The 116,390-nt window shown below is 34.5% G+C and overlaps 4 protein-coding genes and 1 long non-coding RNA gene across 5 annotated transcripts; 3 read left to right on the top strand and 2 right to left on the bottom strand.

Moving 5' to 3' along the window:
* Window positions 1–13,164: 13,164 nt before the first annotated feature.
* On the top strand, window positions 13,165–102,203 carry LOC141901890 (zinc finger C4H2 domain-containing protein-like). The gene is made up of 5 exons (XM_074789450.1): window positions 13,165–13,274; window positions 29,489–29,660; window positions 44,102–44,277; window positions 87,636–87,801; window positions 99,192–102,203. The coding sequence occupies exons 1-5, from the start codon at window positions 13,210–13,212 to the stop codon at window positions 99,303–99,305; spliced, it is 693 nt and encodes a 230-aa protein (XP_074645551.1). The 5' UTR covers window positions 13,165–13,209; the 3' UTR covers window positions 99,306–102,203.
* Window positions 20,442–23,367, top strand: LOC141915189 (uncharacterized). The gene is made up of 8 exons (XM_074806628.1): window positions 20,442–20,629; window positions 20,751–20,938; window positions 21,568–21,664; window positions 21,862–21,948; window positions 22,277–22,504; window positions 22,725–22,810; window positions 23,010–23,076; window positions 23,152–23,367. Exons 1-8 carry the CDS (start codon window positions 20,528–20,530, stop codon window positions 23,365–23,367), a joined length of 1,071 nt encoding a protein of 356 aa, XP_074662729.1. The 5' UTR covers window positions 20,442–20,527.
* LOC141915188 (uncharacterized) lies at window positions 31,992–36,413 on the top strand. The gene is made up of 11 exons (XM_074806627.1): window positions 31,992–32,853; window positions 32,989–33,193; window positions 33,325–33,512; window positions 33,604–33,679; window positions 33,818–33,904; window positions 33,991–34,170; window positions 34,241–34,468; window positions 35,619–35,684; window positions 35,753–35,838; window positions 36,038–36,105; window positions 36,181–36,413. The coding sequence occupies exons 1-11, from the start codon at window positions 32,321–32,323 to the stop codon at window positions 36,351–36,353; spliced, it is 1,890 nt and encodes a 629-aa protein (XP_074662728.1). The 5' UTR covers window positions 31,992–32,320; the 3' UTR covers window positions 36,354–36,413.
* On the bottom strand, window positions 55,551–66,249 carry LOC141915178 (uncharacterized). Its single transcript, XM_074806610.1, has 15 exons — window positions 66,245–66,249; window positions 65,963–66,081; window positions 65,477–65,542; window positions 64,991–65,056; window positions 64,667–64,732; window positions 64,511–64,570; window positions 63,609–63,671; window positions 63,254–63,307; window positions 62,725–62,796; window positions 59,342–61,550; window positions 59,117–59,254; window positions 58,343–58,472; window positions 57,259–57,454; window positions 57,010–57,147; window positions 55,551–56,865 (listed from the first exon to the last, which is right to left on the bottom strand). Exons 1-15 carry the CDS (start codon window positions 66,247–66,249, stop codon window positions 56,657–56,659), a joined length of 3,591 nt encoding a protein of 1,196 aa, XP_074662711.1. The 3' UTR covers window positions 55,551–56,656.
* LOC141901904 (uncharacterized) lies at window positions 66,498–69,171 on the bottom strand. The gene is made up of 3 exons (XR_012618873.1): window positions 69,025–69,171; window positions 66,609–66,680; window positions 66,498–66,514 (listed from the first exon to the last, which is right to left on the bottom strand). It is a non-coding gene; the product is annotated as an uncharacterized LOC141901904 (long non-coding RNA).
* Window positions 102,204–116,390: the final 14,187 nt, after the last annotated feature.

Raw genomic sequence — 116,390 nt, 5'->3', positions numbered from 1 at the left:
ATTTCAACATTCGAACAATTTATCATTAAAACTGTCAAACAATTTATCATTTCAACTGTCAAACCATTTATCATTTCAACGGTCAAACAATTTATCATATCAACTGTCAAACAATTTATCATTTCAACTGTCAAACAATTTATCATTTCAACAGTCGAACAATTTATCATTTCAACTGTCAAACAATTTATCATTTCAACTGTCAAACAATTTATCATTTCAACTGCCGAACAATTTATCATTTCAACAGACGAACAATATATAATTTCAACTGTCAAACAATTTATCATTTCAACTGTCAAACAATTTATCATTTCAACTGCCGAACAATTTATCATTTCAGCAGTCGAACAATTTATCATTTCAACTGTCAAACAATTTATCATTTCAACTGTCAAAGAATTTATCATTTCAACTGTCAAACAATTTATCATTTCAACTGTCTTATCATTACAACAGTTGAACAATTTATCATTTCAACTGTCAAACAATTTACCATTTCAACTGTCAAACAATTTATCATTTCAACTACCAAACAATTTATCATTTCAACTGTCAAACAATTTATCATTTCAACTGTCAAACAATTTATCATTTCAACTGTCAAATCATTTCAACAGTCGAACAATTTATCGTTTCAACTGTCGAACAATTTATCATTTCAGCTTTCAAACAATTTATCATTTCAACTGTCAAACCATTTATCATTTCAACTGTCAAACAATTTATCATTTCAATAGTCGAACAATTTATCATTAAAACTGTCAAAACAATTTATCATTTTAACTGTCAAACCATTTATCATTTCAACGGTCAAACAATTTATCATTTCAACTGTCAAACAATTTATCATTTCAATAGTCGAACAATTTATCATTTCAACTGTCAAACAATTTATCATTTCAACTGTCAAATTATTCCAACAGTCAAACAATTTATCATTTCAAATGTCAAACAATTTATCATTTAAACTGTCAAACAATTTATCATTTCAACTGTCAAACAATTTATCATTTAAACTGTCAAACAATTTATCATTTCAACTGTCAAACAGTTTATCATTTCAATCTGTCAAACAATTTATCATTTTAACAGCCAAACAATTTATCATTTCAACAGTCTATTAGATATTTAAATCATTTAACTAAATTCAATAATTATTTGACTATTTAATTTATTTTCAATGTAGAATTGTTACTCTTTACACCAGTTTTTATGTTAAATTGTTTGGTAATGCTTTGATTTATGTGATTTTGAATATTTACCTCCGCAATAACAATGAATTTTTTCATTAGGATTAAATCTTTTGAATTCATTTTCTAAATCACATTGCATTGCGATATGTTTAAAAGATTTACTATTTTCTAAATCACACTGAATTGCAATATCTTTAAAAGAATTATTGTTTTCTAAATCACATTGAATTTCAATATTTGATGTATTTTCATTATAAATAATTTGTTTATTATCAAAATTACAATAATATAATTGTCGTTTTTCAATTCTTAAGTCTATCCTATCATTACCTTTTGAAAGTATTATATCACTTTCTCTTTCATTAAAAGGAAATTTAAGAATATTTATTATGTTTTCATCTAAATTACCTTTATAATTTAAAACTGTATTAAATATTTTAGGATTTTTGGCGCCATTATCTAAAGTATCTATTAGTTCAGTAATTAAATATGTTTCATTTAATAATATTTGATTAATTATAGTAATATTATCAATTTTATATTGTCTTCCATATACTAAATTTGTTGCTGAAATATAATTTCTAATGTTAAACTGTGAAAATGATTTATTGGTTTCATTGATTTCGATTTTGAAGTTGGGTTCTTCTTTCTTCATTTTTATAACAAAATTATTACTCACACTTTACTCACACTTTTAATATTGAAAATCTCAATTATTTTACTCACACTTTATTCACACTTTTAATATTGAAAATCTCAATTATTTTACTCACACTTTACTCACACTTTTAATATTGAACAATTTTATCATTTTACTCACACTTTACTCACACTTTTAATATTGAAAATCTAAATTATTATACTCACACTTTTAATATTGAACAATTTTATCATTTTATTAGCGCTTTTATATTAAAAAGTGTGTTTATTTTTGGAAAAAAGGAAAAAAAAAAAATTTAATTTTTCTAAACTTATTTTTATTTCTTAATTCGCTGATACTTTCTCTCCATATTTAGTTTTTATCTTTTCTAATTTCAATATCTTATGTTCAATTTCTTTTGTAACATCAACTAACTTTTTTATTTCAAATTTTTTTTTTGTTGGTTTAATTCTGTTATTTATTGTTGCTAAGAATGCTTTTCTATCTCCTATTTATTAGGAAAAAAAATTACTTGTGGTGATGAGTGGTCGACCTTCGACCTCTGATCTGAAAGCCTACTTTCCCAATTACTCTCAGTCAGCGTATTAAAGAACACAAAATAGATATCCGCAACCAAAAGCCTGAGAGTGGAATAGCAAATCATGTCTTTACAACCAATCACCAATTTGACTTTCAGAATTCGAAACTAATCTATCCTTGTAGAGATATTCATAAGAGACACATAGTGGAATCAGCCCTTATATGTAAACTCCCGAAATCCAATTTATCTACTAATTTAAATACTGGTTTTTATCCACATAACCAATTATTATTCAGACACATCAACTCTTTATTAGATTTGGGTTAATGTCACTATGTGTCACTCTGTTATCGCCACTCTCTTCAGTCCACTTCAAAAAGTTACATAATTTGTTTTTACTCTGAACTGTTTAGAATTGCTGTGGTTTCCACGGTACCCCTTGATGTTTTATTGCTTGGTCTGTTTATCTTCAATTTTGACACACTGCTTCTATTTTAGATCCTGTGAGTTTATATGCTTTGTTACTTGTTTTTCTGGTCATTCCACCTGATGATGGCTGTTAGTCAACAGCCGAAACGTTGTGGTTTCGTAAGAATAAATTTAATCGTATAATTTTAAATTCGAAGTGTGGGATTTCTTCATTTAAATAGGCGGGTGTTTCTGGGATACTCGTACGTGGTGGGTCATTAAATTTATCATCAAATATAAATTCAGAACATATTTACCAGATAGATTTAATAGATTATCAAGTGAAGATATTGAAGAATTATGTTCAGGTGATTTCTATTTTATATATAAAGGTAAGAATGAAAAAGGGCACCATGATATAGATTTCGAATAAAATATGTAAAATAAATGGTAGAATTAAAGGAATATAGAATATTTGTTGATTCAAGAAGGCTTAAAAATTATAAATCTCATAATTTACTAGTACAATTAGATAGGGAATATCAAAATTGTGTAGATTTAAAATTAGTAAATGTAAGTTTATGTTACTCTTTTTACAATATATCGAATAAAAGTCTTGATCATTTAGCTTTTTTAGTTCATGCTAGAAATTTGAATAAATGGTATCATCTATTTTAAAACCAGGATTATATAATTTAGAAACATTAGCGCAAGAAATTAATAAAAGAGCTCGTTTAAAAATGGGTGGGTCTGTTGGATTTGGAATTAAATTTTTTTAAAGTGATATCAATAATAAAGTAAGAATAAAGTTAGCTAATGATGAACATCAATTTGTGGTTAGAAAACATATAGCTAAACTGTTAGGAATTAACCCAGATGTAAGGATACGTAATGCCGAAGCTACACCAAACTTAATGCCTTTTACACACGTTTATATTTATTGCAATTTAATCGACCCTGTAAAAACTTTCGAAGCAACTAAAGATACAATTTGTAATTCTAGTATATTAAATATTTTACTATTAAAAATGTTAAACAATTTGGAACACAAATAAATTATAATTTAGCTGAGTGTGATTTTAAACCTTGTATTCCAAAATTTAATAATTTTAAGTTAGAAATAAGAAATCATAATGGATGCTTAATTGATTTAAATAATTCTCCTGTAATTTATGAATTAGTTATAAGATGTAAAGAATAATTTTTCACTATATAAATGAATATAACTGTTGGACCGAGTATATGTTTTGGATTTGATTTTAAACGCGAAAAAGAAATGAAATACATGAATTACATTTTTTAATGAAACAACATTTGAATATGAAACAACAGTAAATAAAGAAACTTTTAATGTAGAAAAGATCACTGATTCAATTAGAGAGTCTTTAAGATTTTATGAATTAGATGAAGATTTTATTATTGATGATATTAAAAATAATAATAACTGAAATATATGAAAATGAAACTAATAATATTATAAATGTTGAAATAATTATAACTAAGATAACTAAATATTTTGAAGATAGTAATTTTTTTCTAAATAAATTGCGGATCAGAAGTGGATAATAACTGGTTTATATAATGGAGCATTACTATCAGTTGGAACTGTTGGTTATTCAGTGGTATTAAAAAAGTATCTAAAATGGGAAGTGTTAATGTTGATAGATTTGATATCAATGATATTTTACAATTAACATTAGCAGTTACTTTTATCTAATTTAACTATTGATTATTTAGAAAAACAAAAATATATTCCTCCTATATAAATACGTAATTTTCTTTATTAAATAAATGGCTTCTGCAATTATAACTATTATAGGAAGATATATTCTTTATGTACTAAAAGTAATAAAAGTACTAAAGATAATAAAGACATAACAAACACACATAGATTTTTTATATATATTTGATTCAGTAATAAATATCATAGATTTATTTATCTCACAGATTTATCATTTATATTTGATTCAGCAATGATAAATCTATGTGTCTTTATTGTCTTTAGTAGTTTAGTAGTTTTAAAAATAATTTATATCAGTACGAATATAATAAAGATGTATTCTTTATGTACTAAAAGTACTAAAACTACTAAAGACAATAAAGACACAAGGGGGTATTAATTATTTGAAATACCTTATTTCATAAATTTATATTCATAAGGAAATTGAAGCCGCAGTAATAATTTTGAACCTTTATTACTTTTTAATTTATTCATATATTCATCATGTAATTCAGTAGGTATAATTTGATTTTCTTCCAATGATTGTTGCATCGATTTTCTATCTTTATTGTAGAATAAAACTAGAAATCTAATGTTTTCTCAAAAATCTTTAACAATTGAATTATATTTTTGATTTAAAACCAATGTTGTTATCCCAAAATGTCTCCCAGAGAAAGCCAGATAACATATCTCACTTTCTCTAACTTTTGAATCATGTAAATTAGCACAATCATCTATAATGAATAATGTATTAGATCCTTTGTAAATATCGATTGCTATTTTAATACAATTATCTAAATTTTCTTTAACTGTTTTAGGATCTAATATAATAAACTTTTTTATCTTAACTATATCTCTATTATATGTTTTATTCATTTCATAAGAAGGACAGAATAATATTATATTATCAAAATGATTCTTATAAATAGTTTCTAATAAATCTAATATGAAATGTGTTTTACCACAATTTGTTACCCCAGTAACTAACATATTATGCGGTTCAAATATAAATAAATCTTTATTCATTTATTCTTTTAATTTTAATAGATAAAATCCATTCATTAAATTTATCATCATACCCTTTATATTCAACCAAAGAATACTTTTTCCTTTAAGAGTTTTTGTTTTCAATACTTTTTCTAGTTTGTATTCTATATCATCTGGATTTGGTACAAGCGATAATTCTTGTTCATAGGAATAACCTAATATATCTTCATCTTTTAAACCTACTAATCTATAAACAAAAGGTTTAGTTGATATCTTTTTAATCTTGAATATTTGTCCCGTAAAATTTGGAGTATAACCTTTATAAAATGTTTTTCTATATTTAGATATTCTAACATGTTGACCAATTTTAAATTAAGGTTCTCCAAAATCATGCGTTACAAATGCACCATATAAATTGTTCCAAACTATTTCTGAATTATCTTCTCTTCTAGCTTGTATAGGTTTCACACCAATACTTGAATGTTTAGAATTATCATAACCTTTCACTAAATCCTCTAATACATCGATATATTTATATGTTTCATTTGCTATAAAATATTTCCACATTCTAGTTTTCAATGTTTTATTAAATCTTTCTATAATAGATGCTTTTTTATTAGAGTGTGTTGAAAAATATTCTATACTGTTATCAGATAATAATTTTTTAAAATGTTTATTTTAAAATTCCTTACCTTCATCAAATTGTATCTTACCTGGAATAGCTTCTTTAAATATTAACTTGAACGGATTAGTAACTTCTATACCTGTTTTATTTTTGATTGGAATAAACCAAGCGTATCTACTGAATATATCTATAACATTTAATATCCAGAAATATTGTTCTTTTTTCATCTTATTTTAATCCATTAATAATAATCATGGTTTAGTTTCAATGACTTTATCATTTGATTTATTTTCTGGTATAATAGGTTTATCATCTTCATTATTATTAGATTTGAATTTAGATTTATATATTACGCCAGAGAATATAATTACTGTGATTAACCCAATTGTAATATATAAGTAATTTTTTCTTCCAGTATTAGAAGCATTAGATAAATTATCATTCGAATTAATATCAGATAATTTCTGCGATTCATTTATCACAGTTAATTTCTTTTTCTTAGCTCTTTTTAATTCTGAAGATCTTTTACCTAATTCCCTAGCCCATTTAATTTGTTTTTCAGATTTAGGCTTCTTCTTAGTATCATCACTCATTCATTTTAGTTAATTTTTGTTCTGATTCAATATCTTCTGATTTATTATCTGATTCGATATTATCTGGTTTATTTACTGTAGGTTTGAAATTAAAACATGTTATTACGCCCGTAGAAATTAATATCATTATTCCGCCTAATCGGAATGAAGCGTATCCAACCCATTTTTGTAGTTCTGTCATAACTAAGTAATCATTTTTTAAATCAGTATATAATTTATTTTCATCATCAATTGGTATTACTCGGTTACATAACTTAGAATAACATTCAACTATTCCATCCGAAATAGAATCATTTATTCGAGCTAATCTAGCTTCTTCATATATTTTGAAATATTTTATTACTTTATCTGGTTTCATATTATCTAATTCTTGTAAAGTTATAATTCTATTTAGGAATTCGTTACACTTTCCGCTGGCAATTAATAATTCTAGATGATGCTTACATGTTAAATAGTATTTACAATCAATATTATTATTTTGAATACAATTAGTAACAACTGTATCTTTATTATCTGTAATACCTAAATCTTCAATTGTCTTGTCAATATCAATACTATTTTTACTCGATTTCTTTGACATTTATATTAGAGAAAAAAGCGAAAAAAATATAAAATGGTACTAGTAACTCTTTAGTTAATACTAGCTTGGTTAAGGTAAAGAATTTCTATTCGAAGTTAAAGAATCTTTATTCAAATCTTATCAAAATCTATTTTTAATCTCTTTTTTAAAAGAAATAATAGATTTTGAATAAAAATATAATAGAAATAATGGCTAGTTAAAGATATGTAATTTTTAATATATTTTATTTGAATTAGGATTTAATACCCACTACTTTTGTCTATCTATAGGAGCAGTTACAATAACTGTCCAGATAAGTCATTTCGGATCCTCGATTATAAATCCACAAAATATTCTTTAACCACTCAATAAAGATTCAACATATTTTTCATTATTTGGATCACTATTCCATAATTCAATGAATTTCTTTGCTTTATCTAACTGTTCGAAATATAACTGTAAATCTAGTTCATTTCCTTTCCTAATATTTTCCTTCTTTTCAAGGGGTCTTAAATTTTTTCCAATTCCAAATTAATTTCTGATTGTGTTCATCATTCATGTTAAATTTAGAAATCGGCAACACATGATCAATGTGGAAATATTCACCATAATTATTCATATTCATTTTTTCATTGACCTGATATATAATCCAGCATTTGAGAAATTCATCTGAACAATCCAATAAATTAGATAGTGTAACTGAATGTTAATCTTTACTGAATAAATGTGATAATCTAGACCGTAAACATTATTTCAATTCAAAATTAAAATCTGTTCGGCGCCTTTCTTTTTGATAATTCTTATTCAGTTCATTATAATATTCTCTATCATTTGCTTGATATTGCTCAATCTTATCCTTGCGTGTTTCAGTATTATTTCTATAATTTTGTTTGTCACTTAGTTTACTACAAGTTTTACAATAACTTTGCTTACCATCTTTCTGAGTTTTTTTTATTATGATATTCTGATAATGATTTATCTAATTCACATTTTGAACATTTCTTATGGTGAATATTTATAGTTTGTGATTGTTATGACTCCATTTATTATACATATTTTTACTAAAATTGATTAACATTTTAGAATCCTGTTCATTATTTCCTTTTCTTTCTCTTCTTCTCTTTTAAATTTTAAGTATTCTTCTAAATTGCAACCATAAGCAACTGCGTGTATACCATCATCCAGAATATATCTTTTATCATCGAATGGGTTTAAACTTATCTTCTCTATCTCTTCAATAAACATCTCGTGATCTTCAGATCTTAAACATTTCATCTTATGTTTTCTAACTTCTTCATTGAATATACAATTGATGTAATCTTTAAAATGAATATTCTTTTCTACTACACTTTTTGTTATACATTTTAACTTTTTAGCTTCATGTTCTTTAGTTCTATAACTATACATTTTAGATCGAATTCCAATGAATTTACCAGGCACCTTTTTATTATCATTGTTCACAATTCATGATCTTTTGGATAATTACTGAAATCAAAATTATGTTTTAATGTTTTTAAATCATCTGTTATGTTATTAGTTTTAATCTTTAATATGTAACTATCGGTATCAAAATATAAGATTTCTATGCGCTTTTCTCCAAAATGAGGTTTAATACGTTATAATAGAATTTATACATTAGTAACTTTGATATTTCTAAAACTGTAGCTCCAACATAAATTGGTTTATTAAATTTCATAGAAGTTCTTTTCATTTTAACTGCAGCTAAATTTTCATCAAACATTCTGTTACCAATAAATTTAGGATATGTTTGTAAATGTCTAATTCTTTTACCTTTGCTCACCAACTCAATATCATTTCTATTTCTAATATTCTCACAAGTCTTACCATAGAATGCATTATTCGTTAGTTTGAAAAAATCGTTCTCAAAATCAGTTTTAGCTTTAGTTCTCTGTTTGGTGTTAAAATCTATATATTTTTCTAACCATTTAGATTGACTGAATGAAATATATCTATGTACTTTTTTTTAGAACCATTCCTTGATTCAAATAGAATTTTAACATTCTATAATGCACTACATAATTATATTTATCTTCTTGAGTTACCATTAACTTTTCTGTATGAATATGATTATCAGGTTTAATTCTTTTTTGATAACTTGATAATTCTTCATGTGTTACAGTTTTATGTTCGGGACAGTATGCTAGATTTCTAGATTTAAACTTAATGTTTTCAGGATATTCTAAATCTACCACAAAAAAGTAACCAGTGTCTGAATCATCTGCAATATCTAGAATTCTTTTCTTCCAATCAAATTTATCATTATTTTCATGTTGTAAAACTTCAGTCATTCCAAATACTCTATAAGGTTGAGGTTCCATCATTGCCCAACCATATAAATTATTTGCATCTATATATAATAACTTATATCCAGGGTTATCATTTACATTGAAATATCTATCGCCTAATACACATGAAACTCCTCCTCTTATAGATTTTTCAAATAATAATAATTGATCTATATTTGTTAACAAATCCATTTTTATATCTGTAAATTTTAAACCACAATCCCAAGTTAAACCTGGACTAGAATAACAATTGCAAGGATCAATATTAAAATATTTTAGATTTACATCTCTAAACCTTTCGAATATATCAGTTAATAATAATACATCTGATTTTAAATATAAATCTACTAATTGTCCATGATTTTTTATTTTGAAATTATTCCAAATATTCAATGTTGTATTATAAACTTCATCTTTAACATATTCATTTTTTAATTCATCATAGAATTGTTCTTTTAATAATTCAGTTGTATATAAATCATTATGTGAATTATAAAAATGAATATGGAATTGCGCCTTTATATCTCATTAATTGAAAATCATCATTATTTGGATAGTGTTGCTTTAATATCTTTAATTCATCATCAACTAATGATTTTGATAAATTATCTAATGAACTGCTTAAAAATATATATATCTATAAATCTTAGACACCCAAATTGGAAAGATATATAATTCTCAGATGTTTTAGCTAACATTTTAAATTTATAAGTTGGTATTTTATCTTTTGATCTATTTGAATTTAATCTTTCCATTTCATTATTGAATTCTTCTATTTTATGACATAGCTGTTTGATAAATAAATTAGCATCATACCCTGATAAATTATGAAATATAACTGGAACAAAGTTTATTTTTTTAGCTTGTAAGTTACAATTCTTATGCGCTGCGCCTCTAAACTTTCCATTCAAACGATCATGGTCTCTAACTTTTTTATCTTTTAGATTAAATATCTTTTCACAATAAAAACATTTATCAGCAAACTCAAATTCTTCTTTATCTTCTTCTGTCATTATAATTTCTTTATTTTCATTAAACTTTTCATTAAATTTTATTTCGTATTCAATTAATAAGTAACAAAATGATTGATAACATTTTCATTTATATAATGATAATATTCACTTTCAATTAGTTCTGGATAATCAGATTTTATATATAATCCAAAAGCTGCAGCACATTGATGAATCTTTTTAATAGTATTTGTTATTAGAGGAGCTGAATAATCAATTATATCATTTTCATTAGAATTTAATTTCTTTATTTTATAATATATTTCTTTTCTATCTTGATTAGTTAATTCCTTATTTAGTGATTCAAAATCTCCATATATTACAAATGGCACTTTATTCTTGTAATCATATTTTTTTAATTCTAATATCTTATATTTTTCATTTGGTAAAATCATTTTACAATAATCATGATTATCACATAATTGTTTATGATTTTATAATGCACTTTCATTACTGAATTTAGTTATACATTTTCTACATAGATATATTTTATGGTGATCATTTTCTGTTCTAAAAAATAAATCGATTTGTTTAATCCACATATAATGATTCTCATAATATAATATATCTATAACACCATTTGAATCATAATCTTTTGATGGGTAAAAGGTTCTAATGTATAATGTTTTATATTGTTACCTTTTGTATTTGGTAATTTGATCAAATCGAATACATTTATTTTTAAATTATTATCTTTTTCTATTTTTGGAATTTGTTCAATTTTAACAGGAAATTTATCTATTTTATAATTATTTTCAAATGGTTTATAATGTGTTAATCTAAAACTATGTTGTTTATAATCTTCAACTGGATGTAAACAACTTATAATTGTCCATAGAAAACATTTATCATCAAAATTTTGTACATTTATAACAGCATTAGTTTTAAATGGCAGTTTAATATAACTTGATCCATTAATATTATCATCTTTATAATATGATAAATTATTTTCGACAATTGGTTTTGATTTAGTTAACTTATTATATTTTGTATTGTACACATGTAAAGTCATAAATATTATTTCATCAAATATTAAACCAGATCCTTCAAAATATTTCTCTTCTATTTTATTTTTTACTTCATTATAGCATTTATCTAATTTTTCATCTATATGCTGTTTTGAAATAATATGTTGTGAATGAGAAATTATATTATATATTGGTTTATCTTCAGATTTTATAAATTTAGCTTTAACTGATATGCTAATTTTAGGGTATTCGACACCAGTAATTATTTTTATAATACTTTTCATATTTTCTAAATGTTTTTTATTTTCTTCTAATGTTTTACCTTTATGAAATTTAAACTCGATAGCGGCCGGTCCAATATCACTTTTAAATGCGTCGGTTATTTCAATTTCTTTTTTATTATCTAATGAATTAATATAATTTCTAACATCTTCCATGTATGGTCTTTTATTGTTTAATTTTTTTTTCATTCTTTTAATTGTCTTCTGTTTCTTATCATTATCTTTATCAAAATAATCTTCACCTAAAATATCATTATTAATATTTCTAATATGACTTTCAGATTTTAAATGTTGTTCATAATATCTTTTTTCACTGAATGATTGATTACATGTATCACATTTGTATGTTTCTTTTTCATTCAATAATTCATCTAATTTAGTTTCATCTTTATATTCTAAGTTTAATCTATTTTCTGATGTGATTTAGTTTTATTATGTCTTGCTTTTTGAGATTTATCTATACTTATTTTACATGTTGGGCAGTAGTACTTCTTGTTTGCTTCCATTTTAATATCAAATTTTTTATTAGAATTGAACATAACACTTACCTCCCAACGCATCCCCGCCACGTATGAGTATCCCAGAAACGCCCGCCTAGTTATACTACTCAACAGTGGGGAATCCCCAGCTGCGTGTTGAGACTTGTAAATTATGAGGCTCGTGACTGGCTAGTGTAGTTTTCTAGAACCAGATCATCTAGAACCATTTAGAATCAACATATATTACGCAATACTCAGCGCGTTGAGACTTGTAAATTATGAGACTTGTGATTGGATAGAGTAATAGGGAATAAGTTGTTTCAAGTCAAAGGTTGAAAGGTCGGAAAATAAATTCGAGTGTGCGAGTTAGTTTTGAATTATTTTTGAATTTTTGAATTCTCTCTCTCGAGTGATCTAGGGCCATTCAGTTGCCCCTTCAATTTTACTTTTGTTTGCAGTGTAACGCTTAAGAAACGGTTACTAACACCATTGGCACCAAACTTGTCAAGATGCATTCACTTTATTTTCGATAGTATGAGTCAGTCTAATACACTAAAAATTGAAAATTTGATAGCTGTGGTTCTGTCTTCTCTTGATCCGATCTTCATTATTACATTTAATGCTTCGATTTGATGATATCATTGATCTGAAATAATTTCGATCATTAACATGTTCTTAACATTGAGTGTATATAAACAATCGAGTGCAGTTACTTTCGACATTTCGTCTATAAATGCAAAGTTTTCATTTTCTATCGGGACCTGTTACGGGACAAGTATGTCCCGTCACAGGCCCCAGGTCCTCTCACGGGACATGCTGTATTGCTACAGTTTAACCTGAAGTTTAACCTGTTTCGAATAAAGTGATAGCTTTACGCTGGTCGTTCCGATCGAACAATGACTTCGCTGACTGATAATGAAGTTGAATTACTTGAAAGACTTGAAAAGATTAAAGATATAAGGTCAGTTGGCCAGTTATATGGACCATAAACCTTCACCCAGCACTGGCAGTGGTTGTTCGTAGGCAGTGGTTGGTTCCACCAGTGATCTCCGTCGCTCTACGAACCTAAGTGTAACCAAATGTGGTAGGCCCTACATCAGACACTAAGATTCTTGGTGAACAAAAAACCATGCTGCAGTAATCTCAAAAGGGTCCGCAGAGGCAGCGAGGCCAGCAGGCCTACTGTCTGTCACACATGCTCTTCGTGCGACGTTTTGGTCCGTAATTTCGTTAATAATCGGTTGATCTGTAAATACTATGCATCAATTTGTTCAGTAAGGAATTTGCATTCAGAAATAAATCCTGAACTGGCATAGATTTGTTTGTGTTTTCATCTATCAGCGATAGTTTACCTAGCATACGCTCGCGTAGTGCTGAAAAACAGCTTTTATGGCCCGTCACGTGGCGCTACCTACTGTATTTTGATATGCTAATGAGCAGGTGATGACGTCACTGTAACGTTTCCGAGCGTCCGCGGAGCTGATTTTTCAGCATTACACGAGCGTATGCCGAGTAAACTACCGCTCATAAATGAAAACAAAAACAACTTTAGTAAAAATTGTTGTTTATTTCTGAATGCAAATTCCTCACTGAACAAATTGATGCGTAATAAAGGTAGATAAACCGATTATTAACGAAATTACGGACCAAAACGTCGCACGGAGAGTAGGTGTGACAGACAGTAGTTAGTTTCCTAATCGTCGTTGGTGGTAGGGTTTTCGCTACAGGCACTTCAAGGGCTTTGAATGGATAAATATTTAATAGGCCTACACTCAGGCTATTTTTACGACGCCGTAAACGGACGACACTAGCTATATTTACGACGTTTCATTCTGATTGGCTATTTCACGTTGCGCATGCGCACTAGGATGCGTGACTTAGAAAAATCAAGAGTTAGAGAAAATAGAGTGGATCGAGTGAGACTCGAACTCGGGCCACTAAATTACTAGCGCAGCATCATACCACTACTGTCCGTCACACCTACTCTCCGTGCGACATTTTGGTCCGTAATTTCGTTAATAATCGGTTTATCTACCTCTATTACGCATCAATTTGTTCAGTGAGGAATTTGCATTCAGAAATAAACAACAATTTTCACTAAAGTTGTTTTTGTTTTCATTTATGAGCGATAGTTTACTCAGCATACGCTCGCGTAATGCTGAAAAATCCGCTCCGCGGACGCTCGGAGACGTTACAGTGATGTCATCACCTGCTCATTAGCATATCAAAATACAGTAGGTGTCGCCACGTGACGGAAAATAAAAGCCGTTTTTCAGCATTACGCGAGCTTATGCTAGGTAAACTATCGCTGATAGAAGAAAACACAAACAAATTTCTGCCAGTTCATGATTTATTTCTGAATGCAAATTCCTTACTGAACAAATTGATGCATAATATTTACAGATCAACCGATTATTAACGAAATTACGGACCAAAACGTTGCACGAAGAGCATGTGTGACAGACAGTAGACCACCGAGCTCGCTGAAAACCATTCGAATGTTTTAACTACATATAGCCTCACCTTACCTTAATCCTATCCCTAGGGGGTAAAACGGACCCTAACCCGGACCCTCTTCTCGCCCTCTTGACACTAATCCTCTCCTCTAGACCATAATCCTAATATCAATAAAAAACTGTCGTAAATATAGAATTTACAACCTCTTTACGACACCCGTAAATATAGCCATTTTGTATTTAATAATTCACCAACGATATGTTATTCCTGACTTCGATAATCGGTAAAAGTGCAGATCCGCACCTCTCGGCGTAAATGGTTCTGTGACGTCCAACTGATTAAACACAGACAATAGAGTTAGACAATACTACAAAGTCTCTTTATTCAGCCACGTAACTACATCCGGCCTACACTAGGTTACATAAACAACGTAACACTAATACACTGACGTAAGACACTACAATCTATCCTTTTACCAGATTTTGAATGAACTTACAAAACTAAAAACCTATAATACGAATAATTTGTATTTCCCGTTAACCACAAGTAACACCAGTCTAATCAAACTATATGGACATAAAATCAAAAACTACAAGTATCTAAATTAAACATTATTAAGTCCAAACACCGTTCTAGTGACTAAACTACTCCCGTAACCCAACTATCGCTAAACTTATAACTTGACTTAGGGTCCTACTAATTGGAACTTCATATAAGCAAATACCAAACTCAGACATCATCCAAAATTCCCTTAACAAATTAAGATACAGCTGCTACGAATTAATTCATCAATACACGTAATCTTTAAATCTAGCCGGTACGCGTACGTTTCGACCTGATCTCGTTTGTACCGGTTGATCGTCAGCCGGCAACTCCGAATCGAGCAAGCCAGAATCGGTGACTATACCGTCGGGCCTGGACTCGATGTCAGAATCGGAATTAGATTTCTCGTCAGCATCATCCGCCTCTACGAATTTCTTTAGGTGAGCGGGATTTCTGACGTACTGGTTACCGCTCTCAGATTGAACCGTTACGCCTTTATCGTCCCTGCTAACTACTACTAAGGGCTTATCCGCGTAACAGTTTATTCTCTTTTCTCTGTTCGATCAATACGTGATCACCAGATTTCAGATCGCTTGGTTTAGCTCGACGATGCGTAGGCCTATCTGCGTAATCTTTGCCTTTTTGTTTCTCCTCTCTATCGCGATCTCTGACGGCCTGATCTGAGACATATTCTCGATCGCCGAACTCAGGCAATTTTGTACGGATTTCCCGGCCAAACATAATCTTGGATGGCGATACACCGGTCTTTTCTCGCGGAGTGGAGTGGTAAGCTAATAATAACTTATAGGCCTACAGTGCTCCCTGCCAGTCCTTACCCTCCGCTTGCGCAATCCGCATGCTCTTTAGTAATGTCCTATTTTGCCGTTCTATCTCCCCATTAGCCTGTGGCCAGATGGGGGGGCTTAACCTGTGCTCGATATTATTTTCGGCCAGGTAATGTTCGAATTCTTCCGAGATGAATTGCCTCCCGTTGTCAGTTTTCAGCGACCTTGGTAACCCAAACGCTGCCAATATCTTATCTAAACAACGTATTATCTTGCGGGACCTTACATCCCTGATTATCTCGACTCCCAAGAATCGGCTATTATAATCGATAATTGCCAATACGTATTCCCCTCCCGGCATCGGGCCAAGGAGGTCTGCGGCGGTATCCTGCCACGGCCCAGCCGGCAGCTCGTACCTTTTCATCGGTTCCGGTCTAGACGGCAGACTAACAAGTTGGCAACCCCGGCATGGGTTCACAACTCTCTCTGCATCACGATCTATGCCCGGCCACCATACTTTCGCTCTCAACCGACGCTTCGTTTTCACGATCCCTTGATGGCCCTCTAGCGCGAGGTTCACGACGCGTTTCCATAGTGATTCGGGGATGATACGGCAGCCCCGTAAGATCAGGTTATCGACTGCGCAAAGTTCAGTCCGAACGTTCTTATACCCCGGCGGACAGTCGTGCCACTTATCCATCTCGATGCACTCTCTGACGATTTGTAGCTTCTCGTCAGACTCGGATGCTCTGCCGATCTCTGAAACCTTCAGCGCGACTGGCGTAGCGTGAGCTACGATAAACCGCACATACTCCTCGCCCATATTGTCGTCGTTTCCGTCCAATGGATTAATCAGCCGCGACAGCGTGTCTGCGGCCATTTCTTTACCGGGAATATGCTTGACGGTGAAGTCATAGGGTTGCAAACGTAATACCCACCTCTCAATCCGCGCGCATGGTTTAGACCTTGGCGAATAAATGAAAGTCAGAGGTTTATGATCCGTAACGATATCGAACCGTATACCGTAAAGAAACGTGTGGAATCTCTCACATGCCCACACGATTCCCAGCACCTCTCTCTCCGTTTGCGAATAACGCCTCTCAACCTGAGATAGGCTGCGATTTGCATAATACACGACGCGTTTTACCTAGTCCTGCGTTTGCACTAACATTGCCCCCAGACCAACTGGGCTGGCGTCGACTATAATTTCAGTCGGGGCACCCTTTTCGAAATACGCTAGTGTACCTGCTTTGCCGAGCTCTAGTTTCAGCTTATCAAACGCACGGTCGTGTTCTTTACCCCAGTGGAATGATACGCCGTTTCGGGTGAGCTGTCTCAACGGATCCGCGATTGTCGACAAATTATTGATGAATCAACTACTGAAATTCACCAAGCCCAGGAAGCTCCGGACTTCAGATGCGGAATTCGGCTTCCTTGCCTCGAGAACAGCTTTCACGCGATCTTTTGTCAGAGATATACCATTGGCTCCGAGAATATGACCAACATACTCTATCTCGGGTAAACGTATGTGGCATTTCGGCAGATTCACAGTGAGTCCGTTTTTTTGCTAAAGTTTCCAGCACTTTGATAAGACGAGCATCGTGCTCATCGTCCCCTTTCCTGTGAATAATCAAGTCATCTGAAATGTTCGCGACGCCCGGACAATCAGCAAGAACCTGCTTTACGACATGTTGGAAGAGTTCCGGGGCTGAACTTATACTGAACATAAGTCTTTTATACGTTGTTACATAGACTTTAGTCCAAGCGGGCTATTGCGTTCACATTTCGTCCGTCGTCCGTTTCAAGGACGCTTCAAGGCAACGTTTTGATATTTGGGTTACACATGTATTTACCCTAGACCCATCTTCAGCCCAAAAACTGGCCCTGTCAGAATCAAGATGGCCGACTGGCAGCCATTGTTGTTCGCCAAAATCAGCACTTTTTACACATTTTTAACTTTTTGAGGGAAATTTTGAAGACGCTTTGATCAATTAGCTTGATCTTTTGGATATATGTGAATCCCCCCAGGGCATAACAAAAATTAGGTCGATCAGACTCAAGATGGCCGTCCTATGACCTTTTCAGTGCCCAAAAATGTTAATTTTGGCCCGAATCCTGAGTCCTGTAGCTTCATACTGGTTTGCCATTTCTCATTGCAATTTGTGATGGGTATTCTTTGGAAAGGGATGTTTTATACCTGAGACAGGTATTTTTCATCAGCTAATTATGACGCAATTGGCGACCATCTTGGTGTCACCAGTACTCATTCGTAAGTGGGAAAAAGTTTTTGCACATTATATTAATACCTAAGCATATTGTGTTTCCACAATCAATTGGAAAGTTGTAGCCCATAACATGTTCTGTGATTTTGGTGAGGTTTCAGGTCGAGTATGAAAGAGTAGCAACTGAAGAAAATTAATTCATAATTTCAAATTCGTGTGGAAATAGGCGAACAGCAAGAATGTGCTTGTGTTAATGAGATTTTATATGAAGGTGGTTAGAAATTAGATTTAATCCCATTACACTGACTTATTCCACGCCAATCTTGAGAAATTTCCGTTTATCTGGAGTATCAAATTGAAACGAACAGTAATAAGCAATTGCATGTTCTCATTGTACCCAAATAAAGAAACCAAAATTATACAATTTAAAGATACTTACGAAATTATCCTTTGTACATGTACAAAGCATTTTGTCTGAAAATAAATTCAAGTAGGGGAGGGTGACCTAAATTCGGCACAGTTATAAACACGTCAATTGACGAGATACCTAATATGGCAAATCTTATATCAATGGTTAAGGTCAAAGGCCATATTCTTGACACCTGAATGTTAAAGAAATTTTATTGGTTAGGGGGAGGAGTTTATGTTAATCGCGCCTTTTATGATGACTAAGAAATCGCTTCTGCTAGCTGCTGACCCGTCGCTGTTTTTACTAGGATTTGACCTAGTTTTGTATTATTTTTGGCGTCATCTACAATCGTAAATATAAATTGAAGGTACATAGTACAATCTGAAGTGATAAAAAATAGCTTTAATTATCGACTCTATGCTTAAAAGATTGATTAGCTGCCAAAAATATACATGTTTTACTACTTGTACCCGAATTCGGCACTCGGTTTCAAAAATATACGGCAACTAGTACGCCTAATTCAGGTACACTGACTGCTGAAATGATGATCCTATCTCACTTCCATACTCGTGGCATAGGCCTACTAAATTCAATAAATTTATCACCGCGTATCAACACCATCTAAAATGACTATATATCCAGTCCATTATCCTCAAATCAAGCAGACAGCATAAACTTACGATATACAACTTAAGACATACAACATCAAAGTTGAAAACTTTTTTTAATAAAACGATGAATAAATTCAATTCAATTTATACTTTATTGATTCAATTATGAGAAAATATTTTTTTAAATGTTTAAAAATTCGTTTATCATCAATATAATTCTATTTATTGAAATGTGCATTTTAATTTCAAAGGCTTCCATCAATATTATTTGAAGCTATATAAAGTTACAATTTCTGCAAGGAATGGAAGTAGTTATCTATTGAGATCAAACTTTATTTTTCTAATGGAATATTTATTGCAACTTAAATGACATGACAATTTTGAATGACAAAAGTTTTGAATAAATTTTCATTTCATCTAATTAAATGAAACAAATTTCAGATGAATCGGTATCTTCAATATTCTGTTGATCAGAAAGCAAATGCTATCGATGCCATTAATGGTGGTATGCCTATCAAAACTGCTGCCAAACAATTTGGTGTACCTCGTTCTACACTGCAAGATATAATCAAAGGAAGAATCGAAATGGGGGCAAAAATAGGACAAACGACACTAAACCATCAAGAGGAGAGGGAGCTAGTGGATTTTGCCTGCAATAGGTCACAGATGGGCATGGGATTCAAAAAACAAACATTGTTGAGGTACGCTGGAAAAATTGCAGATAAAAAGGAAAGCCATTTTTAGGTGGTAATCCTTCGGAGAAATGGTGGAGAGGTTTCAAGAAACGCCACCCAGACTTAGCACTGAGGACACCAGAGTCAACTGCTAGTAAGAATGGCAGGCATGCAACCTGTTCGAGTTATGAAGTTTTTTCATTCATATCACGGTGTCATCGACGGATAAGATTTTCAGCCGCGCCATATTTGGAATATGGATGAGTCCGGGTTCCAAATGGATTTTTCTCCACCGCAAGTTGTTGAAAGGTAATAATATTAATTAAGTCATAGTAAAAAAATCAGCATGGAATCAAATGAAATGAAGGTTAAGGCCATTCAGTTTTGATATATTTCATGCAAATTGAAGATAATTAATTTCAGGCGTGGAGTAAAGACAGTACCTGCTATATCGAGCTCTTTACAGTGATTGGCTGCACGTCAGCAGTCAGGCAAATCCTGAACCCACATATCATGGTGAAAGGAAAAACCCGGCTGGCAGTCACTGGATTTGATGTTGAAAGGGCGCTGAAGAATTGGAATATCAGTGCAAGTGACAGCGGTTGGACGAAACAAGTAGGTGTATATTTTCATGTATCGGTATACCCCTGAAAAGAGAAATGTCGAGATCATGAGTGATGCCAGGAATAGGTAATTACTGCACAGAAACTTCAATCAATATAACTTTTTCTTACAGGGTATTGTTCTACTTAGGTTTGAGGAAAACTTCCTTAAAGCTATTGGGAGTGAACGGCCACAACTTCTTATCGTTAATGGTCACAATAGCCACAATTTTGTTGAGTTAATAGAGAAAGCCAGAGAAAATAGAATAGTGATCGTTGAACTTCCGTCGCACACAAGCAATTGGCTCAAGCCTTTAGATAGGTGACAAACCATTTGTTATGAATTATCCGTTTAATTATTGTCTTTGTTTTATTATTATGGCATATAATTCTATTAAAATATTTTCAGAACTGTTTTTGGGCCACTAAAAAGGCCTGGAACTCCACTTGCTCAACACTCATGGCAGATACCGTAAAAACCGGCGTATAAGTTGAGTTTTTTACCCTTGATTTTACCACTTAATTATTGACCTCGACTTATACGCCGATTACAGTTTTCTACTAAGTATTTTCAGGTCACAAGAAATATTGATTCTACCAGACAAAAAAAGACAGTGTTCATCTTCTCACTGCTATAACAGTTTGAATAATTATTCATGATAAATAAATTTATTTAATGAAAAAAAACTGCTTTCATTTTGACACAGCTTCATTTAAAACGATGTATTCATATATGCGCGCTCATAGCAGCGCTTAATACATTACATCACTGTATGGTAGTGTATTATACCTAAGTGTGTGTGTAACAGTCTATTGATTAACGCACTGCAGCAATCAGGCTGACGCGCGGTGGCGTGCGTGAAGGCGCATATCGTTATCAAAACAAACTACCGGTATTCAATATGATACAAGTAATTATTCTTCTAAGAGAAGGGACTCGACTGGTTTCAGGCCCACTGGATTATACCCATATAATCCTCTGGCAATTCCCACTGATGCGTACGTTCATTCAGCAACAGTTGATGAACTGAAATCATTGATCATGGAGGTAATTATAATACTGGGGGAGACAGGTAATCGACAACTAACCAAAACCTTCAATTAGTACTTACATATTTTGTTTTTAGATAACAGTGAAATGCCCGAATTCCATCAACCTGAAAACATTAACAAGGAGGTAAAATCATGAAAGTAGAAATGTTACCGTCCTCACGTTTGGTAGCAATAAAATATTTTCATTTTCAGATGAATTCATGCAACAGTATAGTGGGAGAAACTGAAATTAACCAGATAGTAGGACAAATTAACGATAACCAGACTGATATGACTGATGTAAGACTGAGATGAGAAATAATATCATATCAAAAGATTAAGATATTTCATAGGAGGCCTTGAATATATTCAAAATCGGTTTACAGGATCTTGCAACGGGAGTGAGTATCACTAAGGCCTGTCCAGCTGATAGAGCACTTTCTGTGATTGAGAGCACTCTCACAAAACAACAACTGGCCAAGTATGACAAAAGATATCAACAGGGGTTCGATTTGTTGAGTGATGCGTTATATATGACATGGAAAAGAAAAATCATTGGTGAGTGACAAGTGAATAGATTTAATAAAATAAATCCATCCGTCCTGACCTCGAAATTTCTATTTTGTAGCAAAGTGGCTACTTTCCATTTGATAACACCTCTTCAAGATCAAGTAAACTAAGCGATATTCTTAAATACCCTCAAGCTGAACCGCGTAAACCCTGTCAACCCAAACCCTGTAGGCTGACTGCAAATTATATCGTTATAACATCGGATGAAGCATACGTTGAAAAGTGTTTACGAGAAGAGAAGAAGTCACAAGAACCTCGAAATAAGAAATTCAAAACTATCACCAAGGTAAGTTTAATTGCTATGATGTATCCTAATGATTGTTACCCAGCACCTACCATGCATATTTCTTCCATTATTACAAAAAACTTTACCTGCAAAAAAACAAACGACATGCCCAGCAATCGAAGTAATGGAGAGTAGACTTGATGTGCGTGAAACTTCTTTATTTCTAAAGATTTTTTGTATTTTTCTCATGTTTAGTTAAGTGTTCTTACTTCCTCAGCAGCACAACAATGCAGTTACATCCACAGATGTCCCAGCTGAAAATAGCAGCCCTATACCATCATTAGAGGATACACACCAGAAACTAAGGTAACCTTTGCGAACTAGGTACTCTGTAAATAAATGATCAAAACAGATGATTAGTTAATGAAATCCAAATAACATTGTATGGTTCTGAAGCCTTGATCGAGTAGTCCGTGATTGTGATTCAACGGTTCCCGGTTATTGTTCTTGGAAGGATTTAAGTGAAGTCCCAAAATAATTCTTATTATTGAATTTACATCTTCAGAGCTGATTCTTATGTTGCAATTGCTCAAAAGGGTGAACGAGGAAAAAATCACCTCTATTTTGGAATAGTAAGTACAAGAATGGATGGGCCGTGACAGAGGATTTGCTGATACTGTAACACTAGACTGCAATGTTCATTTCAGGTCGAAAAAATGTTGCCCGAGAGCTCTTCGCTGCAGATCAAGTTTTTGGAACAGCTCCAGCGAAGAAATTTATTTGTATGGACCGAAGACATCGAAGGTCACCCGGTATCAGGGGTCATTATGGTGCTTTCTCCACCCCGCATCATCAATCAACGATGCCAGCTTTCATTGAATGTAGAGAGTATGAAAACACCAATGACATTTTCTGTGCAATGACCTGATATGATTTGATAGTAGGCCTAGTAATATTGATTTTAATGTGATTTGTTATTTTGTCTGTTATTGAATAAAAAATTGAATTTTCGTTTCTATCTATCTCTATGAATGAAATATTGCCTGCTGAGGCCAAGGCCATTCAAAATTTATTTGAATAATTGATATTAAATATATTATTGTTACAACGAATAAAATTTGTTCACTTTTAGCAAACTTCAATCAATTTCAATGACCCAACAGACATGATAGGATGGAAACTCTGATTTTGTTGTACAAGTGTCGATGAAAAGCATCCTACTACTTACCATGAATTAACAGGCTGTAAAATACAAGCTTAAGTTTCATTTCTCTTGCCGCCTTGTCTTTGTTCCAGAAGACGATTCCTCCCCTAAGAAACTTCGCCTTACAGGCCCACATTACTTTCAAAATGCTGAACATTACCAATTTAACACTTGTGATGAGGCTTTCAAAGTTAGAATTTTTACATAGTTTAAACCAGTACGGAACAGCTGGCTGGCTAAGTGCCAATTTACATTGAAAATTATACGCTGAAACATCACCGTTTCATCTGATTATGTATAAGTTTTCAATTCAATGCACCTCATTAATATGCACATAAACATAATACAGATTACGGGGCCTTACTTTTTAAGAAAAGCCGATACAGGCCCAGTAATCTGTATAAAGATCAATTTTAAACTCACTGCTGAAGTCAGGTACGCGGTGCCGAATTTAGGGAATACTGTGCCGAATTCAGGTCAAAAATTTTTAAAAATCGTCCGATTTTGTTGAATCCTCATAACTTTTTAAAAGCCTGACCCGGAGTAACAATATTTAGGCATTAAACTCATGTTACGGTCTCTAAATGATATGGTTATCCAGTAAGTGATTATTTATCATGAATTGCATATAATTCAGATAGAAAATTGCCGTAAAGATTTACTGTGCCGAAATCAGGTCACCCTCCCCTATGGCAAAATAATCAATATTCTGATCTTTAATTCTCGTTTCCCCTCATCATTCAAGTCCATGTGTTGATCTTCTAAGCTGTCACGTGAAAAGGAAAATATCTTTCAGGAATAATGATATGTAATGGAGTAAAATGGTTAAAATGATCCACTAAATGTGAAATCCACCAAAATATTGCGATTGATTGCGTGTGTGTAACATGTATAGGTTACCCAAATTTCAGGCAGAAAAAGATTTATTCAAACACGTACTCACCTAATTATAACTAGGAACCGCCGAGTAAAAGTGACAAAAAGAGAATCCGCAGAGATCCTGAAATCTGAAAAAAATCGAATAAGAATAATTGCTGGAAAATCAAAAGTCTTTTGGTTAAGGGTAGGGTTTTTTCTATTTCTTTAATTTAAACACTCTACTAACCTAATTATAATCAAATGTAGGCTTGACGTGTCGAAATAAAATACAAATAGCTAACAGTACTGTAATTCTGTAGAGATCCTGAAATCTATAAAAAATTGAATAAGAATTATTGTAGGAAAATCAGAAGTCTTTTAGGGTAGGCCTATCTAAACTGGCTGGGTATTAGGCCTATCTATTTCGAATGTGGTCGAGATACCCGGCCCACTTCAAAGGCCATGCTTATAGAGTAGGCCTTAGCGAAGGAGTCGCCAATTCAGCATGCTTGCTCGCAAAACCATGTTGTATTTCAAACTAAAATTTATTCATACTTTTATAATATGCATTTAGGCCTTGAAACATATTCATTTGACACAAAACATCAAGGTCCAGAAATTATGGCAATTATTTCTTCAACTATAAGGCTTAATGATATATTATATTTTCATATATTATATAGATATTGGTCATACAATACGTCGGAAAGGGACTTGTACGTTGGGTACTTATGATAATGTCAATTACAAGAGTGTTTTTTTAGTTTATTTTGTCACTGCGCGAAAACTGACGCAACCTCAGTAGGCCTATTTAATTGCAGCGAGTGAAATCATAACACTGCGCAAAAACTAACTCCGACACGTAGTGAAACTAGATGGTGAGATGGTCCCTCCAAATGTAAAGATTTCACAACGCCCTTCTTGCGCATAAATTATCTGACGTCACGGGCACATGCCTCATTAGCATTTTGACAGTTGGGCCGGTCCGCGAGTTGTTTCAAGCATCAAATCATGAATTATATCAAGTTTTGTGATAGATATCATATACCACATGGTTCCCGCGGACTTTAAGAACGGGAAATTGATAAATATATATTAAGAAACATTGATTTTAAGTATGAATTTGAACTAAAGACTCACTGCTTTCAACTTCGAACGTCCGCAGACAATAATAAACAAACGCGAAAATGAGGCTATATGACGTCACGGGCTTCCATGTTTACTTCCGCCTGGATTCCCCGACGCTGCACGAAAACTCCCGAACCTACCCTAAGCTTTTTATAATTGGATAGGCTTATACCAACGTTAGGGATGACAACACAGGGGTTTGGCGATTGGCTTGGATTTTATTTCTGGGTAGAAAGCGTTAAGTCACGTGACTGTCCCAACTTTCTGGCTGGCACGAGACTTGAAGGGTTTTCATCCCTTTTGATTTTTTATAGAGCGTCACGACCATTTGATAATGATCCTTAAGGACCAATTTTTTATCGGAACTTTAAAGCGGATAAATAAACAATATGAACACAAGGTATTTCCGTGATATTTTGAATTTATTCACGGTTCATATTTAGCGCCATTCTCGCGAGATTATTAACAACCCGAAAATAAAATCCAAGCCCATCGCCAAACCCCTGAGAATGACAAGGGTCAAAACACAGTTGAAAAAAGAAACACTTCAAAAATATTTATGTATGTTTCGAGCGATTAATCAACATTATTTTGAGAAATTAATTTCTCCACAAATTTCGCCATTGGCCGCCATTTCTCTGCATTGCATACATGTGGCATGATAGACAAGGTGACCTCCAAGGATTTATTATAAAACTTCCAAGACGAAACGACAATTTTTATCGGTTAACCTTTGTCAGCGATATGAAGTTGGCATTGAGCCAATTCATGTAAAATTGCAGTACGTTTTTTTATGTGAGCATTTGTTTCTGTGGTTCTCAGCTTAAACAACGTGTAATCGATGCGATTGATGACATAGCGAACCTCCGTGGATGAGATTGTCAACATTGTAGAAATGCTACGAAAAACGGTTTTTGGCGCGAAAATTCTTCGCTCTCGCGTATAATATTGCAATGACCTCGATTGGGGGCGCTGTCTCTACGAGCGAATGTGATTGGCTGTTTTTGGGATATACGGGGAATTCTGGCGCTACTAAAATAATTATGGGAAAGCCATAGAATGGCAAACGTTTAATTGGACTAGGTGCCGTATACGTGCGAATTTCAAATGCTCATTGCTGGTGAGAAAGTAATTATTATCCGCAATAGGTATTGTTTCATTTTAATACCCGGTGTTAGAAATTACCTTTAATTCATAATTAGATTATTAAAAGATTTTGTCATATAAGAAATTATTCATTAGCTATGGTTTTTCTGTATTTGTTATGATTTGTAATTTCATGCTTTCTTTGCGGCTTTTACACTCTGCAAGTTTTGATATGGATTATAGATTTATGAGTTGTGCATTTCCGTGTAGGTGAATGCCTTATATCATGCCTTAACGGCTCAATAACTTTTTGGCATATATAATGTTTGATCAGAAATCTGTGTATTCAGTGTCAGCTCTACATGTCGCACAGTGAACATGAAATTGTGAGTAGCCTCTCTTTAAATATGATTATATCAATTATTTCAAATGCTATAATTTGTGGTACATGAAGTAAAAATGACCATAATTATTGTTGCTGAAATGTTTGTTTGTTTTTTCTTTGTAGCAAACCATGAATACATAATATATAATGTGTTTGAAACGTTCGCTGTAGTTGATTTAGATCGTTGCCAGTCGCCGGTCAGTCAAGGCACGACACCCGGTGATTGATTTGATTGACACTGAAGTGCAAGCGAACACTCACTTACACAAGGCCTCCACGTGCGCGCGGAAATCATTAGATTAGACTGTTGCAAACACAAACACACAGTATACACGACTATAGTGATACTGTAACGCTGCTTGCTGGCGCGTTTGACATTTCATCTGCAGATGAGCGCTGTGTTTTCTGTTTGATAGAATTTGTAATAAATTGTAATTTCTTGTGAACTGAAAATACTAAGCAGCAAACTAAAGGTTTAGGTCGAGGTGTGAATATTGTAGTGGTAAATTCCAGGATTTCAAACGATCTAATACGCCAATTTCTTACTGCACCGGTATTTAAGCTTCAGCGGCCATACATTCAGCCACCCTCTGATATGTGACATCACATGAATTTTATTTGAATATTGTTTCATATTATGAAAATATTTCTTTGAAAATATAAAATAGTTTCCATGCCGCGCCTACCTGTACACTACGAAATTTTGGATGTGGACTGTAAGCAAATGTATATCTTTGGTCTTATTTGACTACAAGATAATCCTTTAAGAAAGATAAAATACAATATTTAATTAAACTTGTAGAACTTTGAACTCACGAATTAAAAAGATTTTTCAACCAATGCCCTTACCCCAAACAACCTCTATTTTTAAGGTAAACCACACTTTGCCCATGGGCTATTTATTTTTGATGGTTTTCCAACGTATATTTCAAATCTTCGTGCTTTCCATGATAAATAATTAATAAATTCTGGATGAAGAAAAATGTGAATAAGTGTTGATTTCTTAATTTTTTCAATTACGTCATTTCGTTTTGTTAGTTTGTGCTGTTGTCCTGGCCTCAGTCCCCAGGTGCCAGCACCCTCCACAAGTTTTCAAAATGGCCGCCGTTGAATCGACGGAAATTTACTCTCACTTTATGGCTGATTTGCACATGGATTAAGATCGTCAGGTGAGGTGTTATAGGTATCAAACAAACTACGAATCTATTGTGCGTTGATTACAACAAAAATTAGACGGATATCTTAAAAGACCAGCTGTGCTGTGCTGAAAATTGCATGTCGATGAGTGGCGTCCATCGTTTGCAGTATTTACTGCCGAGCTGTGATGATAGCGCCCTCGTTTTAGTAACGTGTGAAGCTCACCAAAATCAACGAAGCCGTTAATCTTTAGACAAAGGACATTCAGTGAATAAAAAAGATTTGTTAAAAAATATTTGAACTAAAATTAATTATTCATACGCTCGGCATTATCTTGAAGAAAAAAACGTTTGTATCAATATGCAGATGATTTTTAAACAATTCTTAATCACATTTAAACACCATGCATGACAACCAATATTGTTTAGTATATAGTTGAATTCAAATGCTCCGTTTTGCCGCGGCTGACTCGCTACGATCCTGTCAAATCGTGGGAATCGTCTTACTGACCTCGGCGTCATGTTTGCACTACTGCTTGACGCTAAGGTTTATGATGAGATGGTTACGTAGTAGGGAAGCCTCGATCTGCGCCCTCTCATACGATCAGGATTTAGGTGCCAATAGAATGATACTACCAGGGAACGTTGACTGTCGCTTTTGTCCGGCGAATGGATACCACTCACACGTACATATTCATGTTGAGCTGGTGCACTGTATTGTGAAATGGATTGACAATTCACTAGAAAGCCGAACTTGATAAACCCGACCACACAGAAAGAATCTGTTTAGTTGTAAAATGTTATAAGCTTTATCAGTTTTCTCGTTCTAACAAAAAGTATACTGTTCGATCGAACAGAATGGTTTTCATTGGAAGGAAATTTTCTTATCTGAAATTGATTTCGTTCGAACAAAACTTTTTGTTGGAAAATTCGTTTGAACAATGTTGTTTCTGCTCAGGGCAAAAAGTTTTTCCTTTCGAAAAATAACAACTTCTTATTTGAAAAAATCTTCTTGTTTTTGTATATGGTCGCCAGGGGGCGTTGAATAGAAATTGTTAGATTGAGTAACAAATATAGAATTTTGTTTCAAGTAAGATAATTTAATTAATCTTATCTTCGATATAACAAACTATCAGTTATAATGAACAAATTTTCTGGTCCCGTGAAATTTGCTGTAACGAAGTTCCACCGTGGTATGTTAGCAAGCCTATGTTTACAAAGTTAGTTCTTGTTTTTTTATCTTGTAGACTGAAAACAATTCAGTTCGAAAAATTACGAAGTCGTTTAAGGCAGGAATATGATGTCACTGAGAATGAAGACAGGTGTTTACAAGACTACAAGGTTGAAATGGATTTATTGTTACAAGAGAAAATGGCCCATGTTGAGGAACTGCGTCAAATCCATGCTGACATTAGTCAGGTTAGTGTAGCCACTACTATGTGGTCCCATAGTTGTAATTGGAACAGGCTGTAGTTGGTTTTGATTGATCTTATAGTTCTGTGGAATTTTATCAGTTCAGCCATGGGCGGAGCCCATTACTATACAAATGGAGCAAATTAAGATGGCATGGTTTGCAGATGAAAGGCCCTTTGACTGTGTAACTGAGCTATTCTATCCAATTATGCTGTTATGCGTTATCCATTCACCAATTTCTTGGAAGTGAAATTTTAAAAAAGGATCCCGATTTAGTCTAGAGGTTTTTCACCAAAATCTGAACGCAAAAAAATTGTTTTAAAAAAGCAAAGCCTCCTCCATGGTTGGCTTAGCCGTAGAAATCAGCAGGTGTTCGTGTGAACCCGCGAAATTGTCTACTGTTTTACTTCCAGGTTCGATTTTGAGATTTTGAGGCCTTTAGAATTGTTTTTCATGATCAATTTCTGTGAAATCTTTTGATAATTTTCAGTGTTTTCCATGGGTAAAATTTATTGCAGTGCAGCAGGATTAAATATTATCTTTGTTCTGCTATGACAACGCCAGCACCGATGGTGCTAAGCCATTGCAGGGGGTTTGGGGGTCCTCCTCCAAGAAAATTTTTAGCCCTCTTGGGCTTCACTCCTAGCTGGCTCTTTCGTCCGTCACGGTGTCCGTCCGTAGACAGAATCCAGTTATTTTGGGAAGTTTTGAAGGCCCCTCAAGTTAATGTCTTGATATTTGGTTTATGCATGTATCTACCCTACATCTTCAGCCCAAAAACTGGCCCTGTCAGATTCAAGATGGCGGACTGGCAGCAATTATTGTTAGCCAAAATCAGCACTTTTTACACATTTTTGAAGTTTTCGAGGGAAATTTTGAAGAGGCTTTTATCAATTACCTTTATCTTTTGTACATGTTTGAATCCCCCAAGGGTCCATCAGCATGAAAAAATTGGGTGGATCGGACTCAAGATGGCTGTCCTGTGACCTGTTTTATGCCCAAAAATGTCAATGTTGGCCTGGAGCTGATTGGTATTCTTTGGAAAGGGATCTTTTATACCCAAGACAGGCATTTTTGATCAGGCGATTATGACGTAATTGGCAGCCATCTTGGTGTCATCAATACTCATTCGGAGGTGGAAAAAAGTTTTACCACATTATATTGATACTTATATTTTGCATGTTTTGTTACCACAATCAATTGGGAAGTTGTAGCTCATGACATGCTCTATGATCGTGGTGGGTTTTAAGGACATAAGTCATTCTATATGGTCACCAGGGGGCGTTGTAGATAACTTAATATTTTCTTATTATATTCGTACCTATGCATATTTTGCTACCACAATAAATTGGAAAGTTGTAGCTCATGACATGCTCTATGATTGTGGTGAGTTTCAAGGTCATTGGTTTTTGTATATGGCCACCATGGGGCATTGAACAACGCAATAACTTAGGATTTCTATATTATATTCATACCTATGCATATTTTGTTACCACAATCAATTGCAAAGTTGTAGCTCATGACATGGTCTATGATTGTGGTGAGTTTCAAGGACATTAGTTATTCTACATGGTCACTAGGGGGCGTTGAATAGTAGAATAACTTAGTATTTCCTTATCATATTGGTACCTAGGCATATTTTGTTACCACAATCAATTGCAAAATTGTAGCTGCTGACATCTTCTATGATTGTGGTGAGTTTCAAGGTCATTTGATTTTTTCCAGGTCATTGGATGGGGCGTTCAATATTGAAATTGTTTGATTGTTGAGCATTTGAAACCACTTCCCAAGTGGGCTTGGTGACCCTGGACCCCTAATTTAATTTAACACCCTCTTAGAGTATCTGAGACAGAAAACTACCCTGGACTTCATGAAAAGTCACAGATTGTTAAATCTATTAGGGGAGGGTGACCTAAATTGGGCACTGTACCCGAATTCGGCACAGTTATAAACACGTCAATTGACGAGATACCTAATATGGCAAATCGTATATCAATGGTTGAGGTCAAAGGCCATATTCCTGACACCTGAATGTTAAAGAAATTTGATTGGTTAGGGGGAGGAGTTTATGTTAATCGCGCCTTTTATGACGACGAAGAAATCGCTTCTGCTAGCTGCTGGCCCGTCGCTGTTTTTACTAGGATTTGACCTAGTTTTGTATCATTTTTGGTGTCATCTACGATCGTAAATATAAATTGAAGGTACATAGTACAATCTTAAGTGATAAAAAATAGCTTTAATTATCGACTCTATGCTTAAAAGATTGATTAGCTGCCAAAAATATACATGTTTTACTACCTGTACCCGAATTCGGCACTCGGTTTCAAAAATATACGGCAACTAGCATGCCAAATTCAGGTACACTGACTGGTGAAATGATGTTCCTATCTCACTTCCATACTGGAAAATATTTTTTTTTAATGTTTAAAAATTCGTCATTCATCAATATAATTTTATTTATTGAAATGTGCATAAGGCCTCCATCAATATTATTTGAAGCTATATAAAGTGACAATTTTTGCAAGGAATGGAAGTAGTTATCTATTGAGATCAAACTTTATTTTTCTAATGGAATATTTATTGCAACTAAAATGACATGACAATTATAAATGACAAAAGTTTTGAATAAATTTTCATTTAATCTAATTAAATGAAACAAATTTCAGATGAATCGGTATCTTCAGTATTCTGTCGATCAGAAAGCAAATGCTATCGATGCCATAAATGGTGGTATGCCTATCAAGACAGCTGCCAAACAATTTGGTGTACCTCGGTCTACACTGCAAGATATAATCAAAGGAAGAATCGAAATGGGGGCAAAAATAGGAGGACAACCGACACTCAATCATGAAGAGGAGAGGGAGCTAGTGGACTTTGCCTGCAATAGGTCACAGATGGGAATGGGGTTCAATAAACAAACATTGTTAAGGTACGCTGGAAAAATTGCAGATAAAAAAGGAAAGCCATTTTTAGGTGGTAATCCTTCGGAGAAATGGTGGAGAGGTTTCAAGAAACGCCACCCAGACTTACCATTGAGGACTCCGGAGTCAACTGCTAGTGTAAGAATGGCAGGCATGCAACCTGTTCGAGTTATGAAGTTTTTTCATTCATATCGCGGTGTCATCGACGGATATGATTTTCAGCGGCGCCAAATTTGGAATATGGATGAGTCCGGGTTCCAAATGGATTTTTCTCCACCGCAAGTTGTTGCAAGTTAATAATATTAGATAAGTCATAAGTCATAGTAAAAAATCAGCATGATATCAAATGAAATGAAGGTTAAGGCCATTCAGTTTTGATATATTTCATGCAAATTGAAGATAATTAATTTCAGGCGTGGAGTAAAGACAGTACCTGTTAGATCGAGCGGAAATAAGGAGCTCGTTACAGTGATTGGCTGCGCGTCAGCAGTCGGGCAAATCCTGAACCCACATTTTGTGGTGAAAGGAAAAACCCGGCTGGCTGCCACTGGATTTGATGTTGAGAGGGCGCCGAAGAATTGGAACATCAGTGCAAGTGACAGTGGTTGGACGAAACAAGTAGGTGTATATTTTCATGATGTACCGGTATACCCCTGAAAAGAGAAATGTCGAGATCATGAGTAATGCCAAGAATAGGTAATTACCGCACAAAAACTTCAATCAATATACCCAGTAACTTTTTCTTACAGGGTATTGGTCTACTTTGGTTTGAGGAAACATTCCTTAAAGCTATTGGGAGTGAACGGCCACAACTTCTTATCGTTGATGGTCACAATAGTCACAATTTTGTTGAGCTAATAGAGAAAGCCAGAGAAAATAGAATAGTGATCGTTGAACTTCCGTCGCACACAAGCAATTGGCTCCAGCCTTTAGATAGGTGACAAACCATTTGTTATGAATTATCCGTATAATTATTGTCTTTGTTTTATTATTATGGCATATAATTCTATCCATTGAAATATTTGCAGAACTGTTTTTGGGCCACTAAAAAAGGCCTGGAAGTCCACTTGCTCAACACTCATGGCAGATAATCCTGGAGTCATAGTTGGGAAAAGGAATTTTTTTGGACTTTTCCGTCAAGCAATTCCATTAACCTGAAAACATCAACAAGGAGGTAAAATCATGAATGTAGAAATGTTACCGTCCTCACGTTTGGTTGCAATAAAATATTTTCATTTTCAGATGAATTCATGCAACAGTATAGTGGGAGAAACTGAAATTAACCAGGTAGTAGGACCAATTAACGATTACCAGACTGATATGACTGATGTAAGACTGAGATGAGAAATAATATCATATCAAAAGATTAAGATATTTTATAGGAGGCCTTGAATATATTCAAAATCGTTTTACAGGATCTTGCAACCGGAGTTAGTATCACTAAAGCCTGTCCAGCTGATAGAGCACTTTCTGTGATTGAGAGCACTCTCACAAAACAACAACTGGCCAAGTATGACAAAAGATATCAAGAGGGGTTCGATTTAAAAAGTGATGCGTTATATATGACATGGAAGCGGTTAAAAGAAAAATCATTGGTGAGTGACAAGTGAATAGATTTAATAAAATAAATCCATCCGTCCTGACCTCGAAATCTTTATTTTGCAGCAAAGTGACTACTTTCCATTTGATAACACCTCTTCGAGATCAAGTAAATTAAGCGATATTCTAAAATACCATCAAGCTAAAGCACGTAAACCCTGTCAACCCAAACCCTGTAGGCCGACTGCAAATTATTTCGTTATAACATCGGATGAAGCATACGTTGAGAAGTGTTTACGAGAAGAGAAGAAGTCACAAGAACCTCGAAATAAGAAATTAAAAACTATCACCAAGGTAAGTTAAATTGCTATGATGTATTCTAATGATTGTTACCCAGCACTTACCCAGTGCTTCATCTAGCCAAAAATAGAAGGGCGGTCCGCCCCGCCCCCGAAAATAGCCGCCCTTGTGCCCTTCAGATGTGTCCCATGCTCGCCCTTGTGCCCTCATCCCTTGCCGTAGGTCCGCCATCCTGCCATTGTCAGTCACGAGTAATGAGTCAGGGCTTTCAAAATAAGCCGACGCATCCGACTGTTAGTAAGTTTCCTGCGACGGCTATGAAATATCTCGTATGATATCAACCATAGTAGCTCATGTGATCAGTGGTTATATTCAAATGTACTGCAGTCAGTGTGCATCGTGTGAAAACGTGCCTCAGACGCGTGGCCTAGTTTAAGTTTCCAGGAAATTGGCTGACTTCCAAACTACTGCCAATCATTCTAGCGACTCCCGTTGTAAAGCTTGTAGTGTACATTCGATGGATTGTTTCGTTTTTAACACATCGTGATGCTCTGGATCTTTTTATCTAGACTATTAGCAAAATATATATACAAGGTGAAAAACTTTGTTCGGTGAACTGACAGAGAGACTCACACAGACAATTAGTTTGAGTAGCCTAAAATAGCAATAATGTGTTCTTAAGCTGGCTGCTTAACAATTATCAACAGTTACTTGCCAATCACTAACACTATCAATTTAAATCAATTAATTTGATATTTCTAAGATTAAAAATATGCAATTTCATGCAGGCCTATACACTATTACTGGCTCTTTTTCGCTGTATTTGCTACTTGAGATTGCTTTTTTCTGCAATTTTTTTGTCTGCACCTGATTTTCCAAATCATTTTGAAAGCCCTATATAGATTAACTTTTCTTCATTGACAGGTATAGGCTAGGTGTAAGGATGTACTGTGGTTAAGTGTGTCACTCATGGCAAAATCAGAGTTAAACATACTTTCTATTCCTCAATTGTAGTAGAGGTACCTCGATTCTATGCAATAGTGAACATTGCAGTTTGCCCCTAAAACAGACGTGACCGCGTTATTATGTGCCCTTGCTCCGATGGAATTACGCACAAAAATGCCCTTATTTGAAATCAGCACCCTGTTCTTTTTTAATGCTAGATGAAGCACTGTTACCATGCATATTTCTTCCATCATTACAGAAAACTTTACCTGCAAAAAAACAAAAGACATGCCCAGCAATCGAAGTAATGGAGAGTAGACTTGATGTACGTGAAACTTCTTTATTTCTAAAGATTTTTTGTATTTTTCTCATGTTTAATTAATTCCTCACCAGCACAACAAGGCAGCTACATCGACGGATGTCCCAGCTGAAAAAAGCAGCCCTATACCATCGTTAGAGGATACACACCAGGAACTAAGGTAACCTTTGCGAACTAGGTACTCTGTAAATAAACGATCAAAACAGATGATTAGTTAATAAAATCCAAATAACATTCTATGGTTCTGAAGCCTTGATCGAGTAAACCGTGATTGTGATTCAACGGTACCGGGTTATTGTTCTTGGAAGGATTTAAGTGAAGTCCCAAAATAATTCTTATTATTGAATTTACATCTTCAGAGCTGATTCTTATGTTGCAATTGCTCAAAAGGGTGAACGAGGAAAAAAAAAACCTCTATTTTGGAATAGTAAGTACAAGAATGGATGGGCCTTGACAGAGGATTTGCTGATACTGTAACACTAGACTGCAATGTTCATTTCAGGTCGAAAAAATGTTGCCCAAGAGCTCTTCGCTGCAGATCAAGTTTTTGGAACAGCTCCAGCGAAGAAATTTATTTGTATGGACCGAAGACGTCGAAGATCACCCGGTATCAGGGGTCATTATGGTGCTGTCTCCGCCCCGCGTCATCAATCAACGATGCCAGCTTTCATTTGAATGTAGAGAGTACGAGAACACCAATGACATTTTCTGTGCAATGACCTGATATGATTTAGGCCTAGTATAGTAATATTGGTTTTAATATGATTTTCTGTTATTAAATAAAAAATTGAATTTTCGTTTCTATGAATGAAATAGGCCTGCTGAGAAAATTTATTTGAAGAATTGTTTTAAAATATATTATTGTTACAACGAATAAAATTTGTTCACTTTTAGCAAATTTCAATGACGCAATAGACATGATTGGATGGAAACTCACTGATTTTGTTGTACAAGTGTCGATGAAAAGCATCTGCTACTTACCATGAATTAACAGGCTGTACAATACAAGCTTAAGTTTCATTTCTCTTGCTGCGTTGTCTTTGTTCCAGAAAACCATTCCTCCCCTAAGAAACTTCGCCTTACAGGCCCACATTACTTTCAAAATGCTGAACATTACCAATTAAACACTGTGATGAGGCTTTCAAAGTTAGAATTTTAACACAGTGAAAACCAGTACGGAACAGCTGACTGGCTGGCTAAGTGCCAATTTACGTTGAAAATTATACGCTGAAACATCACCGTTTCATCTGATTATGTATAAGTTTTGAATTTAAGGCACCTCATTAATATGCACATAAACATAATACAGATTACGGAGCCTTACTTTTTCCAAGAAAAGCCGATACAGGCCCTGTAATCTGTATAAAGATCAATTTTAAACACACTGCCGAAGTCAGGTACGCGGTGCCGAATTTAGGGAATACAGTGCCGAATTCAGGTCAAAAATTTAAAATGATCGCCCGATTTTGTCGAATGCTCATAACTAATTAAAACAATAGTACAATAGTAAGTAACAATATTTAGGCATTAAACTGATGTTATGGTCTCTAAATGATATGGACATCCAGTAAGTGATTATTTATCATGAATTGCATATAATTCAGATAGAAAATTGCCGTAAAAATTTACTGTGCCGAAATCAGGTCACCCTCCCCTTACGAAAACTGGGCGAGTGGCTCAGTTACTATGATGGACTATTTTTACCTTCATGACGTAGCCATGAAGGTTATAAGAAGATGGTAGTGAGTCGATGACGTCATTTTCGTGTCGCCACATATAACTTGTTGGTGGGAGTTCAGAGGAAGATTTGTCAAACGAATGAATACTCTAATCTTATTAATGCTGAGTGTGAAATCTTGATTTTTAAAATATTTCCCTAAATTATTAGAAAATGTCGATAGTAAGACCATGGGAAAGTTTTTATCGTTGAATGGGCGAATGACGGCGGCAGAGTGCACCTGTGATAAGGCGGAAATAGTTCCATGTGAAGGCAAAGCTTTTAAATGACTAGACAGTCGGAGGTGGTTTATCAACTTTTTTCATCTATCGTGCTGCTATTTTCCCAATTAAATTGCTTGATATCGATCGTTTCTCATAAGTCAACACTTTTCAAGTGTGATTTTGATGTGTGTAGAGATACATCGTGACTAGCGTATTGAATGGCGCCGCCATGTTTGAGCTGGGCATCAATCGTGTAATAATGGAATTATAAGGTGGAATTATCTTGATTGTGTCCATACGAAGTTTATTAAAGGTTAGTGTCAACAAATGGTCCATTACAGTCCTCTAATCTATGTGGAGAGACGCTCTTTACCGGCAAAACCGTGGTCTGTTTCATGTTATCGTTGGCCTAAGTGACTGACCTTGCTTGAGCGTTCGCTGCCGGCGCGCTGCTTGAAAGTTATGAATAAAGTATTATATAACTGATTGTGATAACTAATGACATACAACAAATAAACCTTTAACAAAAGTTACCTAGTGTCTGACTGTCCTCGAGAGGGGTAGGTCCGACCGGTAAGCAGAGAGAGATAGAGAACGAACGACCGAACGACTACGTGGTTTTCTGTTAATGTGACACATACTATAGAATTCTATTCCGTATTTATAGAGGAATGCACAGATACAGTTGAATAGTTACAGTTACAGTTAAAGGCTCAGTACAGTCTAATAGTTCACGCAGTTCGACAATTGTGTGAAGTTCTACAATTTAATATAACAATATAATACACTATAACTGATAGTCTTATTCACGACACTGACATTCTACTGAAAAATTCTGGATTGATTCTGGATTGATTCACCGCATAGTTTTTTCATAGTGAGTATTTTTGTATATGAATCAATTAAGATGATTGACAGACGCGGGTGCGGTTGTATCAGCTGTTGAAGACGTTCGATGTAAACAATAATTTCAACCACTTGCACGATGAAAACATAGACATCAAACTAAGAAGTGGGAATCAGTGTCGCTCACACGTATATATTGCTCATGCTGAACTGATCTACTATATTTTGAGAATAGATGGAGATTAGAATGTTTGACTTGTTACTAACCCAACCACACACAAAGAATCTTTTTAGTTGTAAAATGTTTATCGGTTCGGTTCATTTCTAAAATATCATTGATCATAATTGGGGTTGGGGGGTAGGTTGTGGGTCGGTCTTGTCATGGACATCGACAACTCAATCAGACCGTAAAAGCGTCTTGGAGTATTGTTTTATCGATCTCCGGTATTCTTTGATTTGATTTGATTTATTTTGCATAAATAATTGGTACAAGGATTATAACATAATAGTTATTACATAATATATAGTCCGTGTAACAATAATTTATGCGAGGAATTGAAGAAAAGCCAGTAAGGCTTGTACTAGTCTAAAATCCCTCACCACATACGCTCACATTCTCGCACTCATACGCACACCACACACATACGTTACAAGAGACACTCTAAAAAATATAAAAATAAATTAGACGAAGTCAGAACATACAATTATGGTTACTAGTAATTAGACAAGAGCAGACTTTTGAGACTATTACGAAATATACTTAAATGGGGCTGATTTTTCAATTCAGATGGTAGATTGTTCCAGTATTTTGCACCTTGAATTTTAATACTTCTAGATTTTATATTAGATTTCGAAAATTCGATAAAAAGATCATTGATTCTGTGTGTGTTGCGCCAATTAGGTGTAGAACGCGGAAAAATGAAGAAGTCTTCGAAAAGGTCATGTAAGAAATTATTAATTTGACAGAAGGTGAAAGTTCCAAGCTGATGTTTATAAATATCACATAATTTCAGAATTTTGAGTCTTTTGAAAATTGGTGACGTGTGTTCTAACCAGTCAGAACGCGTTACAGTACGTATTGCTCTTTTTTGTGGGGAACAAAAAGTGGGTTTGAATAGGTACAACAAGCATTTCCCCATATAACATTGACATTGGCATAATCCAAATGTGAATGGACAAAACAATGGTATAAATTTTTCACAATGTCTGGAGATAAGTAATTTTTCAACCGGTTAATGATGCCAATGCCACGTGAAACTTTTTTTGCAAACAAAATTGATGTGTTCCTTCCATGTAAAATTTTGATCAAAAATTATGCCTAGAAATTTTGTGCTTGTTACTCTTTTTTGCGGTTGACCATCTAAAAGTATATTTAGATCCAGAAAAAATCTGTTGCCAAAAATAATATAATTTGTTTTATCTATATTAACGGAAAGGCGATTCGCTCTAAACCAGTTGAGGAGCTGATTTAAACTCTTGGTTAAGAATGCCCTCTAACTTTTTATAATTAGAGTTACTACAAAAAAAGTTGCTATTGTCAGCAAAAAATATTGAGTCTAATAATTTACAAGCATTAGGACAGTCGTTTATGTATACTAGAAACAAAATAGTAGTCCTAGTATGGAACCTTGTGGAACACCGGATGTTATATCCGCAGTTAAGGATAAAGTATTTTTATACTTGGCCGCCTGTTTTCGACCTGTGATATAACTTTGAAACCAGTTTAGCGGAATGCCACGAATTCCATAGTGCTCAAGTTTAGAAATCAGGATATCAAACTTAAGGGTGTCAAATGCCTTTGGCAGGTCAATAAATACCCCTGCAGTAAAAAGGCCCTTATCAAGGGCACTAGATAATTTATTGGTAATGAGAGAGAGGTGATGAGAGGTAAAGCAAGTGTAGGTGAGTACTTTTTCCTGAAACCAAATTGGTGTTGATTAAAAAGTTTGAGTTTTTCAAAAAATTTGTTCAGTCTGTCATATACGATTTTTTCCAATATTTTTGATAAAGACGGAAATAGGACGGTAATTACTGAATAAATTATTATTTCCACTTTTATAGATTGGAGTGACATGAGCTATTTTGAATGCACTGGGCACTTGCCCTGAAGTGAAACTGCAATTGAATATATGGCATAGAGGTTGTGAAATTATAGAAATAATCGATTTAAGTAACATTGTACGTATGTTTTCAAAGCCACTTGAAGGTTTGGACTTGAAATTAGAGACAATTTATTCAATTTCCTGAGTACATGTTGGTGAGAGGAAAAAATTTTCACATTTTCACCTAAATAATCTTTAAAGTTTTTCTTGGAAATTGGTATTTGAGATTCCAATGACCGCGCAACGTTTACAAAATACTCATTGAAACTTTCAGCAATTTCTTGCTCATTTTTTAGAACTTTATCATTAAGAAGAAATTCTGAGTTAATGTCAGGATTTTGTTTACCTTTGTTAAGTAAAGAATTGACGTTTCGCCATATTTCTCTAGGGTTTAATTTACATGCTATAAATTTGTCCCTATAAAATGAATATTTAGTCTTCTTGATGACAGAATTAAGAATATTTCTATGTCTATTATATTTATCTTTCCTCTCTTTAGTCCGTTATCGTAAGTACTTTTTATACAGTTTTTCCTTGAAACGAATCGATTTTTTTATTCCCGTGGTAATCCACGGCTTATGGCTATGATTTGATTTATCACGTATAGATTTAATCTTATAAAATTCCGCAAGACGCTTCAGGGTCACTATACTCGTACACACTTTGCCAATCATTGGTCAGCAAAGAACGGGAGAAATTTTCAATGGTCCTAGGATTTATATCATGGATTAACTTAGTATTATTACTTGTTTTATGTCTTTTATAGATACCGTCAAAACTAGCAAAAATTGGGTAGTGGTCTGATGTATCAACTAAGAAAACACCACTTTGAGATTGGCAATCGTCGTTAAAATTGGTCAATATATTCTCAATAACATAATATACATAAGTTGATGTAGCATCTGTTACTCGAGTCGGTAAATTTATACTTATTGTATAGTTAAAGAAAGAATCATTTGGTGAATTATCACCGTATTTACCGAAATCAATATTGAAATCACCTAATAGAGTTCGTTCAAATGAATCCCTGATTTGTCACTAATGTTGAAAAACCTATCTCTTAAAGCCCCGTGGGGTTTCAGAATGATGTCATTATCAATGAATAGGACGTTCTGTTTGGAGCAGAATCGCCCCATGTAAGAATTAACTGCGCAGGCGGCAGTATTGAAATCCCTCGCAGCTTTTGAGTTCCCTTTCTTAGGGAAGATACTTGAAAGTGATATTTTTGCTGAAGGAAATGGCGATGGTAAAGGTAATGTTCATTTTGATAGCATCGGTATTGGACTTGTTGCGATTGATGTCATTGGTACCAATGTGAACGATGACCTCCTTAACGGATTCTAGATTCGGTATTTGGGATGATGCTTTTTCTAAAAGACTGAATATTTTCAGCGGCGGCTCCAGAATTGTGGATGATAGCGCTGCTACTATGTGGATACTGGAGATCTCGCATGTTCTAATCTCCAATAATAACAACATCAGGCGATTGGTTTCTATCGGATTCTACACTTGCATAATATATATATATATATATTGTGTATATTGCACAATAGCCTACTGTGGCTATATAAATAGTACAACATAGCGTTCTAAAACAACGTGATCCACGGAAAATCTATATCTGAGTTCTACTGACTGCAGTGTAATGGGAACAACAGGGATTTATGGGACTCGAAACAAACAGAAAAGACACGTGTTATAGATGGCGAAACCAATTGGCAGCTCTGTAAACGGTGGTTAACATCAGTGTACTACACATGGATGATTATTTTCTGCCGTTCAGCGGATTTCCGCCTTTTCAATCAATTTTTATCATTTCTAAAATCGATGCAAATCCGTTTCTCATAAAAGCGTTTCCCAATCTATTTTTAAATGCGATAATTTTTGTTAACGAAGTTTTCTCTCTGTTGCCCGACCGTGTGTCTGTGGATATATGTATCTACATTATTGATTTTTTAGTGTTGCTCGTGAAGTGCTGAAAAATGGCTTTTGCAGCCCCTAACGTGACGCCGCCTACATTGTTTTCTTATGCAACGAATAGATGATGAGCATCTTGACTCGTCTTGGAACTAGCAGTGCATTGACAGTAAAACATTGGACGATGTTATTTAATTTTCTCAGTGAAATTTCAATGTGAAAACTGATAAAAACGATCTGAAAAATCAAAATTTTCTGGAGGCCATTTCGCGCCTTCGGCGCTTGTAGCTGGCAATAACTTAGAAGTAACGTACCTGGCAGTAAAAATACGGCGTTTGTTATTTCTAAGTTATTGCGAGATTTAAGATTATCCACCTTTTTAATGGTGGCGTGTTATCATCCCTGGCTATAACACTGCTGGGTAGGGTACTACGCTGTTGCAGTCCACGATGTCTACACTAAAATCAATGTCTATAAGGCAAAGTGAGGTACCACATTGATAATTTCCACAATGTCTACACTAAAATCAAGTCTTATATAACACACAGTACACAAGGTACCATGCTATCACAGTCGATTACTCTTAAGTCAAAGTCTACTATAATTCAGTACAACAATTTGGTGGCGCTACTAAACTTATTCAAAAAATTATACAATTCAATTAAACTTTATTTACATGTTACAAAATCAACATTAAGCGACGACCAACAGAATAGTTAATTCATTTAGTAGAAGGATTGAGTTTGAGCTCTGCTTGATACAACTGCTCAAAAATGTGTTGCAATGGACTAAATGCTGTCTGAATGCACAAGGACGTCATCCAAATAGTAAAAACACGGATAATCAAATCCCCCAAACACCTCTCAATCAAGGGTTAGAAAGTCCATGGCGCCCCTTTTAGTCCAGATGGAATAACTTGAAATGAAATCAATCATGCAGAAGAGGCAGTTTTGGCTTTGTCGGATACCTCCATCTCAACCTGCCATTAACCCGCCTCTGACATAGAGTCCAAAAGATCCTCGACTCTAGGTAAACTGAAAATGTAACCAATTGTTTTCAAATTTAATGCCTGATAATCGAAAAAATTGAACACCAAAAAATGCAAGCAAAAATTTGCACAGAGAGTAAAAAGAAAATGACCAACCAAAGCACAATCACATAGACAACACTGTTAATAAATATTCATGCAGTATAAATAACTATCAAGTTATCACTAAAAGGCAAAAGGCAAAATCACAATGTTGTGCAAAATACGTATTAGATAAATGAAACATCCTACCCTAAAGAATTAGTAATGAATAATGCGATTCTGTTCTAAACAAGGGAGCATAACTAACGCACAATTAATGTTGTGTTCACCACACAAATATAGGGCGAGTCGATGTTTAATCCTCACGCCATTCTACGAATTCTATTTCTCGAGTATGCTGCTGTGGAGTTCTTCCTGGTTTCTGTAGAATGGTTTCAGTGCCAGTCAGTGAAGAGAATCCTCAACCCTGCAAGGCTCATTTCAAAGCGAGCAATCACTTACAGCCATGCCCAGATTGTCAGGCAATGTTCTATCATGACTCACAATGCAAAAGAGTTTTAACTGCAGATTTTAATTACCTTTATCAGATGGAGACTACAGTGAAACAGTCTGAAGAAGAAAGGAATAAAGCGATGGAAAATGTAAAGAAGCTCTTCGAGGAGTACCTTCCAATGAGAGATCACATAAACAACCTTAGAATGAATATGGGTTTGGAACCGCTGCTAGCCGATCTCGATGAAGATGATATGAAGATAACTCCAGAGTAAGTGCCTAGGATCTAAGTGCATCCCCTCTGTGAATCTTTTGAAATGATAACAATAAACCTGATAGATCAAAGGAAGCTCATATATCATTTTATATGCAAAACCATGTGGTAACAGGCTTTTCCAACCCAAAACTTCAACTTTTTAGCCCACTTGAGACTTAAGTCCCAGCAGGCTGTTGCGTTCACTTTTCGTCCTTACATCTGTCCATCGCCTGATGATAGAATCCAGTTATTTTGGGAAGTATTAAAGATGCTTCAATGTAATGTCTTAGTATTTAGATTACACTTGTATCTACCGTAGACACATCTTCAGCCCTAAAACTGCCCCTGTTAGATTCAAGATGGCCGACTGGCAGCCATTGTTGTTAGCCAAAATCGGCACTTTTTACACATTTTTCGAGGGGGCATAAATCAGACCTGTTTACCTCTACGGGATTTCCGTATTTGCTACAGATCATAATAGCTAAATACGGAAGTACGGATGCTCCGTAAAAACTATGCTTTCTCATCCTTTCTTATCACATCTGTGAATGCGGTTATGAACTTTAAAAAAAGGGAGTACGGGTTCGTTTACTTCTACTGCTGGTAATTTGGGTCAGAGTTTTGATTAGCACTGAGTTATGTCAGTGACGTACACGTGCGTCTATCTTTCTTTCACTGCATTGCTGCTGTGTTTGATCAACATAATCTCTTTACACACACTATGCACACAGTCACTCGTGACAGCATACCACTGCTCACATTGGTGCGCACCTTATGACTATGTTATCATACAGTGTTTGAATGAAAAGTTTTTGAAATAAGTAAACTTTCAATGAATATTTTATCGTGACCTAAAAATACTAAGTAGTTGACAAGTATGAATAAACGTCGAGATAAATATTTCTTCAGCTGGTAAAACCTGGGGTTAAAGATTCATTGACTTATCAGTGGTTTTTACTGTATTTCGTGTGGTCAGGCTTTTTTGTTGACTTGGAATCCGTCCGTTCGTCCGTCCGTCCTCACCTGCTTGTGAACGCGATTCAAGAAGACCCGTTGATAGCAGGACTATGATATTCCATATTATGATTACTCCTAGGAAGAGGATGTGCCATATTGATTTTTGTGTTCAAAGGTCAAGGTCATTATAGGTCATTCATGAGAAACCTTGTGAACAGGATTTAAGATGAACCATTGATAGCAGGAAATGATATTACAGTAATATTACCCCTAGGTAGAAGATGTGCCCTATTGATTTTAGGGTCCAAAGGTCAAGGTCACTAGAGGTCATTTATGTGAAACCCTGTCAGTGCTATTCAAGAAGAACCATTCATGGCAGGACAATGCTATATCATAGTTTTATTACCCATAGGGAGAGGATGTGCCCTATTGATTTTGGGTTCCAAAGGTCAAGGTCAGTAGAGGTCATTTTTGCGTAAATGCGATTCAAGACACCAAATTGTCGCCAAATTGTCACCTTAACCAAATTGTCTCCAGAAAGTTTTCTAAAGACATCAGGATATTCACACTTCATCAGGATATTTCATCCGCAGTGATTCTAGTTGTTATCTTATTTGATGACTGACAGTTATGAATGAAACGTAAAGTCAAAACAGTCAACGACGAAAAACTAGTTAATGACTTTATGACTAGTAAAACCTAGTCAATGACTTTACCGAGCATTTCATTCGACTAGGTATCGTATGTTCGCTTATAATTTGTTCGGTGTTACGAATATAACCGAGTAGGCTATTCAATTCAGTATCCAAACTAGCAAGTATGGCGATACCAATGGAGTTAAAGACCTGCTAACCCGTACGGTTTAACCGTGGCCGTTGGCTTTTTGTGAACTGTGTTACTGCTCTACTCTATTAAATTTTAGTACATTCTTAGGTATAATTGTGAGGGGTGATGAATAAATAAATAATGGACTAAATAGTCTGTTGACAATAGCGGGCTGTGGAATGCTCTCAGCTTTTTCATCTAATCAACAGTCAGTTTTTCAACTAATTTAGAGGTGGGAGCTATCTACACACATATAACCATATATTTATCGCTATAGTACTACGGAAATCCATGTGAAGCGATCAATAGAGAAGGTACAGCATAGTTATCACAGGCGTGCTGTTAAAAACAAACACAGATGAGACTGGGAGAAGTCGTGCGTTGGGCGCCTACTTTAATTTTATTCAAGGATGATAAAATGTGGAAATTGCGTAAGTATTTACGTAGGGGAGAGTTTGGTAGTCGATCAGCCACATATATATTTTGAAAAAAACTATTTCACCCAAAATTTTGAAAAGGGTAGATAGTATTTTATTCTGAAAATGAGTGTATGATACCACAAAATATTGGGTCGGTCGAGCCCGAGAAACAGGGTTTTCTTTTGGTGTGGCCTAATCAACTGTTGTACACTTATACCCAATACCTTAGCATAATGTTAGTCAGAGGGAAGCAACTTCAAAACTGCTCATTGTTAGAGTGTTCTGTCTACTGAAAGTTTGATGGTGGATGGACACAAAGTGAATGTAATAGCCTCTTGGGACAAAAGTCTTAAGTAGTCTAAAAACTATAACATTTATTTCTACCTTTCAACCATTGCTCTCTCACAAACACTAAGCCCTTTGATTATTTCTTCACTTTCAGCGACTTTCAGCACGTGGACTTCAGCAGGACGTCTCCTGTTGAACATCAGTATATGACACATAGTTAAATGCGCCATATATTTCCAAGTCGCATAATCGGGCGATTCATGGTGACGATTCTTCTTGATCTCTGCAATCAGCCAGTCTTTCATTTTGACAAGATCTGATGTTTTCAGTTTAGGTTTCGTCTTATTGATCTTACGAATCTTTTGACATCTTACTACAACGCTTGAGACTTTGCATGTCCAATGTGCATCGTAGGTACTGGAAATCACACGTTTTTCTTTAATTTCTTCCGAATTCTTTTCCACACCAATACAACGCTTGAGAAGCACAATGTGCTTCAGGAAATGGCCGAGGACAATAGCTATTTGAGGAGAATCAATGGATTTAGAAAGTCCTTTAACTGATTCTACGACAAAGTCGAACTATATACTCGATATGTAATGACAATGGTTTCTCGAAACCCTTCTTCTTATTCATATGCTTCAAAAGTCGAGCAACTGTTCTGACTTTTGTGCGGCATTGTCCATATCCTTTAATCGTTGATCTTCTTTGTCACCCATTCGGTCAATATGAGAAGAGGTAAAATCTTTTAGTAGATCATCATTGCGGCAGATTACAGCAATGCCTGGGTTTGAAGATGTTTCTTATAACCCGCTTAGTAGCTCATTTAAGGAAGATTCCATAGAATTTTCATCAACAGTAATCGAAGGTTCCAATAAACAAGTTGAATTCCGTTAACATTGACATTGACATTTTTTAACATGCTGGTACAAAGAATTGCGCAAGTCGAAAGCAAGACAATGTTCACAGGGTAGGTAATGCCATGCTTTGAAGTTTCCGGAGGTAGGGCGACGTGCAACAACTAACTCGCCATGTCCAGCTGCTATAACCTGAAATCATAAACAAAAACAATTTGCAACATATCTCATTAGGGGTCCGGGGACACCACACCCACTTAGGAAGTGGTTTGAATTGCTCAACAATGTCTAGGTACCAATATGATATGAAAATACTAAGTTATTCAGATATTCCATGCCCCTGGAATTAAAGACAATGACCTTAAAACCACAGACCTCACCACACTCATAGAACATGTCAATCTACAACTTTACAATTCATTGTGGTTACAAAATATGCCTGGGTACCAATACAATATGAAAATACTAAGTTATTCGGCTATTTAACGCCCCCTGGTGACCAGCTGATGACCTGTGAAAACTCCATTATCGTAGAACAAGTCATGCAATACAACTTTGCAATTGATTGCTGTAAATCCTGTCGATAGTTTACTCAAAAAACCTTTTTAGCCCACTTGGGACTTTAGTCCCAGCGGGCTATTGCGTTCACTTTTCGTCCGTCGTCCGTCCGTAGACGGAATCCAGTTATATTGGGAAGTTTTGAAGACGCTTCAATGTAATGTCTTGATATCAACCCAAAAACTGGCCCTGTCAGAATCAATATGGCTGACTGGCAGCCATTGTTGTTCGCCAAATTCAGCACTTTCTACACATTTTTGAACTTTTTGAGGGAAATTTTGAAGACGCTTTGATCAATTACCTCGATCTTTCGTTTATATTTGATACCCCGAAGGACCCATCAGCTTTAAGAAAAATTAGGTCGAACGGACTCAAGATGGCTGTCCTATGACCTTTTTAGTGCCCAAATATGTCAATTTTGCCGGAATTCTGGGTCCTGTAGCTTCGTACTGGTTTGCCATTTCTGATTGCAATTTGTGATGGGTATTCTTTGGAAAGGGATGTTTTATACTTCAGACAGGTATTTTTGATCAGCCAATTATGACGCAATTGGTGGCCATCTTGCTGTCATCAGTACTCATAGGTGGGAAAAAGTTTTGGTACTTAAGCCCCAAGTGGGCTAATAACGAGGGGGTTCATAGCAGTCATGAGACCGTGCGCACTTTGGAAATGGTTCTTAAAACATTTGACAATTTCAAATCGACAGTTTTATTTACAACTTACTTTCGTATTATATTCGTAGTTTCCTTCATTTTGGAGTTTAAAAAACATGCTGTGGTGAATTGGTTGGTAATACAAGAGCATCCTTAGGCTGGTTGTAGTGGACCAAGTAGCTTTTTTTAAATTACTTGGATTTCGGGATTTTGGGATTTTGGGAGGAAATCTTCGGTGGGGTAAAGGGAAAAAAAAAGATAAACTTTTTCTTTATTCAGAGGTGGTGTACACTTTAACGTGGTTGGAAGGGGGAAAAAAACTTTTCTTTTTTTAACCTATTTTTAGGCAGAATTCAAAGGAATCCACAAAAGAATTGAAAAATGACATTTTTCAGTTAAGAATCTAAGATCCCAATGTAATTTAGGTGTTTTATGAATCGCTTGGATTTCAGATCGATCGCCGAGAATCCAGTAATTTAAGAATTCCAGTTTCATCTCAAGTATATAGGATAGATAACAGCTCTCTATTGTGTCAGACTGGACAGACGGACTTGAACTTATGCCATTTCACTAGATAGTTTATAAATCCACAAAGAATAGAATTAAATTGACACACTGATGAGATTTCAAGCTTCACAATGACATGTATTTTGATTGCGTTTTCCCCTTGTAACAAGACCTTTAATAACAATACACAATTTACACACAGGGCGCACGGTTAGAAATCTAGCTTTTGCTTCCGACATGGTAGGGTCGTCGTCATCTACTATGTCGTCATCTGTACCGCAATGCACACAAATTACACCGTAATGTACCAATGCTACAAAAATTGAAATAAGTTCAATATAGATTGAGGAGTAAAATACCAAAAAAAAGAAAACAGACCCAAATTGTTCACCCCATGCTTACCAGAGTAATACTGGGCCTCAATCTGAGACCCACACGTTAACCCTTCTCTGGCAACGATGTGCTATAGACTGTTGCACACAAACACATGCTTGTACAGTATACACTACTATAGTGATAGTTCAAGTTCAAGATACTGTAACGCTGCTTGCTAGCGCATTTGACATTTCATCAACAGAAGAGCGCTGTGTTTTCTGTTTGATAGAATTTGTAATAAATTGTAATTTCTTGTGACCTGAAAATACTAAGCAGCAAACTATAGGTTTAGGTCGAGGTCTGAATATTGTAGTGGTAAATTCCAGGATTTAAAACGATCTTATACGCCGTTTCTTACTGCACCGGTATTTTAGCTTCCGCGGCCATACATTCAGCCACCCTCTGATATGTGACATCATAATGAATTTTATTTGAATATTTTTTCATATTATGAAAAATATTTCTTTGAAAATATAATATAGTTTCCATGCCGCGCCTACCTGTACCCTACGAAATTTTGGATGTGGACCTAAACAAATGTATATCTTTAGTCTTATTTGACTACAAAATAATCCTTTAATAAAGATAAAATACAATAAAACACTTGTAGAACTTTGAAGTCACGAATTAAAAAGATTTTTCAAGCAATGCCCTTACCCCAAACAACCTCTAGCTTTCAAGGTAAACCACACTTTGCCCATGGGCAATTTATTATTTAGTCGTTCTATACTATATATTTATATAAAGTACCTGGAATGAATACTGGCGTGCTCGACAATGGTTTTCCATGAAGGTGTTGAAAGCTTTGTCGGCTTTAACTTCACACGCTTTCGAGTCGAGTGATATATTCGGACTATTTATAGTCAGAGAATCATTTAAAATCTTTATGTCGTCTTCTTGGCATGCAGGCCGGGTGCGAACTGACTTTTCTTTATATAGGAGACGACGAAACCTCTCAGCAACTATATCCTTGACCTATTGAAAGAAAAACTTTTTTTTCTTACACAGTCGACCACACTCTTATGTATGTAGATTGCGCCTACCTCATCTGTACACTTTCTCAACTCTCTTTCTAAAGATGGAAGTCCTTTTACCTTCTCCCTAACCTCCTTCATCGTCGAACAGGGCTTCATATACTTTTCCTGGTGTTCAGGCATTCTGTTCCGTGCGAGGGCAACATTTTGTAAAGCCATGTTCAGAACTGACATTACACATTCTGCTGGGTTAAGGTAACTACCATGAGGCGTTGTGCGTACATGGACAAACATATCTAAATTGAGAGCTGAAAAGAAAATCATACAGGTTTTTTAAAATAAGCGCAACTGCTCATTATAATGCCGGCCACAGGACTGAAGTAATTTCGGTGGTATAACGAATTTGGCGCTAAAATGAGTCTGAAAATATGAATACCAGTCTTATACCAATACCAGGCGATACTTAAGTTAATTTACAGTAAATTAACTTAAGTATAGCCTGGTATAAGACTATCGAAATGTAGAGGGTCCTTTATTTACATACCAATGAACTGCGGGATTGCTGCCAATTTCACTGATATATATGTCGTTCGGTGATCAGGCCCACCATCAGTATAATTAATCAGGATGGGCTTCGAAGAAAATACATCGTCGGGAGAATACAACTCGCATTTCAGCAGCTCCTGCTCACTTCCATGCCTTGATGCACTAGATGGCTCAAAAATCTGAAAAGGGATTTGAATTTACACAACAATCAGTATGCTGTAATAAATACTGATATTTCAAGTTCACATTTCAGAGATTACTGCTTCCACACCAGGTTTATTCGTAAAATCTGTTTTATTATAGAAATGACATAAGCCACAAAATACCCTGATGTTGATGAATTTACATATTGATTAATATATACCTTATCTTTCACACATACATGACCTGACCATCATAAAAACTGTCTCTCGAATCGCTGGGAATCTCGACATGTAAAGTAACTGATGGAATCAGACCGCACACATGAAAATCATGGTCTAAACATTGATTTGTTGAGTTATCAGCCAATGTTAGCCCTCGTCCTTGGCAAACACCTGTGGAAACAGGAGCCCCAGGTTCACCCAAGGGGATAACAGCTTTGTCGTCTAAGCAAAAAAACATACAATGTTTTCTCCACATAAGAGCGAATTCCTGAAGAAAACAGAATAAAATCAATATTTAGTTGTCTGTTTTACAAAAAAGAGTGCTACCTCCGATAGCCATTGAATGACTTAATTGAGCTATATTGCACTGTCTAAATAGAGCTACATTGTAGTATTACCTTTAACATTTTGAAGATCTGGATGCTCCTGGCATAATAGTCTCTGCTGAACAACGTACTTGACCGCAAAACGACCTGTGTAGTGAAAAGCAGCCTTAGACCGGCTGTTACTCGGCCAAAACTGTAATCTGAAGTACATCAAAATAAAACAAGAGTTGACAGAATTGTAACATTTTCTTAAGATCCAATCTCAAACAACCTGTGGATCCAGGTATCCTCAGCTTATTGATTTAAATTCCTATTGAAGAAAAAACTTTTATGTCAGTTATTACACGTGTACTTACCTTATCCAACTGTTGCTAGGGACTGGTGTATCTGGAGGCAATCTAACCACTATAGACTCGTTCAATTCACGAATGCTTATAGCCAACGGTAAGTATAATTCCGGGCCATCCCTTCAGTCGTTAACGTCAGCAATTTCTTCCAGATAATTGCCTAATTCGTTCCAGAAATCATCAAACTTGGTAGAGCCTGGGTTGCCGTTTAATTTTCGGAGATCCCAAAACAAGTTAGGATAGCCACTTTCGGCAAGAAATGCAGTAACCCTCTCGTCGACTTTGTATTCTTCACACGTTTCTGGTGCTGAAATATCTATAAATGTCTCTTAATATGGATGGCTTCAATGTTACCGGTTTGATATAATTTTGTATGAAGCACTTGCGCATAGCTTGAGTCGAATATTTATTTATATCCTTTTTTGCCATGGATATTGCTTTGAGATTGTCTTCTTCGTTTCAGTTTTCTTGAGCTACCTTCCATATAAAAGTCAAGTTTCCCAAGTAGTTTCCCTGATGGTATGCCTATAATGCAACGGACATGGAGACAGTAATGTTTTTGATCCACGTACACCTCTCGTAGCGATCCAATGGCTCCAAATCCTGTAAGCTGATTGGCTGATAATAGTCAGAATCTTTTAACATTCTGTCCAGAACGACGTAATCTTCTTTTTCTTTTTCATTGGCTGCAAAACAACATAAAATCAATAGAAGACTAAAAAAATACATGTGTCTGCATCACCTGTCCTTTGAAAGGTTAAAGTTTCAAGCCCTGCTTGTTTGGATATTGCTGGTTGGTTAGTTAGCCATCAGCAAGGAAATTATGAATTATTTACATTCGATAAACCAATAGGAAAATTCTAAATCCGGATCTCGCATTATTTTGAAGAGATGAATGGTGTCTGGCATTTATTTCCTGCTGTGATGGTAGAAACTCCTTATATTTCTGCATGCCTTCCACCAATAGACCAATTTCATCTGCAAGATGTTTCCAGCTGTTTTTGCTCAGATAAGGCTGCATGAGTAAGTCACTGCACATGTTGATATGAGTACTTAATCCTTCAACTGATTAACATTATATGAAAAACTTACATAAAAGGACTCTGTCATGAAAAGTGAAGGTCAACCCCTGATGGGGGTGGGGGATATTAATGATTGCACCAAAATAAGTAAGCAGGATCTGGGATGCGATAACATTCAAAATCTTTCTTGCATTGTAAAATGTCAGTTACCGGTATTTGTAGAATAATAGAATAGAATATTTATCTATTGTCGAATATTAGCAAATTACAACATAAGCCCTATAGGCCTTTTACTTCGACAAACTAAATACAAGTTTAGTGCTGTCATAATGCTTAAAAAGAAAGAGATAACAGCCAACCTGGGACGCAATTCAACTCTCAAGGGGAAGAAATTACTTAATTCTAACCTTTGGAGATTTCTGATGATTAATGCGATTATCATAGAAGCCATGGAATGGCTTGAACATGTCGGGTATCCTGCAAGATCGTTCACGAAAAATTCCATGGTGGAAATCGAGATACCTGAATAGAACAAAACAAATTGTACGAATGTAAATGCTCAAGAAAAACCAAAAAGTCAATGGATAATACCAGTACATGCTACCATAATTGCTTAGTACACCTCTTCACCAAGTATTAAATTACGCTGCTATGTAAACATGTATACCACAGTGTATCCGGTTGCTTCAAATAATTAAATCCAAAATCATCTTTTTAAACTCACCATAAAACCTAAGAAAGAGTATTGATGAATCTCGATCCAGCGGTTGAGACCGAATTCGCTGACCACGCTACACCTTTTTTACACAATTCTATGACTGCATTTTATAACCTGTCAAAACTATTCAGCTCACCGATTCTGAAAGCAATGTTTTAAAGAATAAAGATTCACACTTTTTCTTGTATAGCACTGGCCGTTGAATCCCTGGTACAATTCACATTATCAGCGCTCATCACTATATCTACCACCCAAGCTATTCAACCTACTGGTATAACACAAAATGTAAAATCTGACCAAAGCTCTTAAATTCATTTTTACAGTGACTGAGTTTTATGAAAATAAATTACCAGTACATGTAAAATACAGGGTATGGCAATTGAGTTGTATGCACGTGAATTACTTTTTTACCTTTTTGGTGGTAACTCTATGTGGGCACATTGGCACATCAAATGCCGATTTCTTTGGAGATTCAGCTGTCTTGTTTTCACTTGCTAGATATATGACGATTACTTTTATCCCAGAAGCCACAACATCGGAAATCATGATTAACATTTTTAAACAGTTCTAGGTTTCGTATTCCCAATTGCTGGGAAGAAGACCTTGAGTCGCCTTGATATGGACCGCTCACAGAATTATATACGCAATGACCACAGTGGCAATTAAAATATTTGGTACCGGGTAGGCCCTACTGTATTTAATGGGATATGGTAACTATTGTGCGTCGTAAGCCCTGTTTTCAGAAAGAGTGTAATATTTTAAAAATACCGGTACTTAATTATAGTAAAGTTTAGTAGTACTAGTAGTAGTGTATAAAATACGTCATATATTGACTAAATACTTACCACATATATATATATACATATATATATATATATATATATTTATATTTATATATATATATATACTGAAAACATACTATTAACGGGGTTTGTGGGCTCAAACCCAATTGTGTGGTGCTATTTTAATACCCGTTTCTGGGGCATATATGTATAATTATATGCTAATGATATGCAAACCTCACAATTTATATAGGCCTATATGCCCCATGAATTATATACGTTTCTGGGGCATATATGTATAATTATATGCTAATGATATGCAAACCTCACAATTTATATAGGCCTATATGCCCCATGAATTAAATACATGCACCTATACATGTAACATAACTGAAACTATGCCCTTCGTGTGGAATACCTGAGGCCAAACGCTTAGACATTACTAAACAGCGAATTATCTCACTGCCTATTCTATTGTAAGCGACCGGGCAACAGTCGGTTCTAACAGGTCTGGGTCGATTCATAACAATTGCGATAGGCTTTCCTACAGAGCTTCGTCCAAGTAAGGTATACAACTTCCATATTTCTCCTTGCTTTGTCGGAATATTCTCTACTCTTCACTTCTATTCACATTTTTGAAATATGGCTCTAATTGAGGGAATGAAAGTCCTTTCAAAGCTTTCAATATCCAGATACATCTGACAACAGAAACAAAACAAAATTTTCAATGAAAATTGGAAATCTCTTTATTAGGAAAAAAGCATTAGCAAATTTACAAACTCTACAAGATAATTCTGATATATTTATCAACCCTAGAATTGTAAACCACGAGGAAGTTGGATATTCTGCCAATGGAATATTTTAATATTATTCATGTCATACATTCAAAATACAGTCGATACCTTCTGACTCAAATCATTTAGGACCAGTGATTTTCGTTATTTCAGTTAGGCGATAATTCAAGTTCCAATATGGAAATTCATGCTATGTTTCATAAGAATTGTGTAAAGATTAGCTGACCTGGAACTCGATGCGTTTACTATCCCAAATCAAATATGTTATACCGGTAGTCATTGGATTGTATGATATTTTGTCAACTGCAGATAAAACAGAAACTAATCACATTTTTTAATCATTATGTTCTCAACCTGAAATCAATGGCCTACAACAAATATACCTGATAGGAATGAGATTAGTCTACAAAAATACACCATTTACTTATGTTCACATCATTAAAAAAAAAACCTTCTCCACATTTTCTCCTGTAATCTAGTTCATTACATTTCTATAACAGGTGTAAGACTGGCATGAGGGAAATTCTAACATTTATTCAGATCGGTCATTTTTCATTTACTGCTTTAACAATTTATATACCGGTAATATATTTGATTTTGTTTAAACATTTTCTTCTAAACAGTAATCATTGCGCTTTAATAAAAGGAGAAATCGATCAGAACAAAAACAAGCAATCATTGAAAGAAAACTCCACATACGGAATATCAATATATAGATATTATTTACATTGGGCACAGTGCTTAGTGGCAAAAACAAAGTTTCACATATCTTTAATTAGGACCATGGGTCCAGTACGACCAAATGAGTAAATTTTAGTTTTGAGCGAAAAAATGTATTTTTCTCGGATTTACGATCGCTATCTTGGTGCATTATATATGCATGTCCAACTTTCTCCAAAACTCACTCGCATGGCAAAACAATCAATACTATGTTCTATATGTACGTTCTTGCTACAGCTAAACAATAACGTAATTATTACAAAACATAAATAAAGTGAATTTGACGCATCGATTGACGCGTCAAAAATGCTATTTTAATTTTGACAGTATATTTACGCCATACATTTAGAGGTTCCCTATATTATTTCGTTTTCTGCTTCTTCGAGATAATATTATGTAGCCTCGTTCGAACCTGAGGCAAAGTTCGGCTACCACCAAGTTCTTCAACTACTTTTCTCAAGTCTACTGCTGGTGCCATTCGCTTATTATTCAAATAGTTATGCAATATCTTACAAAAAATATCTGTTTCTCCCTTTGTCCAGGGTGCCCTCTTAATACGTGACTTCTCATCTGAAACAAAATCATATAAAAATGCTACACAAACCATTGCATCAAGACTACTGATAGGTTCTCACAATAGGCCCCATTTCCCCTAGGATTGTTATACCGTCCATAAGGTGGTTTAATCACTATGGACCCTATCCATGAACTTACTTTGCGCTTCAGATTGGTTAGTTTCCATCTTTGGCGGAACTTCTGCATCGACCATGTCATTGTCATCACTGTCATCACTGTTTTCACTGTCTTCACACTCAGTCCACTTATCGGCATAATCCAAGGATAATGGGAGTGCTAAAACGTTATCAATGAATAAATGCACATGTACACATACACACACACGGGTGACTGCTGTCATAGCAGAGAATACTAAAATATTTAATCTATCAGTAAAGTCAGACTTACCATCGGGATCAATATCCTCCAATGACTTTCCTTTGAATCTTGCCATAATGCCATTTTCGGCAGCCAATAGCACCTTCGCTACCTTCGCTTTTTCAACGAGTGAAGATTGGAGGCAATATACATCTGCGTGAATTTTCACATCGTGCCCCATATGATCAGCCACCATCTTCAACTCGTTGGGCTTCATAGACAAAATCTGAAGTTATAAACCCAAATACTGGCTTTAGGGCTTTCATCCATTTCAAATCACTTCACAATATAATTTCCATTCACAAGTATCATTATAGCCGATCATTGATTTATTATAATCATTGCTTGTTATGTCTTTCGAAGACCAGAGCTTTACCTTCTTTATAGATATTCTTGATGAATGAAGGTTCTATTTTATATTCTTAAAAATTTCATTCACTAATACATACAGGGCTGGAAATTAGGCTTGTATGATAGTACATGTAAAAGCACTTCATGATAAGGTATGTCCTGATACGGATGTTTTAGGCCTATACAGGATCCGATATCAGCACTTGTCTATTATCACTTGTCATCCTTTTATGATAGGTTTTATATACTGGTTAACTGAATGTAGAATTGTGGGACATACATAAATAGGAAAAATCACTTCATGGTCAGGTAGTGTCTTGATATGATGGGTTTTATATGTCACTTAACTGGATGTAGAATTGTGGGACATACATAAATAGACACTTCATAAATAGGTAGTGTTCTGATATGATGGGTTTAATATGCTATTTTACTGCATGTAGAATTGTAGGATATATATATAATGGGAAAATCCTTTCATGATCAAGTACTGTCTAGATGATTACATGACCTTAACGGTCACATGCCCTCTAAATTTCAGTAAGTAATTAACCTAATGATTCCTTTGAATATAGATAACACCTGATATCAGGAAGACAGAAAAAAATCCCCCATATACATGTAGTCTTAAATTGTCAGGTTATTAATCAGGTAATATAAATATACAACATTTATAATTGTAATACTGTGGTTTGTATTTTAAAGAGGTTTGTAATGCTTGCAATAAGACTAATCCTAGTTCATTGGTAAATGATAAACCTACTTGTAGTGTAGTTGCAAAGAAAGATCGGAGCTTCGTCGATCTAATTCGTTCAGGTGCATTCAGTCCGGGACACAATTTTGTCATTTCACGCGTTGCAGTACAACCGTCAAGTGGTGTGTCAGCACGTTTCCTAAAATGAATGATGGATTTGCAATGCTTGCACAAAACCTGTCACGATATGAACTAAAAAAAGTATATACTGTATACAAAGACATTTTTCTAAAAAATGGCTGCATGGCCTGGTAAGCACTAACTTATTTGATTATTCAGCATGTAGATGCCCACGAACAAAACTATATCAGTTGTGATGAGAGATTAAGATTTTTATCAGGACTATTAATCAATTGACATTCAAAAAGGGAATGATTGTACCTTAATAATAATAAAATAAACCTTGCATTAATCGAATCCATTCAAGAAACATTCAAAATCCGTATTGCAATTGTTAATGGGTTAATGTTATTTGAATAGGAAAGTGCAAACACTGTATAAATCAGAAAATAGCATTCTTCCTAGAAAGACCCACATAGCTTTATCTGTGAAACTTTACACTGACATTTCAGATAGACTTCTATCCATCTTCAGAGTTATATAAAAACTCTTCTAAATCGCTGAAGATGGATAGAAGTAAAATCTATCCAAATTGTCAATGTCAACAGATATACGTTGTTGAATGTTCTTATTATACACGCTATATACACGTCTTTTATACACGTCTTTTATACATGCTAAATAGAATGCCACAAGTCTAATTGATTTCAGAATTGATGTTACCTAGCAAAAATGAAGTCACTTGTACTTTGTCTGGTATCGAGGATATGTTCGATAGCTTTAACCATCTTCTCAGTAAGCAGAATGTATACACCTCGAATACTGCGAGTGCTCTTCCCTCGGATTTCTATTACACGCATTCTACAAAAAACTCTCCAAAATCAACCCAACATATCTTGTAAATTAGATAAGAGCATATGACTAAGACAATTTTAAAACAACAATTACCGTTTGACCAAAAGCTGCTCAGCTAGAGACAGTGATTGCAGGATCTCTTGATTCTGATCGGCATCCGGCACAATATTTTCGAAATCGCTCATGATCATTTCTTCCACTTCTGATATCCGCCTTCGGTTGAAAAGGACTATACGGACAAGAACAGCATAAGCAAGATGTTTCCACTGTTTTGAAGTAGGCTCATGTATCATCAACGCTTTATCAATTTCAGAGTCGAGCCAATCTTTAAAGACTACTAAGTCATCTGCCACTGGATGTGTATTGCCTTGATTGAGTTTCCTAAGTTTAATCCTTCGATTAGCAACACACGAAACAGTATTGTTCCAATGGGCCCGATAAACTACTTCGAAATCTCTTCCCTCTTCTTGCATAATTTTGTCTCCTTCAAAAATCCCCATGCTCATTTTGAGGACAATGCAATGTTTGATGTAAATCCCCAAATTTATTGCCACACTCGGGGAATCTTTTTCCAAAGCTAACTTCTTAACACATTTGACTATCTGATGGAAATGTGGCCCTCTCAGGTACGAGGAAAGCGATATCCAGTTTTCTTCGCCATTGTTCTCGTTCAGGGCTTTCAGTAGCATACCGAGTAAACGGACCTTTGTTCTCAAGTTTGCTAGGTCTTTTCGGCGCTGCTCCTTTGCAGTGCCTAAACGCGAGTACAATGACAAAGCAAATTCACCAATTAATTCGTCTTTTTCGCAAATGCCAGGAATGCCAGGGTTTGCAACTGTTTCTCGCATTCTGCTGAATATCAAGTTTAATGCAACCGTATCCTCATCGATTCTTGGTACAAATGGTGATAGCATGTTTCGAGAGGTTCTTATGTAATTGATGTCTGGTTGTTTTGCCATTGGTTTGAAGTGGCAACGTGTCGCATGCTCGGAAAGGCATCCCTTGTAGAAAAAACCCTTACAAAATTCGCATGGTACGTAGTCCACTGCATTTGGTGGTTTATCCGTTTTATTGGGTCTACGGACAACGACCAACGTACCATGTCCTTCTTTTATCACTTTACAATTGTGCCGAAAGTTTCCTTCATTCTGAAGTAAGCGCATATGTTTTTTTTTTTCATTTGGATCGCGTATCAGATGGTACTTTATAATTTCTGGTTCAGACGCGTGAATACTGCACAAATGCGAGGATATTTTCGAAGTAAACACACGCTTACAATACAAACAATAATCTGCCTTTCGGTAGTCCCGCTTGCCATCTACTGACTGGTATGTCGGAACAGTAACATGTTTCAAATGAGCCGACAGTCTTGACAGATAATCTCCAAAGTCTTCTTCCTCAATATCGTTATCATTTGGATCAATTTCATGGAGATTATCATCATCACTATCACATAGATCGTCATCAGGAATGTAATCATCTTCAGAATCTGATATACATTTTCTTTTTTTCCGCTTTTTTGGAATGTCAACATCAATTGACTGATCTTCAGAGTCAGATGAGTCAATTTGCCTTTTTTTCTTTATAATTGCATCCTGTTGTGAAGAGGTTCCAGCTTTCGGTTCAAATACATCTTTTGGCAGTAAAGGGGCAAAATGATCCGGATTCCAGTGTCCAGGTTTAAGTTCTGAATGTGTAGTCCACATTACGAGTAAAGGTGCTTGCCTCAATGTGCCAGTCAAATTTTTTCTTGGATTTAATATATGGTTCATTATAGGCACACGATTATCCAATAACCCATTAACCGAGGGGTATACTGATCTTATCCTCCTATCAATAACTGTTGCGAGTGCCTGTATTGTCAGCATCGAAGAATAACTGTTGTGTATTGCACAAGCAATACATGCATCTGCGAAGGATGGTGAAATCAAATCGAATCCAAATTCGATACTTCGAGTTTGATAGAAGTCAGAATTCTCAACCATTTCGATACAAGTGCGAACACGAAGTTCAGTTGCTAGATCTTCACACCCACAAAGACCGACTGATACTGCATTGAACAAACAGTTACCATCACCAGATACATCTGCAGGCATGAGCACCCCATTTACCATATCACCACATTTCTGCATAATTTCTAATGACCTGCCATGTACCATCAGTTTTCTGTCCAAACACTTATACTCAAGTTCCCGTATCCTACTTGCAAAATAGCCAACAGTAGTTTTCAGATTCTCATAGCTTTTCTGTGCACTCAGAGTGAGCATCTTCAGAATGTTTGAGTAATCAATAGTGGTAGTAGCTGAAGATAAAATAAAAGACATCTATCAAGTGTTAATGAATACCTAGGAAACTACCACCAAAATTTAACATGTTTGGTGTTGCAGATCTATTCTTATGAATTTAAATCAAATCTGGTAGACCTAGCCATTTTACATGTACCCAATTCAATACAATCAAAAGTCAATTTTCCGGCTTCTCAATAAAAATCTTGTCAAAGTTGTATCTAAATCCAATATCTAAAAAACAAATATCCTACTGAACTGAATTTTTGACTTTTTGACCTCGTAGAAACTGTTGAATTAATATTCACATACATTGATAACATCTTTGCGTTATTTCATGTTATTTTTGAAGGCATCATTGGACTACAAGTTTTTATCACTCTAACCTCTGTCTAACAATACTTCAATGTTCAATTCCTGCTGGTGCGAATACACAAACTATTTTCCATGAAAATCAATGAAATGACAGAAAATTTCATGTGCTTTTTCACTTTGCAATAGATAATAGGTACAAAACTGAATGGTTCCAAAGTAAATTTCAAATTTCCAAAGTAAATTTCAATGTTCAAATTAATCCTAGTGGGGAGAACAATATCGGATAATTTCTATTCAACAAAACAAATTCAACATAAATAACAACAACATAAATAACAAGTTAAAATTGTTGGTACCCTCCTTAAAAAAAAAACCATTCCAACCATGAGCGAGGACTGGTGAGACTAAGATGACTCAAAATTTGCCTGATCCAAACATATCTAAAGATCTAGAAATTGAGACTACAGATTACAGAGACTACTACAGAGACTACGCCATTTTCCTCTGATTGATCCAATTTTTCCAGTAGTAATAGGCTCTGGGCAGAGATACATATATTATATATACCAAACATCAAACAAGTTCTCCATGAAAACTTTTGTTGAACAAATGCTGTTGGTCACATATCTTGAATCTGATAAGACCAGTTTTTGAGCTGCAGTTGTCTCAAAAGTACTAGATACATGTATTAAGACAATCCTTTAAAATATCTCCAAAGCTTCCTAAAATGCTTTGATTCTACCTATGGATGGACAATTGACACTAGAACGCAATATGCCTAATACAACTTTAGAACAAGATTTTTCAGTTAATGTGTAAGATTTTTCAGTTAATATGCACCTTTTTAAGGTAGATAAGATCATAACGTTCACTTACCGCAGGTTCCCTCCTTGTTTTCATAAAAAAATGGTAATTCTTCATCGCTATCATAGTCATGTGGCAGAAAACCTAAATAGATTAGTTTCAATTATTTCAATTATCCATACTGGCATAATTTTTCGGCATTGACCCTCCCCCTTAGTATCTACGTGTTAATGACACAAGCTATGCTCAACACTTTCAACGACCGAAGGATATTTTTTATGAAATAGGGAGTGTAAAGTAATATGGATTGCAATTTATTTTTATATCACAGTTTTTGATGCATTTTAGGACATGTCTTGTCCACAAAGTATGTGCTCCTTGAAAGACAAAAGTTCGTACAATGTGCTCTAATCCCCACCCACAAAAGAAGGGAAACCACTTTTACATGATTTCACTCTCTGAAGACCGATTGCATTTTGACTTTCTTCTCGCAAGGCATTATCTTGCAAGTCGATCGTTTTCCTTACACTCACAAAATATGAATGTTTAGGATGAACAAAAACCAGGTTTAAAGGTATAGTACACTTCAAATGTAACGTACTTATTATAGCTTGAGATATCGAAGATTCAAGTAATTCCTCGCCATCTGAAAATTCTAAAAGTAGAGAAAAGCCAAAACATCTCAAAAACTATTTGAAGAAAATATATATTTCAATTATCAGTGGGTAAGTAGTGTTAGCTAGTCCAATTTTGGGAATAAAACAAATTCCAAAGATAACTATATTGGCAGCTCATTGATGTTCAATCATTCAAATAGCTGATTATTGGAAATGTGCATCTTGTGAATAATAAAGCTATGTAACTATCAGTAACTGCATAAATACGGTAGATATCATCGATACAGCTATTAAATTGTGAACAACTATAACTGCTTATGCAAACAAGTGTTATCTTACCAGAACAGGTGGATTCAGAATCATTGTCAACATCACCAGAAGGGCCACATGTCAATGCATCATCTTGAAAAATAAATGATATGGTGACAATTATTGCTGCATGTTACAAGTTAAAGAATTATGCAATACGTTAATTTACCAGAGCAGGTAAATTCAGAAACTTTCTTTATATCATCACATCAATACATTATCTTGAAAATCAAATGACAGATATAATGATACAGCAACCTGACAATTATTGCAACATAACATAAGTAAAGCATGCAATGGTGATATAATGTATTAGATTATAATGTAACATAGAATTGTGATGCATAAAATTGTTCAAATTCTTCATGAACAGGAAAGGTCTATTTCAACTTGTTTGAAAAGGATATTGGGTTTGGGATAGTGTCCTGATATGGGATTTATATGCTGAATGTAGAATTGTAAGATATGCATAGGTAGTAAAATCACTTCATCATTAGGCAGTATCCAGATATTGTGGGTTTTATATGCCACCTAACTGAATGTAGAATTGTAGGACATATATGAATAGTAAAATCACTTCATCATTAGAGAGTGTCCCAATATGAAGGGTTTTATATGCCACCTAACTGAATGTAGAATTGTAGGACATATATAGACAGTAAAATCACTTCACAATTAGGTAGTGACCAGATATGATGGGTTATATATACTACTTAACCAAGTACAGAATTGTAGGACATACATAAATAGTAAAATTATTTAATGATTAGATAGTGTCCTGATGTGAATGGTTTTATATGCCACTTAAGTAAATGGAGAATTGTAGGACATATGGTGAATCTTTTCTCATTAAGGTAGGATAGGTTTTATATGCCCCTTTACTAAATATAGAACTTTTAACACATATGAATAGAGAAATAGAGTTTATTTACCAGAAACTGTGAATTCAGAAATTTTCTTTTCACCAGAACACTCACGAATCAATGAAATATCTGTAAAATAAAATGACAGATACAATGATACAGCAACCTGTTGACCACTATTACTGCATTATACAAGCTAAAAAGTTACATAATGAGTAAACTTACCAGAACACGTGAATTCAGAAACTTGTTTTGAATCATCACTGGAACATTTACTCGTCAATACATTATCTAGAAAATCAAATGACGGATACAATGATACAGCAACCTGTTGACCACTATTACTGCATTATACAAGCTAAAAAGTTACATAATGAGTAAACTTACCAGAACACGTGAATTCAGAAACTTGTTTTGAATCATCACTGGAACATTTACTCGTCAATTCATTATCTAGAAAATCTAATGACGGATACAATGATACAGCAACCTGATGACCACTTTTACTGCATTATTCAAGCTAAAACGTTACATAATGAGTAAACTTACCAGAACACGTGAATTCAGAAACTTGTTTTGAATCATCACTGGAACATTTACTCGTCAATACATTATCTAGAAAATCAAATGACGGATACAATGATACAGCAACCTGCTGACCACTATTACTGCATTATACAAGCTAAAAAGTTACATAATGAGTAAACTTACCAGAACACGTGAATTCAGAAACTTGTTTTGAATCATCACTGGAACATTTACTCGTCAATACATTATCTAGAAAATCAAATGACGGATACAATGATACAGCAACCTGTTGACCACTATTACTGCATTATACAAGCTAAAAAGTTACATAATGAGTAAACTTACCAGAACACGTGAATTCAGAAACTTGTTTTGAATCATCACTGGAACATTTACTCGTCAATTCATTATCTAGAAAATCTAATGACGGATACAATGATACAGCAACCTGTTGACCACTTTTACTGCATTATTCAAGCTAAAACGTTACATAATGAGTAAACTTACCAGAACACGTGAATTCAGAAACTTGTTTTGAATCATCACTGGAACATTTACTCGTCAATACATTATCTAGAAAATCAAATGACGGATACAATGATACAGCAACCTGCTGACCACTATTACTGCATTATACAAGCTAAAAAGTTACATAATGAGTAAACTTACCAGAACACGTGAATTCAGAAACTTGTTTTGAATCATCACTGGAACATTTACTCGTCAATACATTATCTAGAAAATCAAATGACGGATACAATGATACAGCAACCTGCTGACCACTATTACTGCATTATACAAGCTAAAAAGTTACATAATGAGTAAACTTACCAGAACACGTGAATTCAGAAACTTGTTTTGAATCATCACTGGAACATTTACTCGTCAATACATTATCTAGAAAATCAAATGACGGATACAATGATACAGCAACCTGTTGACCACTATTACTGCATTATACAAGCTAAAACGTTACATAATGAGTAAACTTACCAGAACACGTGAATTCAGAAACTTGTTTTGAATCATCACTGGAACATTTACTCGTCAATACATTATCTAGAAAATCAAATGACGGATACAATGATACAGCAACCTGTTGACCACTATTACTGCATTATACAAGCTAAAAAGTTACATAATGAGTAAACTTACCAGAACACGTGAATTCAGAAACTTGTTTTGAATCATCACTGGAACATTTACTCGTCAATACATTATCTAGAAAATCAAATGACGGATACAATGATACAGCAACCTGTTGACCACTATTACTGCATTATACAAGCTAAAAAGTTACATAATGAGTAAACTTACCAGAACACGTGAATTCAGAAACTTGTTTTGAATCATCACTGGAACATTTACTCGTCAATACATTATCTAGAAAATCAAATGACGGATACAATGATACAGCAACCTGTTGACCACTATTACTGCATTATACAAGCTAAAAATTTACATAATGAGTAAACTTACCAGAACACGTGAATTCAGAAACTTGTTTTGAATCATCACTGGAACATTTACTCGTCAATACATTATCTAGAAAATCAAATGACAGATACAATGATACAGCAATCTGCTGCCAATTATTACTGCATTATACAAGCTTAAGTTATTTCATGAGTTTACTTACCAGAACAAGAATCATGATTTTTTTTTTCACCAGATTTGTGTTGACGAAAAGACTTGGAAGTCAATACATTATCTTGAAAATGAAATTACAGGGTGTTAATACAATACCTAGAGTAGGTAATTTCCCAAAATATAGGCTTACATGTTGCCAGTAGACCATCTTGAATGTGATCCATGAAAATTACATGGTTTTATATCAACCTCATTTTGAGTGTGTCAAGAGAAAGTAAAAAATCGACAAAACATGTATGCCTGGTTACTGTCTTTTTTCCAATCCTACCGTTCAATTTGTAGGGAAAGAAATCAAATTACCTGCCAAGGGTAGAAATAGGAAAATTGCAAGGCGGGTTCAAAAAGTAAATACGAGGCATTTTCGGTTAAAGCAGCCATATCAAATTCGTTAAGGGGGGTCCCTCCATCTAGGGTTAGATACACTTTTGAATAAATCAACCCTTAAAGATGAAATTTCTGAGATGTTAAATTTATAGGTTTAAGTTATCTCTGTACGAAGGGCAACTTCAAAGGGAAGGCACGAGTCTAGACCTTCGAGACCACCCGCTTGATACGCCCCTGCATGCATTTCAAAGATCATGTTTACTTCATGAGAATGGATTATTTCTAACATAAATAATAACCAATTTCATTGATGTTAAAAATATATTTTTATCAAACGATACATACTTAGACCATCAGGAAATTATAACACTGTATAGTATTCACCTTAAAACAAAACATTTATCATGGTGGGTGGCCAATAGGACTGAACCTAAGTTTTTTTACACAAAGAATACATGCTTAACATTGCTCATTATCTAAAATATGCATTATGAGATAATTCAATGAAACAAAAGGGAACCATAAAAATTGAAAAGCATACAACAGATATATATATATAGAATATATATAAGGTTAGAATATATATAAGGTTAGGCCTATCACATGCAAAATGATTCAAATTCGTCTATTTCTGCTGTTCTGGTGGACGGCTCAACAAAGTATACCGGTAAATGTATAAACTGAGTTTATGGACATACAAATCTTATAGAGAAAAAGAGCAACATTTCTGAGGGGTGGATGCAAGCTGGATTTATATGTGCATAATAAAAGGCATAATTCAACTACCCGCCCTTGGTTGTGTTCCAACCTAATGCTTCTAAGCCAATACTGTATCATTCACTTATACAAATTGGGTAATGATAGTTTATGGTCGTTGGTGTATGAAAATGAATCATCTACCATCATAGGGCATACCTATAAGAAGCAAGTTGCATCTAACATAACCTATCTTATCTTCAAAGTCCAATGATATTTATTAACCGCAGAATTAACACATATTCCTGATAGACACCCTCAATTCAGATTCATGCACAGTTATCACACACAGTACATGAAGAAAATCTCATGGTGCAAATGTAGCCTGTATACAGCAAGTTTTTATGTAAGCCATGAAATGCAAGGCAAATCTGAAATTTACATTTGAATATGATAGACTCATTTTGCTTTTATTCTCCATGCTTAAACCAAATTCCATCTACATAGGCCTAATGACAATCGCAAGCTTCAGCATGCTGGGTGTACTTTGCAAGTTTGACTCAATCTAGAAAATTTTAATCCCAACAGGTTAACAAGCTTACCTGAGGCATTAAGTTCTTTTTTGTTAGAAGCCTATTTATATGTTGAATACAAAAATAATTTTCCAGAATGGCATAATGGAAGCAGTGAAGAAATCAGCAAATAAGCAAATGTAGCTCATTCATGCAGCACAGAAATACAATATGGTACCCAAATGCATCAGTAGAAACAAAGATACTACACGGCGTATCTATAGTACAATGATTAGTTGTAGAGGAACTTTTATCGTGATTAAGAAATTGATCAGTCGATGTTCTTAGGATCAGTACATACACACAGAGAAGGGTGAGGGGGTTTGAAAATTTGTATTAAAATGTCTATGGTTGTGTATGGGAGGGGGTTTGCATTTATAAACTGCTGTATGCACCATACTCCATGTAGTATGATCATTGATGTTGGACCATCGTAACTCATAACCAAAGTTTAATTTTTTCAACACCAGCATAAATCATTTACTGATAATTCATTAATAAAGACAAGCGTTACGAATCATAAACTGCTTTCTTCTCGGGACCCGCTGTCAAGGATAATTGGAGATATTGAGGTTATGTTCACGATACTTTTTTTTCAATTGACAACTTCAGTCGTCATTCTGATAAAAATTACAAGCTTTGAACTTAGGGCTAATTCTTTGATGCACAAATGCTTGCATTAGAGGTTGTTACTATAAGGCACTAAAGCGTATACAAAAAGTATGGATGTATGGTGAAGGGGAGGGTAAGGTTCTAACTGAATGAGAGCTTCGCTGCAACAAAATTGGATGAAAATAAATCATCATAATTTACCTGTCTCCACCAATAATCAGTCACCCCGTAATCATACCGCAATTCTGTTTTGGGGGGTATGTCCTTAATAGCAAAAAATGCAATATGGGGCCTTCCTTCAGATATGACGGTTTTGGCTTTACAGTTTTCTTTGCCACCCCACCCATCATTGATGAGCCGTCCCAAACTACCATCATCAATTGAGGCATCAATGCTGAAATGGTAAAAGTCATATTTAGAGTATTCAATTAGGCCTAATATACTTTAAGAAGATGGGTGGTATCAAATTATGATACAGGCCTACAGGTAACAGTTAGGCTTTGAATGACTTATTTTAGTTAAAGTGTAAACTAAGTAGCCTGATGGGCAATATCTGGTTAGAAAATCAATAGACCTACATACCACAGAGAACTGAACTTTTTGTCTTGAAATTCAAAGACATATGTATCGTCATCCCCGATTTCCTTCACATCACGGAGTAGCCCACGATATTCCACCAAAAAATCCCCTCTACAAACTGCTTTCTTTGTGAATAATCCATATCCTTAATCAGAAAAAAGTATTATCTTTGATTAAAAACCATTCCTTCAGGTCCTACATTAAAACCTAGGGTCCAGGGACACCATGCCCAGATGAGAAAAGGTTTGAAATGCTCAACCATCTGGAAATGTTAATATTCAACGTCTGGTGAACTACAGAAACCATGACATAAATTTTGCATTGATTGTTTATTTATGTCTTTACTATGTATTGTGGTAACAAAATATGCCAATGTATTAATAGGTATGATATGGAAATACTCAGTTTCTGCTATTAAGTCAAGGAAGCTACCGATATAGGTTTTTGAGGATTTCAGACTGAGATTTTTGAGCTATATGGGCACCAAAAAGGTCACAGGACGGACTTCTTGTGTCTGATCAACTCAATTGTTTTAATGCTGATGGGCCCCTGGGCATTAAAAATATTATTTGAAAGATCAAGATAATTGAAGCGTCTTAAAAGATTTCCCTTTAAAACATCAAAATCTGTAAAAATGCTGATTTCGGCAAACAGAAATCTGCCATCTTGATTCTGACAGGACCAGTCTTTGGGCTGTAGGTGTTTCAGGGTAATATATGTATAAACCAAACATCAATCCATGTGTTTTCTAAACTTCCCAAAATAACTGGATTCTGTCTACGGACTGACACAACAGATATTCTATAAAAAAGTGGATATCATACAGATGCAGCAGTAATTTAGTAAACTAGTGGTCCAGGGACACCACGCCCACTTGGGAATTGGTTAGAAATGCTTAACAAACGGAATATTCAACGCCCCCTGGTGAACATATTAAGAAAGCAATGACCTTACAACTCACCACAATCAATGATGGAACATGTCATGAGCTACAATTTTGTAATTGATTGTGGTTACAAAATACAATATGACCAAGACCAATACAATATGAAAATACTAATATAATATAATAAAAGTTATTTAGCTCTTCAATGCCCCTGGTGGCCTAGGGCCGATTCTTTTATGCAGTACGGATAATCCGGACGCTCCATTTCCATTCTTTTATTGATCAGGTGACTATTTCTGGAGAGTTCGGAGAGTCCATTCTCTCCAATCTGTCGACCGGTGTGATTGCGGAGAGACCACGTGACAAAATGGCGACGCATGAATTTTGCCTCCTAAAACTCAGAAAAGTTACGGAAGCCGCCATTTTGATTCTCAACAACTATTCCATTATGCACAAATCAGGATATTCAATCCGGAGAATACGGACTGCATAAAAGAATCGGCCCCATAATCATAGAATATGTCACAAGATACAATTTTGCCATTCATTGTGGTTACCATACCAATGACCTTGAAACTCATACAAAATATCAATAGGTACCAATTCTGTAATTCTGTATGTAATTCTATATTCAACTCTCCCTGGTGGTGAGAACAAAAACCCGGGTAACCCCAATTCCACGTGAGGAGATGAATACTATGACAGCGATACTATAGGCCTATATCAAATATCAAGACTATAAGTCAAAACTTGTCCATAGTTTCCTTCAAAAACCTTTTTCTGAGGACTGATGACACGAAGATGGTCACTGATTGCATCACGCTTGACTGATCAAAGTATCTGTCTGATAGGCCTGTGTAAGAGCCCTTCTCATAGTATAACCAGATCTCGGAATTCAGGCCAAAAATGACCTTGGGCATAAAAAAGGTCACATGATGGCCATGTTAAGTCTGATCTACACAATTTTTCTTATGCTGATGCACCGGGGATACAAACAGATGTGAATGATCAAGATAATTGATCAAAGGGTTTCAAAATTTCCCTTAATAACATCAAAAATATGTAAAAAGTGCTGATTTTTCTGAACAACAATGGCAACCAGTCGGCCATCTTGATTCTGATCAGGCCAGTTTTCGGGCAGAAGATGTATCTAGATACATGTAAAAACTAAAGATCAAGACAATCCATTGAAGCGACTTCAAAACTTCCCAAAAGAACTTGATTCCGTCTATGGACAAACGGACGACAGATGAAAAGTGAACGCAATAGTCCACTGGGACTTAAGTCCCAAGTGGGCTAAAGATTATGTTGTCCTCATTATATATCAAAAACACTTCTCGGCCTATAGGCCTCATTAGGTTTAGGATAGGGTTGGGGTCTAGAAGGTCAGGAGGGTTAGGGTTTGATAGGGTTAAAACATTCCATTTAGGTATAATTTAGCCTACCTATTTCGCTATTGACAACTTTTTTTTCGAATGCCTCTTCTGGATCTTTGCCAAATTTAATAAATTCAAGAGCCACCTGACTTGGTGTCATGCGTCTCGGCATCTCACCTGAAAAATACAACCAAGAATAAGGTGCTATGATAATGGGCAGGCTTATTTGTATCTTTGCCCTATTAACCGAGATATTAATACTGCAAATTGGGCAGAACACAAATCCTCACCTTGAAACATAAAAAAAATAAAAAAGAATTAAGCGATTGATTTTTGCAAAAAAAAACCATTTAGACCAACGGCCACGTCACTGCATATCATATCAATAGCAGTAGCACTTGATATAAATTACAAAAATTGGCTGTCAAAAATATACAATAAAGAAAAAATTCATTGTGCAACACCGGTGCTTAGTTCCAAGCTTCAAGGCCTAAATATGCTAGAATTCTGTATCACTATAGGCCTACTACTAGGGGGCCTAAATAAGTGAAACTAATTAATAAGCAGGCATGGCTATAGGCCGGTCCATGTCCTACAATGAACCTGTAACAATGACAGGTTGGTACCGGTATTTGGATTATAATCTAGGCTGATTCAGCAGGTTAGCTGTAGCCTACTGTGCAGTGGTAAAAGTATCAGCCTGTAGCGCGGAATATCAGTCAGCACATCAGGTTTGGTTTCTATGATGATCGGACTGTTTTACAAACCACGACAATTCCTATACCGGTAGGTATTTGTAGGCCTATTTGTATATACTCTAGGGCCTCTCTAAGTTCTGGATATTATCAACGTTAGCAGTAAAAGTACAAATTACAAGCCTATCTGAGATGACTCGGTCAAGACTAGAGATAGGGCCTAATACTACTAGTAAGGTCAGATGTAGTCTAGTACCTAGCCGTTGTTTTCCAAACAGGTTGTAGGTAGGGAACCGTAACAACAACTGTTGAACAGCAGTTGTTACAGTCTGTTCAGACTAGTACTAGGTCAGATGGTATTCAGGCCATCAGGGATTAGCTGGGAGGAGGCCTTTATTTTATTAGATAATAGCTTACCACCAACCGATTACTAAATACTAACAAGGACAGGTTACTCACATCCAATGTGCTAGTGCTGGTGTACTATAGGCCTATAAGTATAGTTGAATGTGTGTGTAAATGAATTTAGCGTTTTCTGCAATCCTGATTAGAAATGCGGTACAATGTATGTCAATATAAGAAATTTTGTAGCCAGAATTTTAATGAAACGGGCGTAAATGTAGTAATGAAAATATTGCACGTCCACCGGTTGTTTACAACGCAGCAACGACCTTCAACGTAGTCTGAATACCGGTCGTTGTTACCGGTTCCCTAGAACGACGGCTAGGTACTAGACTACCTTCAACGCAGCAACGAACTAACCGGTAGCCCTAAATACCGAACAAAACCGTTAAATACCGACTTTATGTCACTAATCAATTTTAGATGCGGGCATAAGGCTAATTTATTTTCGTGTGAAATCGATCTTTTTGGGATATTTCGCTTAACTTTTTGAACACATACCCTAAATTGGTCTTAACGACCAGTGTACGGTAACTGTGCAGCCTGAATAAATCCTCGTTTTATAGCCATTTTAGACTGTATTGAATTATTGCCAAAGGGTTTTCATTTTCTCGTGTCGAAAACAGAAAAGATCAGCCATTTTTTGAAATTCTAAGATGTTTCTTGTGTTTCCGTGCCTACGAACCATGATTTTCTTTGAATAATTTGCAAACATTTTCAAATGGCAAGGGCCTAGGCATAGAAAAATATTGTTAAAATTGATTTACGTAACGGTAGTTCATTAAATGGGGTCTATTTTCTCTAATTGAAATGAGTTAAAGAAGACTTTTTTTTAGTAATCCTCCAATGCAAAACAGTTTAAAATGGATAAAACGATGATTTACTTACAGTTTCACTGGTCGTATTAAGACCTAATTGAGGTACCCGGTATGTGTTGAAAAGTTTAGTTTATAGGGAACTCAAAAAATCGATGTCAGACCAAAAAAAAATTAGAATTTAGGAACGGACATGCAGATATGTCAGGCATACACTGCTAGTCTGTTCACTTTTGTGTTTCATCAGTTTTCTCGAGATAATTTGTAACTTTTGTGAGCAAATACTTCAAACTAATGCCATTCAAGCCAGAACTGTGCAGTCGGACATCGTTTTTGTATCCATCTTAAACACTGTATTGAAGGATTGTTAAAAAGTCTTCTTAAACTTATTTATGACAGAGAAAAGAGACTTCACGAATCGCACCGGTTCTTGAAAGATCATAATTACATCAGGGCAATATCTAATCTTGCATTGATTGTACTAGTCATGTCCTACAATTCTACATTCAGTTATGTGGCATATAAAACCCATCATATCTGGACACTACCTAATCATAAAATGATTTTACTATTTATGTCTATTACTACATATGTCCTACAATTCTATATATACAATTCTATATCGCTGGCATATAAAACCCTTCATATTGGCACATTTCGTAATGATGAAGTGATTTTACTATTTTTATATGTCCTACAAATCTATAATTAGTTAGGCAGCATAGAAAACTCGACTCGTAAGAAACTACCTACGGTAATCATAAAGCATTTTACTATTTATATATGTCTTACAATACTGCATCAGCTAAGTGCAGTACAAATTTATATTCAGTTAGGTGGCATATAAAACTATCATATCAGGGCGCTATTTGTGGATGTCTTACAATTCTACATTCAGTTGCGTGGCATATAAACCCACGGCATCAGGACACTGCCTGATAATTTTACTATTCGTATATTTCCTACAAATCTACATACATTTTAAGTGGCGTATAAAACCATTCATATTAGGACAATGGACACTCTCTAATTATGAAGTGATTTTACTATTTATATATGTCCTACAATTCTACCTTCAGTTAAGTGGCATATAAAACCCTTTATATTGGGACACTCTCTAATGATGAAGTGATTTTACTATTTATATATGTCCTACAATTCTACCTTCAGTTAAGTGGAATATAAAACCCTTTATATTGGGACACTCTCTAATTATGAAGTGATTTTACTATTCATATATGTCCTACAATTCTACATTCAGTTAAGTGGCATATAAAACCCTTTATATTGGGACACTCTCTAATGATGAAGTGATTTTACTATTTATATATGTCCTACAATTCTACATTCAGTTAAGTGGAATATAAAACCCTTTATATTGGGACACTCTCTAATGATGAAGTGATTTTACTATTTATATATGTCCTACAATTCTACCTTCAGTTAAGTGGCATATAAAGCCCTTTATATTGGGACACTCTCTAATGATGAAGTGATTTTACTATTTATATATGTCCTACAATTCTACCTTCAGTTAAGTGGAATATAAAACCCTTTATATTGGGACACTCTCTAATGATGAAGTGATTTTACTATTTATATATGTCCTACAATTCTACCTTCAGTTAAGTGGAATATAAAACCCTTTATATTGGGACACTCTAATTATGAAGTGATTTTACTATTTATGTATGCCCTACAATTCTTTAATCAGTTTCGCAACATATAGAACTCATCATCAAATTTATATTCATTTAGGGGGTATTTAAAACTATTCATGTCAGGACACTACCGAATCCTGAAATGATTTTACTATTTGTGTAGGTCCTACAATTGTACATGATCAGTTGCGTGGCATATAAAACCTACGGCATCAGGACACTGCCTAATGATTTTACTATTCGTACATGTCCTACAAATCTACATACATTTTAAGTGGCGTATAAAACCATTCATATTAGGACAATGGATAATCATGCCATTATTTTACTATTTGATTATGTCCTGCAATTCTACATCCAATTAAGTGGCACATATATCGGGACACTGCCTAATCGTGAAGTGATTTCACTATTTATATATGTCTTACAATTCTACATCCAGTTAAATGTCATATGAAAAAAATCGTTCATACCTATTGGGACACTCTCTAATTATGAAGTGATTTTACTATTCGTATATGTCCTACAATTCTACATACATTTAAGTTGCGTATAAAACCATTAGTGTCAGGACACTAGATAATCATGGCGTTATTTCACTATTTAAATATGCCCTGCAATTCTACATTCAAGTAAGTGGCATATAAAAACATTAAAATCCGGACACTACCCAATCATGCAGTAATATTATTTATCAAAAATCCATAGGAGCAAAAACAATACAAATCTCATTTTCTAATGAGTAATATATATTTATTATAGTAAACGTTTTCGGGAGTTACATTATCCCCTCTTCAGGCATAGCGCGCAAGTGATTAAATTTTCATATAATACGTTTTTAGATAATTAACTACTAGTCAAATATATTCACTCAGTAATTTAGATTGTGTATAATTAATTATCTTTATATTGTAATCATCTTGTCACTCAGTTAATTGAAATTGTTTGTAATTAGCTTCGTCCTATTCTATATAAATACCAGTATGATATGAACATTTAATCACTTGCGCGCTATGCCTGAAGAGGGGATAATGTTACTCCGGAAAACGTTCGCTACAATAAATATATATTACTCATTACAAAATGCGATTTGTATGGTTTTTGCTCCTATGGATTTTTAATTATCTTGACCCTCTACCTAAGAACTAATATTATTTATATATGTCCTGTAATTCTACATTACGCTGCGTGGCATACAAAAGCATATCAGGACACTGCCTAATCATGAAATGATTTTACTATTCATATATGTCCTACAAATTTACATACATTTAAGTGGCGTATAAAAACCCTTCGTATCAGCCCACTAGATAATCGCGACGTTATTTTACTATTCATTATGTCCCGCAATTCTACATTCAGTAAAGTGGCATATAAAACCCACCATATCTGGACACTCCCTAATGATGAAGTGATTTTACTATTTATATATGTCCTACAATTCTACATGCAGTAAAATAGCATATAAAACCCATCATATCACACACTACCTAATTATGAAGTGATTTTACTAATTGTATCTACACATCTACATTCAGTTTATTGGCATATAAAACTATTCATATCTGGACACTACCTAATCATAGAGTTATTATAATATTCATATTACACACTACCTAATTATGAAGTGATTTTACTAATTGTATCTACACATCTACATTCAGTTTATTGGCATATAAAACTATTCATATCTGGACACTACCTAGTCACAGAGTTATTATAATATTCATGTCCCCCAATTATGCATTCATTTAAGTGGCATATAAAATCAATTATATCAAGACACTACGTAATCATGACGTGATTTTACTACAGTCAATCTTGGTGTTTGCCTATCACTCAGGACTCGGCTTTTTAGTATAGATTAGGTGATGTACGGATACAAGATAACCCATAGTTCTACTAATGAATTATCAACCATATAAACTGATTTAAGTGCATAACCAGTACAATAGCCGGTTTACAGATGTTTAGATTGTCTACGTAAACTCTTGAACTTAAACTACTATCACACTTGAAAGCAATACGAAATACCAGCCATCATTAAATGGAGAAGCTTTAGACTTAGACATTGAGCGATTACTTCTAAGTTACTCATATTTCCCACTGACCTCAATTACTAAATTAGTTGTTAATATTCTTTTCACTACAGATGTAGGTCTACGTTCCCGACAACTGATACGGGTTACATACATAGTCTAACATAGAAATGGAGAATGGGTCTACGAATTATTGAGTACAAATTAGACACACAGGGAATGGAAGCAATATATTGTAAGAACAAGCACTTATAATGATAAAGCGGGGATGGCATAGCCGAGGTTGACTGTATTCTATTTGTTCCCTGGTACTAACTACAGATAAGGAAAAAACCTTCCTATCTGAATACTGCCTGATAACAAAATGATTTTCATGATTATGCAATATGGCCTACAATTCTATTAAGCATATCAAGCGTATTTGTTTGTATCATTAAATATCCCATAAATGGTTTCTGACAATGACAACTACTTTTGAGTTTATCAAGTCGGCAAACCATGGTTTTGATGATTTCAAAATATCAATGCAATACATACTTCGGACAATAAACAGTAATGATACACTTGTATTGATCTAATCAAAGAATGAAGTCCATCTCTATTCGATTTACATAAAAAAGAATTCCTTCAATGCAGTGTATGTAAAACGAATAAAGAATCGACGGTTAAGTTCAAAGCACGTGCTGGTCGTTTTAAGGCATGTACCTCTAAAGCAGAGTACATAATGGTACCCTTCGTCCATTTAAAAAAGTTGAAATATACTGCATTTGGCCTATGGATAAATGTCTCCAATGATGTTACATGTAAAAAGGACATGCAAGATCGGCAAACTAATAAAGAAAGCTTACCTTTTTCCTTTTTGGCTAGGCTTAGACTCAATGTTCTCGCATCACCGCGAATAGTAACTGGACATGCGCATTGACCTATCGGTCGAGTTCATTGTTTGCTGTAGGAGATGAACCCTACCGAACCTCGAAGCAAAGGATTATTTTAATTGCCCAATGAATTTCATATGAACAATGTGTTGAGAACACGCGTTTTTGGAAAAAAATATATCTTAATGTTCTTGAAGATTCTTGCAGTTTGTAAGTGTAAATCATATACACACTACACAGCCGTACACCCTGCTCTGCTCTGTATGGGCTCTCCCGAACTTCCGGAGTTCTGCCAGGTGATGGTTTCTCCTAACTTCTGACGTAGAAAAAGGGGCGGAGCTTATCTGTTCTAACCGTCAGATGGGGCTGCTGTATTGCTTTATATATAAATATCTTTGTCAGACCCGATTACGCCTACGACTGCAAGTGGGTGATTGAACAATTTTCTGAGCGTTTGCAAGGTGTAACAATTACGGGACACTTTGTATGCCCCGTAATTTTTCACCACCCCGCAACAAGGAAATTAAAAAGACAAACGCCCCGTTAATCGTACATTATCTTAGTATATATATATATATATATATATATATATATATATATATATATATATATATATATATATATATATATATATATATGAATGACAATCTGTGTTTGCAAGAAAAATAAGGATTAGTCTAGTCAAGTTCAGCAGAAAATATGCTTTTTCGTTGTGAAACAACAGAACTTGACAAATCAATAATAATAGGCAGGTGTGATATGCCAATGCAGCATTATTCCTCTTAAAGCTATTTATTTGCCAATGGCTCGTTCTGATTGGCTAATTTACATCACGCATGCGCATTGACGGTGCACGAATAGGCCTATAACTTAGAAAATTCAATATAATGAGTTTAAATTGAAAGATGTTACACTTACTTGGCGTTTTCAGATGGTCAGCCTTCGACCTGCGACACATGTGCCTCCCCGACGAACTGGTGGACGCATTGTCTCATAGTTTTGTCCTCACTTAGCCTTGCCAGGCGCCGATCTTTCTCTTGGCAGCCTGATCTGACAACAACAAGACAGGTTGTTGTATCACCGGTGGCGGCCATGTTTCAGTGCCAGGTGGCTGCACTTGACATCACGATTTAATTGTCACGGGCTATACCGTTGAGGGTTCGAGTCCTGGCACATCTCAGCTTAACGAATGAACGTGTTTTTGCAATATGTGTGTAAGATACTTGCAATTTGGTAAAAAAATTTTTCACTCATTTGGGATAGAAATTACCCACGGGGAACGCATTGGAAAATAAAGTAAAAGATTTTTTTTTTATTTTGTTCATCCGTTTTTTGTTAGGGCGGGTAGCGGACATAAAAATAAACATAAATTTTTTTTTAATGCAAGAAAACCGGGAATTCTCGGCGGCGGATCCGAAATCCAAATAATTAGAAAAAAAGCGCCCAATTTCAAATGGGTAGAAAGTCTTGATCTTTACCCCCAGCGAGAGGTTCATAAATAGGAACAGTGACTGCAAAGAATTGAATTTGCATCGCTGCTAGGATTTTAATGTTGGCAATTCCACGGTAACGGAATTACAGTTCAGACACTTCAATCAATTTGTATGGCAAGTTAGATTTGAAATCAAGACACCAAACACAGCTGAATGGAGACCTTTGGATGTCTATCTTAGCGAGGAAAATTTTTTGTTTGGGTTTGAATCATAGATTATGAACAGCCATGGGTTATATCTGGTAACGGAATTACGTCAGAAAATCAAAATCTGTTTTTTATCATTCCAAAATTCTATTTTGTCTGAATTCTGTTGGACTTGGCCCCAAAGTTGTTTATATTCTGATATAAGGGGATGTTCTACTTTACATTGGTCATGTTCATTAATGAATTCCAGTTTGTAGTAAGTCACATGCATTGAATATCTAGTGCTAACGGAATTACATGTAAAAGTAACGGAATTACTTATGCGAAATAATCATCTTCATTGGTAATTCAATGACTTTCTTTGTCTACATTAGATTTATTCTGAAAGTGTTAAGTGTATATACTATTAACTGGAAACCCAAAAACATTCTGAAAAAATTGAGGGAAGAATTTATAGAAGGAAATTGATCACCTTTATAAACTAGATGCAAAGCATAGCCAATTCAAATCGAGAGAGTAATTTGAAATTATTGAAAAGCTAAATCCATTCAAATTATATTTTAGGGATGTAAGTCGTCATATCTTTTCTCGCAAAGCGAAAATCTTATCAAACCATGTATAGAAATATATAACATGATAACGGAATTACACGATGCAGGACATTTCAAATGCACATTTTCAGTGACGCTTATGTTAAGAAAAAGTTTACAAATAAACTCTAAAACCTTAACAACATGTTTCAATTTTGAATCACTTCTCAAATAAGATCATACACTAGGAACATTTTTTCTGAGTCTGTTATGAGACCTCAAATCAAAATTTAATCTAAAAAATCAAGCAGTCACTCCAGTTATATCTGCAGTCCTGGGAAACTTCTAATGATACATGATTTGTCAAGCGAATCAATGTCATCAACAGCTTGCCAGTTCAATTTACCAAATTTCAACTATTTACAGGAATCTTATGCTTATCATTTCGCCTTCATTATTCATGACCTGACAGTTTTCGAACATATTTTGCCTTGGTGTATTTCACTTCACCCTATTCCCAGGGCAAGTTATCATTTTAGATTTGCAATAAGATTTGAACTGAGGTTCGCCCGATGTTTCCACTTCATCCTCAAATGCTGGTTCAGCATTATTTTCCCACTGATTGTTTGCATATTGTGAAATAATTCCGGGCTTTTATTGCAGAAGGTTTTGCATGATTCTGTACATCAACAAAATATCGTTGAACAGATCTACAATTAAATGTTGTTTCAACTCAGGTGACCCAGGAGATGTACTCAGCATCTTATTTTAGTGAATTAGATTCAATAATTTTCAAAGAAATTCATATTTCTTAAAAGAATGTATACATGTTATTCCGTTATCAGACCACTTTCGTAATTCTGTTACCACCTTATTGAAAAACTGAAGCTAACCAGAGCATTTTCTTTAAAAGTACACATTGTTTTAAGTATGAATAAAGAAAAATCAAGTTTTCTTAAAAATCTGGTGATAACTTGCCTCGCAGTGAAAGTAAACCATGAGACCTCAGTATTGTGGCATAGAGATTTTTTATTCCCCATTAACAGTGATTTAATTTGTGAGAGTGGAATATTGAAATAAACACATCCAGTGATTATATTACAGTGGAAATCTCTATATAAAGTGATTGGTTTGACAAGTAAACCAAGCTCAAAGGAGTTACCTATTATTCGTATGAAATTTCCCATGAAAAACCCCATCTTGCCATGTTGAAAAAAATATTGAAATGCTTTATAATCTGGTGCAATGTGCTAAAATTCTGAAAGCCTATGATGTTTTCTACTTGAAAATCACAATTCAGAAGCATTTTGTGAAATTTAGTGAAATTGAGTTTCTCATCTGGAATTGCCCAACATGATCAACACTTTCAACATCAAAATGATTTTTTAGTTCCACAGCTTACAGAAGAGTTTGACGAAATAACATCTGGAACACTGAATATCAGCAGGGCTGAAATGAAAATACAAGAAGAAAACATATTCTAATGATATGAAGAATTTATCTGATTATATTAATCAAACTAAACTTTTTGAAATATATATCGTATCTGACACAGTGGGGTATTCAATACATATGAATACATAAATTCCCATAAATTCTTGCTCACCTCGTTCCCTGTTCATCGTTACTAGGAATTTCTGATTAAATCTTTGATTTTTAAACGCATTCAACATGGTCAAAATAATTTTCAGTTCTACAGCTAACGGGAGAGTTTGACGAAATGTCAACACCAGGAATACGAATATCAGCAGAGCTGATATAAAAATACAAGAAAAAAACATTTCAATAATGCCATATTAAGAATTCGACTGATTATAGTTATCAAACCAATCTTTTTGAAATATATATCGTATCTGACACAGTCAGGTATTCAATACATATGAATATAACCTTTTCCCTGTACGTCGTAGCAAGGAATTTCTGCCGAAAGCTTCATTTTTTCAACGCATTCAACATGGTGAAAATAGTTTTCAGTTCTACACCTTACAGGAGAAATAAAATAAATTGCCCATATGCAACATCTGGTATACCTTGAAAACTCGAGCTTGTTTAGCAAGGGTATTGCTTATGAAAAATCTTTTTAATTCATTACTTCAAAGTTCTATTATTGTATTTTTCTTTCTCAAAGAATTTGTAGTCAAATCAAGGCCAAAAATATACATTTGTTTACGGTCCACGTTCAAAAATTCGTACAGGTAGGCAGGATCAGGACCACTATTTTATATTTGGAAAAAAATATTTTTCACGAAATGAAAAATATTTGAATACAATTGACATGATATCACCTATCTGAGGTGGCTAAATATGGAAAGTCTAGACATGACAACATTTTCCGATGTATGGCCGCGGAAGCTAACAGTGCCGTGTTATTACAATTTATTACAAATTCTAACAGAAAACACAGTGCTCATCTTCTGCTATAATAGTTGATTGTTCGTAAGCGTATTTTCATGTCAAAGGTGCAGGGACCAGCAAGCAGCGTTACAGTATCACTTTAAAGTAGTATATACTGTACAAGCGTGTGTGTGTGCAACAGTCTAATGATAATAGCGCTTGTGCGCATGTGGAGGCATCATGTTTTAAGTGAATGCTCGGTTCCACTTCAATGTTCCAAAACAGGTCTTTTTTATGAAGAGAATAGTATGATATTCTCAAAAATTATTCAGTTCACTAAAATCATTTTTAAAAATCAAATGCAATTTTGGTAGATACTGGTACCCGTTATCGTGAAATCTGCCATACTCGGTCACACTCAGGTTCTAAAACTTAATCGTTGATGTCTAATGAATGAGGACGTACCAGAACCAATTTCTCGCGTTTCGGCTGACCAACATAGATTCGGTTTTTACATGCAATTTTGGTACTGGGGTCTCGACACGTGAGGCAAAAGCAGCTGTAATCCCGTACGAACAGTTCATGTGGGTTGGGTCCTTTCTTATTTTGTGTCTCCTTCGACGACCTTTCATCTATAATTTCTTTTTGACAATGGATCATTTAGACATATCTTTTCATCGCAATAATTAAACAAATCTAAATCCCCTGTAATAACGCTTCCCGAAGCAATTGCTCTATCGATAGCTCGATTCAGAATACCGATTTCCCCATCGCCTTCACCCTTACCGTGTTCGGAACCGAAATAGTGAGCGAGACATTGAAATATCCGCAAGCCCCCTTTCCCTTGTATTGTGATGCACATCCATCGGAGAAGACAATAATATTTTGGACTTTAATGTTTCGATCACTAATCAATTTTGTGGTTGCCATGTGCCACTCTGTCATCTGATATTATAATTATGGCTTCTCTTACTTGTTGCCCAAATTTTCCGTAGAAGAATTCACAATGGTGAATGGTGATGTTTTTTCCTGAAATAAGCCGATTTGATCTCGTCTTGGTATTTCACTTCACGATTCTTGGCAAAATCACATACAACTTATGTAGAGGTTTCCAGGATAAATGTTTTAGATGTCTCTATATTGGTGATGTTGCCATTTTGCAGTGAACATATGTGACGAACATAGGAGATTCCACCGCAATTTTCTAAGTGGGATTTTCATTCATTAAGGATTCGTATTATTTGATCTTTCACTCGAACAATCCGCGCATTTTCCCTCGATGCAGGGGAGTGGGTGGAACCGCATGACATCTGATTTTGGGCACAACATGCACTTTATCACTTCATTTTCATCAACGATTTTTGCAGCACCACAAATAAGAAGAGGTCTCAGCTGACAGGGGATATTTTCACAATACACACATGTGCATGTGTTCAAATGATTGGATTGTAATCTCACATTTTTTAGCCCACATGGGACTTTAGTCCCAGCGGGCTATTACGTTCACTTTTCGTCCGTCTGTCCGTAGAGGGAATCCAGTTATTTTGGGAAGTTTTGAAGACGCTTCAAGGTAATGTCTTGATATGGAACTAGCCCTGTCAGAATCAAGATGGCCGACTGGCAGCCATTGCTGTTCGCCAAAATCAGCACTTTTTACACGTTTTTGAACTTTTTGAGGGAAATTTTGAAGACGCCCTGATCAATTACCTTGATCTTTTGTGTATATTTGAACCCTCCCAGGGCCCATCAGTATAACAAAAATTGGGTCGATCCGACTCAAGATGGTCGTCCTAGGACCTTTTAATGGCAAAAATGTCAATTTTGGCCCGAATTCTGAGTCTGTAGCTTCCTACTGGTTTGCCATTTCTCATTGCAATTGCTGATGGGTATTCTTTGGAAAGGGATGTTTTATACCTGAGTCAGGTATTTTTGATCAGCCAAAATTATGACGCAATTGGCGGCCATCTTGGTGTCATCAGTACTCATTCGTAGGTGGGAAAAAGTTTTTCGACATTATATTGATACCTAAGCATATTTTGTTACAACAATGAATTAGAAAATTGTAGCGTATAACGTGTTCTAAGATTGTGGTGAGTTTCAAGTTCATTGGTTTTTAGCTCTCGAGGAACGAGCGTGTCGGTGTCGTGTTGTGTATGTTTACCGCGAACCAAAGCACACCATTTATACAGTCATTGAATTATTGAAAGATCCGATAAATGGGGCTAAATCCGCTGCAAAAATAGATCCGGCAATTTGTATTCAAGATTATTTCATTATATTGGGTTGAATGGTGATAGGTGATATTGAAAAGATTTTTGAAAAATGTTTTATTAATTATTCATTCGGATAGATTTATTTTGCAAGGTGAATTAATATGCGGATGACTACATCACTCGGGTGTGAACGGGCACCTTGCACCAAGGGTCGGTACCGCAGCAGTCTTAAATTCCTTGTTTTTTTGCTGGGAAAATCAGTGGGAGTCTTAAACTTCGAAAGGTTGGCAGACAATGTCCTTGAAAGTCCTAATTTTTACAGTCAGACCGAAATTTTCACCGAGTTGTATGACAGCGTGGCGTGTGTTTATTCATTTACTGCAGACGTATTGCGTAGCAGCTGTTGGCATCTAGCCATACTATGCGAGGCAAGCGTGCGCTGGCAGATCACTAATATATTATTAGTATCCAACACTGCACACACTACAGTGACATAGTGGCCTAGGCTCATATTGATGCGCGCGTTATGAATACGCACGTTTTTCATACAGTGAAATAATTTCTTTTGAATGAAGATAACTTTATCATAGATTTTCATTTAAGTTATTATCGGTCACATTATTACTTCAAAGACTTTGAAAGTGATATACATTGGTCCGTCGATCTTTTTGTACTATAACCGGCCATAAATCAATCTGACGTATTGGTTCCTGCCTAACCACTGTCATGAGGCGCCCAGTTCCACCGTAGTGTCCAGGGCAGTTGTGAAGCGAACAGATCTGCATAATTAAAAGAGTAAGAATGATCAATGTAATATGTTTTCATTGATATTATAAAAAAAACTTTGCCTCCAGAGCACAGGACCGTTGGTCCTCTAGTTGTATATGGCCACCAGGGGCCGTTGAATAATACAATATCTTAGTATTTCTATATTATATTTGTACCAATACATATTTTGTTACCACAATCAATTGCAAAGTTGTATCTCATGACATCGTCTATGATTGTGGTGAGTTTTAAGGAAATTAGTTATTCTATATCGTCACCAGGGGGCGTTGAATAGAAGAATAACCTAGTATTTCCTGATTATATTGGTACCTAGGCATATTTTGTTACCATGATCGATTGCAAAGTTGTAGTTCATGACATGTTCTATGATTATGGTGAGTTACAAGGTTATTGGGTTGTGAATATGGTCACCAGGGGGTGTTGAATAGTAGAATAACTTAGTATTTCCATATTAAATTGGTAACGAGGCATATTTTGTTATCACAATCAATTACAAAATCGTAGCTGCTGACATGTTCTATGATTGTGGTTAGTTTCAAGGTCATTGGATTTTGTATATGGTTACCAGGGGGCGTCGAATATTGAAATTGTTAGATTGTTGAGCATTTGAAACCACTTCCAAAGTGGGCATGGTGTCCCTGGACCCCTAGTTGGTCTCATAAGACTGTATAGCCTGAAGCCTAATTTCAAACTTGGATTTTCGTTTTTCAAATTACGATAGGCTGCCGACAACAAACATTGAAGAAAGTGCCTGGGACCATGCTTATCGGCATATCGCTTTTGGGGTAGGGCCCTCCATATATCACATCCATGATAGATTTCTCGAATTGTTTACGGGACACTTGAAGATTCCGTGCCAAATATCGTATGCTGGACTGTTTCAGCTGCCCTGCAATTAATCTCTGCGCGGATTTAGTGTATCGTTTCACGCGCAATTTGGTGGAAACGATAGGTCTAGGCTTGAGAGTGTGATTTCGTAAAAGCCGCTGTGAAACGACATCCCTTTTTGTGGGCGATTTAGAGCTTTTTTGCCTTCGATGTAGTGTTTTACATTGCTGGTGTGTTGTTAAACGGGCTGCCATTTGCGCTTGTGGCCCCGACTGAGAAATTAGTTTCAGATGCGCGCTTTGATCGATATCTCGCCTGTTCTTTCTCGCGGGCACAGCGTCGCTTCTGACCTGTCCATCGAGCTCTTTCTTCTCTTTTTTTTACCCGCCAATACTCTTGTTTTGATTCAACTTGAGCTCTCGTAGAGGTGGTTGTAGAGGAGTTAGATTTACACGGAGACTGTGTTGAATTGTTAAATCTTTAGTTGTGTTGGGTGTAGGCCTACCCTCAAGCTCAATTTTTTTCTTCTCACGCATTTTTTTAATTTCAAACGGGCCACCGTTCTTTCTTTTTCGTATTTCTCTTTGGCCGCTTTCTATGGTTTTTTCTATTCAAGCTCATTCTGCAATTTAAGCCTGCGTTCTCAAGATGCCAACTTAAATATATGGCATATTTTTCAGGGTCTTTGTTTTTCAATTTATTGCGATATGTTCAACAGGGGGTGTTGAATATTGAAATTTTCTCTTTGTTGAGCATTTAAACCACTTCTCGAGTCGGCATGGTATCCCTGGATCCCTAGTTAATCTATTGGCCCGGGCGTGATTTAGTGTGCATATAAAAGTGTCATCAACCTACTGTCCTGTGCCAGGCCTTAATTCAAATTACTATGCAATAAGAGGACTCGTGTTTCCAAAGATACTGTCATAAGGTATGATTCGGTTCAACCTTCTGTCTCATTTGAAATTGAATGGTTTATACACTGCAACTCACCTCTCTACCTCTTCTTGCCTTAAGAAAAATATCCAAAAATTGCTTGGAAACTGCTAATCTACACCAGAATTCCTATACCTCAGTGCCATGACTATAATGTGCGGTTTGTGCACTGATGTCATACTGTTGTTTTCATCATCATACTTTTGTTTTCATAACAGGTTTTTTGAGAAGCAAAAAGTTGAATGGCCTGCAGATACAACGGAATCCAGCATCATTACCCCTAGTATAGCTGCCGCTGCTGGTAGCTCTACCTCTCAACAACTACCTGTACCACGTAATAAGAATGAACGGGCACCATTCCGTCAACAGCCACCACCTATGAAGGTAATTTAATGCTTAGATTTTGAATCAGCTTTTGTTGGCTCAATCAATTCATCAGTGCATGATGTGGATGCTTGTTGATTTATTTTTCTGACATATATATTTATAAAAGATACAAAGATACTAAATGACTGGGTTACTGCACAAGCTAATAAAACAATTTGAATTTGTGAAGTGTTTAAGATGTGAGTATCTACATTATTTGAATATCTCTGTTACCTATTGACTCATAGCCGGATTACCTCCTGGTGCAAAAATCAATGCGCTTGAGGGTTAAAATATGTTCATTCAGTTCGATGAATTAAGAACCAGTGGCCTCCGAGGCCAATGCATATCATACGCATCGAATAGAAATCTTAATTTGGCATTTTAATTTCAAAGATATATGAGAATTCTTTCACAAAAAACTCAAGATTCATAGACAAACAAATATTTCCAAATTAATGTGGTTTTCGACTTAACCATTACACTGACCATGCCATTCTTGAGCTCATCAACCGAATTACAAATTCCGTAGATGATGACAATTGGACAACTGGTATTTTGCTGGACCTCTCCAAAGCTTTCGACACCCTGATACACAGCTTGAACACTACAATAATAGAGGAACAGCCTTAGATTGGTTTTCTTATCTTTTCAGGGATCCCAATCTTCCGACTTTAATTGGAATTTCGACTTTAAAAAATTTTTTATCGTCTCTGAGATCATTAAAGATTTGATGTTGAAATAAAGCGGGTAGGGGAGTTATGATCGGTCATGCCACTTGCGGTCACGAGTTCCGTAATAATCGACTTGCCGTGGCTAGCCTGAATGTGCATCTAGAAAATCGATACTGTACCACGTACTGAAGTTTAGTATTGTAGGCGGCCACGTGCTGACACGATATGAAAAAGAAATTAGTGGAACGATGTACGATACCATTCATACATGCGCCTCGCACTAGTGAGCAGCATCTATACATTACTGCGTGCACGTGGTCTATTGATTAGCGCACAGCAGTAATGATAAGACTGACGTGTGCGTGATGCATACATATCGTCAATCAAAACTATTCAATAAATCAATACCAATGGATCCAAAATGTCGACTGCCCATAAATGAATTTTTTTTATATTCGAATGAAATTAATTTTAACTATTGAGAAATCTTTCTACAGAGAAAAATATCTGCTGCTTCAAGGATGCGAACCCGCTTTCAATTGTTTGTTTGAAGATTTCAACCACCAATCAGAATCTTCGATACATTTTCTTATAAATCAAACATGGCTTCCACATCAAACTGATATTAATTTTTGCTAGATTCTGGTCCCGAGAATTTCTCAGATGCCCGAAAATTGCCTCAAATTTCAAAAATTTTCACGGCTTCACACCTATGGCGCTCGCTAGGACAGAATGAGGCCAGATTGATTTCCGATTTTTTGGTAACTACTGTTAAGATCCCTGTCTTTTATAGGCAACACTACGTTTCATTTAATTCTTCAACTTCTCCAACACTCTACAAATATAGGCGTCCCCAATGCTTAATCCTTGAGCCATTCCGATTTACTGACCATCCAAGCTACATTCTAATATTGCGGATGACATTAATTGCATCTCATCTAATGGGAACCTCAATACATTCATGCGAAATGTAAAACCTCTAAAAATTAAATGACTAGCTTCTAGCCAACAGATGAACACCCAATCGTACAAAAACTAAATGCATTTTAATTTGATATTCACCTTAATTACTAGCAAAGAAGTCTCCTTCACGCATTGTATTTGACTAATTCTTACCACACTGCATGCAGGCGCGCATCAACCAAGTTCGGCGGTAACCCTGTTATGTCAATTCTCCCTTTCCCCAAAAAACCCAAGTTCACGTATCTAACAATTTCATCTATCTTCCTTTTTAACAGAGTAAAACGCTTTCTACTTAAGAATTTCAAGTCGCAAATTTACTGTATCTTATCACAGAGTAGAACAATTTTCTACTGCAGCGACAATATTTGATAAGGCATGACTAAGTGAATCTATTTATAAGGCATCATCAATGTTTATTGTGTCACCTGGATAGTTCCAGACTCCAAATCAGCGTGAGATCAGCTAGATCAGCTAGTTGTTAGTTCATGTCAATTCAACGCATTACTATCAGTAACTTCTTTTATTGCTGCTATATCAATTCTGAGACTTTCTCAGTCACAGCCTTGTTGGAAATGACTGCTTCACACAATGATTTACTGTCATTAGGGCATATTACATTAACTAAATCTCTGTGTACATTAAGTATAATGGCAAGGCTGCACCAACAGCATCGGCTAAAGCTAATGTCTCACCAGCACATCCTCCCCCGACAGGGATTCGAACCAGATGGCATCGAGATTGCGACAGAATTAAACCATGCTCTCTAGACCAAGTGCGAAGCTAGATGCCCAGCTTAGATGATGTCATTATTAGCCAAACAAAAATCCTGTTTTATTTTGGCACGGGTTTTCCCATTCAGTGTTCTTGCTGAGGGGTTTTAGCACGGCGGCCAACAATAGATATGCCATGCTTAAAAAGATTCTGCCATGCTTAAGGCCCAGAAAATATCTGCAAGCTCTGTATTGCACTTTTTCAATAACATGTGAGTAATAGGGGTTTAGTTGTTCTAGATCAAAGGTCGAACGGTCGTGCTCATAAAAAATGAAAAGCATGAAAATAATTACAATTTCTACTTGAATTAGTCGCGAAACTCATAAAAAATGAAAAATAATTCTCGCACACTCGAATTTATTTTTCATTTTTACTCGCTATTAAAAGTGTGAGTAAAGTGTGAGTGAAATTCATATTTAAATCATTGAATATTTATATTTATATGCGTTGGGCTCATTTTAATAAAAGTTTTGTTATTAAAATGAAGAAAGAAGAAGAACCCAACTTCAAAATCGAAATAAAAGAAACCAATAAATTATTAAATGCTGTTTTAATCCTCTAAATCATTTTCTAAATTAACTTTTTTATTGTTATTTTTTCTGTGATTGTTTCCATTTCTTTAATTTTTTACTCAATTTATTATTTTCATTCATCAAATCTTTTGAAAAATTCTCATAGTAAAAATATAATGCAACCAAAATTAATCCTCCTGCTACAAAATATTGCTTCAAATCACTACTTCCGGTTGGTATGTTGAAATCATACATTTATTTAAGAAAAAAATTATTAAATTGATAGATATTTAATATCTTAGAAATATTAAACTTTTATATGTTTCAAATCAAATAACAATTAAACTTACTACCTAACAGTTATTCATTAACTAATTTCTCCATGCTTTAACTACTATATATTTGAAACATACAGCTTAATCTTGTTTCAATATATATTTATTATTCTTTTCATAATTGATATGTTTAACTGTTTGATAATGCTTTGATTTATGTGATTTTGAATATTTGCCGCCGCAATAACAATACACTTTTTCAATAGGATTGAATTTGCTAAATTCATCATCTAAATAACATTGAACTGCAATATCTTTAAATGATTTTTCATTATCTAATTCACATTGAATACCAATATTTGATGAATTTTCATTATAGATAATTTGTTTATTATCAAAATTTAAATAATATAATTGTCTTTTTTCAATTCTTAAGTTAATCAAATCATTGTAATCTTTAGAAAGCATTATATCACTTTTTCTTTCATTGAAAGGAGTTTGAAGAATATTTATTATGTTTTCATCTAAAGTTCCTTTAACATTTAAAACTGTATTAAATATTTTAGGATTTTTGATTCCATTATCAAAAGTATCTACTAGTTCAGTAATTAAATATGTTTCATTTGATAATATTTGATTAAACATAGTAATATTATCAATTTTATAATGTCTTGCGGACACTAAATTTGTTGCTGAAATATAATTTCTAATGTTAAACTGTGAAAATAATTTATTGGTTTCTTTTATTTCGATTTTGAAGTTGGGTTCTTCTTCTTCTTTCTTTATTTTAATAACAAAACTTTTATTAAAATGAGCCCAACGCATATAGATATAAATATTCAATGATTTAAATATGAAATTTTTCACTCACACTTTAGTCACACTTTTAATAGCGAGTAAAAATGAAAAATAAATTCGAGTGTGCGAGAATTATTTTTCATTTTTTATGAGATTCGCGACTAATTCAAGTAGAAATTGTTATTATTTTCATGTTTTTCATTTTTTATGAGCTCGACCGTTCGACCTTTGATCTAGAACAACTAAACCCCTATTACTCATGTGGGTTTTTTGCACCCCAAATCTCAGCACCGTAACTGAGAATTGCATCGACACCACTTTCATATAATATTTTAAACGTCTTGTAGCCTACATTCCGGAGAGTAGAAAACCGTCCTATATTTCCCCCAAGGGCCTTACCACCCAAGGTGGACAAATGTTCAAAATGAGTGTTAAATTTTAGATGACTGTCCAAATAAACGCCAAGATATTTGTAACAGTCTACTTTACATATTTCATTATCATGCCATGTAGAGTGGAATTTCGTACATGCCTTTCTAATTTTTCTAAAGTGCACAATTTGCGTTTTATCGAAATTTATGGATAACAGCCATTTGTCACACCAAGACCTTGTCTTGTCAATAAGATATTGTAGCTCAGCCTCTGAGTTTGCAATTAGACATAGGTCATCTGCGTGGACCAGTACGTTAATAAAGTTTGGATCGCCATTTAATTCCAGGAATAAATCATTAAGAAATATGCAGCCAGACTTGGAGAAAGTGTATCTCCCTGTCTAATACCGTTGACACAGTCGAACCACCCAGTAATGAAGTCTGGTCTTAGCTTGATACAACACTTCGTGTTTTGATATAAACTACTTATTGCCCAGTACATTTTACCGCTAATACCTAGTCGTGCAAGTTTGAGCATTAATAAGTCGCGATCGATGAAATCGAAAAACTTTTTGAAGTCGGTAAAACCGCAAAATGTATCCCTATTGCGACTTCTATTTTGATTTACTATAGATGTTAAGTTGAAAATATGATCTTGACACGATCTCTCTTTGCGAAAGCCATTCTGACAGTCAGAGAGAAGGCCATTAGTTTCACAATATTTCACAATGTTGCAATTTCCCAACACACGATAATAAAGCTATGCCCCTATAGTTAAGGGGAATATAAGGATCTTGGTTGTGCCTTTTGGTATGGGGGAAATAGTGGCTTTTAACCAACTGCTGTGAACAGTATGGTTATTGAAACAAAAATTGCAGAAAGAGTGGCAACAAAAAGAGTGGACCCAAACATTGAATGACCGTTTCGTTTTGAAGTACTTCATTCGGGATATTATCGATACCCGGTGTTTTACGTTTATTTAATTTCGAGGCAAATTGTCTGACCTCCTGGACGGAAAATGGCCTGTTTATACCAATATCGTTTCTTGGGTTTCTTATCACATCATTTTCTAAGCCAGATTTTTCGTGATATAGGAGATTCAAAAAATTGTAATTGACATTCGTATTCTGTTCTTCATACAAGCCTTTGAAATCTTACATCCATTTCTCCTCTACTAGGTTTTTCGAAGAAGTATATTTATCATCAATTTTGACACTCAACGGGATTTTCTTGTCTTTTCTAGGCCCCAGTGAGTTATCTTTATCCCAGAAAGATTTAGGGCCATTTTTAGATGTACGGTCTAACTGGAGAATTTTTTCCCTATTGTATTTTCTTTCTTTTTGTCTAAGAAGCCGGTCAAAATGATTTCGAGAGAGGATATATTCAGAGTGCAGGGTTTTCTTATCCTTTATACAAGCTTTTTTATGGCTTTTAGTTTAACACAAGTAGATTTCCATGCAATACTCAATTCCTCACACCAGTAAGGTTTATAAGACTTTCTGCATGGATTTCTGTGATACCTTTTTGATGTTTAGATACGAATCCATCTCATTTGTAATAGTTGACGTAAATTCTGTGTATAGATTGTCAAATTCAGCTTGGTTTTTCCGTAAATTTTCTAATCGTTGAATAATAATATTAATAGTATTTCGGAATAAGTCGTTGGTCATGAATTCAGCTGGGATTTCATTAAGATAGTACCTTTTAGTTTTAGGCGATCTTTCATCGTGGCTAACTCCATTCAGCTGAGTGAAAGATTTTTGAAACTCAGATACTTCAACTTCGATGCAAATCAGAGATTTACTGCTGATTAAATGAGCACAATTAGCTCTTTCTGCTAACTCCACACTAGGATATACGTTAAAGTGCTTTCAATAAGAGAAGTTATCAGTGGGTACAGCAATGTAGTCAACTACAGATTTGCCCCTTGCATTAATACATGTATAATTATCATTACCTGGAGTTAATCTTCCATATAATACACAAAGGTTAGTGTCCTTTAGAAATTCAACAAATGTATGACCATACGCATTACTAGTTGTGTCAAGTTACTAGTTGTGTACACTCTTTGTGGGATTTCGGAATCATCACTAATATCTGGTATGGTCCCTGTTCTGGCATTGAGGTCTCCATAGAGAAATATAATATCACTATCACTTATCATATATATTTGTGCAATCAAATGTGACAGAGTGTCTGTTACATTGCGGCTCCAAGGGGAGCCTTCAGGAGCAATATAGCTAGTAATAATTGAAATTTCAAATTTTGTCTCTTTATGTACTTCAGTACTGCGTACAATTCATTATGAAATTATCATATGGGTACTTTACATAGGCTTATTTGTTTCTATCTAGCTATTACCTTGGGCCTCCATGGGAAGACGAAATTTTCAGTATGTGATTAGGGGCCCCAGTATTCTCGGGCACAGGTCAAGGCGGACCCAGGTCACGGGTGATCACACCGCATAATAGGCCACTTTAAAATGCTCCTACTCAATTCGTTTGCAATGAACTAATGAGTAGGAAGTTCTATGTTTAAAAATCACTTTCCACTAGTACTATAATATTAAAAGAAGTAAATACCCTGTAGATCGGTAAAGTGTACTGATGAAGAAAATGGGTAATTGTTAAGATTACTGTTTGAAGACCGCACCTGAATGTGAAGTCTTGAGGTTATAAATTTGTTTATTTATACTTGAATTGATAATTGAAGTGACGAGCAGTCTATGGGTGGCGTCCCTGAGTCCGATTTCCGTAACTGAGGGTAGAGACCGGCAACGAGTTTACTCGACTCCAAGGACAACTTATCGTTACGCAAAACACCCCCAAATTGACTATAGCATATGAATTATTTTATGTTATAACGTATCATTATTCATCATCTTAAATTATTGTCACTACGGAATATTGCTCGCACGATATTAACCCTTTCAATACCACATAGTGTCTCTGCTGCTGTACCGGAGGGAATTTAGGGGTTTATAGGGGTATATTTGAAACTTCATAGAATAGTTACCGAGGTATCTGACACAGAAAATTTATAAAGCATGTTGTTGATAACTTTTGGGCCAACAATGTAGACATAAATAATTTGGATATAAGTGAACTTGAGGTCAAGGTCACATACTCCAAGACGGCCACCATGAAAAAAATTCACGATAAGTTTCAGATAAACTGCTCTGTCTCCCAGCAAAATGCACTGATCTTTACAATTCAAACTGAAATTGTATGCCATATATCCTTACTTTATGTAGTAAAAATTTCAAAGCAATAGAACTACTAAAAAATTTATTTTTCCACTCATTTACCATGATATGTCGGAAGGTCAGATGTAAGGGGTTTCACTGGGGTATAATTTCAGGCCTCAGAAAATTGTTACCTATGTATTTGACACTGATACATCGTATACCATGGTGTTGATAACCATTGGGCTAACAAATAAGACAAATTATTTGGATATATGTGACCTTGAGGATGGACAGTTTCTGGTTCTTCATTATTGTTATTGGTGTCCGTTGCCATGACAACCGTATCAAAAGGGTCTAAAAATTGTCACTGATTTCATTTTCATCATCAAAATCATAGCCGGCACTATAAACCTATTTTCTGACTAAGTCTCATCATCTGAACTGCTGCTGTCATATTGGATGTCACTCTCAATTTGTTCACTACCAAATTCCAAGTCACCAGCATCACTGTCAGCATCATTTACGAGCTGCTGAACCGTTTCATCCAGCCAAATTGTTTTTCCTGGCTGTTGCCTTCTTGAATTTTATGCAGATGGCAGCACCGGCTGATAAATATGCCCTTCTAGAAGAAGGGTTAAGCGATACCGTATCACATACGGTACGGGTATGCTAGCTTGTCAATTTGTACCGTATGCCATACGGTAGTGGTATTGTAAGGGTTAAGAAAAGAAACAATTAAGTACACAATTTGAATTTGATTGTCCGGAATTTTGACAGTAAGCAACATACTCCACTTTCAAGAATGACACGACGCTCCACTAAAATGGTGAACTATTCACTACGATTCACTAATCAGTACGATTATAATAGGGTTTCTGCGAAAGAAGCAGAAACCCTAATGATAATAATAATCAGTACAATTACAATAGGGTTTCTGTGAAAACAGCAGAAACCCTAAATACAGTACAACTGGCGTAAGTCGGACAGTTTTAAGTCCGATAATCAACAGTCGGCTGAATTATCCCTATTTAATTAGGTTTTTCTGTTTCTTCACAAAACCTTATTGAGATTCGCGTGATTATTATTATTTGTTCTATTTCCTTTTCCACAGTTTTTTGGTTTACCTTTGTCAGTGGTGTGAAGTTGGCATTGAGCCAATTCATGTAAAATCGTGGTACTTTTTTATGTGAGCATTTGTTTTGTTATTTTATTGTAACCTCCGCCGATGACATGGTCAGCTAAGAAAGCTAAGAAAGCCTACCGGTTTTTAATGTCTATAGGCCTAGTAACCAATTCCATTTTAAGTACGAAGTTGTTACCCGTACGTGACTGTACAGTGATCTCCACAGGTAAACAGTACGTGAATTCCCTACAAACGCCGTACGTGAGTTCCTTTGATCTACGTACGTGCGTGAAAGAAAGAATAGGGTTTGGGTTAGATGAGACTATTTGTAAATCAAGTTTCAAGAAGGCCGATGTACAACGTTACATTGCAGTAAAATAACTGCTCCCTGCGGTTGGCTGAGCTCCCGCTGTCAATCAATGTAAGGGCATATTCGATTGGCGCAGACCAACCGGTCTTTTTATCTTATCTATTATCCTGCTCGGTTCTAGTTTCTCATTTCCCAGTCATGGGAGAGTCTTATATGTTTATTTTTAATTTGATAGCCGTAGTATCGATTCCGTCTTCCCATATCTATTTCATTCAATAACCGCAGCTTCAATCGATACGCTACTTCACGGAAGATTATGCGCGCACAATCGAATAGGCCCAAACCTCGTGTATTGCCGCGATGATTGCTGATTAGATTTCGATGATGTTGTTCACCGAAATCAGCAGATTTTACACATCCATGAAGTATTCAAGGAAAACCTTACAGATGCATCAATCAGATGGCGCCTATACATTACAAAGATAACATTCTGCGCCCGAGATATTAAGATCCGTGGATCTCTTGTTTAGTTTTTAATATTTACACACATGTTGTAGTTATGAATTGTTTATGAGAGAATTTTTGATCCATAAAAGCCGAAATCAACATCGGCCTGAAACCCAGACCAAATCAATTAATAATTTGTTGATTAGATCAACGCTACAATGTATGTATTCATTCAACAAAAAGATTAACTCCTTAAATCTATTCCAAATCATAAAACGTTCTTATCTGTAAATTTACTTAATCAATCGACTCAGCAGGTGCTTAAGATGAGTTCTTAATAGGACAGATCCATTTTTTAACGTGGTGATAATGCAGTATCATGATGTTTGAATGCCATAGTAGGTTCGAATCTGTCAATGCATTTTTAGGCCAGACGTAGGCTGAGCCTATGACTTTACAAATGGAGCGAATTTAAATTGACTGTGCAACTGAGCATGTATTCGTACAAATCATTCATTAAAGCATTATCCATTCTACAAACTCTACTTAGCTGAATTTTGAAAGAGGGCCTCGTTAAAATTTATATGAGCTTTTTCGTGAAAATCTGATCGCAAAAATATTGGTTTTGAAAAGCCAATCAGAAAGCAAGACTCTAAAGCAAGATCTAAAATTGTATTTCAAGATCGATTTCTGTGAAAGCTTTAGTTGATTTGGTTTTTGGGAGGCATATTTTTATTAGCACTACGGAAAATATCATTGACCATTGTGCAAAGTCCGGGAAAAGCTTTTTCTTAAATTGGATAGATGACCTTGATATGCTAATTAGCCATGTGCTCAAACTACAAGTTAAATCAAATTTTATTCCACAAAAATATATGAAATCCAATTCAATTTTACTTTATTGAACAAATAAAAACATCAAATCCAATTCAATGTTGTTTTATTGAGCAACTTTCAGAAAATTGAATTCTAATTCTATTAGAATCAATAAGAACAAGGGAAACGATTTATCTGAGGTATTTGTTCCTGCCAGCTCCAGTCGCTGTCTGTGCTACTTTTGTATTCTAAGGTTGTATTGTGCAAATTATTAGGGTTTCTGCAGCCTCGGCAGAAACCCTATTGGATTCCTGCTGATTATTATTTTTCACTGAGTTTCGTCACATAAAAATCATCTTCTATTAGATTTGACTACTAACAACTTTGAAACGAAATAGTAAGTGACTGAAGTTGAGTAGTTTGTGAGTGTCGTTAGCTACTTTGTTATTTTGTATAAACTATACACATTGGATTATTGTTTTTGCAGTACCTACAACTCTGATACGAGCCCCTGTGCCCTATTTGGTAAAGAGGTCCCGGACACCTTGGGTAACAAAGAAACAATCTATGGAAAAGAAATAACGAGACGAGTAGTACTATATAGGTTAACTATTTATTTGATGCACAAGCTTTCGCTTCTAATGAATAGAAGCTCCAAATCATCCAAGTTTGCATAGACACAGATATGTGCAGATGGGTCCAGTTTCAGCTGAATTTTAAGAATACTATGATATTGATCGCCAACTTTAGCCTTTTAATCTTTGTGGCCATGGATTTTTCAAGATAAATTGATAAATAGGTCTCTACGAACTATGTTTTCGAGTCCATGACCAATGTTATCAAATGAATGAGCCTCCCCATCAAAGCTCATCCTAGCTTTTGTAAAAGTGATCAAGAAACACAAATTGAAACTGAAACTGATCCATAGAATCCATAGTATGTAAAAACCAGAAACAGTATTTTCTTGCCAGCTGCTTTGAATAAATCCATTTTCAGGTTACTTGATGGAGATGGAGACATCTCATTTTAGTCAGTGTGCCCACCATCCCCTTGAGACCTTGTTAGCGTGTTTCGGCCTGCAACTCTCATGATACAGCCTGCATTTCTTGATGGATTTTGGACCACTTGAATTTGATTAATTTTTTTACTCTATAATTTCAGGCATGTTTGTCTTGTCATCAGCAGATACATAGGAATGCTCCGATATGTCCATTGTGTAAAGCCAAGAGCAGATCACGCAATCCTAAAAAGCCAAAACGCAAAGTGGACGAATGATTAATTGGAAATTACTTTTAACTTGATTGGCATTTGATAGATGAAGTTTGAATTCGAAGATGAAGTCTTCATATTTGCTTTTGTGTGCTGTCTTACATATGGCCTTATATATGTATACAAACATTTACTATTTTTAGCTCCGCTGTGACCAGAGCTAATAGGTTAGGGGTGGGGCGTTGTTGTACGGCTGATCGTTCGTTCGTTCATCCTTCTGTGCATCTGGCAAATTCAAATTGCTACTCGTCCCACATTTTTAATCAGATGAATTCCAAATTAGCTATGAATTTTCTATGGACCAAGGCCTTCAAAGTTTCAGAACTCTTTTTATGGTCGAGTTTGTGTACTTTATTTTCCCAGTTTTCTCTGTTATTTGACACCAGTTTGATAGCTTCCTGACTTGCTCAGTCAGTCTGAAATTTGTTGTACTTTCCTGAGAAAGAATGAATTTATTTCTGAAACAAGGAATTGAAAGAATTTTGTAAAATGATAATTTTATCTTAACTGATGTCCTATCAGGATATCCCTTGACTTTGTGCACCAATATGGCTATGGTAATCGGCCTTTCTAAAAAAGTAATCCATACTCGTTGAGATGTGCCGCTACTTGTTCTTTTGTATATCGTAGGCCTAGAAACATTTTTTGATGAAATTTAACTTGACAACGCATATTTGGTTATGATATGAGGTCTGTGCAAGGACATAAAACCAGCACTTCTCATACGCGTCAGCAGCTAAAATTTGTGTTCAGAAAACCGGTTCATCATGTATCACGTGACTAATACAGTTTTCCAATCCTCACTTCAAAAGTTCAGAACTAAATGAAATAAATCGTCGTCATCCAATTTCCTCCTACTAAAATTCAGAGAAAGACGAGAAAATTCCATGTTGATGCACAGCGTAATATTTACTTTGCTGCCGAGATGTGATAATAGCGCCCTCGTTTTAGTAACACGTGTAACTCACCAAAATCAACGAAGCGGTTAATCTTTAGATGTAGGGTAATCAATTGATAAAAAAAGATTTGAATGCGTACGCCCGTTTGTATCGATATGCAGATGCATTTTAAACAATACTTATTTGTATTGAAAAACATATACAGAACTATACAGGTGGACCAATATTGTGTAATATATAGTTGAGTTCGAACAGCGTTGGAGCTTGCTCGCTAAGACCCTGCCTCTATGTGAGTGTCACCTTGTTGACCTCTGCATCATTTCTTGCACTACAATATGACGCTAAGGTTTATGAAGAGATGGTAACGTAGCTGGGTAGTTATATTCATGTCTTACTAATCAATCATAACCATTGTTAAATAGAACGTTGAATTGCCTTACTGTTCATTGTGACCAGGTAGAGAATTCATTTGAATATTTTCGATCGAACTGGTCGCTAGAAGGATTCTTTGTAGTTAATGCTTACACTCTAGAGTTTATTCAATGACGTTTTATTGTGATATTGGATTAAACATACACCATCATGTAAATTTAGGAAAGTCCATGTTAAGAATTTCATTACTTGCTGCAATTTGCAAATCGCTACTAGCCCTACAGTATTAATCAGATCACTTCCAAATTTGGTATGAATATTCTATGGACCAATACCTACAAAGGACAGAGCCATTTTGAGACTACTTGGGACTTCCGCCCAGCAGACTATTGCATTCACTTTTTATCTGTCTGTCCGTCAGTCTGTTGATGGAATCCACTTATTTTGTTAAGTTTGGAAGACGGTACAATGGATTTTCTTGATGTTTGGTTTTTACCTGTATGTTCCCTAGGTTCGCCAAAATGAGCACTTATTGCACATTTGTGAAGCTTTCAAGGGAAATTTAGGAAACATTTGAATCAATTATCTTGATCTTTCACATATGCCTGTATCCCCCAGGGGGCATCATTGGGGAAAATGGGTCGATTGGACACAAGATGGCCATTGTGTAACCTTTTTTGTGCCAAAAAAAGGTTATTTAGGTTATTTTTGCCCTGACTTTCGAGACCTGTATTTTCTTAATGGTTTGCCATTTTTTCATTGAGATTTGTGATGGGTATACTTTGAGTAAGGCTCTTAAACATAGCCACAGATTGTTTTATCAGTTAAGCCTGACCCGATTGGCAGCCATCTTTCACTCATTTGTAGATAGTAAAAGCTTTTGAGGAAAATATCAACAGGTTTTAATTTATAGTCTTGATATTTGATAAATGTTATCACTGTCATAGGATTCATCTCATGTGGAATTACCAAGGATTTTGTTCTGGCCACCAGGGGAGTTGAATATTTGATAATATACAATTTGCCTATTTATATTTGATATTTTTAACCACAATCAATTGCAAAGTTGAAGCATTAGATTGTGTTTGAGATTTGAGGTCATTGGTTCTTGTATATTGTCACCAGGGGCATTGAATAGCTGAAGAACTTAGTATTTTTATATTATATTGGTACCTGGGCATATTTTGTAACCGCAATCAAATTGCAAAATTGTAGCTAGTGACATGTTTTATGAGTCCCATGTGGGCGTGGACCCCTAGTTCAGATTTGGCCATCAGGGGATGTGGGACATGGGGTTTCTATTTATTCAAATCACATAGCGGAGCTATTATAGCAGATTGGCCCCTTGTTTCATATATAGTTATAGTTATGCAGATAAGTTATTTTTTGCTCATTCAGTGCATCCTTCATATCATTTTATTGTCTGAAGCCACTTCTGTAATGTATGCATTGTCACAACTAATTTGAAATAAAGCGTTTGTCATATGTACAGGGTGGTTAAGTATCAGTTCTACTGATTATTTTTCATATATCATACATAGGTCTTTTTTGTTCTTTTGAAGCATCCTTCATATGATTTTATTGTCTTGCTTATTCAGTTATGTATACATTGTCACAACCAAAATGAAATAAAGCGTACGTCATATATATGTGTAATATTTGATTTCCTAGTTTTCAGGATCTTGTTACAATTCGACTAAATATATCTGAGTTAACTCTCCCGATTCTTCAGTCAAAAAGAAAGTTTGTTAGTTTCTCAAGATATTGAAGCCCAAAATTTACCCATCCATCCAATTTTTTTAGATCTCAGATGACGGAAGTAATTGGAAGATGACATTTTCAGATTAGAGGGCGAGAGGGTGATTATCACCACAAATATTTTTTGTTCCTTATAAATGGGAGAGGGAAAAGTATTCCTAGCGTCAATGAATAATTAAATAAAACCAGCAAAAAAAACAATTTGAAATAGAAAAGTTAGTTGATGTTACAAAAGAGAGAATTTAAAGTATTTTACTTGATAAATGGGCTTCATTAAGTAAAGAGGTAATTAAAAAAGTAATTAAAAAGACTTAGAAGGCTTTGATATAATCTATCATGGAATATATTAAGACGGTCATCATGAGTTAGAAATTGTTGAACAAATAAGAAAATAAAATTAAAATAATAAAGAAATAAAATATTTAAAAAAAAATAAATTTAAAAAAAAAATGAAGTAATGAAAAAATTAAAATTATAAAAATATGAAGTTATAAAAAATAAAATGATAAAAATAATGAAATAATTAAAAAAATAAAATTATAAAAATGATTAAATAATTAAAAAAATTAAATTATAAAAATAAAAGTATAAATACTGTCGAATAAATTAAATTATTTTTTTGTTTTTTTTTCTAAATATCCATTTTTTATAGTGATATTTGGAATGTCAGAAGGTTTTTTTTATTTTTTATCAGTAGTAGTTTCAGAACTATCATCATAAATTGTATTCAATTTTTTTATCCCAACTACATCCAATCAAAATGAATACAATTACAAGGCCAGTTGAATAATGGAAATATTTATTAAATGATTTAGAAGGAGTAGAAATAAAATTACTTCCATCTTTACTATTAACATTTTCATTATTTATTTTTTCTTTTTTAAATTCTATTGATTGAATTCCTAACTGCCGTGACCATTCAATTTGTTTCTGTTTTCTCGTTTTTTTTTCTTCACAGCTAATTCTTTCACTTCTTCCACCTCACGCATTTTTTTATAGAAAAATCTTTGTTATCAATGTTTGAAAATGTTTTAACTCCAGTTGATAATAATGTCATAAATCCACCTAATTGAAATGATAGATATCCAATCCATTTATTTAATTATCATAATTGAATAATCATTTTTAAATCGGTGCATAATTATATTCATCTTCAATTGGAAGCATATAATTACATAACTGAGAATAACCTTTTACTACATTTTCTGATATCGCATCATTAATTCTAGCTATTCTTACAGCTTCATAAATCTTTAATAATTTGATCTGATTTCATTGTATCTAATTCATTATAGGTTAAATTATTACCAATATAAGTTTTAAATTTTCCAAACGCAATTAATGTTTCTAATTGATGTTTACAATAAAGATAATATTCATCATTATTATTTGTTGTAACATCATTTAAAGCACCATTACCCGATGTGAATTTTGTTTCTGTTATGCCTAAATCATCTTAACTTTTTCAATTGGAACATCACTATTTTTAGATTTTATATTCTCTTCGCCGCCCATTTATATAACAAAAAAATTAGTTGTGTTGTTACAACTAAAATTTAACTAGAATGTAACTAAAAATATAATAGATTAACAAGCTAGCTGAGTTTGAATAAATTCATATTTAAATGGGTGATGTAATCGGTGTTTTTTAATTTATCCATATATTCATTATGTAGGTCATGTGAATAATATTTTTGGTTTACCTTTGTCAGCAGTATGAGGTTGGCATCGAGCCAATTCATGAAAAATCGCGGTACGTTTTTTTATGCGAGTATTTTTTTCATTGGTTCTCGGGTTAAACGACGTATAATCGATGCGGAAGACATGACGAACCTCCGTCGATGACATGGTCAACTTTGTTTAAATTCGACGAAAAACTGTTTTTGGCGGGAAAATTCTTAGCTCTTGCTTATAAAATTGCAATGACCTCGATCGGGGGGCGTTGTCTCTACGAGGGAATGTGATTGGCTGTTTTGGGGATATACGGGGAATTCCGGCGCTACTAAAATAATTACGGGAAAGCCATTAGTGGCGAACATTTCATTGGACTGGTGCCGTATATAATTTTAAATGCTCATCGCTTGTGGGAATATAATTATTTCACATATCACCATAGGTATTGTTTCATTTTAATACCCGTTGATTGGTGATTGAGATTGAAGTGAAGCGAATGTTCACTACACAAGGCCTCAACTTGCGCAAGAGTGCTAAACATTAGACTGTTACACACACAAACACACGGTCATACAGACTACTATATGGTGATGCTGTAACGCTGCTTGGCGCGTGCACGTTTGGCATGATAACAGGCTGGATATTCGTCGTAGCAGAAGATGAGCGCTGTGTTTTCTCCACCCTCTGATATGTGACATAATATGAATTTCATTTGAATATTTTTTCATATTGTGAAAAATCCATTTTTGAAAATATTAAATAGTTACCCTGCCGCGCCTGCCTGTACCCTACGAAATTTTGGACGTAGACCATAAACAAATGTTTATCTTTGGTCTTATTTGACTACAAAATAATACTGTAAGAAAGATAAAATCCGATATAAACTTCTAGAACTTTGAAGTCACGAATTAATAAGATTTTTCAAGCAATGCCCTTTACTCCAAACAACCTCTAGCTTTCAAGGTAAACCACACTTTGTCCATGGGCAATTTATTTCCTCAAGCGCATTGTGATTTATCTAAATTCTAATTTGATATCTTACTATATTGTCTTGAATCGATCTATTCTTATCATTATGAATACAATCTTCAAATAAAACTTTAAATTCTTTCTGTGTATCAAATGAAGTATTATTGTTTCCGACTATTGGTGATCTTGTTTCAACTTGTGATCCTAATATACAAATTAAATATATTCTTATCGATTTATTCTTTGTATACCAGGCTTGGTAAAACCTTCATTATTATCTAAAATAAAGTTAACCCAACCATTATTATTTTGTTGCTTTATATTATCACAGTATGTCGGTAATTTATTGAAATTTAATGTTTTTAAATTTTCTATTTTACCATAACCTAATTTACCACTATATATATTGGAAAAACTATTAACTGGTAAAGGGAAGTGCGCAATATTGTAACATATTTTCAGGACAAGGAAGTGATCTTATTGTTCCAAGTTTTATTCTAAAATCAGAACTATCTATACTTATATTAAATTCATTACAAACTTTATGAAACTTTGATAAATAAATTAATGTTATAATCTAATTCTTTTAAATATTTAGTTCCTGGTAAAGGACATTCTAACTCATTTAATATTAATCGTATTTGAAGGTATGCATGTAATCTAAAAACTGTTAATATTAATGGTACGGTTAGTTCATTTAAGTGATCGTTCCAATTTATAGCACACCCCGTTGTTGCACAATAAACTGCAAAGTTCAATTGGTTCTGCCAATACTTCATATCAGATTTTAATAACCATTGGTTTGCTTCTTTTAATTTTTTAAATTAATTAAATATGCATGAAATATATTTTCCATCTTAATATTAAAATTATAAGTTTCAGTAACATAAAATTTTAAATTAATTTATGAATTTAAAACTTCATTCCTATAAGTGACATTTTTATTAAAATCTATTGCTGGAATATGATATTTAATTATATTATTATATTGAAAGGCTTTCGCAAAACTACCATCAATATAATAAAACAATTAATTGATTATGATTATAATTATACATTATTACTTATAATAAATTAATTCTTTTTAAGATTTATCTTGTTCTTCAATTGTAATATTACCATTTTAACTTATATAATCTAATCTATTTTTTAAATTTATTAATTTTTTTTATATTAGATTTGATGTTTTCTTTATTATTTTTTATATTTAGGGTTTCTGCTGCCTCGGCAGAAACCCTATTGGATTCCTGCTGATTATTATTTTAACATATTTTCCACTGAGTTTCGTCACAGAAAAATCATCTTCTATTAGACTACTTACAACTTTGAAACGAATTTTTAACTTCTGATAATAGTATAACAGTCTCTTTCTGCGCGTACCTAGGTCGGTTCACTGCACAACTTTTTTTGTAAACACTGACCAAGGCTACAATATTGTAGTCTTGGTCGGTTCACTGCATGAGCTTGCGATTACTGGCCCGACCCCAGTCGGTTGTTTTTGCAGTCTTTAAAGTACTCACCAATTTGATGTTACAATAAACAGTATTTCGAAGATGTGGTGACCGAGAGAATCTGTTTTTTATTTCGTAATGAGAAGGTCCCATTGTTTGCTATTCTGTATCGAAATTGAATTGAAATATAAAGGATGGAGTTAGTTTCCTTTCCCGATACTGTATTTATGCTTTTAATCGCAAAGGATAATTGTGTTATAGCAATTATAGTGATAACCTACCACAGTCTCGAATTCACGTATTAGAAGACTGCAATTATCTTTAAATTCCAAATTTTATTTGAAAAGCGGCGTTTATGCACACAATTCCTAATATATCAGAATTCCGAAAGGGATTCACACGGTTAGAATGTTAACTAAATAAGTTTCGTCCGGGCAAATCTATACTATAAGGAACTAACGGCGAAACTTCACGGGTTGGTGCGGTCTGTGCGCTGCATGAAAAGGTTTTTGGTATCAAATGTAAGATACCGGCCGTGTATATGTTCGGATTTGTACCGATACATTGAGTTTACTTCGATTTTTGGATCATTATAGTTTAGGAGCTCTGTGACGTCACTGATCAAAAATAGTCTGCACTCTGTGAGCATCTCCTGTTGCTTGGTTTTGAGGGACAGTGTGCTATTTGAATATACCTAAAAATGGACTTGACCAAAATTTTATTCCTGACAGAGGAATGTATAATCGCACTGATATAGCTATCTTGCTAGGTTGAAGGGTGTTTGAACTTCGCCGAATTCAGTTCAAATTTAATTAAATACCATAATTAATGAAATTTTACTGACGGAATTTTACCGCTATAGTGACGTTATTTCTCAGTGCGTTTTGAAAGCACATTGAATTCATCACTCGCGGTCAATGATGGCGCAAAACAATTTAAATTGAGTCCAGTTGGGAGAATATTCCCTTACTTTAGGGTGATTGAATATTTTATAAATCAAGAAATAATTTACGATGGACTAATTTTCCGCTAGCAGCAAAACGACAATTTATTTGATATGTATTCTAGGTGCTCAAGTTGAAACAAGATCCCCAATAATTGGAAATTTAAATACATCATTTGATACACAAAAACAATTTAGCTATAACTTGTATAGGAATTGTAATAGGAGGAATATTATATTTTTAATTTTAATTTTTATAAGATATAAATGGAAGTAGAAGGTGGAGAAGATTATGAAATGGAAGACATGGGAAATAATAATGATGGGTATATCGGTGATGATTATAATGATGCTGAAACTAATATTGATAATGATGATGAAACAGCATATAGTTCTAATTTAGCAGATAGTGGTTCTAAATGCTCATCAACGGATGAATTTGATAGAATTAAATCGAGAATAAATCCTGAAAATGAAAATCCAGATTTAGTAAAACAAAATTTAGAATATAATGAATATATTTATAATTTCAAACCTATATTTGAAAGAACTGGATATAATATCAATGATAGAGGTGCTAGATATTTAGAAAGAGAATTAAAATTTTTAGATGGTGAATATTATTATCATTTGAAAGATGATTATTATATCGATATCACTCATTTATTTTACTTAATTTTTTATTCTGATTCAATATCTTCTGATTTATTTTGGTTGGAATATCCTTATTATCAGTAATGCCCAAATCTTCAATTGTCTTTTCAATATCAATACTATATTTACTCGATTTCTTTACTCGACATTTATTTTAGAGAAAAGTGAAAGAATATTATTAGTATTATGAAATGATACTAGCTAGTTAAAGTTAAAGAATTCTATTATTGACTAAAAATACTAGCTATTTGAAGTAAAAGAATTTCTATTCAATTCTTTTCAAAATCTATTTAATCTAGTGTTAATTAGAATTGCAAAAGAAAATATTAAAAATATAATAGAATTCACTATATAGTTGAAGTTATTGTTTTTTAATACTTTTTATTTAAATTAGGTTTCAATATCTCACTACTTCGGTCTATCTATATATTTATTATGCAAATTGTAGCGATCGAAGGTAGAACAATGGAGAACAATAGAAAAGCGGTCCTAGAAGACCGCTTTTCCACAGTGCGCATGCGTCAATTATATAATTTATTCTGTAAACTACAACATTCAAACATAGAACTGTAAACAATCAATACAGAACAGCCGTCACCATCAACAACGCCCGAACGACTAATGCATAACAATACAATATTAAAGCAGATTTACACAATCAAGATTACATTTTTTATATCTATATTACAAAGATCTTTAGCGTTATAATTTATAATTTCGTCCAGAATTCTTTAATTACTAAATCGTTTTCAATCATTTCTTCAATTTCTGGTAAATAGTTGACAACTTCACTAAATGTTAAACTTAATAATTGGAATTTTTCATATTCTATCAATCTTCCTACTCTTCTCAGTTTTCTTTCATAACCGGCGCTGATTTCTATATTCTTTTTAACCCAAGCCCCCCTCCCCAGAAATCCCCTCAGTTTCTTTATCGAAAATGTCAAACTCCATAATCAAATAACTCCCGAAAATGATGTGGTCCCATAGGTGATTTGCTTTTCTTTTTAATATGGTCTTATAACTTATTTTTAATATATTAGTAATTTTATCAAATGAAATAACTTCTTCACTTCGTATTTCTGGAAAGTTTAAATGTTCTGTTTCAATAATTAATTTAGATTTTAAAAACTTATTTAACTGTTCTCCACTCATTTTCTTAGGTTTCAATTTCTCGAGTCCCGACAGCAATTCAGATTCCTTGAGCCCCAACAGCAATTCCAGGTTTTTTTGTTGGTAATTGTGGTAATTGTGGTTCGCGTGGTAATTGTTTATTACGAATTACATCACCCAGCATTTTCGCCATTTCTTTATGATGATCCAAATGTTTTTGTAATTTTTTTAAAGTTGGTTTGTCAATAACTTGAGATCCTTCCTCCATTTCTGTTGAATCCTGGGTTTCACTATCCATCGGTTCCAGGTTTTGTTGTTGGTAATTGTGGTTCGCGTGGTAATTGTTTATTACAAATTACATCACCCAGCATTTTCGCCATTTCTTTATGATAATCCAAATGTTTTTGTAATTTTTTTAAAGTTGGTTTGTCAATAACTTGAGTTCCTTCCTCCATTTCTGTTGAATCCTGGGTTTCACTATCCATCGGTTCTGATTCCCCTTCCGATGGTTCACTTGGAATTTCTGGTCGATCTCTGCGTTCCATTTTAATCTAAAAGATATCTATAGAATGAACTTATGAAGCGGTTGTTGTGAAAATGAATTACTGTACTTATATATGTTTAAAGTACCCCCTTTCCCTACTTCATAATAACTACAAAAAACGGTACTTACATTTAGATTTAGAAAAGTAAACTGTGTTTCGAGAGAGAATATCCTATGCGTTCTGTATATGTGAATGTTGATTTCTAACTGCCAACGTGGCGCACGTTCGATCAAGCTGATTATTTCTGTACGTTTGACTGGATGGTAACAGGCGATCTTTTATGATGAAGTTAATTAATTCCTTACAAATGAAAACAATCATGCAACAGATGTTTTATACTATATACATACAGAGCTCAAATAGAGTTGCCGGTTTTCTAACCACTGATTAAAACCTCAGAATGCGGTTGATTCTGCGAGCTACTATCCCATAATTCAACAAATGTCTTTGCTTTATCTAATTGCTCCAAATATAACTGTAAATATAGTTCATTTCTTTTCCTAATATTTTCTACTTTTTCTAAAGGTCTTAAATTTCTCCAATTCCAGATTAGCTTCTGATTGTGTTCATCATTCATGTTGAATTTCGATATTGGTAAAACATGGTCTATTTGAAAGTATTCGCCATAATTGTTCATATTCATTTCATCATTAAACTGATATACAATCCATGATTTTAAGAATTCATCTGAACAACCCAACAAATTAGATAGTGTTGCTGGATGCGTTTCTTTGTTGAATAATTGTGTTAATCTAGACCGTAAACATTGTTTCATTATAAAATTAAGATCTGTTTTATATCTTTCTCTCATATATTCTGTCATATAATCATTATAATGTTCTCTATTATCTGCCCGATATTGCTTAGTATATAGTTTAATACAAGTTTTGCAGCAATATTGAAAACCGTCTTTGCTAATCTTACGCTTACTAAATTCTGTTATAGCTAATTTATCTAATTCACATTTAGAACATTTCTTGTAGTATATATTTATAACACCATTGTTATTTGTTATATTGATAGTTTGTGATTGTTCTGGCTCCATTTTAATATCAAATTTTTTTACTAAATTGATTCTAGAAGTTATTCATTTATATGTTATTCATTTATATGGACATTATTAGGAGTATATAGGAATAAGTTGTTTCAAGTAGGCTAAGAATAATTAATGTATAAAATGAAGGTTCAAATCTATCTAAGCCCACGAACTGTTGAAGAATTTCAGAATGTAGCGCTATGCAGAAATACGACAATAACGGTTTTACACTGGTATCCTTTAACAGCAGGCGATGAAAATAAAGGTCCAAGGAACCTGTGGCTCACCATTAAATTGTTGAATATGAATTGTTAAAAGTATTACAGATAATATTGGTTAAATTCAATAATGATAATTCCGTATAGACAAATTGGTCCTGGTTTAGACGAACGTTATTCCATTTTAACATAATTATTTGTATATTCATATTTATACATTTGAAGTGAAAATGAAGATAAACATATGTAATCGAGCTTAATATGAGAAACTCCTGAAAATACTGAAGTAGGCCAATATGTCATATTTAGAATGTGCTTGGTTTTGAATCGCTTCAGTAAAGTGCCTTAATTATAATCATATGATTTTAAGAGGCAATCTAAAAATCTTTAAATTGGTTAATCACTTAAATCAAGTATAATCTATTCGTAGACTTACAGATTAACAGCTATCCGTAAATGATTTAATCGGTACTAAAAATCCTGACTGATACGGAACAACTGAGGGCGAGAGTATTGAATTAAATAGACATTAATTTGGATTGTAATCAAATGCCCAGTTATCAGATAGATGGCATGGCAATCGAATGAATAAAACGTTATCAGAAAATTCATTTATGCAATCGCTTCAAGTTTAATGGGAAACTTTTAATTCTTTTGTTTTGTAAAAAATTGAAACCGCCAAAAATCTTAAAAAGCTTCATGGAACCAAAAAGGATGCTATAATTTGTAAATATATGAACATACAATGAAGCCTAATTGATCCAACACTTAATACTAGTGGAGTTGAGAATAACAAAAAATTTTCAAGAAGAAATTAAGATGAACAAGAAAATTAACTATAAAAAGTGTTTTTATTAACTCATGCGAAGCGAGCTATCAAAGAAACATATATAGCCAATATAGGCCTTTCATCAAGTTGATGATTATGATAAAATAAAATTTAACAAGTGTAGTACAAGTTTAACAATAGTTAAGTATTGTCTGTAGTCAAGCAAAAATGTAAAACGAAGCTTCCAAAAACACAGGCCATCCTTAAAAGTTTTGGCCTACAAGATTAATGTAAAAATAAGATATAACAGTGCAGTTTGCCTAACAATGATAACAAAAATAATACTTATGAAATCGGGTCAATATTGACCAAAGAAATGCATGATATAAAATGAATTAGTCACTCTTGTACAGATATTACTGGTATTACACAGAAGATTTACGACCTTAATCAGTAACGATTGCCTCTGGAAAGCATACACCAAAACAAACCTTTGTTGCAGTTCTTTAGTTCGTCCCATTACAGTGCCCAAGATGTCTTGAGTAGACAGGTAGACAGTTTAGTGGACACCAAAATTCATATATGAAGCCAATCCATTGTGTCGTTTTGTTTGAACAGACTTGCTGATTCAAAACAACGTATCTGATTGGCTATTGGGTATGGATTGGTAGCTGAGAGACAAACTATCTTTTCAAGATTACTAAGGGTGGTGTTAGGTAACAATGAAGTAACTGCAAGCAAAAGATGATTTATAGGCTAAAATAGGCTAAAAGCACATGATAAAACAAACCATAGTCTAAACAAAATACAATTACGGTTTATGGGCAGTACCATTTGACTTAAATCTCAAATCATTTGGCAAATTGTCACACCAAATTTAGCATACATGTAATTTATTTTAGAATTATTAAGCCTGTTATCATGAATATTCTGATTATGCACTTAGGTAACTTCCTTCAGCAAATCTAGAAGACAGCTAATTACAAATCAATAACAGCTGTTGGTCCTCAACAAGCAAAAAAGTTAAGTGAAAATATAAGTTCTTTAATCAAAGAGAAAGTATCAAGTTATCCATCTAACACAGACTCATCGAGTGGGTCATCTGATTCTTGTTCATCAAGTAGGTTTAATGTATCGTCTAAATCCCAATTGACAGCCATTGCTGAGCCTAAAACAATAGAGAATCAATATAATCACGAAAAAATGAATTGTAGCAAGCCTATCAAATTGAAAATTAAAGCTTTAACCCTTTGGTGCCTAGGGGTGCCGCGACTTAAATGCGCAAGAACGGCGCCATCAGTCGTCTTCGTCTTTCATAGAAACAATGGGAATGCTCAGGCACATTAGCGGATTTTCCGGCCGGACCCTTCAGGCACCAAAGGGTTAATGAAATTGTGTTGGATTTGATACCTAAAGGAGTTGATGCTGTTGGTGCTTGAGTTGTAGTATCGTTTATTGCAGTGGGTTCTTTGCTAGCTTTAACATTGATTGCAGTTGCTGCTGTGCATTCTTTGCGTTCCTTAACATTGCTTGCAGTTGATGCTGTGGGAACTTCAAGTCAGTATCATTGATTGCAGCTATTTGATTCAGTTGCTTAAAATGGGGGACATTAGGTGATATTTCCTGGCATACAAGTTGTGTGATAGAATTGTTGCCAAAATTTGCCCAGTGAGTCAGGGATAATGCTTGAAGAATTTTACTGGTGATTAAGGTGAGCGAGTCAGTTGGAGTGAGAATTAACAAGTAGGTGCCCAGCTTTAGTAAGGAAATATTGAATGGATAATAAGCAATAGAAATTGCAAAATGCAGGGTTGTCAAATGGAAAAAGAGTGGAGTGTTATGAACTCTAAACATTCATCAGTTAATAAATTTGGTCATTCTAAAATTGACTTGTTTTAGGTACAGTCTTACTAGTGACAATGCGAAGTGAACATGGGTCCAAAGTGACTTATCCCTTCAAAATATCATATGGTACTAATTGGCTAATATTTATTGGCTGATACAATCACTTGGGAAGTGGTTAGAAATGCCCAACAATGTGACAATTTGAATATTCAATGCTGCCTGGTGAATATATACTACCAACGAAAAGTGATTGCAATAGCCTGCTGGGACTTAAGTCCCAAGTGGGCTAAAAATGATACCTTGAGCTCCCACCTCTCTACCCACCAAAGATACCAGGCAGGCAGGATGTTATTGAGTAACCATGAAAGTGATGAATATCTTTCCATAATACTGGACGTATCGGCCCCACTCCGCGCTGGACCAAACCCCAATGAAAAATGTGATCTGTGTGCTGGCCACAAATGCACACAGATCACACTACACTACCCATTACACACTCCAGTACCCATAGCTTTCATATATCAGTAATAGGGGTAATGGGCTTTCAGGCCAAAGGTCGAACGGTCGAGCTCATTAAAAAACAAAACATTAAAAGTAATTTAAAACTATAATATATTTTCATAACCGTGTGAATTTCATATTATAACTAAATATTTATTCTAAGATTTTAAAAGCATATTGTATTGAATCAATTGGTCGCTACCGCTCCGCTCCGCGACCAATTGATTTATTACAATACACAAATTCATAATCAAATATATTTTAGTAATAATAATTATTCTATTATTCAACTGAAATGCACACGGTTATGAAAATATATTATAGTTTTAAATTACTTTTAATATTTGTTTTTAATGAACTCGACCATTCAACCTTTAACCTGAAAGCCCATTACCCCTATTACTCTTTAAAATAATCATATACATGAATAACATTTAAATTTACAGATTATTCAATATAAATGTGTAAGCTCTTATTGAATAGATATATAGATATATTTACAACATTATTTCAATATTTATATTTGTATGAGTTAGATTTTTAGACATTAAAAGTGTTAGTAAAGTGTGATTGAAATAATACATGGTTGTTTATACTAGAACATGATTCTATTTGAGCCTATATACATTCCATGTAAAGAGCTATGGAATAAATCTATAAATTCACAGCTGTGACAGCTGTTACTATGACGCCGAGACATATGAGTCATAATATTGCAAACGTGTAGAACACTCTACAACCGGAACCAGATGACGTGGCAGGCAGGAACTGAACAGACGCTGTAACATTACGCTTAGGATATTCTATCTCTCGAAACGAAATTAGGAGTTTATAGTTTACAATTCTAAATCTAAATGTAAGTACTGTTTTTTGTAGTTATTAGGGCTATTAAATATGAAACCTTTAGATATATTTAAGTGTATTTAGTATATCTTTTAGATAGCTAGAGTTACCGCTAATATCTTTTAGATTAATAAAACGTCATACGCATCAAGAAGTGATAGAGAAACTCAAGATACTCTTTCTGACTAAGGAATCAACAGCAATGGATATCGAACCAATAGAAATTAGCACAAGAAACACAAAAATCGCCAAAAGATCGAAGAAGAAACTATATAAGAATTTCAAAAACATTAAGACTCCAATGATTAAGTTTAACATTTGTTGATGTAGTTAAATATTTACCAGCAATTGAAAAAATGTTTGTAATTATAAATTGTATTTATAGAAATCAAATGATGTATTGGAAGACACTACTGAACAAATTGTATAATGTATTGTGTAAATCTGATTGATGAATTTTTATGTTCGGTCGTTTCTATTCAGAATGAATATATAATTATGATTAGCGCATGCGCATTAAGCAAAAGCGCGCACGAATGCGCGCTTTTGCTCAGGTATGATTTAGATATTTCATGTCGGTTGTTTCTATTATGATTAACACATGTGCATTAAGCAAAACCGGCCATAAATGGCCGCATGTGACTGACACATGTAACGCATGTGACGCGGACATGAATGCGTTTGAATTTTCTATGTTCAGTTGTTTCTATTTTGCATTATGAATATATAATAGTAATAGGGGTAATAGTCTTTCATACTGATACGCCGGTCACAATCCTCTCTTTAATCGTTATCCATTAAAATACTTGAGTAAGGCCCTGGCGAGAGAACGTGTCCGTGCACAAATCCGAATAAATAAATTGAAATACCGGATGATAATATTGAAGATAATATATTTTATTTACCTTGAACCTGAGAATGATTTTCCTAATCCCTATTATATGAATCCCTATCGTTCCGAAGCTTCTCCTGTCCTGCTGTCGACACTCGTCTTACTAAGGTACAGATTCTCCCGATTGACTGCTCTCTCAAGATGCGGGTCCCTTTTATAGAAAGAATCGGCATTCTTAAAATACCGACTCTCCCACTCGACTTTTGGCAAGGAGCAGCAACCTTACTGTCATGACTGTTTTGGTCATATATAATTTGGCCTTAATGATTCGCTGATCTAAAATTATTTTCAAAACTGATTTGCTAAACTAACTTTTTCCTTCCAACCCTCCTGTCATGACGCGTTGTGATTTACTCCTTGCTAGTCGTTGTTGAGAGAGCAGCTATTGTCTGTGAATTACCAACGAGCGCATACAGACAACAGAAACTTCAGACAGCTAGTTTTAACATTTAACACAAATTAATTTTTCTAAAACATTAGCGATTATTAACAATTTGTTCTTAAACAACATCTAGATTACTCAAATTAAATATCTTTTCAAAACTTTGTTTTCTTTTCTAATTACAGTACAAATTCATTGTTTCTTTTTTAATTATTATAATTAACTACG

This window comes from Tubulanus polymorphus, chromosome 1, assembly GCF_964204645.1.
Source record: "Tubulanus polymorphus chromosome 1, tnTubPoly1.2, whole genome shotgun sequence".
Classification (NCBI taxonomy): Eukaryota; Metazoa; Nemertea; class Palaeonemertea; order Tubulaniformes; family Tubulanidae; genus Tubulanus; species Tubulanus polymorphus.
The sequence above is the reverse complement of the archived record's forward strand: the minus strand, read 5'-3'. Positions and strand labels throughout refer to the sequence as shown.

Excerpts from the sequence above, each read along its gene's own strand:
- LOC141901890 (XM_074789450.1), top strand. The coding sequence starts at position 13,210 with ATGACTTCGCTGACTGATAATGAAGTTGAATTACTTGAAAGACTTGAA. Across the intron at positions 29,661-44,101 it reads TCCATGCTGACATTAGTCAG|ATGGAGACTACAGTGAAACA; the intron begins GTTAGTGTAGCC and ends TACCTTTATCAG. Across the intron at positions 87,802-99,191 it reads AACAGCCACCACCTATGAAG|GCATGTTTGTCTTGTCATCA; the intron begins GTAATTTAATGC and ends CTATAATTTCAG.
- LOC141915189 (XM_074806628.1), top strand. The coding sequence starts at position 20,528 with ATGGTGAAAGGAAAAACCCGGCTGGCAGTCACTGGATTTGATGTTGAA. Across the intron at positions 20,630-20,750 it reads ACAGCGGTTGGACGAAACAA|GGTATTGTTCTACTTAGGTT; the intron begins GTAGGTGTATAT and ends TTTTTCTTACAG. Across the intron at positions 22,811-23,009 it reads GATACACACCAGAAACTAAG|AGCTGATTCTTATGTTGCAA; the intron begins GTAACCTTTGCG and ends TTACATCTTCAG.
- LOC141915188 (XM_074806627.1), top strand. The coding sequence starts at position 32,321 with ATGAATCGGTATCTTCAGTATTCTGTCGATCAGAAAGCAAATGCTATC. Across the intron at positions 33,905-33,990 it reads ACCAGACTGATATGACTGAT|GATCTTGCAACCGGAGTTAG; the intron begins GTAAGACTGAGA and ends ATCGTTTTACAG. Across the intron at positions 35,839-36,037 it reads GATACACACCAGGAACTAAG|AGCTGATTCTTATGTTGCAA; the intron begins GTAACCTTTGCG and ends TTACATCTTCAG.
- LOC141915178 (XM_074806610.1), bottom strand. Across the intron at positions 65,543-65,962 it reads TTCTGAATTCACGTGTTCTG|ATAATGTATTGACGAGTAAA; the intron begins GTAAGTTTACTC and ends TTGATTTTCTAG. Across the intron at positions 63,672-64,510 it reads TTCTGAATTCACAGTTTCTG|ATGATGCATTGACATGTGGC; the intron begins GTAAATAAACTC and ends TTATTTTTCAAG.